This window comes from Neoarius graeffei, chromosome 24 (genome assembly GCF_027579695.1).
Source record: "Neoarius graeffei isolate fNeoGra1 chromosome 24, fNeoGra1.pri, whole genome shotgun sequence".
Taxonomy (NCBI): domain Eukaryota; kingdom Metazoa; phylum Chordata; class Actinopteri; order Siluriformes; family Ariidae; genus Neoarius; species Neoarius graeffei.
The window spans coordinates 13,550,586-13,694,764 of NC_083592.1; the positions used below are offsets into that span (position 1 = coordinate 13,550,586).

The window sequence follows — 144,179 nt, forward strand, 5'->3', positions numbered from 1 at the left end:
ACACTCACATTCACACCTACGGTCAATTTAGAGTCACCAGTTAACCTAACCTGCATGTCTTTGGACTGTGGGGGAAACCGGAGCACCCGGAGGAAACCCACGTGGGCACGGGGAGAGCATGCAAACTCCGCACAGAAAGGCCCTCGCCGGCCATGGGGCTCAAACCCAGACCTTCTTGCTGTGAGGCAACAGCACTAACCACTACACCACTGTGCCGCCTGTCATAAATATAAAACATGTTACCAAATCAATGTCTGTAGCCCAGCTACTCAATAGGTGGTCAAGTCTTTAAAATCAGGCAGTCACCTCTGTGTCCTCCATGAAGTAGAACACAAAGCACTCACCCTGCATAACAGGGGAACCCAGACACAATGGCAAATGGTAGGAGGAAGCCAAACTTTATAACTTCCTAGTTGGTCATGTGACAAAACAAGCAGCCACACAAATCAAAGCCCTGCATTATCAGTGCAGGTAGCCACACACAGATCCCCACAATACAAACATAAAAATAAATGTATGAATAAATGCCTGTTTTTCTACAACAAAGCATGCATGAATAAATGCCTGTTTTTCTACAACAAAGCCCAAGTTAATTAGGCAACAATATATAAATATTTATGTATAAGGTAAGTATATTTTAACCATTTTTAATCATTCAGGCAATATGTTGCTGAACAAACATAAATGAACAGAAAACCAGTTCTAAACTAAGAATCATTTATTTCTAACCATTAGCCCTTTAACAGGCAGTTTGTGCACTTTAACTGAAGATATTTTACTGCACACCACTGAGAAAGGAAACTAATGAAATTAAACTAATGTAATGAAATGAAGGACACGTTAGCAACTACCAGCAAGCTATAAGAAACAAACATTTCTCATGCCCATGGATTACTGCGAGTGCAGCGTTTGCATATAGTTCGGTAGGCTTACCGGTAGCCTTTTTCGTCCTTTTTTCCCCCGATGTGCTGTAAAGTTTGTGTTAGTAGCGAATTCTCTTTGCAACTGCTGTGCTGCTGCTTCGTTACAAACTGAATGTCAATTCTGCCTATCGTTCTAGAACGACCGCTGCCCTGCTAATTAGCATTGTGATTGGCTGCTTGTTCAGCGCAGCGTGCTGTCAAGCCGTGCGCTGGTAGCGCAGCACTGCGATTCAGCGTAGCTGGGAGTGGCGGAGGCAGCTGTCAATCATGTGAGCCTGTGTTCAGACACTCCTCGCGGCAGGTCGCCGCGACACTTATTGTTTGAAAGTCTAGGGCAAGATGTTTTGTTATTTTACAAATAACACTTCAGATATTGTTTTAACAATAATATCACTGTATAAATGATAGAGTGCAAATCGCTCTGTAACTAGATGTCCATGGCGTTGTTGAGACATGGAGGGCTGGGAATACCATCTAGCCCACAGTTCAGGTTGGAGTCTTTTAAGGGTAAATGCTTTGGCTTTTGCATCATTCTATTCCGAAAAGCTGATGTCGGGGAAAAATTCTTTCCACAAAGAAGGTTTTCTTGCTTTTGTAGTTTTTTTAATTTTATTTTTAAACTGGTCTTCCGTGTAGGGATTCTTCAGGGGAAGAAAAGGTATATTCCAACATCTACGTTACTAATGCTAGGCCACAAATCTACATCATCACTCCAGTTGTTTCAAGGAATCCTGTATGGATCATAACCGCTAATAAACTCTAATTTCTGCGTGTATCTATCCTTCGCTTCTTTCTGACTAAGATTATCCAAGTAATTCAGTAGTACAGCTTTTTAGCTGTAGTTTTTTTCAGACAACAACAACAACAACAGATTTCGGACATCTTCGCTTGGCTTCAGTATGTGAACAGTATGGAAACAGTATGCTTGGTGCTTTTCTGTGTTGTATCAAAGAACGGATTTGCAATTTCTTTTTTATCTTGTTAACTGTTTCCTTGGATATGCTGTAACAAATCAGTAGAGCCTTATCAGAACTACTGAGTCTGGACTGAATCTTTGACTTATCTAGGATGTACCCTACCTCTCTCCTGACGACAGATGGGATTGGCTTTAACTCACCCATGACCAGCAATGGATAAGCGTTATAGAAAGGAATGAATGAATCTTTGCACCTGACTGGATAATATATTGTACACCACTATGAGACGTGGTGCAGTGTATACACCCTATCATGGTGTGGTAATCTACTGCAGGTCATGATGTAATGTTACGACCAGGAAAAAATGATTTGCTTTGGTGCTAGGTCTGTTTCCCTGTGGAGAGATGGCCCAAGATGGAAGTGAGTCTTCAGGAGAGATCTCTATGACCACACAGCTCATGAGAGCTCGTATCTCATGTACAGACATGTTAGCTTTATTTACTTTGCTTAGTACCACAGTGCTATTGAATTATCAACTCTGACTGGTCAGAAATTTCTGGAACTGTAGTTCTGGCCGCAAGACAAATCACAATGTTTATAGTAATCCACTGATTCTAATACGTTATTATTTCTATTGTAAAACGTAAACAGGGACTTGTATGGCGGACGTTCCATAGTGTCTATAATATAAGATTAACAGTAAAAGGATTATAAAACGTTATTTAACAAATAAAAACATATAATCATTGATATAGTAATGAACACAGATACCTTGTGATGACATTTCTAATTTGTATGGAGCACCTATACATAATGACATGGGGTTTTGTCCTTTGTTTTTGCTCGCAGAGAGCAATACTTCTGATTTATTCATACCTGCAAACTAGTCGCTTTTCGGCTAAATTCGCCGTTTTGCAAACAAAATATGTCATTCTCGTGATTCATCTCGATCTGAAGAGTTTTTTTTTTGGGGGGTCGGGGGATCAGCGGTGGATGGGACTTTCAGTAAAATGGTATTGCCATCTTCACAAGAGTCATTTGGCCAATCACACGCTACTCATTTGGCCAATCACAAACATCCAAGTCAATCCATCTTTCCCATGGCGAACTAAACCTTTGGCCAAGTTTACATTAGACCGTATCTGTCTTGTTTTCTTCGCGGATGCACTGTCCGTTTACATTAAAACGCCTGGAAACGGGAATCCGCAGCGTCCACGTATTCAATCCAGATCGTGTCTGGTCCGGTGCTGTGTAAACATTGAGAATACGCGGATACGCTGTGCTGAGCTCTAGCTGGCGTCGTCATTGGACAACGCCACTGTGACATCCACCTTCCTGATTCGCTGGCGTTGGTCATGTGACGCGACTGCTGAAAAACGGCGCGGACTTCCGCCTTGTATCACCTTTCATTAAAGAGTATAAAAGTATGAAAATACTGCAAATACTGATGCAAATACTGCCCATTGTGTAGTTATGATTGTCTTTAGGCTTGCCATCCTTCCACTTGCAAGTGGTAAGTGACGCGCATACCCGATATGCACTGAGAGCGCACACACAGCGGCTCAGTCCCAAATCACTGCTCGTGCACTTCACTCGCGCGCTCTGTGAGCTGCGCAGGGCCGGAGTGCGCACCCTCCAGAGGGCACTCGCTGTTCAGGGCGGAGTGATTTGGAGCGCAGGATGCCTGCGGAGCCGAGCGTATCCGTGTATTGGCGTTGCTGTGTGCAGGCGAATCGTGTATTGGTGTTGCTGTGTGCATGTTAATCGTTTTAAAAACGTTAATCTGATGATCCGCTGATACAGTCTAATGTAAACCCCACCTTTGCCTGACTAACCATAGACAGTAAACATACGACTTGCGTCAGAGACTTCAGAGATCTATGGACACTAGTGACAGACTTGAGGTAAGTCTCGTTATCTGCCAACAATATAATATGCTGTGTAAATTAAACTTGGTTTGTCAAAGATAATCCTACTTTAGCAACGTTGCGTGTGTCGTGACATGAAACCTTTTCCAACATGTTTAACGTTATACATAATGTAAAGTTCTTCAGCTTGTATGCTAACGTTAGCTAGGATGTCAGCTAACATCAGTGAATTGTGTGTTAACGTTAACCTTTCATGCCAGTCGGTTCAGTTCGAATAATTTTTGTGAAGGCTATCTCTACTGCATCTGTACTGTTATCTGATGGTAATGCGACATTGTCACAAGATGAGGAATGAACACGAACACGTAACATTAACGTTAGTACACCGGCGTTTTTTAAGTGATTGAAACACCTTCTCCAGTGGATCATTTAACATGGATGGATGTAGTTAGAGTTAGCCTTTACAAACGTTTATGGTAACAAAAAGGAGCCCTGACCCAGCCGATAATATTTGGTCAATTCTTTTCCAGAATGAGGGAGCTTAAAGAGGAAGATGCTGTTTATGTAGCAAAGCTTGATGCAGGTCTGAGGTGCAGGTGGAGCTGGGCCTGGCTAAAAATCGAGGTCAAGACTGAAGTGAAGGGAGTTCAGCACAGCTTCCCGCTGTCACAGTTTTTTCATAAGATAGACAAAGCCAGGTATTCAAAATGCAGACTTTGCCAAAAAGAAATAAATTACAGCAACAAAGGCTCTCATGCTCTTTTGGCACACTGCCAAACAGAGGTGCACCGTCAAAAAGTGTGCACTGTTATGACCACATCCAGTGTCCTTCCAGTCCCAGAGCAAAGTGCTTCCAAGGGGCCTGATGTTATGAGGGATCGAGTTAAGGTGCCTGTACCTACATTTCAGCGAGTTGCCAATGCAGAGGTGTGTATAGATTAGGCTAAATAGGCTAGGCTTGTAGTTTTCTGTAATTCTACCATTTCACTGCTTAACAGGTTACTTGATATTTGCCAGTAGGCTAATGTTAGGCAAAATAGGAGTAGACTAGCCTACGTTACCAAAAAATATTGTACATTGCATGTTTAGTTAATTTAGAGATTAACTACCATAGCCTAGATCATGTCTATTGGAATGAGGATCCAGTCTTAACAACTTTGTAATAGCTCATAGTTATGTTAATAAACAGTTTTTTTGTTTACCTGTAGCTATGTTGCCCGAAAGAGACACATGGCAAAGCAGAGGAAACTGGCCATGGAACGGCTTGCCCAGGTCAAAAAAAATGAAGAAATGAGATTTACTATTTAGTGAATTACTCAGCTTGACATTATTGTTACTTGATTGTGGTTGATTTTGTTGATTGACCATCAGCTATTTTGCACTGATTGACCAAAAAACAAGGTTATGTTAATAAACAGGTTTTTTGTTTACCTGTAGCTATGTTGCACCTTTTTTTCGTTGAGGGGGCAGGCTCGGGTTTTGGTTTACGTCGGGGGGGAGTTTGTCACCTTTTTCAGACCTTCTGAGTTTGCAGGTATGTTTATTATTCTAAATCTGACTTATTATTTCTGTTGGACTGTAACACTCATTGGCTCATGGGGGAAATGAGGAGTCGGGGAGCAGGCATGTAATAACTCACAAGTGTGTTTATTTCTCACTTTCCAGTGTGGCTTCTTTCTTTATTTTCAGGTTTTGCATGAAAACACTCATCATGAGATTCATCATGTGTTACCTCTTGGTTGAACCTGCCTCCTCTCTGTCCATAGTTGACACTCGACCACGCTCTCGCTGCCACATAGCTGCACCACCCAGCCTGCAGCTGACTCCACCGCCCCCCCCCCCCCCCCCCCCCCAAAAAAAAAAGCGGGAGAGGTCATCTGGCATCTGCACCTCTGGCCTGTGGACCACCATGAACTTAAATGGCTGAAGATACCAATGAGTGATCTGTGCTTTGGCATCCTTCATGCAGTGGAGCCACTGGAGTGGGGTGTGATCATGATTGGTGAGATCTGGTGTCAAATAAAAGTGGGCTGCATGTAATCTATCAAGCAATTCATCACTGCAAAGCATTGGATATGTTTCAAATTCAGTCACCCTGCTGATTTAGTCCATGCAGAATCAGACTGACATGTTGGTCTTGGGCACCAAGACTACTGGGATGCTCCAATCACTGTGTCAAGCATAGCCTTACCCCCATGTTGAGCATAACCTTGAACTCAACCTGAACCACATTTTTTTGTATTCAGGTAAGTGGTACAGGTGGCTGCATACAACCACACCTGGAGGAGTCTAAATGTGGTCTTCTGTGAGGTTTGTGCAACTGGTGAGAGTCAACAACACATTGGGAAATCCTTTGCCTGGCAAAGGCAAACAGTGCATTTGGCAGACTCTACAGTCATGTCTGGAGCAACAAGCACCTGAAGAAAGCCACAAAAGTCAGCATCTACAGAGCTGTGGTACTGACTACCCTCCTGTACGGTTTGGAGTCGTGGATCACATACAGACACCACCTACAACTTCTAGAACATTTCCACCAATGATGTCTCTGCTCCATCCTCAACATCCATTGGAGCAATTACGTCACAAATATTGAAGTGTTAGAGCGAGCGGAGATCACCAGCATCGAGGTCATACTGATGAAAACGCAGCTACGCTGGGCAGAGCATGTCTCCAGAATGGAGGATTATCGTCTGCTTAAGATCGTCCTCTACGGACAAACTCTCCACTGGGCACCGCAACAGAGGAGCACCAAAGAAAAGATTCAAAGACTCTTTGAAGAAATCCCTGTCATCCTGCCACATCGACCATCGTCAGTGGTCAGCCCTTGCCGCTGACCGAGAGGCTTGGCGACACGCTGTTCATCAGTCAGTCTTCTCCTTTAAGAACAACTGCAGAGCAGCCCTTGAAGTGAAGCACAGAAGGAGGAAGAACCGCATCACCACAGCACCAACCCCAGACTCATCATTCCCTTGCAGCCGCTGTGGCGGAGTGTGCCGGTCACGTATCGGCCTTATCAGCCACCAGCGAGCCTGCGCCAGACGTGGACAATGCCCTTAAATCTTCGCTAGCGAAGCCAAGCCAAGAGACTCTGACTTGGTCAAAAGTGTCTCATCACATGACTGCTGCAGAGGGAAATCCCCAAGGGGAATCCCCGTGAAGAGAGCCCTCCCCACCCTTCATGTCCCCCGATGCAGAGCTGAGCTAGATGGCCCTCACGATCACCTCCCCAGCCAATGCAGCTCTGAAACCCACCCAAGTATCAGTGTTGCAGGACCCATCCACAAGTATTTTCCTGACAAATGTCTGAAACCCTGGCCAGTTTGCCCCCAGAATTAGTGGATGGGTGAAGCAAGGCTGCCTCACCCATCCACTAAATGTTTTTTGCCCTGGAATTGAATATTGATGGGCACCAGCTAATATTCATGAACATCCTCATGCACACACCTCACCTTCATCAATCATGTATTTCCTAATGCCCCACCTTGAATCAGGCTTTGATGGACCATGGTCTGTTTACACCCTGAGTCCACCTAGGCCTGATTTGTACTCCTGTCAATACTCACTGATATGTGGTACATTCTTGCTCAATTGAGGCGTGTCAGGAATTTGAATCAGAATACCTACTTGTGTGAGGGAATGCTGATCCCAGAACTGCCTGACTTTCCTGCTGAACCTGTAGCCCTGCCCATACTTTGCCCCACTCTTAGTGGGTACAGATGGTTCTACCTGCAGAGAGAGAGGGAGTTAGTGGAGACATTGGAATGGAGGGACATGTGGGTGAGGGGAAGCAGGGAAGGACATGGGTTCAGGGAACTGGTTTCAGGGAAATTGGCCCCCATTCCATGGTGCAGGGACAGGGGAGGGTGAGAAGAAGTAGGGGAAGGTGAAGAGTGAGAGAAAAAAGAGGGAGAAGGAGTGGGTGGCTTGCCTGCTCCAGAAATGAAAACGTGTAGCCGAGCTCACTTGAATGTCAGCACATGGAAGCACTTAATGCTGTTCCAGGGTGTGGCCAACCCATTGCACGATAGCCCACTTGAGATCCATGTACTCCAGTAGGTTGGTGATGGGGAGCTGTTGGGATGCAAGCTGGGCTTCCCCTGACAGTAGTGGCAATAGACGGACTACCCTTTGTGAGGGAATCAAGTGTGTGCTTCTGTGGCACCCTGGAAAAGCTCCTCATACACTTGGGGATGGTATATGGGCCCATTTTGGTGATTGCGTCATGGGGTAGGGCTGTGGCGACCCCTGGAGCTACTGATGGAGTACCCAGTGGCTGGGCTGGACCAGGATTCAGAGCACCTGTCTGTCTCCTGCTTGGGCCCGGAGCAGAGCCTGGAAATGCACAGTGCAACGAGGGCATGACATTTGGCTTGGTGGATGCTGGCAAGGGTCTGGATGATCTTGGCAAGTGGCAGTGACTCAATCATGGTGCTTCCTCCTCAGATCCCATGTATTCGTTGTATTTCGATCGCTGAATGGGATCCCTGCCAGCCATGGTGTGCTGGCCAGGGTGAGGTGAAGCAGGCTATGTTTGGGGCACGTTTTCTAGTCCCTTCCTCCATGGAGGTGAGCAAAGCAAATCCTAAACTGGACTACTCAGACATCCAGGGGGCTGCTAAACTCGACTGCTGCTTCGTTCCAACAAAAAGCAACCCTATGCCCTGGCCTGTCTATGTGCCAGTTCATGACTACAGCTTCCAGTGCTTCCACACCTGCTGCATCACCACTTGCCCATCGCCATAGTACTTGAATTTGAAGTCATGATTTGCACATGACTTGGATTAGTGTGAAGGAGAGTTGCGCAGCTGTCAGCCTCACTCTCTTGTCCCGACCTTACTGGGTCCAGGGGCAAGACAGAATCAAGATGGCTGGAGCTAAGTCGGGATGCAGTGGATGGCCAACAGTATTCTATGTATTGCACTCTGCCCTGATTGCGCTCCACAAATGCTTTGCTTGGTCCGCCTTCCTGCCTGTTGAACCACCAGGTGGTGGTCTCCTCCGTGCCATCTGCCGAGTCCAGTCTTTAGTCGTAACCCTGACCAGGGGGAGTGAGGGATTGCTAGTGCTTGCTCAAGGCACCACCCCAGGCTAGTGGAGGGAAGGAGACACCTTACTACTCTATTGTGGCGGTCAAGGACGGCACATGCCCACTGCCCTAATGCAGATTTTACACTCCAGTGCACATTCATTGGTTTGTGGGAGAAAAAAGGAATTGGGGGCAGGCTTGTGATAACTCACATGTGCATTTATTTCTCACTTTTGCTTTTTAGAGTGGCTCCTCCACTTATTTTCAGGTCTTGCACTGAGACACACACATCAATCACACACAGGCACACAGACAACTCTGTGCTTTTCACAGCTTGATGCTCAATTACGGCCCCACTGCTACATGGATGTTTATCCTTGTTGTCCAGGGACAAAAAAATTATTACTCCTGTTATGTTATGCTCCTCTCTCTCTCTCTCTCTCTCTCTCTCTCTCTCTCTCTCTCTCTCTCATATATATAATATTTTTTTTATTTTATATATATATATATATATATATATATATATATATATATATATATATATATATATATATATATATATATATTTTTTATGTGTGTGTGTCTGTGTGAGAGAGAGAGAATTTTTTTTAACCAAACAGGGACTCTGTCAAAAACTCCATAATATTGCAAAGTAAGTCTATAAGGTCTGTAAGGAGACATTTATATAACATTTATGAAAGGAGTCACCAGTGCCAGAGGTTTAAACATCAGTAAATGTTCCCACATGGGAAAGGGGGAAATCATGAAATGATGAACAGACAGAAAGCTTTACACTTTCTGATTTCTCAGTTACATGGTAGAAGAGGTCAAAGCTCTGAGGCTGCAGAATTCAGAGAAGGCAAAGAGGATCGCCATTCTCGAGAACCGAGTGGAGGAGCTGGAGCAGTACACCCGGATGAATGACATCATTGTGACCGGACTGCAAATTCAACCCCGCTCATATGCTGGAGCAGTGGCGAGAAGAGATGGAGAGGAACTGAATGAGGAGGATGCTAACTCTGTGGAGAAACAGGTGTTAGCATTCCTGCACTCCAAGGGGATTGAGGTAAAAAGCAATAACATTGAAGCATGTCACCCTCTCCCACGGAGAAGCAACACAGGCAAACCAGCTGTAATAATGAGATTTGCCAACAGAAAGCATAAGATGCAATTGTTAAAACAAGGGAAGAAACTGAAAGGCTCAGATGTGTTTTTAAATGAGCACTTAACAAAAAAAAATGCAGATATTGCAAAAAAGGCGAGACTACTAAGGAAACAGGGGAAAATCCAAAACACTTGGACACAAAACTGCAAGATTTTCATCAAGTTGAGGGGATCTCCAGAAGAGGCCAAGATCTTGGTCATCCGAGATATTGGGGAACTGGACAAATTCTGAGGGAGCCAAATAAAGCAATTTACAATCATGACACAAGGACTGGACACTGGACACTGGACACAAGAACTGGACACTTTCCATTATACTGAGCACAAAATACAAGATATGGAAAATAATATTGATCCGGAAAATAATCTTTTCAGCAACATCAATATCAGCTGCCGGTATTACACTGAATATCAATACAATGCAAAGATCAGAGACGGAAATAAGATATCAATTATTCATTTCAATATCAGAAGTCTGTATGCCAATTTCCATAAAATGAAGGAATATCTCAGTCAGTTCAATACTCCATTCAATATAATAGCCATATCAGAAACTTGGATCAACGATGAGATGGGAGTAGATTTTGAGCTGAACGGGTATGAATTAAATTATATTAATAGAAAGAACAAAAGAGGAGGGGGAGTGGCAATATATGTTGATAATAGTTTGGAATACAAAATTAATAATAAAATGACGGTAGCTGTTGATGATTGGATGGAGTGTATTACAATAGAAATATGCTGTGAAAAAATGAAAAATATAATGGTGAGCTGTATATACAGATCTCCTGGATCAAGCATAGAAGTTTTTATAGATTGGATGGAAAGTATGTTTATAAAATCAACTCAGAAGGTCATGTACATCTGTGGTGATTTTAACATCGACCTCTTAAATCATAAGAAACATAAAATGACAGAAGAGTTCATTAATTCAATGTTAAGTATGGGACTGTACCCAACTATTACCAGACCAAGCAGGATCACTTCTCACAGCACCACTTTAATAGATAATATATTTACTAATATCCTGGAAAATAATATAGAGAGCGGTCTACTATTAACAGACATCAGTGACCACCTACCTATTTTTAATGTATATTACTGTAATTATAGCAAGAAAAAGGATAATAAAAATTATAAATATATAAGAATGAAAACTGAAGAAACCATGATTGCACTAAAAAATGACTTAATAATACAGGACTGGAATGTAGTTTATAAAGAAAAAGATGTTGATAAAGCATATGAGGAATTTTTAATAATATTCAATGAACTATATAATAAAAATTGTCCTATAAAGAAATACAGTAATATACATAAATATACAAATAGTCCGTGGGTCACCAAGGGGCTACAAAATGCCTGCAAAAAGAAAAATATATTATACAGACAATTCTTAAAGCATCGAACTATAGAGGCAGAGGAAAAATATAAAAAATATAAAAATAAATTAACTAATATTATGAGGATATGTAAGAAAGACTATTATAATAAATTAGTGGAGAAAAATAAAAACAATATTAAAGGTATATGGACTGTATTGAATGGTATTGTGAGAAATGGATCCAAAACTACAAATTACCCAGAGTACTACACTGTAAATGATAAGACCATAAATAATATGGAGGATGTGGTGAATGGTTTTAATCAATTCTTTGTAAATGTGGGACCAGATTTAGCGGCAAAAATAAAGGAACCCGAAACAACACAATGTGGGGACATAGAAGATATGGGGGACAGAAATCCAAGTACAATTTTTCTAACTGCAACTGATGAGGAAGAAATTATCCAAATTGTAAGAAAATGTAAAAACAAAACCTCTGCAGACTGGAATGATATAGACATGTTAACAGTAAAGACAGTTATTGAGGGAATTGTGAAACCACTCACCCACATCTGCAATTTATCTTTTCAATCAGGTACATTTCCAGACAAAATGAAAATTGCAAAAGTGATACCATTGTTTAAAACCGGAGATAGACACCATTTCACAAACTACAGGCCTGTTTCTTTACTCCCCCAATTCTCCAAAATACTCGAAAAACTTTTTTCAGATAGACTGGACAAATTCATTGAAAAACACAACCTCCTTACAGACAGTCAATATGGATTCAGAACGGACAGATCAACATCGATGGCACTAATGGAACTAATAGAGGAAATCACAAAATGTATAGACAATAAAAAAATAGCAATTGGAGTATTTGTGGACCTAAAAAAAGCATTCGATACTATTGATCATAGTATATTATTAAGTAAACTAGAAAAGTGTGGTGTTAGGGGAGTTGGGTGGAGCTGGCTGTCGAGCTATCTAAGAAACAGGCAACAGTTTGTGCAGATAGGTGACCATAAATCTGATTTCATGAACATTACATGCGGGGTACCACAGGGGTCAATATTAGGTCCGAAATTATTCATAATATACATCAATGACATATGTACAATTTCGCAAGAATTGAAATTTGTTTTGTTTGCAGATGACACCAATATTTTTTGTTCTGGTGAGAATTTGCAGCAGACTTTAGAGATAATCACAACTGAAATAAATAAACTAAAACTATGGTTTGACAAAAATAAATTATCATTAAATCTAAGCAAAACAAAGATTATGTTGTTTGGGAGACATAAAATAGATTGTAATGTAGAATTGATAATAGACAATACTAAGATAGAAATGGTACAGGAAATTAAATTTCTTGGTGTGATTTTGGATCCTAAAGTCTGCTGGAAACCTCATGTAGGATACGTACGAGCAAAACTGGCAAAGTGCTCGGCAATTCTGTGGAAAACAAAATATATTCTTGATTGTAAATCTTTGCATACTCTATATTACTCATTATTTTTGCCATATCTGACTTATTGTGTCGAAGTCTGGGGAAACACCTACAAAACCACTCTGCAGCCGATATGTACAATACAGAAAAGAGCAATAAGGACAATAAACAAAACAGGATACAGAGATCACACAAACCCACTATTCATAAAATCACACATGTTGAAATTTATGGATCTGGTCAAATTCAGAACAGCACAAATAATGTACAAAGCAAGAAATAATCTATTGCCAAAAAATATACAAGGAATGTTCAGTGAGAGAGAGGGGGGATATAATCTAAGGGGAGACCTAAATTTTAAAAAACCAAAGGTTCGAACAAATATGAAAAGCATGTGCGTATCGAGCTGTGGGGTGACTTTATGGAACAGACTGGAGACAGAAATAAAACAAAGTGCAAATATAAATCTGTTTAAAAAAAGGTACAAAAAAATATTTTTAAACAAGTATATTGCAGAGGAAATATGTTAATGGAGGATGATGAGGGATAAATAGAATAGGGTTGATTGTTATATTAGAACTAGCTTAGTATATGGTATATATTTATTTATGGGGATAGATATCTTCATATTTACAGGGATAAGTATGTAGTAGATATTTTTTTTTTGTAATTATATATTTATATAGATAGTTATGTGTATATGTATATATATATGTATATGGATATGGTATGTAGTATATATTTATTTTTGTAATTATATATTTATATGGATAATCATGAAGTGTATATGTGGTATATATTTTTATAAGTGTATTAATGTAGTTTGGATTTCGGGGTAGTTAAAAAGGGGTGGGAAATTAAAAAAAGTATTGTACTTCTTCCCACTCCTTTTTCGAACAATGTGCGGTGTATTGTAATGTATTAGCTCTTTATATTATTTTATTTATTCTTTTTTTGTCACTTTTTTCATTTTCTTTCTTTTGTATGTATAAATAGTTACATACATTTTTATACATGTTCGAAATAAATAAATTCATTCATTCATTCATTCACATGACATGCTATTGTCATGTAAATGTATTTCGTGGGCTTTCCACAACAATGAACATATAAACAGATAAAAAGTATATGTGGTTCTCAAACAACCTTGGCAAATTGCTTGGGTATAAGAGGAATAAAACACTTAACATACCGTTATAGGAAAATAATCCATTTTGGAGCCACATAATACCGCCCCATCATTGATTATTTCCTTCAACAGCACACCCCCAAGTGTTTTATTCCTTACTGTCATTAGTTATTATAGTCAACAGATTGAAGTTCAATATCTGTTCAATATCTCAGATGTACATGTGTAATTTTTGACACTGTCAAAAGGACTTCGCAAAGCTAAAAATAGTCCATCAGCACAGTTTAGCATCACTGTAATTTAACACCTGCATGTTCAAATTTGATGGTGTTCATTCAATGCATTTACTGCTAATTTGATGTGAACTTTTCTGAAATGTGTTGCCAACATCGAATTCAAAATGAGCATATATTTAAAAAAACAATAAAATTTCTCAGTTTCAACATTTAGTATGTTGTCTTTGTACTATTTTCAATGAAATATAGGGTTTCCAAGATTTGCAAATCATCATATCCTCTTTTTTATTTATGTTTTACCCAGTGTCCCAACTTTATGGAATTGGGGTTGTAGAATTGTTAAGTGTTTCTACTTGCATGACAGACAATATGCCAATGGGGACAAATTTAGCCTCATGTTCTCATGATGCTAATGTATCTTCATGAAAGAGGAAGTAAGAAAAAAAGAATAAAGAGTTATTAAAGATCATTCATTTTCATCAAATCCTGTGGTTTTATTCCTGATCACAAGCCATACTGTCATCCAGAGGAAAGGTCATGACTGTCACATGGCATGATCATTATGGACACATGGATTTCCTATTTTGCAGCTTTTTTTATTCCTCAGTGCATTCAGAATGGTTAAGGCATTTTAAACCAAGGACACAAAAAATGGTTCTGCTCTTTATTTTTACAACCCTGATTACAAAAAAAGTTGTGACGTGTGTAAAACGTAAATAAAAACCGAATGCAATGATTTGCAAATTCCTTTCAATCTATATTCAATTGAATACAATAAAAAGACAAGATAGTTAATCTTCAAACTGATCAACTTTATTGTTTTTTGAAAAAATATACACTTATTTTGAATATAATGTCAGCAATGTTTCAAAAAAAGTTGGGACAGGGTCACGTTTACCACTGCGTTATATCACCTTTTCTTTTAATAACACTCAGTAAGCATTTGGGAACTGAGGACATTAACTGTTGAAGTTTTGAAGGTGAAATTCTTTCCCAATCTTGCTCAATATATGACCTTCATTTGCTCAACAGTACATGGTCTGTTAAACAACAGGACATGGTTATGGGCACAGTTTTGGTGAGTCTGTGCCTGTGATAGCCTCAGATTCTTGTTTGTGGCTGACAGGAGTGGAACCTGATGTGGTCTTCTGCTGTTATAGCTCATCCACCTCAAAGTTTGATGTGTTGTGTGTTCTGAGATGCTTTTCTGCTCACCATGTTTGTAAAGAGTGATTATTTGAGTTGCTATAGACTTCCTGTCATGTGTCAGCCCTGCGATGACCTGGCGACTTGTCCAGGGTGCACCCCGTCTCTTGCCCATAGTCAGCTGGGATAGGCTCCAGCTTGCCTGTGACCCTGTACAGGATAAGCGGCTACGGATGGATGGATAGACTTCCTGTCAGTTCAGGTCCAGTCATTCTCTTCTGATCTCTCTCATAAACAAGGTGTTTCAGCTTGCAGACCCTCTGCTCACACAGAACAAGGCACGACAGAAAAGGGTTCTCCCTGTCATCAGGAGATTGTACATTCAAATCCTGTTCTCTCTCTGATTGTCACACTAGCCAATCATGGGTGTCTGTGTATGCAGAACAGGGTATATAGCGGTTAGTAATATCCTTCAAGTGTGTTATGCTAGCCTGTGATGCAACAGTTATGATTGCTTGGCTTCATGTGTATTGCGTGTTTCGGTTGGTAACTGGTGAATGATATGGAGAGCCATCAGGTGGGTGGGAATTGGCAGGGAAGCAAATTGGGAGTGGGAAATGGAGGGGAAATTGAAGAAAAAGAAGAAGATATGTCCACAAGAAATACATTTTAAATCGCAATAGCATCCTTTCTATTCTTCTTCTTCCTCTTATTATTATTATTATTATTATTATTATTATTTCTGGAAACTGAAGTGTGCTGCAATTTCTGTATCACCATTCATTCAAATAAAACAAAAATCATAATAAATAGATGTACTGTGCGTCTGGCAGGTCGATATAACATATTTAAATTGTGATATCTCCAAGTGAACATCTCCAGGTTATTGGGTCTGAAGACTGGTCTAATATTTATAGACCAGGAAAAGGCTTTTGACCGGGTTGAACATAAATACTTGTGGAAAGTGTTGAGGAATTTTGGGTTCAACTCAGGTTTCATAGCATGGCATTGTCTCAGTGAATGCTTTTCTGTATTTTAAACCCAGAGGTTACTGATGAGTGTTCTTTTTGCTTCCAGAGAGACAGCATTTCATGCGTTTATGAATTGTTTTAGGTTGCGCCCACTGTTCAGAGAACATTTTTAAATCTTTTAATGTGACTTTTACCCCACAGGTTTTTATCCTCGGCTTTATGTACATGAGAAAAGATAGGTTTAAGTGTCAGCTAATTAATTTTATCCTGGGAAAGGCAAAAAATGGCCACATATGACAGCAGGAAAAACCAAGTGACACAAGATACACAACACGATGCAACAAAACTCTTTCAGAAACTAATGAAAGCGAGAATTCTTGTTCTACAGGGTAAAGTGGCTAGAGATAATGGATGGATGGAAGTACATACAATGGCCACATGTTGAAAGGGAACTATTTGATGGACCTGACCCTGACATCCATCCATCCATCCATAACTGCTTATCCTGTACAGGGTCATGGGCAAGCTGAAGCCTATCCCAGCTGAGGGGTACACCCTGGACAAGTCACCAGGTCATCACAGGGCTGACACACAACCATTCACAGTCACATTCACACCTACGGTCAATTTAGCACGAACAATTATCCTAACCTGCACGTCTTTGGGGGAAACCGGAGCACCCGGAGGAAACACATGCAGACACGGGGAGAACATGCAAACTCTATACAGAAAGGCCCTTGCCGGCCACTGGGCTCGAACCCAGAACCTTCTTGCTGTGAGGTGACAGTGCTAACCACTACACCACCTGCCGCCCTGGCCCTGACATGCAAATGAAATTACAATTAATGTTCAAAGCAGACAGGACACTGTGGGTACATAGACAATGTTAACCTTGTGAAGCCATGTGAGAGAAAGAGAGATAACTTTGTACCTTTGTTACATACAAAATAAATGAGGATGCATCATGGCGGAAGTGATCATCACCCCAACGATGGATGGTGTCTCAAATATATATATATATATATATATATATATATATATATATATATATATATATATATATATATATATATTTATATATATATATATACTAGTGCATCTCAAAAAATTAGAATACCATGAAAAAGTTCCCTTTTTTCATAATTTAATTCAAAAAGGTAAACTTTCATATATTCTATATTCATTACATGTAAAGTGAAATATTTAAAGGCTTTTTTGTTTTAATTTTGATGATTATGGCTTATAGCTCATGAAAATCAGAAATCCAGTATCTCAAATTATTAGAATATTCCCTAAGATCAATCAAAAAAAGGATTTACAATACAGAAGTGTCCAACTTTGAAAAGTATATTCATTTATACACTCAATACTTGGTTGGGGATCCTTTACCATGAATTACTGTATCAGTGCGGTGTGGCATGGAGGTGATCAGTCTGTGGCACTGCTGAGGTGTTATTGAAGCCCAGGTTGCTTTGATAGTGGCCTTCAGTGTATCTGTATTTTTGGGTCGGGTGTTTCTCATCTTCCTCTTGACAATACCCCATAGATTCTCTATGGGGTTCAGGTCAGGCAAGTTGGCTGGCCAATCAAACACAGTAATATCATGGTCAGCAAACCATTTGGTAGTAGTTTTGGCACTGTGGGTAGGTGCTAAGTCCTGCTGGAAAAGGAAATCAGCATCTCCAAAAAGCTCGTCAGCAGATGGAAGCATGAAGTGCTCTAAAATCTCCTGGTAGATGGCTGTGTTGACTTTGGACTTGATAAAATACAGTGGACCAACACCAGCAGATGACATGGCACCCCAAATCATCACAGACTGTGGAAACTTCACACTGGGCTTCAAACACCTTGGATTCTGTGCCTCTCCACTCTTCCTCCAGACTCTAGAACCGTGATTTCCAAATTAAATGCAAAATGTACTTTCATCTGAAAAGAGGACTTTGGACCACTGAGCAACAGTCCATTTCTTTCTCTCCTTAGCCCAGATAAGACACTTCTGACATTGTCTCTGGCTCAGGAGTAGCTTGATATTAGGAATGCGAAAGTTGTATCCCCTTTCTTGAAGCTGTCTGTTCGTGATGGGTCTTGATACACTGACACCAGCCTCAGTCCACTCCTTGTGAAGCTCTCCCAAGTTCTTGAATCAACTTTTCTTGACAATCCTCTCAAGACTGCGGCCATCCCTGTTGCTTGTGCACCTTTTCCAGCCACCCTTTTCAGCAATGACCTTTTGTGGCTTACCCTCCTTGTGGAGGGCATCAGTGATCATCTTCTGGACAACAGTCAAGTCAGCAGTCTTCCCCATGATTGTGGTTGTGTGTACTGAACTAGACCGAGAGATACACTGTGTTCATACTGTTTTACTCAAACTCAAAATGAAATATTCTAATATTTTGAGATGGGTTTTTTTTATGTTTTTGTACTGTATGCCATACTGATTAAAATTAAAATAGAAAAATGCTTGAAACATTTTAGTTTATGTGTAATGAGTCTATAATACAACCCCAATTCCAAAAAAGTTGGGACAAAGTACAAATTGTAAATAAAAATGGAATGCAATGATGTGGAAGTTTCAAAATTCCATATTTTATTCAGAGTAGAACATAGATGACATATCAAATGTTTAAACTGAGAAAATGTATCATTTAAAGAGAAAACTTAGGTGATTTTAAATTTCATGACAACAACACATCTCAAAAAAGTTGGGACAAGGCCATGTTTCCCACTGTGAGACATCCCCTTTTCTCTTTACAACAGTCTGTAAACGTCTGGGGACTGAGGAGACAAGTTGCTCAAGTTTAGGGATAGGAATGTTAACCCATTCTTGTCTAATGTAGGATTCTAGTTGCTCAACTGTCTTAGGTCTTTTTTGTCGTATCTTCCGTTTTATGATGCGCCAAATGTTTTCTATGGGTGAAAGATCTGGACTGCAGGCTGGCCAGTTCAGTACCCGGACCCTTCTTCTACGCAGCCATGATGCTGTAATTGATGCAGTATGTGGTTTGGCATTGTCATGTTGGAAAATGCAAGGTCTTCCCTGAAAGAAATGTCGTCTGGATGGGAGCATATGTTGCTCTAGAACCTGGATATACCTTTCAGCATCGATGGTGTCTTTCCAGATGTGTAAGCTGCCCATGCCACACGCACTAATGCAACCCCATACCATCAGAGATGCAGGCTTCTGAACTGAGCGCTGATAACAACTTGGGTCGTCCTTCTCCTCTATAGTCCGAATGACACGGCGTCCCTGATTTCCATAAAGAACTTCAAATTTTGATTCGTCTGACCACAGAACAGTTTTCCACTTTGCCACAGTCCATTTTAAATGAGCCTTGGCCCAGAGAAGACGTCTGCGCTTCTGGATCATGTTTAGATACGGCTTCTTCTTTGAACTATCGAGTTTTAGCTGGCAACGGCGGGTGGCACGGTGAATTGTGTTCACAGATAATGTTCTCTGGAAATATTCCTGAGCCCATTTTGTGATTTTCAATACAGAAGCATGCCTGTATGTGATGCAGTGCCGTCTAAGGGCCCGAAGATCACGGGCACCCAGTATGGTTTTCCGGCCTTGACCCTTACGCACAGATTCTTCCGGATTCTCTGAATCTTTTGATGATATTATGCACTGTAGATGATGATATGTTCAAACTCTTTGCAATTTTACACTGTCGAACTCCTTTCTGATATTGCTCCACTATTTGTCGGCGCAGAATTAGGGGGATTGGTGATCCTCTTCCCATCTTTACTTCTGAGAGCCGCTGCCACTCCAAGATGCTCTTTTTATACCCAGTCATGTTAATGACCTATTGCCAATTGACCTAATGAGTTGCAATTTGGTCCTCCAGCTGTTCCTTTTTTGTACCTTTAACTTTTCCAGCCTCTTATTGCCCCTGTCCCAACTTTTTTGAGATGTGTTGCTGTCATGAAATTTCAAATGAGCCAATATTTGGCATGAAATTTCAAAATGTCTCACTTTCGACATTTGATATGTTGTCTATGTTCTGTTGTGAATACAATATCAGTTTTTGAGATTTGTAAATTATCGCATTCCGTTTTTATTTACAATTTGTCCCAACTTTTTTGGAATCGGGGTTGTGTATAACATTTTCGCTTTCTTAAATAACTGATGGAAAGTATTGAACTTTGTCACAATATTCTAATTTTTTTGAGATGCACTAGTGTATAAATACATCACGGAAACAAGCCAAACTAGTTCAGCTCGATTGCTGAAACTCTGTCCACCCTTCATATCCTTCTCCTCCTGAATTGAGGATGAAGCACGGAAGCACGCGCTCCAGGCATCACGATCTCGCGCAGGTTCACGCCGTATAAAAAGCAGAGACGCAGCGCGTGCAGCACTTTAAACCTTCAGAGCTCGTTTGCGCAATGAGCAGCGGCGGCGTCGCGCGCGTGTACCGGGGCGCATTCGCGCACTCCACCCGGGACTCAGCCCTGCGCGTGCTCACCGACTTCGTGCTGGGAGTGAACGAGCTTGGCAAGGTGAGTAAATCAGCATTTATTCACAATTCCTGAGCACCAAAACGGTATGAGATCTGTGCCAGCACTGTTGATGTGGACAGGGGATTAAAACTCAGTGTTCATGAACCTTGATAGCAAGTGCGTCCAATCACCAATCCTCTGCCGAACTACTATTACATGCATACCGTTCAAAAGTTTGGGGTCACCCAGACAATTTTGTGTTTTCCATGAAAAGTCACACTTTTATTTCCCACCATAAGTTGTAAAATGAATAGAAAATATAGTCAAGACATTTTTCTGGCCATTTTGAGCATTTAATCGACCCCACAAATGTGATGCTCCAGAAACTCAATCTGCTCAAAGGAAGGTCAGTTTTATAGCTTCTCTAAAGAGCTCAACTGTTTTCAGCTGTGCTAACATGATTGTACAAGGGTTTTCTAATCATCCATTAGCCTTCTGAGGCAATGAGCAAACACATTGTACCATTAGAGTTCACTGGAGTGAGAGTTGCTGGAAATGGGCCTCTATACACCTACAGTGGTGCTTGAAAGTTTGTGAAACCTTTAGAACTTTCTATATTTCTGCATAAATATGACCTAAAACATCATCAGATGTTCGCACAAGTCCTAAAAGTAGATAAAGAGAACCCAGTTACACAAATGAGACAAAATATTATACTTGGTCATTTATTTATTGAGGAAAATGATCCAATATTACATATCTGTGAGTAGCAAAAGTATGTGAACCTTTACTTTCAGTATCTGGTGTGACCCCCTTGTGCAGTAATAACTGCAACTAAACATTTCCGGTAACTGTTGATCAGTCCTGCACACTGGCTTGGAGGAATTTTAGCCCGTTCCTCCGTACAGAACAGCTTCAACTCTGGGATGTTGGTGGGTTTCCTCAAATGAACTGCTCGCTTCAGGTCCTTCCACAATATTTTGATTGGATTAAGGTCAGGACTTTGACTTGGCTATTCCAAAACATTAACTTTATTCTTCTTTAATCATTCTTTGGTAGAACGACTTGTGTGCTTAGGGTCGTTGTCTTGCTGCATGACCCACCTTCTCTTGAGATTCAGTTCATGGACAGATGTCCTGACATTTTCCTTTAGAATTCGCTGGTATAATTCAGAATTCATTGTTCCATCAATGATGGCAAGTCGTCCTCTCCCAGATGCAGCAAAACAGGCCCAAACCATGATACTACCACCACCATGTTTCACAGATGGAATAAGGTTCTTATGCTAGAATGCAGTGTTTTGCTTTCTCCAAACATAACGCTTCTCATTTTAACCAAAAAGTTCTATTCTGGTCTCATCCATCCACAAAACATTTTTCCAATAGCCTTCTGGCTTGTCCACGTGATCTTTATCAAACTGCAGATGAGCAGCAATGTTCTTTTTGGAGAGCAGTGGCTTTCTCCTTGCAACCCTGCCATGCACACCAGTGTTGTTCAGTGTTCTCCTGATGGTGGACTCATGAACATTAACATTAGCCAATGTGAGAGAGGCCCTCAGTTGCTTAGAAGTTACCCTGGGGTCCTTTGTGACCTCGCTGACTATTACACGCCTTGCTCTTGGAGTGATCTTTGTTGGTTGACCACTCCTGGGGAGGGTAACAATGGTCTTGAATTTCCTCCATTTGTACACAATCTGTCTGACTGTGGATTGGTGGAGTCCAAACTCTTTAGAGATGGTTTTGTAACCTTTTCCAGCCTGATGAGCATCAACAACACTTTTTCTGAGGTCCTCAGAAATCTCCTTTGTTCGTGCCATGATACACTTCCACAAACATGTGTTGTGAAGATCAGACTTTGATAGATCCCTGTTCTTTAAATAAAACAGGGTGCCCACTCACACCTGATTGTCATCCCATTGATTGAAAACACCTGATTCTAATTTCACCTTCAAATTAACTGCTAATCCTAGAGGTTCACATACTTTTGCCACGCACAGATATGTAATATTGGATCATTTTCCTCAATAAATAAATGACCAAGTGTAATATTTTTGTCTCATTTGTTTAACTGGGTTCTCTTTATGTACTTTTAGGACTTGTGTGAAAATCTGATGATGTTTTTGGTCATATTTATGCAGAAATATAGGAAATTCTAAAGGGTTCACAAACTTTCAAGCACCACTGTATGTAGATATTGCACCAAAAACCAGACATTTGCTGCTAGAATAGTCATTTACCACATTAGCAATGTATAGAGTGTATTTCTGATTAGTTTAAAGTGATCTTCATTGAAAAGAACAGTGCTTTTCTTTCAAAAATAAGGACATTTCAAAGTGACCCCAAACTTTTGAACGGTAGTGTAATGCTGAACAATTTAACGCTTTATTTACTATTTCTAATGACAAACACTGTAAAGTTCGAGTACTTGCTTGATGGCAATTAAAGCTGTCAGTGGCATTTTTCCAGTTACCAAAACCATTTAAGCAAAATACAGGGTCATTCTTTTTTTCCAGAGTGGTCTTTTTGATTGTGAATGCCTTGACACACTCAAAACAAATAACTTTTTGTACTGTGGGACTATAATGCAGCCATGGATAGCGATTATACCACTTTTGCCTGAAACCATAGCTTCTTGTTTGGCAGTTGCTGTACTGCAATGAATTTTGGATCAGGCTGGTATGGTTTACTCCCCATGGCCAGGACACTGCTACACTGACTTGCTTGAGAGTCACTGTCACTCACACTGACTGTCTCCTAGAGCAGCCTTTCTCAACCAGGGTGCTGTCTGGCTTTGTTAGGGGTCTCATCTCATTATCTGTAGCCGCTTTATCCTGTTCTACAGGGTCGCAGGCAAGCTGGAGCCTATCCCAGCTGACTACGGGCGAAAGGCAGGGTACACCCTGGACAAGTCGCCAGGTCATCACAGGGCTGACACATAGACACAGACAACCATTCACACTCAGTCAATTTAGAGTCACCAGTTAACCTAACCTGCATGTTTTTGGACTGTGGGGGAAACCGGAGCACCCGGAGGAAACCCACGCAGACACGGGGAGAACATGCAAACTCCGCACAGAAAGGCCCTCGTTGGCCACGGGGCTCGAACCCGGACCTTCTTGCTGTGAGGCGACAGCGCTAACCACTACACCACCGTGCCGCCCCAACATTGAAATAAATAAAATGAATTAAAATTCCAAAAAACAACAGTTACACTAATGCAGATCATCGCCGCCTCATGCATCATCAAAATTTGTCTCACAGCCCCCTTTCCCATGTCACAACGTTACTGCCGGGGTCAGCGTGGCTGCGTATATTTTATATGGGGGTGCCTTGAGAATTTGCATACTTCTGAAGGGTGCTGTGACTGAAAAAAGGTTGAGAAACACTGTCCTAGAGAGCAAGCAAAACTTAACCTGGTCTGTATTCACAGTAGCAAGATTTTATAAAGAGTAACACTAACAAAGGTTGACTAAAATAATTTGCTTGTAATGCATAGTATCTCCCGTCACAGAATCAAAATCTCACCTGGAGCCCTGCAGTTTCAGCCACTTCTGACTCTACCTGTCCTATAGTATCTTCACAGGATGTCTGAACATCCTATATGTTAAAAAAAAATATATATATATATATATATATACTAAATAAATTGCAGACCTATCTTGGGATACATAGTTCTATGTATTACACCTACATCTATTTCACATCAATTTGAAATATTAAGGAAATAAGCTGACATTTTCTGCTAGCCTATTCAAAATACATCACAACCAAAACACATAGTCCTAATTTTCCAAAGATCCTTCCGTTTCATTGCTAATCCTTTGATGCTTCTAAATGCCTTAACATTCAGACCTCACCTGAAGCCCTCCAGCTTCTTCTCTCTCAACCTGCTCTTGATCCTTTGTACTGGATTTCTGAGTTTCCTATGTGATCAAATAATTTGTTAATGAAATTTAACCAGAAACCTAACATTAGTAGGAATACACCTTTTATCATGCAAATGTATTTGGCTTAGCTACTAATAAAACAACCGAAATTATGGCATGACTTGACAGGACTATATTAATATGACATGATGACATCCTCACCTCAAGCACTGATTCCTCATAAACCTGTTCTAGGTTTGCATCGGCCTTATGCTGTCTTTCATGTACACAAATGATTCATTAATTAGCTTTCATAGTAACAGGCTACACTAACTTTAGCCTACCAATTTCTACAGCAAAACGGGAGATGGTTTGCATTTTGGCATGAATTGCATGGTTAATATTATTACCCCTTGTCATTAATATGTAGGCTACGTTAGCAGTCTCACAATTTTCCACAGTAGAAAGACTGGTGGTAGCCTAGTCTATAACATTTTGCAATGATAGGTTTGCGTTGCGTTGTAGGCTATAGCTAAATAATGTCAACCTGTTCTGGGCACTACTCCGTATATCTTTTTTCTTTTTTGGTGGCATTGTCTAGGTTATCTACAAAGCAGATAATCAGTCAAAATGAGTTTGAATACCAAGGTAACAGTAATGTTAAGTTGTACACTTTTCTGAAGACATACAGTCGCAGGCTATCACAGACGACTTACGTTATCAGCACAACACACGGGCCTGTGGTCTCATCGTCGTTACCACCACTAGAAGCGCTTTGTTTACGTCCATGTGAGGAGAACGTGAGCCTACAGACTCTGTTTCAGCCAATGAAATTGCAGCATGGATAACCCTGTCACTCTGGCACGTTGAAAAAACTAGTGACTAAGATTATAGCCTACTATTGAGTTCGCAAAAAATATGCGAATAAATTCATATTTTGTAAAATAAAAATAAAATGCTAAATATTGGTAGGGACTATTTTGCCATCCAAAAATATTGGTTGTGACATGTCCCTATGGTCCATATGCAAACCTACACCCTTGCTTGATAGTGTTCAGCCGACAGGCACCTAACAGGAATTATGAAAGTCCTGGATTAACGGCATTCGCTGTAGAATCATGTTAAAATGGCATTAAATGTTTCAACCCCAAATTAGAAAAGGTCGGGACAGTTGGAATTAAAATTAAAACTGAAAACAAATTTTAAATTATTTGCAAGTAATCCTTGACCTGTATTGCACTCAAAACAGCACATTATTTGATGTTTTACCTCTTGAATTTGATTGCTTGCATTTTCCCCCCAAATAAACACTTATTTCAATGTTGATTATTAGATTAGATTAGATTAGATTAGATTAGATTAGATTAGATTAGATTAGATTAGATAAAACTTTATTGATCCCTTTGGGAGGGTTCCCTCAGGGAAATTAAGATTCCAGCAGCATCATTACAGAGAAAAGAAATAGAGAAAACTTCTAGATAAATTAAAATAAATTAAGTATTTACAGGGCGGCACGGTGGTGTAGTGGTTAGCGCTGTCGCCTCACAGCAAGAAGGTCCGGGTTCGAGCCCCGTGGCCGGCGAGGGCCTTTCTGTGCGGAGTTTGCATGTTCTCCCCGTGTCCGTGTGGGTTTCCTCCAGGTGCTCCGGTTTCCCCCACAGTCCAAAGACATGCAGGTTAGGTTAACTGGTGACTCTAAATTGACCGTGAGTGTGAATGGTTGTCTGTGTCTATGTGTCAGCCCTGTGATGGACCTGGCGACTTGTCCAGGGTGTACCCTGCCTTTCGCCCGTAGTCAGCTGGGATAGGCTCCAGCTTGCCTGCAACCCTATAGAACAGGATAAAGCGGCTAGAGATAATGAGATGAGATGAGAAGATATGGGGAAGAGAGGAAGGGGGAGGGGGGTATTGCTTATTGTTAGGCTAGGCTACTGCTCCTTCCCGTCCTCTGTCCTCCTGTTACCCCTCCTCCCCCCCAGAGAGGAGTTGTACAGTCTGATGGCGTGAGGGACAAAGGAGTTTTTGAGTCTGTTCATCCTGCACTTGGGAAGGAGCATTCTGTCACTGAACAGGCTCCTTGTTAACACTCTGGCTAATGCTTGTGGTTTTATTAGTGTTTACTTCTTTTATGTGCAACGAAGCTACGGTGACAAAGTCATTTCCCTCGTGGCTCATATTTGTATAACGGTATTTTCTGTATATAAAACTAATTTGTAAATTTTGTTTGTTGAGTTTTACAGTGTTTCTCAATATACTCTATTGGCCCTTTTCCACTACCCTTTTTCAGCTCGCTTCAGCTCACTTCAGCCCGACACGGCTCGCGTTTCGACTACCAAAAACCAGCACGACTCAGCTCGTTTCAGCCCTGCTTAGCCCCTAAAACTCGCACCGTTTTGGAGTGGGGCTGAAGCGAGCCAAACCGTGCCGAGTGAGGCTGGGGGCGTGAGCAGACACTCCCCTGTGCACTGATTGGTGAGGAGGAGTGTCCTCACATGCCCACACACGCCCCGCGAGCGCGCTGGGATCTGTAAACCCGGAAGAAGAATAATTACGAATTACGAGAATTTCTGAAGCCTTATGCGCCTCGCCTCATCTATACGCTCTTGCCAGTATCTGTTGTCGTTGTCGGTGACAACAAGCCACAGCACCAAGACCAGCAACACTAACGACTCCATGTCCTCCATGTTTATTGTTTACTATTCGGGTCGTGAGACTACCGCTTAAAAGATCACTGAATCAGTGACATACAGAGCATCGTGGACGAGTTCGTGGAGCGCAAGGCTCGTCATATGCCCTTCAAATAATGCGCGCAGTAGGCTATTGATGTTTTATTATGAGCCATGTACAGTATGTCGCCTAATGTTTTTTTGTTTCTGAGTTACATGTTTGTTTGAAGGACTTAATGTACAAAATAACATAGTTGCACCCCGTAGTGTTGAAATTGGTAAACACAGTGCATTCAGTGAGGTTTGCACCGCCCTCCTTTTATTTCTGACTCTTCCTGTCACCGTTGCAACCTCTGAGCGCTCATTCGTATGCCCTTCAAATAATGTGCGCAGTATAGGCTATTGATGTTTTATTATGAGCCATGTACAGTATCCTAATGTTTTTTGTTTCTGAGTTACATGTTCGTTTGAAGGACTTGATGTACTAAATAACATAGTTGCACCCGGTAGTGTTGAAATTGGTAAACACCGCAGTTGCGGACATTTTGTAGCCTAAAATGATGTTATGATAAGCTTTAATAAAGGGCCCGGTCATTTGCCCCGCCCCCGGCCCGGCTCTGACTTGTTCCGCCACTGTCACTGATGTCACTGTTTGCGCTGCTTAACGACATCACGTGACGTCCACCCACTTTCGCTAACTCCACCCAATGTGTCCACCCACTTCCAGCCAGCACGGTTCAGCGCGGTTGTAGTCGAAATGCAACTCCAACAGCCCCGCTCAGCTCGACTCAGCTCGACTCGGCACGGCACGGCTCAGCCGCGTTTGTAGTGGAAAAGCGGCATAATACTCTCCTCTGAGTCAGAGTTTTTCTTGGGACCTGTTGTCTGTCTGCCGAGCTGTGGGAGCGGGGGCAGAATACAAAGTTTCATTCCATATATTCAAGGTTTCATTCCATATATTCAAAGTTTCATTCAATATATTCAGGGATTCATTCAATATATTCAAAGTTTCATTCCATATATTCAGAGTTTCATTCAATATATTCAAAGTTTCATTCAATATATTCGGGGATTCATTCATTATATTCAATGTTTCATTCAATATATTCGGGGATTCATTCAATATATTCAAAGATTAATTTCCTGAACGGCATGCCATAATATATATATATATATATATATATATATATATATATATATACTAGTGCATCTCAAAAAATTAGAATACCATGAAAAAGTTCCCTTTTTTCGTAATTTAATTCAAAAAGGTAAACTTTCATATATTCTATATTCATTACATGTAAAGTGAAATATTTAAAGGCTTTTTTGTTTTAATTTTGATGATTATGGCTTATAGCTCATGAAAATCAGAAATCCAGTATCTCAAATTATTAGAATATTCCCTAAGATCAATCAAAAAAAGGATTTACAATACAGAAATGTCCAACTTTGAAAAGTATATTCATTTATACACTCAATACTTGGTTGGGGATCCTTTACCATGAATTACTGTATCAGTGCGGTGTGGCATGGAGGTGATCAGTCTGTGGCACTGCTGAGGTGTTATTGAAGCCCAGGTTGCTTTGATAGTGGCCTTCAGCGTATCTGTATTTTTGGGTTGGGTGTTTCTCATCTTCCTCTTGACAATACCCCATAGATTCTCTATGGGGTTCAGGTCAGGCAAGTTGGCTGGCCAATCAAACACAGTAATATCATGGTCAGCAAACCATTTGGTAGTAGTTTTGGCACTGTGGGTAGGTGCTAAGTCCTGCTGGAAAAGGAAATCAGCATCTCCAAAAAGCTCGTCAGCAGATGGAAGCATGAAGTGCTCTAAAATCTCCTGGTAGATGGCTGTGTTGACTTTGGACTTGATAAAATACAGTGGACCAACACCAGCAGATGACATGGCACCCCAAATCATCACAGACTGTGGAAACTTCACACTGGGCTTCAAACACCTTGGATTCTGTGCCTCTCCACTCTTCCTCCAGACTCTAGAACCGTGATTTCCAAATTAAATGCAAAATGTACTTTCATCTGAAAAGAGGACTTTGGACCACTGAGCAACAGTCCATTTCTTTCTCTCCTTAGCCCAGATAAGACACTTCTGACATTGTCTCTGGCTCAGGAGTAGCTTGATATTAGGAATGTGAAAGTTGTATCCCCTTTCTTGAAGCTGTCTGTTCGTGATGGGTCTTGATACACTGACACCAGCCTCAGTCCACTCCTTGTGAAGCTCTCCCAAGTTCTTGAATCAACTTTTCTTGACAGTCCTCTCAAGACTGCGGCCATCCCTGTTGCTTGTGCACCTTTTCCAGCCACCCTTTTCAGCAATGACCTTTTGTGGCTTACCCTCCTCAGGCTCCTCTGGTTGCTGATGATGGTGTGCAGAGGGTGACTGGCATCGTCCATGATGTTCAATAGTTTGTCCATAGATCTCTTCTCTGCCACCATCACCAGAGAGTCCAGCTTCATGCCGACCACAGAGCCGGCCCGCCTGATCAGTTTGTCCAGCCTGGATGTGTCCTTCTTGGATGTGCTGCCCCCCCCAGCACACCACGGTGTAAAATAGGACACTGGCGACCACAGACTGATAGAACGTCCACAGGAATTTCCTGCAGATGTTAAAGGACTGCAGCCTCCTAAGGAAGTATAGCCTGCTTGTGACACATTTCAGAAAAAGTTATGACAGTAAAGCGTTTACCACTTTATAATGTTGCCGTTCCTTCTCACAACACTTGTTTAGGGACTGAAGACACCAAGTGATAAAGCATTTCAGGTGTTATTTTGTCCCGTTCTTCCTACAAACAGGTCTTAAATGTTAGGACTGGGGACTGTTTTGGCCTCTAGAGGCCGCTGTTATTGCTTTATCTTGTCATGTTTGTTTTGGCCTCTAGAGGCCGCCACTGTTTTCTGTGTTTTGTGTTTGTTTTGACAGCCTTTGTTTTCATGTGCTTTTGCCTCACCTGGGGCCTCATGTACAAAGCTTGCGTATGCACAAAAAAGCTACGTACGTCACTTTCTGCGCAAACATTCGTATGTACAAAGATTGACTTGGCATGGAAAAGTGCGGTACTCTACGCAAACCTCATGGCTGGCGTACGCACATTTCTGGTGCATCTTGGTACTTGGCGACACTTAGAGGCAGAGCAACGCAACTACATTTAGGCCTACTCGGTCAAGAGTCATGACATGGCGATAAGAGGCATCCAAAAATGCATCGGAACATCAGGATGTGTGAATTGAAATGTATGTCAGTCATACGACATTGTCGAGACACATGATGCGAAACTGTTGGGTAAATGCCAACAGATCCATCAACCATCCCTTCCATATTGTAATTACGGGAAATGAGAAACCCCAGCAATATCATTTTGATATTATTCCCATTGACTATTGGTTAATTAATTAAATTAAAGAATGCACATGCAGGACCATGCATTGCAGCTAGCTTAATAGATCTTCCTCGCGCATTTGCCGTGAGGTGTCAGACTGAAATATTATTATTAGTTGATGTTGCGTGGGGTAGCCTTATCACATAATTACCAAGATCAATATATGAAACGATTTCCAAGTGTGTACAAATCAGACACAACCGCGGTGTGTGGGGACCAATCACTAGCATGCATCAAATTAAATGAGGATATAAAAGCATGTGCAACATGTGGCGATAACCGATAGGATGACAATGGCGTGGTTGGCCTTATTGGAAGACGCTGCAAATGGTCGGATTAGGAGGGAACGGGTGTTCCGTGATTACACCGATTTCCTGGCTCACGATGATGACTGGCTTATCAGCCGATTCAGACTTCCAAGAGCCATTCTTTTGGAGCTCTGTGCTGAGTTGGGCCCAGGGTTGGAGAGGGAGACTGCGAGGAGTCACGCCTTACCTGTTCCTATCCAAGTCCTGACCACGCTTGGGTTCCTAGCAACAGGCTCATTCCAGAGGGAACTGGCCAACCGGTCGGGAATGAGCCAGACAGCTCTCAGCCGCGCTATTCCGTCTGTGTTAAATGGGATCATCCGACTGTCGGCCAGGTACATACGGTTTCCCTATGATGTGGCAGACCAAGCACAGATAAAAGCGCAATTTGCAGCGATAGCCGGTTTTCCAAATGTAATCGGAGTGATCGACTGCACGCATATTGCTATAAAGGCGCCATCTGAGGGTGAATATGCGTACGTGAATAGGAAACATTTCCACTCTATAAACGTACAGATTATATGTGATGCCCAAATGCGCCTGACAAATATCGTGGCAAGGTGGCCTGGGGCGACCCACGATGCATTCGTCCTGGCGAACAGCTTGGTGGGAAACAGGCTGGATGCCAGCAGAGTGCGTGATGGGTGGTTACTTGGTAAGCAATCTAAAACACTTGAAGTGAATTCACTTGAAATATGCACATGTTGGATAGCTTATGCTGGACCTATCCCAATTGCTCATAGGAGACAGCGGCTACCCACTCCGAAAATGGTTACTGACCCCCCTAGCCAACCCACGGACTGATCAGGAGCAGCGCTACAACAGCCTCCACGCACGGACGCGGTCAGTGGTGGAGCACACCATTGGCCACCTGAAAAGCCGGTGGCGCTGCCTTGACCAGAGTGGGGGGGTGCTGCTCTATCAGCCCGACAAGGCGTGCCGTATTGCACTGGCGTGTGGCATGTTACACAATGTGGCGCAGCGGCACGGCGTGCCTATAATGGAGCAAGACCTGCCGGAGGACCCAGACCCTGGGCCTCACAACGAGGTGCCACAGCGACATGGCATACAAACCCGGCAGCGCTTAATAGCCACAGTGTGAAAAGGTAAGGGCAGACGGGACATGGGACACCATTCATTTTTTTAAGATATTCTTTTAATGTGTTATTCAGTTCCTTCAATTCCTCGCGGATTCCCTCGAGGTTGTCGTTAATTGCCTCTATCCCCTTTAAAATTTCCCCCTGCGACTCAAGGACCGCGCGCGTCAGCACCCGGCCTGTGGACCCGGCGACAGGGGCAGGCGGTGGAGAAGGGGGGCAGGTGACAGTGACGCTGGATCTGCTCGGCTGGGGGTCCTCTTCCTGCTCAGGTGGGATGGACTGGGGGCCTCCTGTTGTTCCCTGGCACCCTGCTAGAATACATTTGTCATTAAAATCCTATTGTGGAAAATATGTGCACATGTTTTATTTCTGGTTACATGTGGCTAGGAATATTGGGCCTACTAAGAGAGGAAGACATTTCCTCAAATATAGGGTGTCCCTGAAAAAATGTACACATTAGAGCACTAAAGGTGTTTTTTTGTTTTCAAAACCCATGTAACTCAAATAGACACTCATTGTGGCGCAGGCACTGCGGACGATGCGAATCATACCGTTATCTTGGTATAGGCTACATTCACATTCAGTGGCATACAATCAGTGACCGTTGCATGTCTCATAGCATACACTTTGAACATCACTTTAATTGGAGGTGACAGAACAATTAAGTGATGTATGTGAATTCTATTACACTGTGCTAAAGGCAGGGATTTCAGTTCACACATACTTTATGGCAATTTAGAGTATAGGCTACATTTTTCGGGACGCCCTGTATGAAAATGATTACAGCACCTGTGAGATCCTGCTGGGCCAAGTCGGAGTCCCCCTCTTCGGGCGGAACCACGCCAACTAATGCATGGTCACCGAGGACCGCGGTCACCCTCTGGTCGAAAGGGGAGAGGGTCTCGACCCCCGGCCCGCCACCCGTCTTCATTGCGCTCCTGTGCTGCGCAGCCATCCTCCTTTTCACATCTACTTTGATGTCCGACCATTTTTTTTTTTAGTGTCGGCTGTGGATCGATTTTTGGCCCCGACTTGATTGATGACATTAGTTATTTGCTCCCAATTCAGATGTTTGGTTTTGGTGCTGATTCCGGAGGAGAGGCTTCCGAACAAGATCTTGTGTCTTGCCTCTACCTCCGAAATCAGCGCCTCCACCTCGCAATCTGTGAAATTTCTTTTTCGAGATTTCGCCATGTCTTTTACCTAACGCGGGCCTTACTGCAGGTCTATTTATACTCGTCTCGTCTCGTCTTCTTCCGCTTATCCAGGACCGGGTCGCGGAGGCAGCAGTCTAAGCATGGAAGCCCAAACTTCCCTTTCCCCAGACACCTCGGCCAGCTCCTCAGGAAGAACACCGAGGCGTTCCCAGGCCAGCCGAGAGACATAGTCCCTCCAGCGTGTCCTGGGTCTTCCCCGGGGCCTCCTCCCGGGGGGACATGCCTGGAACACCTCCCCAGGGAGGCGTCCAGGAGGCATCCGAAAAAGATGCCCGAGCCACCTCAGCTGGTTCCTCTCGATGTGGAGGAGCAGCGGCTCTACTCCGAGCTCCTCCCGAGTGACTGTGCTTCTCACCCTATCTCTAAGGGAGCGCCCAGCCACCCTGCGAAGGAAACTCATTTCAGCCGCTTGTATCCGCGATCTTGTTCTTTCTGTCATTACCCAAAGCTCATGACCATAGGTGAGAGTCGGAACGTAGATCGACCGGTAAATTGAGAGCTTCGCCTTTTGGCTCAGCTCCTTCTTCACCACGACGGACCGGTAAAGCGACCGCATCACTGCGGAGGCTGCACCGATCCGCCTGTCGATCTCACGCTCCATCCTTCCCTCACTCGTGAACAAGATCCCGAGATACTTAAACTCCTCCACTTGAGGCAGGACTTCTCCACCAACCTGGAGAGGGCAAGCCACCCTTTTCCGGTCGAGAACCATGGCCTCGGACTTGGAGGTGCTGATTCTCATCCCAGCCGCTTCACACTCGACTGCAAACCGCCCCAGTGCATGCTGAAGGTCCTGGTTTGAAGAAGCCAACAGGACAACATCATCCGCAAAAAGCAGAGATGAAATCCTGTGGTTCCCAAACAGGATTCCTTCCGGCCCCTGGCTGCGCCTAGAAATTCTGTCCATAAAAATTATGAACAGAACCGGTGACAATGGGCAGCCCTGACAGAGTCCAACATGCACTGGGAACAGGTCTGACTTACTGCCGGCAATGCGAACCAGACTCCTGCTCCGTTCGTACAGGGACCGGACAGCCCTTAGCAAAGAGCCCCGAACCCCATACTCCCGAAGCACCCCCCACAGAATACCACGGGGGACACGGTCGAATGCCTTCTCCAGATCCACAAAGCACATGTGGACTGGTTGGGCAAACTCCCATGAACCCTCGAGCACCCTATGAAGGGTATAGAGCTGGTCCAGTGTTCCGCGACCAGGACGAAAACCGCATTGTTCCTCCTGGATCCGAGGTTCGACTATCGGTCGAATTCTCCTCTCCAGTACCCTGGAGTAAACTTTCCCTGGGAGGCTGAGAAGTGTGATTCCCCTATAATTGGAGCACACTCTCCGGTCCCCTTTCTTAAAAAGAGGGACCACCACCCCAGTCTGCCACTCCAGAGGCACTGTCCCCGACCGCCACGCGATGTTGCAGAGGCGTGTCAACCAAGACAGCCCCACAACATCCAGAGACTTGAGATACTCAGGGCGGATCTCATCCACCCCCGGTGCCTTGCCACCGAGGAGCTTGCAAACCACCTCAGTGACTTCGGCTTGGGTAATGGACGAGTCCACCTCTGAGTCATCAGCCTCAGTCTCCTCAGTGGAAGACATGACAGTGGGATTGAGGAGATCCTCAAAGTATTCCTTCCACCGCCCGACAATGTCCCCAGTCGAGGTCAACAGCTCCCCACACGCACTGTAAACAGTGTTGGCAGAGTACTGCTTCCCCCTCCTGAGGCGCCGGACGGTTTGCCAGAATTTCTTCGAGGCCGACCGATAGTCCTTCTCCATGGCCTCCCCGAACTCCTCCCAGTTCCGAGTTTTTGCCTCCGCAACTGCCCGAGCTGCAGCACGCCTGGCCTGCCGATACCCGTCGGCTGCCTCAGGAGTCCCGGAGGTCAACATGGCCCGATAGGACTCCTTCTTCAGCTTGACGGCATCCCTTACTTCCGGTGTCCACCACCGGGTTCGGGGATTGCCGCCACGACAGGCACCGGAGACCTTGCGGCCACAGCTCCGAACAGCTGCGTCCACAATGGAGGTAGAGAACATGGTCCACTCATGGTCTATTTATACTAATTAACATATTCAGTGTGGAATGATTGAGGGAGGAGACGGGGCGGGGAACGGGGCTCGTGCATGTGCGCCGAATTCCACGTTGATTGGGATGTACAACAGGAGAGTGCGTGGAAACCTTCGTACGCACTGATTGATACATCCGGATTTTTTTGGTCGTACGCAAATTTCCCGATTTTGACGTGCGCACATATTTAGTGGGAAATCCACGCAGGTCTTTGTACATGAGGCCCCTGTTCCTTATTTCCTGCCCCGCTTAGTTCTAATTGCCCTGTGTATAAATACTTCCTCAGTTTGGTCCCTAGTCACGGAGTCTTTGTGCTGTTATGTTATCACTTGAGATCTCTGTTCCAAGTTCCTTGCCTTTGTCTTTGTGGTCTTTTGTACTTTGTTTTCTTGTGGACATTTTGGACTTTGTGTTTACCATTTTGGGATCTTCTGAGCGTTTGGATTTTTGCCTTTTCTTATCTTTTGGCTTTTTGTTTTGACTTTGAATTTTTGGATTTTTTATTTTTCTCGTATATCTTCTGAGCGTTTGGATTATACTTTTGTTTTTGCCTGGGATTTTGTATATTGTAAATAAACTGTTTTTTCTACTCTACTTTCACCTCACTCCTCTGCACTTGAGTCATTCCCCTGGTGGCCTAGTGGGGGTTTGCTGGATCACTACACCAGTGACCTGGGTTTGATCCCCAACAAAACCCTAACATTAAAGGGTGCAACAGTACGGGGACATCACTGTCATATTTTTCATTTAAAAATTCTCCACATATTCTCTATTGGGGACAGAGGGCACACATCCGCTTCTTCCACAGCCATGCCTTTGTAATGTGTGCAGAATGTGGTTTTGCATTGTCTTGTTGAAATCTCCCTGGAAAAGATGTCATCTTGAAGACAGCATATGTTGCTCCAAAATCTCAGTGTACTTTTCTGCATTAATGCTCCATCACAGCCAGAAGTGTAAGTTACTTTTGCCAAGGGCACTGACACAACCCCATACCATGACACGCTCTGGTTTTTGGACTTGTTGCTTGTCCTTTTTGTATTTGGTCCAGAGCACATGGTGCCCATTTCTTCCAAAAGCACCTGGAATACTGATTCATCTGACCACAATACACATTTCCACTGTGTGATGGTCCATTCCAGATGTCTCCGAGCCCAGAGAAGTTGACGGCGCTTCTGGAGACGGTTAACATAAGGCTTCCTTTATGTGCAGTAATGTTTTAACTGGTGTTTGTGGATGTAACTCTGTGTTGTAGCTTGACAAAAGTTTGCCAAAGTAATCCTGATCCCACGTGGTTCTATCAGCTGTAGATGAATGACGGTTCTTGATGCAGTGCTGTCTGAGGGATCAGAGATCACAAGTGTTCAGTTTAGGTTTGAGCCCTTTACACACAGAAATATCCAAATCCCTTTCTATCTTTCTTTGAGAAACATCGTTTTTAAACATTTCAATAATTTTCTCACACATTTGCTCACAAACTGGAGATCCTCGGCCCATCTTTGCTCCTCAAAGACTCAGCCATTTCTGGATACTTATTTTGTACCAAATCATGTTTACAGTCACCTGTTGACAGCACCTGTTTCAAATCACATCATTATTTAATCGTTTTACCTCATTACTCACCCTAAATTGCCCCGTCCCAAGTTTTTTTGGAATGTGTTGCAGTCTGAAATCAGAAAAATGGATGGATATTAACAAATGAAAATGAAGTTGACCAACAAAACATGAAATATCTTGGGTTCATTCTGTCTGTAATGAAATACAAGTCAAAGTAAATTTAGAAACCAGTGCTTCCTTTTTTATTTGCATTTTCCATACCGTCCCAACTTTTTCTGATTGTAAATGAATGGTATTACACTTTTTTCCTTCACCCTGTCAGCCAATTGGCTTATCACGATGTCTGCGTCTATCGTGAGTACACTTCATCTACTGCTAGCTTACTAGACCTGCTGCAGCTTCCCGAGACAAACAACCATTCTCTCTCTCACACACACACACACACACACACACACACACACACACACACACCTATGGGTAATTTAGGCTACGTTTACATTAGACCGTATCTGTCTCGTTTTCTTCGCGGATGCACTGTCCGTTTACATTAAACCGCCTGGAAACGCCAGGAAACGGGAATCCGCCAACGTCCACGTATTCAATCCAGATCGTGTCAGCTCCGGTGCTGTGTAAACATTCAGAATACGCGGATACGCTGTGCTGAGCTCTAGCTGGCGTCTCATTGGACAACGTCACTGTGACATCCACCTTCCTGATTCGCTGGCGTTGGTCATGTGACGCGACTGCTGAAAAACGGCGCGGACTTCCGCCTTGTATCACCTTTCATTAAAGAGTATAAAAGTATGAAAATACTGATGCAAATACTGCCCATTGTGTAGTTATGATTGTCTTTAGGCTTGCCATCCTTCCACTTGCAAGTGGTAAGTGATATGCGCTGGGATCACACACACAGCGGCTCAGTCCCGAATCACAGCTTGTTCACTTCACTCGCGTGCTCTGTGAGCTGCGCAAGGCCGGAGTGCGCACCCTCCAGAGGGCACTTGCTGTTCAGGGCGAAGTGATTTGGAGCGCAGGATGCCTGCGGAGCCGAGCGTATCCGTGTATTGGTATTGCTGTGTGCACGCAAATCGTGTATTGGTATTGCTGTGTGCACACTAATCGTTTTAAAAACGTTAATCTGATGATACGGTCTAATGTAAACATGGGCTTAGAGTAGCCAGTTAACCTAACTGCATGTCTTTGGACTGTGGGGAAACCAGAGCAAACCCACGCAGACACAGGGAGAACATTACAAACTCCACACAGAAAGGCCCCCATCAGCCGTGAGGTTCGAACCCAGGACCTTCTTGCTGTGAGGCGACAGTGCTAACTACTGTGCCACCTGATAGAACTTGAAGTATATAAATTAACTCAATACTGCTACTGCTCAGAATTGCTCAATACTAGTCAATACTATTCGATATGGTTCATTATTATACATACAGGACATTTTTTCGATGAAATAAAAACATGTTCTATTCCCTTCTAGTGGGTTTCATTCACTAGGTTTGATAGCATGCAATATTGTTAACATATCATTTATACTACATGTATACTACACTTTACCCAGTGGAGAATGAGCATTGAATATGGTTTACGATATTGCATGTTTGTCAGGACAACATGATGTCACACGTTGGTGCTGATGCGAATATCCAATTAGAAAGTTTTCTTTTTTCTTTTTTTTTTAACTTTGTTTATTGGGTTTTGCAGATGTATACAATTGTACTTTGACTAGCTTCAGGTGACTCCGATACAATTGCTTATCGTTTAGGCCTGGCGTCCACATGGCACTGGCGTTTTGGGTGCCCAAAACGCAATTACAAACAATTGTACTTTGTACATTTACAAAGAGTTAAGTATACATTATTTCTTTTTAGAATGTATTTATACAAAAAAAAAGGGGGGGGGCAAAGGCAAAAAAAAAAAAGGGACAGGCACATCAGTCAGGTAACAGTAAACAGCAATAAACATAGCAACAGACATCCCGAGTCAGAGTAACGGCACCTCTCTTAGCTGCCTCAGTCGTGTCAGTCAGTCAGGGGCGAGTGAAAGATCTGCCCTCATAATGAATTGAAAGAATGGGCCCCATAATTTCCCAAATTTACTTGAGCAGCTAGTCAAAGACAGTCTAATTTTCTCCAACTTCAGAAAATAAAGGGCGTCTCTAATCCAGTGGGCGTGACTGGGCGGAATCGTTGATTTCCAATTAATTACAATTAATCTTCTGGCTAGCAAGGTAGCAAAAGCAAGTACATCCTTTTTGGACTTAGGCCCTGTCCACACGGCAACGGATTCAGGTGACTCCGATACAATTGCTTATCGTTTAGGCCTGGCGTCCACACGGCACCGGCGTTTTGGGTGCCCAAAACGCAACCTTTTTGAGAACGGGTTCCAGAGTGGAAAGATCTGGCAACGTTGCCGTTGTGAAGTCGTCTGGATGAGTAGAACGGATTTGTTTACGATGACGTCACAACCACATGACTGTGAGTGCTTCACGCCGGGTAGAAGTGTAACGAATATCACCAGGATATCACCAGGAAAAAGCCTTACAGAGCACTAGTGAGAGTGAAACACGAGCTTGGATATTATTATTATTATTATTATTATTATTATTATTATGTTCAGTGTTAGTTCACAGTAGTAATGCAAGAAGCAGAATAGTGACAGTAATAGTGAAGCAAAAACATGCAATTGTACAAACACTGCAGCTCTACAGCAAAATATTCATTTATGAAATGGTCTGATTCTTAACACCAGTAGTGCCAATGATGATCTCATTGCGATGCGATGCGAGTTGTCAACAAATCCTATAACTTGGTTCATGAAACGCACTTACAAAATATTTTCACTGTGAATATTTATTGTGTAATGGTGCAAAGTGAGAGAGAGAGAGAGAGAGAGAGAGAGAGACTCTTCCCTTAGGGCAGAGTCAATCCCGCCAGCAAAAATAGGGGAAAAAAGGAGCGATCTCACCTCTTCAGATGTTGGTTTTAGTCCTACAGTACATTCCTCAAAAAGGGCGTAGAGGAGCAAATTAATCCATCAATGTGTAGTATTCAATTTATTCCGGACCATTAAAGACGCCGCCTTCCGCGTAGAATCATACGTCATCCCCGCCGCCATATTGGATAGGTCAAAGCGGAGAATAAAGATTCATGTGCTGCCTTTAACTGTACCAACAGGTTTACCGTCCAAACGAGATCACATGGGATTACCTTTCACAGGTGAGAAACAACAAATTAATCCATCAACGTGTAGTATTCAATTTATTCCGGACCATTAAAGACGCCGCCTTCCGCGTAGAATCATACGTCATCCTCGCCGCCATATTGGAGAGGTCAAAGCGGAGAATAAAGATTGGCTGCGTTTAACTGTACCAACAGGTTTGCCGTCCAAACGAGATCACATGGGATTACCTTTCACAGGTGAGACTGGAAAAATACTTTTCATTGTATTTGGTCATTATAATGTAATTTTACGAACAGATTTTCCTGACTTTGTGGCTAATATGAAGTCTCGCGCATAATAGTTTATGCGCATGCGTCCTTACTTCTTCTATTGTTCTGGTGTCTCCGAAGGGACCGTCTTACAGCGCCCCTAGAGGTGTGGCATGTGTATTGCATCGTTTTCAGCAAGCGTTGCGTTGCTATATGGACCTGATATTTTACTGATCGTTGCCCATTTGGACGCGATATATTTTTAAATAACATCTCGTTGCCGTTGTCGTGTGGATGTAGCCTTAGAAAGGGAAGGGGAAGGTGGGGCAACCCCAAACAGTGCACTCAGAGAATTTGGTTTTATTTATTTGGTTTTATTCAAAGCAAAAACTTGACTGATGTAAAACAAAAAGAAAGAAAGAAAAACAGAAACAAACATAACACACACATACCTTTCCCTTCCCACCCACACGAACTTTAGCAGAAGCATCCCCCCAAATGCGCAAAGTACCCCCTTAAGCAACCAATCTGTCACACCTCTTATAGTTCTGAAGGAAGCCTATACCAAACACCTAATGAACTACAACTACTTAGGCATTGAAAATGTGACATGAAGTTACGTCAATGAAATTACACTGTAATAAATGTACTAAGAATTAAGTCGGGTAGCTAAAGCTGACTATTAAATTGATACATAAAACAATCTTATCAAACAATAATGTGAAGAAAAGAGACAAACAAACAAAAAACTTGCAGCATCTCACAATCAATTGTGATAAATCAAAAGGGCACCTACGGTGCTACAGTTTTTACCTGAGGTATTCCTGTATTCCAATCAAATAGCCACCATAAGCCAAGTTAGGGAGAATCGAGAAAGCAAGGAGTAAACAAGAAAACAAAATCAGTGTCACCTCAGAACTGTAGCTTACTGAACACATTAAGAAACCAAGGCAACCCTGGTGAGGGGCAAATGTAGTCCTCAAGGCCAGCAACAATAACAGCAAAACAGCAAGTTAACATGTCAGCTAAATAGTGACTCTCTTTTTAATATTCTTTTCAATGAAGTTCGGCGCCAATGTCGGATCCTCAAACCTGTGGGTCTGTCCGCTGGGCAGAGTGGTGCGTAGCATTGCCGGGTAAAGAAGACCAAACCTGACTTTCGGGCAGGAATGGAGCTCCTTTTTTACTGCAGCAAAGGTGGCCCGCTTTTTAGCCACCGCCGGGGTAAAGTCGGGGAAGATCGAGATCCTCCTGCCCATGTAGGAAAGAGAACTCGGTGGGACGAGGACCCTCTGTACCCTCAGGCAGGCCCACTAGACGAACATTATTCCACCTTGAATGACTCTCCAGGTCCTCACACTTCTTTGACAGGAAGTCAACAGTGGTGCTTAGCTTGCTAACATTAGCTCGGAGGTCGGATAGCTCCCTGTCATTAGCATTTGCCGAGCGCTCGAGGTCCGCGATCGCTTCGCCATATGAAGCGAGTCTGTTCTCAATGGGCTCCAAAGCTGCCACAATCTCTCTTTTAACTGCTGCCGAGATGGTGGTTTCAAACTTACTGAGGATGTCCAAGCGCATTTCATCCATCATCTCCCTCATGTTCAACAACAAGGTGGCATTAGCATCTGGCTGATCTGGGGATTGTGGTTGAGGTGATAGCCGGGACTTGCTGCGGCCTGCTTTAGTTGCATCGCCTCTCCCACGGCTTGCCATCATAGAGTGCCCACAAGTGAAAAATGTGTACATAAAGGGAAAGGCTGCAATAATAGAGCTTAATCCCGGCAAAACAAATAAAAAGTGTAAAAAAAAGTCACATTCCAGCGGAGCCTGTGCGAAACACGTCCTACATCTACCTCACTCCCACAGCGCCCCCAAATTAGAAAGTTTCCTGCTGTGCATGCGCAGAATCATTTCTTGGTTCACCAGGAAAGAGAAAGACGCGTTGAACACCCGAAAGGCTACCAAACCTTCATTAGATATTCTTCATGCATATTTACAAGAGAAAAACATACCAATGGACATAAAAAAGCTGGAAAAGAGACACGTCGGAGATGTAAAATTTTCATTCTAGCGAGCGACCTTCTGTGACAATTTGTAAACAAACATGGCCGCCAGGTTTGCTTCGTTAAATATGGAAGATTTTGAGAGAATTTTGAAAGATAAAGATATGTTGAACACTTGAAAGGAATTCCATCTATCACCACTTACTGTATCCTGTGCAGGATTGTGGGTAAGCTGGAGCCTATCCTAGATGACTATGTGCGAGAGGCAGGGTACACCCTGGACAAGTGACCAGATCATCACAGTGTATTCATACAGCATTATTTATGTACAACATATATTTACATACACTGTGTGTATATAATTTTTTTTCTATCCACATTCACTGGATATGAGCAATTGCACACTCTGATTGGCTACTCTACTACTAGGATATCAGCTCATATACCGTGAGTAGAGAAAAACAAAATGGTGGAGCATGTTGCTGAACCAACCGAGGACGAAATAAAAACTACTTGAAAACAAAATCCCAAAAAATACAAAAAAGTAACAAAATATGGAATGAAGGTATTTGATGGTACGAACATATGTCTTTATTTTTCAAGAATTATTATTATGGCATTTTTCACAAATTGCTTGTGTCATTTCACCAGTTTGTTTACATTCTATGTGGAAATGATTTTGTCAGACATTTTGTATAAAGTTTTTATTTATTGAATTTGCAAAAAATAAAAATACTCTGTTTTTCAAAATCCAGTGAATGTGGATAGAATAATACAGTTATTCCACTTAATCTCATCGTACATGGATTATAGCTGACTTGGTGCTGTGTGCCTCATCAGCTATCAGCTCATGTACGACTCAATTTCGTGGAATAACTGTTTTTTATATATATATATATATATAGACTTGTCCAGGGTGTACCCCGCCTTTCGCCCGTTGTCAGCTGGGATAGGCTCCAGCTTGCCTGCGACCCTGTAGAACAGGATAAAGCGGCTAGAGATAATGAGATGAGATGATATATATATATATATATGAGATGAGATGAGATATATATATATATATATATATATATATATATATATATACACTGTGTTTGTTATTCAAATTTCATCCAACTGACTTGCATCAAATTACCACCTGCTAGTTGAGTTTCCCTATATTGCATGACATATAATTCTGCGAGACATGAAGGCTTTAATCTATGGCTCATAATTTGCTTTAGAGGTCTGTAAAGAAGACAAAGCGGTCAAATTTTAAAAATCAAACTTTGGACAGACTTTGGTGTCTGTACGTATGTTCATGTTCCACACCTATAGTTTCGATAAAACATACAGTGAAGATAATTAACCTTGTTGTTATTTCATTGACTAAATATATGTTTTAGTGTATATGTTTAATATTACAATGTAACAGGACAGATGATATCTTTGTATGAAATAATTTAACAATTACTCAAGCATATATGCTACAGAGACTAAAACAATGATCTGTGGCACGTTCCTTAAATGTGTTGACAAACATTTTTGTCAAACACTGTAACAAAAAATTATTGTAACACTGTGCACTAGCACTTTATTCTTACCTCTCTACCTCTTTACACACATTACACCTGCTTTAGCTCTTGTAATATTTAATGTTTAATGATTACTACTTCTTGTTTGCACTATCTAAGCACCTTGATCCGTTGAGAAGGACATTTTGTTCTTCTGTGTAATGTGTATGTGGAAGAATGACAATAACGTTGAGTTGAGTGAGTTGAGATACAGCAAGAACTTCATTTACTCAACCAATCTAATGTAACAGACATTTAGTGTAAAATAACAGGAAAAGGTTTTTCAAATGTCATCCATCCATCCATCCATCCATCCATCCATCCATCCATCCATCCATCCATCCATCCATTATCTATACTGGTTATCCTTCAGGGTTGTGGGTTAGCTGGAGCCAATCCCAACTGCCTTTGGGTGAGAGCCAAGGGACACCCTGGGCAGGTCGCCAATCTACAGCAGGGCTCCAAATTATATTCATAGTATACATTTATATTATATAACTATTATATTGTTAATATAAATACATAATACTATATGTTAAACTATTATTACTATTATTATTATGTTTTATATCATAATTATCATTGATATAATTTTGTTAAAATGACTAGAGAACAACAAAATCAGGTAACATGGTCAGGTTATGTGTAACCTGCATTTTACACATTAGCACCTATTGTGACCGAATTTTATTTAAATTCTGCAGACTTCTGTAATAATGAGATAACAGTCGTGACAGAAACAGCAGTGATCTGCAATGGGAACTTATCTGTCTTCTTGAAAAGCAAATGAATCAAAATGTAAATGTGACGCACACACAGGAACAAGAGACAGACACAGGTGCGGAGCTGTTATTCACAAAAGCAAAATACAAAACACTCACGATAACAAAGGCACACAGAATAAACTGGGCTGAGCAGTGAGGCCGGAAAATGTCAAACGCAAGACAAAAAGCTGCACAAATCTCAGGCTTTTAATTAAAAAAAAAAAAAAAGCTCTTTAATATTGTCCAACACATGAATACTAATGATTAATTCATCAATATATTGCAGATGAAGGGAGAAGTCTTGAAACACATAACTGTATGAAGTCAAAATTTAAAACATTGTAGAACCAGAGCAGGTGGGTGGAGCACAGAAGCACGGCAGGCCAGAACTGAGTTCTCAAAAACTTTTATTTTTCGCTGTATGTGTGACTTTTCAGCTCATTCACTCTCTCACACGCGCGCACACACACATGCATTCTGGTTGGGAGAGAGCTCCCTTTCTCTGCTCTCTCTCTCCTTTTATAGGGCACGGTCACTGGGGAGGACACACAAACACAGGTTAATTCACGTCAAGTGCAGTGATTCTGCCACTTACCTTCCCTGACTCCGCCCTCCATTCACAGACCGACGCTTGACCATGCCCCCGCTGCCACAAACATGTATTTGTAATCCAGAAAAAATCATTTCTGCAAACATTTACCCAGTAAACTCTTCTTGTCAGTCCAACCATAATGTACATAAACAGTCCTATGCAAAAGTCTTAGGCACATGTAAAGAAATGCTGTCGACCAAAAGTGGCTTAAAAAATAATGAAATTAAATGTTTCAATGTAAAAAAAATACTATAAACAGTAATCAGTAAGCCATAATAAATGAAGCAATGTCAGTATTTGGTGTGAGACGACCCTTTGCTTTAAAAAACAAAAAAACAAAAATGTAGTCTCAGGTCCAATGAGTGGAGTTTTATGTGGAAATGAGCTGTAGGTTTTACTGAGCATCTTACAGAACCAGCCACAGTTCTTCTGGACACTTTGACTGTCACACTCGCTTCTTCATTTTGCACCAAAACCCAGTAGCCTTCATTATGTTTTCTTTTTTAATCTGAAGAGCGGTCTCTTATGGAATATGCTGCTCGGGTACAAACTTTTATTTCTGTAACATTTAATTTTGTGCTGGAAAAACCCCCCAGAACGTTTGGAACTCTAAAATGTTTTTGTACTGACTCGATAATGTCGAAGTCATAAAATAGAAACCTATAACAAAGTTTGTATGAAAAAAAATAATAATAATAGGGTGCCTAAGACTTGTGCACAGTACTGGATATGCATCTTTGCAGATGTATCTATTAAACCCTTAGGCTTCATATCCCAGATTATTAGATCATGCATCAAGACTTTTCTCTGTGTAGGTGTAAAGGCACACCAGTCCATCCAGCAAGTATTCACACACTCATTCACACCTCGGGGAAATTTATCCGAGCTGACTCACCTGGCATGTTTTTGGGTGGTTGGCGGAAACCCAAGCAGACATAGGGAGATTATGAATACTCGGCAACCTGAGCTCAGGAGAGAGCCAGTGATCATGGAGCTATGTGGTGGCAAAACTACCTGTTGCACCATCATGTCACGCCCAGGATATTATCTTTCCACCATTTTAACTAAAGGTTTATTGTTTGGAATCAGTTGCATTAACTTTATACATGCAGTTTCACAAAATGTATAAATTTGTCTGTACAGTATGTATTTCCTCAATTGGTCTTAGGTTCGAAGAGAGGTGGGTGTTTTTTTTTGTTTGTTTTAAGAAGAGAGACATAGGCAACACAAGAAATATGCTAACCCTACATGACACTGAGAAAAGACTGCATACTTTCATACCTTCTAGATTTTCTCGATTAGACTTGAAGTAATGTCTTGATGGCTTGCTGTACATCTTTAAGAAATATTTATTGAGTTCAGAATGCACCAACATGTATCCTTACCTTATAAAAGCTGCACTAGCTGCTTACTCACACACATTCTGCACCGACTACAAAAGAACCTGTTTGTGATATTTTAAGATCTGATTCAAAGCTCTCGTTTAGCTGCATCTGATTTTACTGATTTTTTGAAGCAGTTTAGCCTATCTCAAGCACTTCAGCCATTAAACAGTGAGCCAGAGAACATTTGCTTGCTCAAAAGATGTTCATCCATCCATCATCTGTAGCCATTTATCCTGTGCAGGGTTGCGGGCAAGCTGACGCCTATCCCAGCTGACTATGGGGAAGAGGCAGGGCACACCCTGGACAAGTCAAGTCAACTTTATTGTCAAATATGCTATACATGCTTAGCATACAGCACAGATGAAATTTCAGTCCTCTCTGACCCACGGTGCAAACAGGCAATGCAATAAATAAAAATAGAATAATTGAAATAAACAATATCTCATCTCATCTCATTATCTCTAGCCGCTTTATCCTTCTACAGGGTTGCAGGCAAGCTGGAGCCTATCCCAGCTGACTACGGGCGAAAGGCGGGGTACACCCTGGACAAGTCGCCAGGTCATCACAGGGCTGACACATAGACACAGACAACCATTCACACTCACATTCACACCTACGGTCAATTTAGAGTCACCAGTTAACCTAACCTGCATGTCTTTGGACTGTGGGGGAAACCGGAGCACCCGGAGGAAACCCACGCGGACACGGGGAGAACATGCAAACTCCACACAGAAAGGCCCTCGCCGGCCCCGGGGCTCGAACCCAGGACCTTCTTGCTGTGAGGCGACAGCGCTAACCACTACACCACCGTGCCGCCCGAAATAAACAATATAAACAGTATAAACACTCTAGATAAGAAATAGACATAGACTAAACACTCATACACACACACACACACACACACACATACATGTACATACACATGCCAAAGTGGCCAAATCATCACAGGGATGGCGTAACCTCCTGGGAACCAAGAAAAAAACCTGTCTCTCAATTTCTCTTTTATTGTGATTTCCTTACTAGGAATTTCCCAACAACCCTCTGAGTCACATGATTGGAAAGCCCAGAATGTACTCTTTACAAGACACCAGGATTCAAGTGAATAGCTTGAAAGAGTAACAGGGTGCGCACGTAAAACAAAGGTCAACTACAGAGGACACAAGTCAATGGGTTGGTTCTCAGGAGGATATATAGAGATAAACAACCATTCACACCTACGGTCAATTTAAAGCCACCAATTAGCCTAACTTGCATTTCTTTGGGGGAAACTGGAGCATCCGGAGGAAACCCACGCAAACATCATGTAAACTCCACACAGAAAGGCCACTGGGCTCAAACCCAGAACCTTCTTGCTGTGAGACAACAGCACTAACCACTACACCACCGTGCTGCCTACTTGTTATGATTCGTAAAAATTTTCATAGGTTTTTTGGTTGTCATTTCATGAGCTAATGTCATCTTTTATAAATAAAGCACTTTGGGATTTTGAAGTTAAAATGAAAAGTGCTATCTAAATACAATCAGAACGTCCTTCCCATGTCCTTAAGGCACATTGAGCAGCACCGATGTCTGTTTCTGTAAGCCCTTGGCCTCTTGCTTATTACATAGCTACACTGTCAGAAATAGGGATACAGTAGGAGTCAATTTCTGTCCCCCAAGGGACAATCTACACAAATGTACCCCCTAGGGTTTATTATTGGACCTCAAGGTAACTATGTATACCCTTTTAGGGCCAAAAAGGTACATATATATATTCCCAAGCAGTATATAAAAGGTACAAATACAGTACCTTATAGGGTACTGCCCCAATGACAAGCAATTTTACCATGGTTTACCACATGTACTTTATTTTCTAAGAGTGTAGGGTTACAGTGGGGAGCTGGTCCTCTGGTAACCACGAGAGCTTGACTCCCTACTCACATCTGTATTGCAGCACCTCAGCAGATGTCACCATTTTAATGACGGTCTTTGGTATGACCCAACCATGAGTAGAACTCACAACCTCCCAGTTGAGAAGTGAACACGCTAACCATTAGACCAACTCACGGTTATGTAAATAAGGATTAATATAAAATCATCTTTACAGTTCTATTAAGATACGTCACTATAGCCTGCTATATGTCAAAGCCCTTCCCACACCATTCATGGCATGTTTGGCAGCACCAATCTTTGTTTCATAGACCTCAGCCTCTCCCTTATATTACACAGCTAGGATTACAGTGGGGGGGCTAGTCCTCTGGTAACGACAAGAGTTTGACTTCCCACTTGCATCTGTATTGCAGCATGCCTTGCCAGAAGGCACCATTTTTACAATGGTCTTTGGTATGACCCGACCATGAGTAGAATTCATGATCTCCCGATCGAGAGGCGGACACGCTAACAACTAGGCCACTCACCTGCTATATGCCACTGAGATTTTTTAAAAATAATTCAATGCAGACATAAGAGTGGAGGTAAGTTGAGATTTCAATGTGTTTCAGAAACTGTGGTGCTATGCCTCAAGCAAATGCTGATTTGTTGAGCAGGGACATTTATCCAGTAGGGACCAAACCAGAACTAGAACAAAAATTGAAGCCGTGGAATGAGAGTGAGTTTTTGGATGAAGAGCAGGAATAATGGAACACAGGTTTCAGCATAATATGTATTGGCTTAAATGATCCTGATTCATTGAATATGACACTGCCTCCTAGTGACAGACATGTATGTGATCATCAGTGTATAACACCTGGACATGTTCACGGATTTGAAACATAAATCACCGGAAGTTAGCCATTGTATTTTCTTTCATACTGTTACTCATGCGCATCCTATTCTCGACTATATACACAAGACTCCAGGCTTTGCCTTGTGTCACTCCATTTAATATCAATGAGCATTTGCGGCAGTTTGTGGGAAGGCTTCCTATTTCCCACAAATTTCTACTTAACCTACCTCATGACACTAAGGAACATCAGCTACTACAACATGCAAACAAGCTCACTTAAGACAACTACTCTGCTTTCCTGGGGAATGCCAAAGCTATGGCAGCCATGCCTGAAGGTTAGAGAAGCAGCCTTGGGCCCAAAGGTTTGCTGGGTTGATTCCCAGGACCGGCAGGAAAAATGTGAGGGGAGTTGAGTGAATGAACAGCACTTCCCCTTCCCTCTGTATCATGGCTGAAATGCCCTTGAGCAAGGCACCTAACCCCCAACTGCTCCCTGGGAGCTGCCCACAGCTCTGGGTATGTGTATGTGTTCACTGCTTCAGATGGGTTAAATGCAGAGGAAATTCACTGTGCTTTTTATTATTATTATTTCTTTATTTAGCCAGGATTGTCCCATTGAGACTAAGTGTCTCTTCTGCCAGGGAGTCCTGGTCAAAATGGCAGCCAACAAAAAATTCCAGACACAGACAAACACATTAAAGGAACAGTCCACCGTACTTCCATAATGAAATATGCTCTTATCTGAATTGAGACGAGCTGCTCCGTACCTGTCCGAGCTTTGCGCGACCTCCCAGTCAGTCAGACGCAGTCAGACGCGCTGTCAGTCCTGTTAGCAATGTAGCTAGGCTCAGTATGGCCAATGGTATTTTTTGGGGCTGTAGTTAGATGCGATCAAACTCTTCCGCGTTTTTCCTGTTTACATAGGTTTATATGACCAGTGATATGAAACAAGTTCAGTTACACAAATTGAAACGTAGCGATTTTCTATGCTATGGAAAGTCTGCACTATAATAACAGGCATACTAACACCTTCTGCGCGCTTCGGCAGCGCATTGAAATCTGAGCTCCATATCAATGCGCTGCCGAAGCGCGCAGAAGGTGTTAGTACGCCTGTCATTATAGTGCGGACTTTCCATAGCATAGAAAATCGCTACGTTTCAATTTGTGTAACTGAACTTGTTTCATAACTGAACTTGTTTCAAGATTATTGATATGTACTTCAAATGTGAGCTTTTGGTCAAGCCAAATGCCACGATATTTGTAGGACGTAACCCTCTCCAAGAAGGTACCATCAAGTGTTGTTAAGTTACCATCAGGACATGATCTTGACCGTGTGAAAATCATATACTTAGTTGTATTTATATTTAATGCTAATTTTAACTGCAACAATGCATTTTGAATGGATATGAAGGCAGTTTGTAAAGAATCCAGGGCGTCTTGCACTGAGGAACTAACAGTGTATAAGATGGTATCATCAGCATACAGATGTACTTTGGCTGGATTTAGGCCTTTATCTATATCATTACTATACAAAGAAAACAGGATTGGGCCGAGAACTGACCCTTGAGGGACACCTGCTTTTATGGTAAGTAAGGGTGACTGATAGTTCTCTATTGCAACACACTGTGTCCTGCCTGCTAAATAATTAGAAAACCATTGTAACACTGGATTACTAAAACCTACTGCCTTTAGTCTATGCAACAGTATTTTAAAGTCAACTGTATCAAACGCCTTGGATAGGTCAACAAAAAGTGCACAACAGGATTTTTTAGTGTCCAAGGCAGAAATAAAATCATTTAAAACAGATGTTACAGCAGTTATAGTGCTATGACCTGGTCTGAAGCCTGATTGAGTTGAACTTAATATATTATTTTCAGCTAAGTAGTGTTTTATTTGATCACTGACAAGAGATTCAAACACTTTAGCTAAAGTTGACAACCTAGAAATGGGCCGGTAGTTATCTAAGATAGATGGGTCACCCCCTTTTAAAAGTGGTAGTACTTGAGCCGACTTCCAAGATTCTGGGATAGACCCACTTGTTAAACTAAGGTTAAAAATAGCAGCAATGGTATCAGAAATTAAAAGTGCAGCAGTTTTATAAAAGAATGGTTCAATTTGATCAGGACCTGCTGATTTTTTGATGGAGATATGAGTAAAATAAAAAGGACAAATGTTAGATGAAGTACATATGTGGTCAGTGTTTGTTACAGCAGTACTGGTCTGAGTCATAACCCCTGCATTTATAAAATGTTCATTAAAAGCGTTCACAATGTTTTGTTTCCCTATAATTTCCCCCTTGCTACATGTAAGAGAGTTTGGAAGGGTAGGTGGCGTAATTGTACCTTCAGTAGATTTGATCAGCTTCCAAAACTTTTTAGGATCATTTAAATTTTCATTTATCATTTCAAGGTAATAACCACTTTTTGCGTTCTTTACTAATCTTGTGCAGCGGTTTCTAAGAGTCCTGTAGTCCAACCACAGCTTGGGGTCATTATGTTTCTTAGCATTTGCCCAAGCCCTGTCCCTTTCTCTAATGGCCACAGCAATGTCATCTTTAAACCAAGGATTGTTTTTACCACTTATTCTAAAAGATCTCATTGGGGCATGTTTGTTAATTAAAAAAAGAAAAGTTGATTTAAAAAAGTCCCAAGCCTGTTCAACATCAGTCATATTGCACACATAATGCAAATCACTATGAAAAACATCGTGCAGGAAAGCCTGTTCATTGAAATGTTTGTAGTCCCGTTTGAAGACATATCGTGGAATAGTTTGTGGAGGCTTACAATTCCTGACACAAGCAGTTGTGCAATGGTCACTGCTATCATTACAAAATGTACCAACAGCAGTATATTTATGCGGGGTGTTTGTAAGAATGACATCTAACAGAGTCGACTTGTTCATGTCCTTTGTATTAATGCGAGTGGGCGCATGCATTAATTGCGTGAGGTGGAACGTGTCGCAAATGTCCTTAAGTGCGTTTGATGTTGTGGACAACCAGTCCCAGTGTACATGTGACATGTGGCTTGAGTGTACATGTGACAAGTAAAGGCTTCTTCTTCTAGTTCAATGAATAGCTTTTAGTTAGCCAGAGGATTTATCACCACAAAGCTCAATGACGTTCTCATTCCAGGGCGTGCGTCAATCTCATTGTACAAGAGTAGACTAGTGTTTATTATTATTATTATTATTATTGTATGTTTTCATGTCTGTAATTATTTTTAACTGCTTTTTGATCCCAGATCGCCTTTTTTGAGGAAGGGCAGAATGTGGAAAGTCTCTCGCACCAATGGGGCTTTGAAACCTCTGATATTGAACAGCTCGGGCCTCAGTGAGTAATATCCCAAAACCTGACACTACAAAGATGATCTGAGAAAAGAAGAACTTTTGTATATTTAAATATTTTTCAGCTTAATGAAATCTTTGGTGAGACAGTAAACATTAGACACTTTATTGTAGTATCGTTTTGGGCCAAGTTGTATAATCCCAAGTCTAATTCCAGCTCAGTGATGATCTTGGAGAAATCTGGAGCTCTCTTTAAGGCTTGAACATGAATAATAAATGGATATATGGACAAGTGGGCAGCACATTTGACTGTGTTATTGGCCTTGATAGTGTCTGATCAATGATGTTCACGCTCCTCTGCAGTGAGTTTTTCATGCCGGGATTGGTGGACACACACATTCATGCCTCGCAGTACACATACTCTGGTACACACCTGGACTTGCCACTTTTGGATTGGCTCAATACATACACTTTTCCTATGGAGTCGCGTTATAAGGATCTGGACTTCGCCAAGGACGTCTATACCAAAGTTGTGGTGAGTGACATCAGCACGATTGACTAAATAAAAAAGAAATCACTATGGCATGTGCCTTTATAGGACCATAATCAGTGATGGGGTGGTGTGATAATGCAGTGTTACTGTTATCATGCTATTTATAATAAATTCATTGTTTTCCTATGACTGCAATTCCCCAGCAATTCGCCAATATATTTATTAACGAATAACACATCATACTTGTTATCCCTTTGTAGTTCCATGTGATGTTGTGGAACAAGACGATGAACCATGTTCCCATTATCCCTTACATTATACCAGTCTTTATCAAAACACTTGTTTTCTCACTACCGTCTCCTTTTTACTTCTCTTGAAGTTAATCAGACAAAACAGTGCAGCTTGTTATGTTACCAAGAAACCGTAAAACTCTACTTTCCTGTAAGTAGAGTACTTAATAACTTAAAGTTATACTTTAAACTTTACCACCAACTGTTACAAAATGCTGACACTGGAGACTCCTCCTAAAAATGCTAAATAAACATCTCCTCACAGGAAGCTTGACCATATTCACAATTACACACAAACCTTTAAATCTGTTCATGTGGAACATCTGAACTACAAGTCCCTGTGTATGTTTTTACTCTAGAAACAATAATGTATTACCATGAACTCATTAATAAAACAACTTGTAATTTGCCCTGCAGCTGAAACAACCATCAGAGCTGCTGTAATGGAAAATTCATCAGTATCTTCTGTAGTACTTTTGTTTTATCATCTAAGCAATTGTCTATGAAAATCCCAACAAGGAACTGTGTTATATTTACACTTGCAGTGTCTTGCAAAAGTATTCATCCCCCTTCATGTTTGTTCTGTTTTGTCGCATTACAAGCTGGAATTAAAATGCATTTTTAGAGGGTTAACAACATTTGATTTACACAACATGCCGGCCACTTTAAAGGTGAAAATGTGTTTTTTTTTTTTTGTGACGCAAACAATAAGATAAAAAAACAAAAATCTGGAGTGTGCATAGGTATTCACCCCCTCAAAGTCAATACTTTATAGAGCCACCTTTTGCTGCAATTACAACTGCAAGTCTCTTGGGGTATGTCTCTATTAGCTTAGCACAACTGGCCACTAGGATTTTTGCCCATTCCTCAAGGCAAAACTGCCCCAACTCCTTCAAGTTAACCACTCCAGTATAGCTTTATCAGTATATTTAGGGTCATTGTCCTGCTGGAACGTGAACCTTTGTCCCAGTCTCAAACCTCTGGCTGACGCAAACAGGTTGTCCTCCAGAATTGTCCTGTATTTTGTGCCATCTATTTTTCCTTCAATCCTGACCAGCTTTCCTGTCCCTGCAGAGGAAAAATATCCCCACAGCATGATGTTGCCACCACTATGCTCCACTGTAGGAATGGTGTCCTCAGGGTGTTGGGTTTGCGCCACACATGGCATTTCCCACGATGGCCAAAAAGTTCAATTTTTGTCTCATTTGACCAGAGAATCTTCTCCCATGTGTTTGGGGAGTCTGCCACATGCTGTTGGGCAAACTCCAAATGTGTTTTCCTTTTTTTTTTCTTTAAGCAATGACTTTTTTCTGGCCACTCTTCCATAAAGCCTCACTCTGTGGAGTGTACGGCTTAAAGTGTTCCTATGGACAGATACTCCCATCTCCACTGTGGATCTTTGCAGCTTCTTCAGTGTTATTTTTGGTGTCTTTGTTGCATCTCTGATTAATGCCCTCCTTGCCCGATCTGTGAGTTTTGGTGGGAAGCCTTCTCTTGCCAGGTTTGTACTGGTGCCATGTTCTTTCCATTTTGCTATAATGGATTTAATGGTGTTCCCTGGGATATTCAAAGTTTGGGATATTTTTTATAACCCAATCCTGATCTATACTCCTCCACAACTTTGTCTCTGACCTGTTTGGAGGCTGCTTGGTTTTCATGTTGCTTGCTTAGTAGTGTTGCAGAGTCAGGGTCCTTCCAGAACAGGTGGATTTATACAGACATCATGTGACAGACACTTTGATTGCACACAGGTGGATCTCATCTCATCTCATTATCTCTAGCTGCTTTATCCTTCTACAGGGTCGCAGGCAAGCTGGAGCCTATCCCAGCTGACTACGGGCAAAAGGCGGGGTACACCCTGGACAAGTCGCCAGGTCATCACAGGGCTGACACATAGAAACAGACAACCATTCACACTCACATTCACACCTACGGTCAATTTAGAGTCACCAGTTAACCTAACCTGCATGTCTTTGGACTGTGGGAGAAACCGGAGCACCCGGAGGAAACCCATGCGGACACGGGGAGAACATGCAAACTCCACACAGAAAGGCCCTCGCCAGCCATGGGGCTCGAACCCGGACCTTCTTGCTGTGAGGCGACAGCGCTAACCACTACACCACTGTGCCGCCCAGGTGGATCTTAATCAACTAATTATATGACTTATGAAGTGAATTGGTTGGACCAGCTCTTATTTAGGGGTTTCATACGAAAGGGGGTGAATACATATGCACACTCCAGGTTTCTGTTTTTTCATCTTAATTATTGTTTGTGTCACAATTAAAAAAAAAACAACAAAAAAAAACAATTTGCACTTTCAAAATGGTAGGCATGTTGTGTAAATCAAATGGTGCTAACCCTCCAAAAATCCATTTTAATTCCAGCTTGTAATGCGACAAAACAGGGGGGTGAATACTTTTGCAAGACACTGTATATAAAGAAAGCAATTTTTATTTAATTACTTACTGAGAAAACTCCTCCCGAAACTATCTATTCTGATCTCAGGCATAAACTGAGATTCCTAACATTTAAATAATTTAGCTGAATATTTGTTAGATGTTGACTTATCCTTCATGACTGGTGACTGTTTATGTATGTATTGCAGACCCTAGATGAATTTAGGTGTATTATGAACCTACATTATGTGTGTGTGTGTGTGTGTGTATTTAGCTCACAAAAGAGCCCTCAAGTCTCAACATTCCTGCGACCAGATGTGTTTTTCTATTTTACTTATGCTTCTTTCTCACTGATTTGTAGAAAAGAACACTACGCAATGGCACCACGACTGCATGCTATTTTGCTACTATACACACAGACGCTTCACTGCTGCTTGGACAAATTGCAGGTACCTCCAGTATACACATGTGCGCGCACACACACACACACACTTTGACTTTTCAACCTTTGGAGTTTGCCTGTTAAATAAGAGTGTACAGTCTTGTTTGATTGGATTATTATGCAAGACAACACCGAGCTAGTGAGTTGACTTCTGTCCAGATGTTATAAAGGAAACAGCCACATATATTTTATTTGGTTTTGCAGAAAGATCATGATTTGTGTTACTATTAAATACAGTGGTGCTTGAAAGTTTGTGAACCCTTTAGAGTTTTCTATATTTCTGCATAAATATGACCTAAAACATCAGATTTTCACACAAGTCCTAAAAGTAGATAAAGACAACCCAGTTAAACAAATGAGACAAAAATATTATACTTGGTCATTTATTTATTGAGGAAAATGATCCAATATTACATATCTATGAGTGGCAAAAGTATGTGAACCTTTGCTTTCAGTATCTGGTGTGACCCCCTTGTGCAGCAATACAGTAACTGCAACTAAATGTTTCCAGTAACTGTTGATCAGTCCTGCACACCGGCTTGGAGGAATTGTAGCCCATTCCTCCGTACAGAACAGCTTCAACTCTGGGATGTTGGTGGGTTTCCTCACATGAACTGCTCGCTTCAGGTCCTTCCACAGCATTTCGACTGGATTAAGGTCAGGGCTTTGACTTGGCCATTCCAAAATATTAACTTTATTCTTCTTTAAGCATTCTCTGGTAGAACGACTTGTGTGCTTAGGGTCGTTGTCTTGCTGCATGACCCACCTTCTCTTAAGATTCAGTTCATGGACAGATGTTCTGACAGTTTCCTTTAGAATTTGCTGGTATAATTCAGAATTCATTGTTCCATCAATGATGGCAAGCTGTCCTGGCCCAGATGCAGCAAAACAGGCCCAAACCATGATACTACCACCACCATGTTTCACAGATGGGATAAGGTTCTTATGCTGGAATGCAGTGTTTTCCTTTCTCCAAACATAACGCTTCTCATTTAAACCAAAAAGTTCTATTTTGGTCTCATCCATCCACAAAACATTTTTCCAATAGCCTTCTGGCTTGTCCATGTGATCTTTAGCAAACTACAGACGAGCAGCAATGTTCTTTTTGGAGAGCAGTGGCTTTCTCCTTGCAACCCTGCCATACACACCATTGTTGTTCAGTGTTCTCCTGACGGTGGACTCATGAACATTAACATTAGCCAATGTGAGAGAGGCCTTCAGTTGCTTAGAAGTTATCCTGGGGTCCGTTGTGACCTCGCCAACTATTACACGCCTTGCTCTTGGAGTGATCTTTGTTGGTCGACCACTCCTGGGGAGGGTAACAATGGTCTTGAATTTCCTCTATTTTTACACAATCTGTCTGACTGTGGATTGGTGGAGTCCAAACTCTTTAGAGGTGGTTTTGTAACCTTTTCCAGCCTGATGAGCATCAACAACGCTTTTTCTGAGGTCCTCAGAAATCTCCTTTGTTCGTGCCATGATACACTTCCACAAACATGTGTTGTGAAGATCAGACTTTGATAGATCCCTGTTCTTTAAATAAAACAGAGTGCCCACTCACACTTGATTGTCATCCCATTGATTGAAAACACCTGACTCTAATTTCACCTTCAAATTAACTGCTAATCCTAGAGGTTCACATACTTTTGCCCCTCATAGATATGTAATATTGGATCATTTTCCTCAATAAATAAATGACCAAGTATAATATTTTTGTCTCATTTGTTTAACTGGTTTCTCTTTATCTGCTTTTAGGACTTGTGTGAAAATCTGATGATGTTTTAGGTCATATTTATGCAGAAATATAGAAAATTCTAAAGGGTTCACAAACTTTCAAGCACCACTGTACATGTGGTATGAACCTCACTCACCATTTATGGACCTTTAAAACACTGGTTTATCAAGCTGGATGTGAATGGATTTATTTGCACTTGTAAATCGTTTATACGAGCATTTACACAAGGAATTTACTCCACAAAGATCTTAGAATTTAAAAAACCCCAACAACCCACATTCGCATCCTACTCATGAACTAAAGTCTAGGCTAAACCTCGATTGAAAGGCTTCATATAATTTGCGATGAGTTACTGCACTCTTATAGACTGATTACACTGTCAAGTTTAAATAGCTTGTGCATTTCAGTTACACATGCAAAGTTTGTGAAACCTTTGCAAAAACTCAGTCATTTCATATAAATGGCATTAACCGAATAAATATTAAATTTGAAAAAGAAATGAAAGTAAGCACACTCCATAAATGAAGACAAATAAGATCAGTGACTACAATAAATGAAGGTGTATAAAAAGAGGACAAGCTGTAAGGACGATAAATGATAGGCAATTTATAAGGTGTATAAACTGGTTCCATTTTCTATTGCCAGCATTTTATTAGAGCCAGCACTCAGTCACTGATAAGTGACTGATCTGGTATGTCTCAAGCTGCAATGTACCATATACACTACCATTCAAAAGTTTGGGGTCACTTTGAAATTTCCTTATTTTTGAAAGAAAAGCACTGTTCTTTTCAATGAAGATCACTTTAAACTAATCAGAAATCCACTCTATACATTGCTAATGTGGTAAATGACTATTTTAGCTGCAAATGTCTGGTTTTTGGTGCAATATCTCCATAGGTGTATAGAGGCCCATTTCCAGCAACTATCACTCCAGTGTTCTAATGGTACAATGTGTTTGCTCATTGCCTCAGAAGGCTAATGGATGATTAGAAAACCCTTGTACAATCATGTTAGCACAGCTGAAAACAGTTGAGCTCTTTAGAGAAGCTATAAAACTGACCTTCCTTTGAGCAGATTGAGGCTACATCCACATGACAACGGCAACGAGATGTTATTTAAAAATATATCGCGTCCAAATGGGCAACGATCAGTAAAATATCAGGTCCATATGGCAACACAACGCTTGCTGAAAACGATGCAATACACATGCCACACCTCTAGGGGCGCTGTAAGACGGTCCCTTCGGAGACACCAGAACAATAGAAGTAGTAAGGACGCATGCGCATAAACTATTATGCGCGAGACTTCATATTAGCCACAAAGTCAGGAAAATCTGTTCGTAAAATTACATTATAATGACCAAATACAATGAAAAGTATTTTTCCAGTCTCACCTGTGAAAGGTAATCCCATGTGATCTCGTTTGGACGGCAAACCTGTTGGTACAGTTAAACGCAGCTAATCTTTATTTTCCGCTTTGACCTATCCAATATGGCGGCGATGATGACGTATGATTCTACGCGGAAGGAGGCGTCTTTAGTGGTCCGGAATAAATTGAATGCTACACGTTGATGGATTAATTTGTTGTTTCTCACCTGTGAAAGGTAATCCCATATGATCTTGTTTGGACGGTAAACCTGTTGGTACAGTTAAACGCAGCACATGAATCTTTATTCTCCGCTTTGACCTATCCAATATGGCGGCGAGGATGACGTATGATTCTACGCGGAAGGCGGCGTCTTTAATGGTCCGGAATAAATTGAATGCTACACGTTGATGGATTAATTTGCTCTTCTACGCCCTTTTTGAGGAATGTATTGTAGGACTTAAGCCCACATCTGAAGAGGTGAGATCGCTCCTTTTTTTTCCCTATTTTTGCTGGCGGGATTGACTCTGCCCTAAGGGCAGAGTCTCTCTCACTTTGCACCATTACTCAATAAATATTCACAGTGAAAATATTTTGTAAGCCCGTTTCATGAACCAAGTTATAGGATTTGTTGACAACTCGCATCGAGTTCGTTACACTTCTACCCGGCGTGAAGCACTCACAGTCATGTGGTTGTGACGTCATCGTAAACAAATCCGTTCTACTCATCCAGACAACTTCACAACGGCAACGTTGCCAGATCTTTCCACTCTGGAACCCGTTCTCAAAAAGATTACGTTTTGGGCACCCAAAACGCCGGTGCCGTGTGGACGCCAGGCCTAAACGATAAGCAATTGTATCGGAGTCACCTGAATCCGTTGCCGTGTGGACAGGGCCTGAGTTTCTGGAGCATCACATTTGTAGGGTCGATTAAATGCTCAAAATGGCCAGAAAAATGTCTTGACTATATTTTCTATTCATTTTACAACTTATGGTGGTAAATAAAAGTGTGACTTTTCATGGAAAGCACAAAATTGTCTGGGTGACCCCAAACTTTTGAACGGTAGTGTACACCCAACATGCTGCATGACTCTCTATGAGTCCCTGCTACCTTTCCAACACAGCATCAGAGAGGATGTACCGGTACATGAGAAATTTCTGCCCAAGGATCACAGTGTTTTGAAAAAATTGTACAACGCTTTTAGGGACCATGGTCGCCTGGGCACAGCATATATTTTATTTCTCCATTTTCATACCAAACTATTGACTGTTGACGTCATGAAATTCACATCTAATTTACCTTTTCACTTTCTGTAATTCAAGGCTGTTAAATAAAAATCAAAGATACCATGCACTGAGAGGCTCCGGTTGAAATTATGGATTCTCTGAGGTGGCTGGCATAGCGCTATTTTGTGAAGTGTGCAGTCACTGAAGAGAATCCATAATTACCGGTGCCTCTCAGTGCATGGTATATTTGATTTATATCCCTCATCAAAAAATTCCAAACTAAAAGTGCTAAGATTGAATCTCGGCATTAACTCACTGGAGGCAGTCATGTTTGCTGTTTACATCGGTGTGACCTTCGACCTGTGTATGTGCAATGTTCCATGCTATCACCTGCCTCGCTAGGCATGATCATGATACGTAGGTCTACACACACAGAAATGCTCGCGGAGCCACAGATGACTTGAGTCAGCCATATAGCTTGAAATTGTGATGTCAGTTCATGGTATATCCAGAATATACCATGACTAACTCACACCATACCCATTTTTAAAAATTTTTGACATCACGAGATACACTGCTTAATCAATAGTGGAACTACAGTACCAGTCAAAAGTTTGGAAACGCCTCTAATTCAGTGGTTTTTCATTATTTAAAAATTTTCTGAATTGTAGATTAATACTAAAGTCATTGACATTATGAAGAAATATATATGGAATTATTTGGTAAACAAAAAAATGTTAATAAACCAGAATATGTTTTATATTTTAGATTCTTCAAAGTAGGCGCCTTTTGCTTAGATGACAGCTTTGCACATCTTGGCATTTTCTCAGTCAGCTTTACGAGGTAGTCACCTGGAATGGCTTTCAGTTTAGAGCTGTGCCTTGTCAAAAGTTAATTTCTTGAATTTCTTGACCTCTTAATGTGTTTGAGACCATCAGTTGTGTTGTGAAGAGGTAGAGTTGGTATACAGTGAATAGCCCTATTTGAGTACTGTTCTAATCCATATTATGCCAAGAACTACTCAACTAAGTAAAGAAAAACAACAGTCCATCATTACTTTAAGAAATGAAGGTCAGTCAGTCCGAAAAAGTTTGGGATGAGTTGGACCACAGAGTGAAGGCAAAGCAGCCAACGAGTGCTCAGCACCTCTGGGAACTCCTTCAAGACTGTTGGAAAACCATTTCGAGTGATGACCTCATGAAGCTGATTGAGAGAATGTCAAGAGTGTGCAAAGCTATAATCAAAGCAAAAGGTGCCTTCTTTGAAGAATCTAAAATCTAAAACATATTTTGGTTTGATTAACATTTTAAAGTTTACTAAATGATTCCTTATGTGTTGCTGCATAGTCTGGATGACTTCAGTATTAATTTACAATGTAGGAAAAAAAAAAAAAACATCGAATTTGAAGGTGTTTCCAAACTTTTGACTGGTACTGTAATTTACGTCACGTGAGCTGTCCTTGGCCAATCCCTGCACGCGAATTTTCTGATGAAGGATATATTTAACAGTTATTCCACGAAATCGAGTCATATGTGAGCTGATAGCTGGTGAGGCGCATAGCACCGAGTTGGCTATAATCCATTTACGACGAAATTGAGTGGAATAACGGTTTTATTCTATCCACATTCGCTGAATTTTGAGAAACAGAGCATTTTTATTTTTTGCAAATTTGATAAATAAAATCTTTATACAAAACATCTGACAAAATAATTTCCGGTTAGAATATAAACAAACCGGTGAAATATTTTTATTCCATATTTTGTTGCTTTTTTGTATTTTTTGGGGTTTTGTTTTCGAGTAGAGTTTTTATTTCGTCCTTGGTTGGTTCAGCAACACGCGCCGCTATTTTTTTTTTCTACTCCCAGTATATGAGCTGATATCCTAGTAGTAGAGTAGCCAATCAGAGCACGTGATTGCTCATATCCAGTGAATGTGGATAGAATAATTAAGATTATTTATGTCAGACAGGAAATTCATTCTGCCTGCTTTCAGTGCAGTAATTTGCACCACAGTATTTGCTGTTCCACTCCTGAGCAAGTGGTAAAGAGTTTTCTGAACTTCCAGAAAAAATCCACACTGAGACACGTTCAATATTTTATCCTGAAATACTTGTGATATGTTTACTGGTTATGTTTTGGTTGGTACTGTATTTATGGTATTCCCATGAGAAACTAATGGTTGTGTGCCACGCTGACATCACACAGGGACACTGACGATGCAGTTTAATATGAGAAAAAAAAAACCCACAAATGATCTCAAACATAAATTATAATGGTAAGTTCCTAAAAATTGTTAGTGCCTCAAAATAAAAGCGCAAGAGCTTCTTTTTTCACCATTTTCCAGCAATTTTTAATGTTATAGTGCAGATGACTAAATTCCCAGAATGCAATACAACTATACAGCGCAGTTTCACTGAGTTCTGGCAGAGACTCGGATCGGCTAAGATGTTAGCATTGAAGTTGAAGGTTTGGAAGCTAATCTGTTTGAGCAGAGTGTACAGATGAGGATGTGAAAGAACTGGACAGATTAAAGGACTAAAGCACTGCTCTCTTTACGTAGAGGTGAAGCAAAGAAGCAGGTGGTAATACTGCATCACTATCAGCAAGTCATTGAGCAGCATTGTCAAAAACGCCAGGAACTACCTGTGCCCATGAGCTTCAAGTTGTTACTGACATTTTGGATCTGAAAAGTGATCTCATGGTATTTTTTGGTGCTTGTCCTGCAGATGACCTTGGGCAGAGGGCTCTCATAGGGAAGGTGTGCATGGATTGCAACAGCATGTTCCCAGACTATAAAGAACTAACGGAGGAATGCAAAGCCGAGACAGATCGGTAAGTGTTATTCACAAGACAGCTAAGATATGCTGTTTAAGCCATTATTCAAACCTTATCTCTCAATAAATAAACACAGTAAATGCTCATACATTCTCTCATATTGAGAGGAAATGTTCATCATGTGAAGGTGAGAGGGAATGTACATTTTATACCTTTGAAGTCAGGTTCACATAATGGCCTAAACAGCACACTTACTGGTTATTATTAAGCTAGAACACTATAACATGACTATCAAATGATCATGAATATCTTTCCAATTGTTTCTAAAAATTATATATTTTTTTAAACAGTTTTATCCATGAGCTTCTCAAGAAAAAGGTAAAGTGCTGAGTTACTCTCACAAAGCAATAAATACACAATAATAGAACCATAAGAATGACATAAGGAGCAATAAACCTGCACTAATTATAGTAATCAGTGGTCATTGACCTGATACCTACTTCTCAATGACTAACCCCTCTTTTTGAGCTCGCACGGAATCAGAAGCGCTTCAGTTTTCATTACCTCCACAGACATGTCAACTCAGTAAAAAATTAAATTCTGTTGAAAGACAGTGCACTTTATTCCTCTCATCTTAATTCACATGATGTGCATATTATGCAACATTACATAATATCTAATCTCCATAACAGGATGTTGGTTATCTGTGCAAATTCACATTGCACTCTGCCCAGATTTAGTAGTAGTCAAGTAATTGTATTTGTACAGCACTTTTAACAACAGACATTGTCACAAAGCAGCTTTACAGAAAAATAAGGACTTTAAATATATGAGCTAATTTTATCCCTAAAAATGTATTTATACCTGATAAGCAAGCCTGTGGTGACGGTGGCAAGGGAAAAACTCCCTGAGACAACATGAGGACGAAACCTCAAAGGGGAACCCATCCTCATTTGGGTGATGACAGATAGCGTGGTTATAAATCACTCACTTCTACAACTGTGTCCAAATAGTTAGAAAGTACAACTGTGTAACCAGGACATATTATAGTTTTAGCATGAAGTCGATTTGGTTGAAGTTATCAACTGTTCATTGATAGAGAGTTGAGTGCAAAACTGTTCATGACAAATGAAGTCCTAAAGTTATCACGGTGATTGTAGTCCTCGGCCATCATAGCAAAACTGTAAGTGTCCAGAACCATCTTCTAAGTGCGTCTTTCGACTGTCCATATGGGGCCGTCCTCCACAGGAGCAATGTGATGAGACTCCAGCCAGAAGTAGGGCATCAAGATGGATCAGGCAGGTCTGAAAAGCAGGAGAAATAAGCATCACTGGTATCTCAGGATCGACATGTAACTCTGCTAAAGCAGGGGTTCTCAACCTTTTCTGCTTTAAGGACCACCTATTCATACTTGTAACGAGTCGGGGCCCATTATTAATGGGATGCAACATCACTCCCTGTTACAGATGAGAGCCCAGGAATTAAATAAATGCAATAAAAACAAACTGGTTTTAATTGAGAGTATTATATTTAAAACTGTATGGATTCGCCAGAAGCCAAACCATGCATGCAGGGCATTCTCAGTCAAAAGGGATTAATGATCCAAAAGTGGAGTCTGGTCAATTAACACAAGAACTTATTGCCATGTTTGTGTACAGCAAACAAGCAAGTTATTAAAACCAAGAAGTACACTCAAAAGAAGTGGATATAGAAACCACTCAATGGAATAAATCCTTACATGCTAACAAAGAAGGATTTTTCCTATGAGTTGAAAAATTATCCATCCATTGAGGTCCCTGACATCTCAAACTACCTGGTGCTGCAGACATCGTTCTACACGGACACACAGATGAAAACCTGGAAGAGCATGGAGGAGGACAACTTTTTATATGTGGCTGGGTTAAGGATCTAGGGATCAGGACACTACAAGATAAACGGTGGTAGATGGATCTAAGTGCAGGAAGAGTGTTTATTAGCAGGTGCGATATTTATAAAAACAAAACACAAATGAAAGCAAAGCAGAATCATAAAGCAAAGTATTTAAACAGCATTATAAACATGGCTAGAAACAAATGTGGTAGAGATAATGATAATACTTCGCAAAGCCTCTGTGAAAACAGCGTCTATATCTGCATGTGCTGATTGCGCTCAAATCAGTATCAGGTGTTTCCCATAACAGCTGGGTCCCAAGAGCATGCACAACGCGCTCCGTGAGTGAGCGTGGCTGCTTGAGCTCAAGCGCGCAAAGACGTAACAGTCAAGTGTTCACCTGCTGTGTGACCACAACTTTTAGCTCACATATATATGGCCATGCATCGTCACCAAAACACCTTATTTTCATCGATAACCCATTGCAAAGTATCATGAGCTGTAGTGTGACCGTAGCTTAATGAGGCGTATGTGATGTCGGATGCAATCCAGCAATTGTACCCTAGTACGAGTAAAAATTAGCTTCAAATTGAAATAAAATTTGCGGCCCACTCGATGGCGCTTCGCGGTCCACTAATGGCCCATGGCCCAGTGGTTGAGAAACACAATAATAAATAACTGCTAGCAAGCTTTTCAACTTTAACTGAACCTAACTCCTACATTCACACATACATCATCCTACAATGCTATGCAGCATATATAAATGCTGAGCAGGCCCAAATGAAATTGATGATGTTGAAAGAGAATTCTTTATTGAAGCAGGAGCTTCAGGCACTAATTATTTTAAACTGGCTGTGTTTCAATCAGAAAAGTGAGCTGCATTTAAGATCCATGAGAAAGATAGTAAATAGGGTTGGGAAATGCGGTGACATTACATAGACAGATGTGCATTTGAGAACAGTACAAGCCTATGTTTTTTTTTCCTTTAATTTATCACTTGTTTACATGTCTTAGTTTGTTTTAAAGGTTTATACTTTTATTGCATCATATCAGGACTCCAATTTTGCCAATTCAGCCACATTTCAAAATGTCATTCCAGTTTAGCAATTCAAATCAGTGTAGTAACTGTACAAATCCAATAATGCATCTGCAGAGTTTCAAAGATGGCGGCATGGTGGTGTAGTGGTTAGCACTGTCACCTCACAGCAAGAAGGTCCGGGTTTGAGCCCCATGGCCGGCGAGGGCCTTTCTGTGCGGAGTTTGCATGTTCTCCCCGTGTCCGCGTGGGTTTCCTCCGGGTGTTCCGGTTTCCCCCACAGTCCAAAGACATGCAAGTTAGGTTAACTGGTGACTCTAAATTGACCGTAGGTGTGAATGTGAGTGTGAATGGTTGTCTGTGTCTATGTGTCAGCCCTGTGATGACCTGGCGACTTGTCCAGGGTGTACCCCGCCTTTCGCCCGTAGTCAGCTGGGATAGGCTCCAGCTTGCCTGCGACCCTGTAGAACAGGATAAAGCGGCTAGAGATAATGAGAGAGAGATCCCTTCTTTTAAAATGTTATTTCTTATATTTTTATTTTCTCTGTTTTATCTATGCCCTGCGATAACCTGGTGACTTGTCCAGGGTGTACCCCGCCTCTTGCCCATAGTCAGCTGAGATAGGCTCCAGCTTGCCTGCTACCCTGTAGAACAGGATAAGCAGCTACAGATAATGGATGGATGGATGTTTTATCTATGCCCTGCGATAACCTGGTGACTTGTCCAGGGTGTACCCCGCCTCTCGCCATAGTCAGCTGGGATAGGCTCCAGCTTACCTGCAACCCTGTAGAACAGGATAAGTGGCTACAGATAATGGATGGATGTTTTATCTATATCTAGTTTTTTAAACGTTATTACTACATATATTTGTACTATTCTGTCTATATCTCTAATTGATTACTATGTATAGTGTCAGGTATGCAAGCAACAGATGGAGGTTAAAGCAGAAAGGAGTTTAATAAGGCAACCTGGCAGACAGTCCAAATCGTTATGCAAAAGGCAGATTCAAAAACAGGTAATGGTCAGCAGAGGCACAAACAGAATAGAAAAGGCAGAAGCAAAACAGAAAACTCCAAAAATAGAAACAAAAAACAGAATAACAGTACAGGCATGCAAAGGTTTGATAAAGTCAGATCAGCGGTCACTGAGTGTCTACTTTGCAACGAACACATGAACTGAGAGTCCTTACATAGTTGAGCTGTGATTGTGGCTGTTATCAGGAACAGGTATGAGCCAGCAATAGTCAGGAGACTGAGTGGTGAAGTGCAGGATGAATGTTGTAGTCTGTGGTGGCAATATTTGAAGGTGTGACTGAATTCTGGGAAGCGGAGTCTTGAGTGCAAGCAGGTGCACATGTGACGTATAGCTGCTATATTTTTATTTTTGGCTCAGCCTTTGGCTGAAGCCTATAGAGGTACCTGTCTGTATGTGTATGTTTAACTGAGGCTACGTTTACACTAGACCGTATCTGTCTCGTTTTCTTCGCGGATGCACTGTCCGTTTACATTAACCCCCCTGAAAAAGCGGGGAAACGGGAATCCGCCAGCGTCCACGTATTCAATCTAGATCGTATCAGCTCCGGTGCTGTGTAAACATTGAGATACACGAATACGCTGTGCTGAGCTCTAGCTGGCGTCTCATTGGACAACGTCACTGTGACATCCACCTTCCTGATTCGCTGGCGTTGGTCATGTGACGCGACTGCTGAAAAACGGCGCAGACTTCCGCCTTGTATCACCTTTCATTAAAGAGTATAAAAGTATGAAAATACTGCAAATACTGATGCAAATACTGCCCATTGTGTAGTTATGATTGTCTTTAGGCTTGCCATCCTTCCACTTGCAAGTAATAAGTGATATGCGCTGGGATCTCACACACAGCGGCTCAGTCCCGAATCGTGGCTTGTTCACTTCACTCACGCGCTCTGTGGGCTGCGCAGGGCCGGAGTGCGCACCCTCCAGAGGGCACTCGCTGTTCAGGGCGAAGTGATTTGGAGCGCAGGATGCCTGCGGAGCCGAGCGTATCCGCGTATTGGTGTTGCTGTGTGCACGGCTAACGGTTTTAGTGTAAACGCGAATCGTTTTAAGAACGTTAATCTGATGATCCGCTGATTCGACGTAATGTAAACGTAGCCTGAGTTTGAGTGTGTTTAAGAAGGTAATTGGCGTGCCAGCCTCAGGTAGCGATTGCACAGTCAAGGTGTGGTGCCACTGCGTACTCACTATGTAAGTGCCATGTTACATAACCTCAGTCAGCAATAATCCTCTATGTCTGAGTGGTCTAGTGCGCTGTCCAAGAATACTATAGCATCTATCTCCCAATCAGACAAAGGCTGAGCTCAGATCTGCACAGGTCTCTAGTTGTCTTGATATTATCTTATGTAAAGCACTTTGAGCTGCATTTCACATATGAAAAGTGCTATATAAATAAAGATTATTATTATTATTATTATTATTATTGTTTGTGTGTATGTGTGTGTCAGTATGCTGTTGTAAAGCCAGTGGTGACTCCACGCTTTGCCCTATCATGTTCCTCCTCCCTGCTCAGCAACCTGGGAAAGATTGCTAAGAACAATGACCTTCACATTCAGGTAAGCCTCTTAAAACACATGCAACCACACTCTCAGGCAATGCAACTAGGATCTAGCTGTCTTGAAAACCATGTTATACAGACGTGGACATTTGTTGGTACCCTTACAGCTCATTGAAACAATGCTTCATTCCTCCTGAAAAGTAATGAAATTAAAAGCAGTTTTCTCATGTATACTTGCATGCCTTTGGTATGTCATAAAGTAAACAAAAAAAGTGTGAAATGTTTTATTGTTTATTTTACAAAGATATTCTAAAAATAGCCTGGACAGATTGTTTGGTACCCCTAGAAAAGATTACAGGGAGTGCAGAATTATTAGGCAAATGAGTATGTTGACCACATTACCCTCTCTATGCATGTTGGCCTACTCCAAGCTGCATAGGCTTGAAAGCCTCCTACCAATTAAGCATACCAGGTGATGTGCATCTCTGTAATGAAAAGGGGTGTGGTCTAATGACATCAACACCCTATATCAGGTGTGCAAAATTATTAGGCAACTTCCTTTCCTTTGGCAAAATGGGTCAGAAGAGGGATTTGACGGACTCAGAAAAGTCAAAAATAGTGACATATATTACAAAGGGATGGAGCACTCTTAAAATTGCCCAGCTTTTGAAGCGTGACCATCGAACAATCAAGCGCTTCATTCAAAATAGTCAACAGGGTCGCAAGAAGCGCGTTGAAAAAAAAAAGGCGCAAACTAACTGCCCGTGAACTGAGGAAAGTCAAGCGTGAAGCTGCCAAGATGCCACTCGCCACCAGTTTTGCCATATTTCAGAGCTGCAACATCACTGGAGTGTCAAAAAGCACAAGGTGTGCAATACTCAGGGACACGGCCAAGGCTGAAAAACGACCACCACTGAACAAGACACACAAGATGAAACGTCAAGACTGGGCCAAGAAGTATCACAAGACTGATTTTTCTAAGGTCTTATGGACAGATGAAATGAGAATGAGTCTTGATGGGCCAGATGGATGGGCTCGTGGCTGGATCAGCAAAGGGCAGAGAGCTCCAGTCCGACTCAGACGCCAGCAAGGTGGAGGTAGGGTACTGGTATGGGCTGGTATCATCAAAGATGAGCTTGTGGGACCTTTTCGGGTTGAGGATGGCGTCAAGCTCAACTCCCAGTCCTATTGTCAGTTTTTGGAAGACACCTTCTTCAAGCAGTGGTACAGGAAGAAGTCAGCATCCTTCAAGAAATACATGATTTTCATGCAGGACAATGCTCCATCACACACATCCAAGTACTCCACAGCATGGCTGGCCAGAAAGGGTCTAAAGGAAGAAAGATTAATGATGTGGCCTCCTTGTTCACCTGATCTGAACCTCATAGAAAACCTGTGGTCCCTCATCAAATGTGAGATCTACAAGGAGGGGAAACAGTACACATCTCTGAACAGTGTCTGGGAGGCTGTGGTTGCTGCTGCACGCAATGTTGATCGCAAACAGATCAAAACACTGACCGAATCCATGGATGGCAGGCTTTTGAGTGTCCTTGTAAAGAAAGGCGGCTATATTAGTCACTGATTTGTTTTTTTTTTTTGTTTTTGAATGCCAGCAATGTATATTAGTGAATGTTGAGTTGTTATATTGGTTTCCCTGGTGAAAATAAATGAGTGAAATGGGTATATGTTTGTTTTTTGTTAAGTTGCCTAATAATTATGCACAGTTATAGTCACCTGCACACACAGATATCCTCCTAAGATAGCTAAAACTAAGAAAGCCCTACTCCAACTTCCAAAAATACTCAGCTTTGATATTTATGAGTCTTTTGGGTTCATCAAGAACATACAGTGGTGCTTGAAAGTTTGTGAACCCTTTAGAATTTTCTACATTTCTGCATAAATATAACCTAAAACATCATCAGATTTTCACACAAGTCCTAAAAGTAGATAAAGAGAACCCAGTTAAATAACTCAGACAAAAATATTATACTTGGTTATTTATTTATTGAGGAAAGTGATCCAATATTACATATCTGTGAGTGGCAAAAGTATGTGAACCTTTGCTTTCAGTATCTGGTGTGACCCCCTTGTGCAGCAATAACTGCAACTAAACATTTCCGATAACTGTTGATCAATCCTGCACACTGGCTTGGAGGAATTTTAGCCATTCCTCCGTACAGAACAGCTTCAACTCTGGGATGTTGGTGGGTTTCCTCACATGAACTGCTTGCTTCAGGTCCTTGCACAGCATTTCAATTGAATTAAGGTCAGGACTTTGACTTGGCCATTCCAAAACATTAACTTTATTCTTCTTTAACCATTCTCTGGTAGAACGACTTGTGTGCTTAGGGTCGTTGTCTTGCTGCATGACCCACCTTCTCTTGAGATTCAGTTCACGGACAGATGTCCTGACATTTTCCTTTAGAATTTGCTGGTATAATTCAGAATTCATTGTTCCATCAATGATGGCAAACCGTCCTGGCCCAGATGCAGCAAAACAGACCCAAACCATGATACTACCACCACCATGTTTCACAGATGGGATAAGGTTCTTATGCTGGAATGCAGTGGTTTCCTTTCTCCAAACATAACGCTTCTCATTTAAACCAAAAAGTTCTATTTTGGTCTCATCCGTCCACAAAAGATTTTTCCAATAGCCTTCTGGCTTGTCCACGTGATCTTTAGCAAACTGCAGATGAGCAGCAATGTTCTTTTTGGAGAGCAGTGGCTTTATCCTTGCAACCCTGCCATGCACACCATTTTTGTTCAGTGTTCTCCTGATGGTAGACTCATGAACATTAACCTTAACCAATTTGAGAGAGGCCTTCAGTTGCTTAGAAGTTACCCTGGGGTCCTTTGTGACCTTGCTGACCATTACACGCCTTGCTCTTGGAGTGATCTTTGTTGGTTGACCACTCCTGGGGAGTGTAACAATGGTCCTGAATTTCCTTCATTTGTACACAATCTGTCTGACTGTGGATTGGTGGAGTCCAAACTCTTTAGAGATGGTTTTGTAACCTTTTCCAGCCTGATGAGCATCATCAATGTTTTTTTCTGAGGTCCTCAGAAATCTCCTTTGTTCATGTCATGATACACTTCCACAAACGTGTGTTGTGAAGATCAGACTTTGATAGATCTCTGTTCTTTAAATAAAACAGGGTGCCCACTCACACCTGATTGTCATGCCATTGATTGAAAACACCTGACTCTAATTTCACCTTCAAATTAACTGCTAATCCTAGAGGTTCACATACTTTTGCCACTCACAGATACAGTGGTGCTTGAAAGTTTGTGAACCCTTTAGAATTTCCTATATTTCTGCATAAATATGACCTAAAACATCATCAGATTTTCACACAAGTCCTAAAAGTAGATAAAGAGAACCCAGTTAAACAAATGAGACAAAAATATTATACTCGGTCATTTATTTATTGAGGAAAATGATCCAATATTACATATCTGTGAGTGGCAAAAGTATGTGAACCTTTGCTTTCAGTATCTGGTGTGACCCCCTTGTGCAGCAATAACTGCAACTAAACGTTTGTGGTAACTGTTGATCAGTCCTGCACACCGGCTTGGAAGAATTTTAGCCCATTCTTCCGTACAGAACAGCTTCAACTCTGGGATGTTGGTGGGTTTCCTCACATGAACTGCTCACTTCAGGTCCTTCCACAACATTTCGATTGGATTAAGGTCAGGACTTTGACTTGGCCATTCCAAAACATTAACTTTATTCTTCTTTAACCATTCTTTGGTAGAACGACTTGTATGCTTAGGGTTGCTGTCTTGCTGCATGACTCACCTTCTCTTAAGATTTAGTTCATGGACAGATGTCCTGATATTTTCCTTTAGAATTTGCTGGTATAATTCAGAATTCCTTGTTCCAACAATGATGGCAAACCATCCTGGCCCAGATGCAGCAAAACAGGCCCAAACCATGATACTACCACCACCATGTTTCACAGAAGCGATAAGGTTCTTATGTTGGAATGCAGTGCTTTCCTTTCTCCAAACATAATGCTTCTCATTTAAACCAAAAAGTTCTATTTTGGTCTCATCTGTCCACAAAACATTTTCCAATAGCCTTCTGGCTTGTCCACATGATCTTTAGCAAACTGCAAATGAGCAGCAATGTTCTTTTTTGGAGAGCAGTGGTTTTCTCCTTGCAACCCTGCAATGCACACCATTGTTGTTCAGTGTTCTCCTGATGGTGGACTCATGAACATTGGCTAATGTTAATGTGAGAGAGGCCTTCAGTTGTTTAGAAGTTACCTTGGGGTCCTTTGTGACCTCGCCGACTATTACACACTTTGCTCTTGGAGTGATCTTTGTTGGTCGACCACTCCTGGGGAGGGTAACAATGGTCTTGAATTTCCTCCATTTGTACACAGTCTGTCTGACTGTGGATTGGTGGAGTCCAAACTCTTTAGAGATGGTTTTGTAATCTTTTCCAGCCTGATGAGCATCAACAACGCTTTTTCTGAGGTCCTCAGAAATCTCCTTTGTTCGTGTCATGATACACTTCCACAAACATGTGTTGTGAAGATCAGACTTTGATAGATCCCTGTTCTTTAAATAAAACAGGGTGCCCACTCACACCTGATTGTCATCCCATTGAATGAAAACACCTGACTCTAATTTCACCTTCAAATTAACTGCTAATCCTAGAGGTTCACATACTTTTGCCACTCACAGATATGTAATATTGGATCATTTTCCTGAATAAATAAGTGACCAAGTATAATATTTTTGTCTCATTTGTTTAACTGGGTTCTCTTTATCTACTTTTAGGACTTGTGTGAAAATATGATGATGTTTTAGGTTATATTTATGCAGAAATATAGGAAATTCTGAAGGGTTCACAAACTTTCAAGCACCACTGTATGTAATATTGGATCATTTTCCTCGATAAATAAATGACCAAGTATAATATTTTTGTCTCATTTGTTTAACTGGGTTCTCTTTATCTACTTTTAGGACTTGTGTGAAAATCTGATGATGTTGTAGGTCATATTTATGCAGAAATATAGAAAATTCTAAAGGGTTCACAAACTTTCAAGCACCACTGTAGTTGTTTTTCAATAATAAAACTAATCCTCAAAAATACAACTTGCCTAATAATTCTGCACTCCCTGTATAAATGATTGGATTATAAATGATTGGATTAATTATTGGGTTCTGGCTTCATGCCCAATGGCCAATGGGGGCCCTTCTGTGTGGAGTTTGCATGGACTGAATTCCCAGCCTGGAGCCGGCATGGGAGTCACACAAACTCAGGCATGGATGGACCGGACCAGACTGTGACAGAGTCTTCTTCTTGGCTGGCAAGAGTGAAACTGAATATGGTCTTCTGTTTTCAAAGCCCATCTGCTTCAGTGTTCAATGTGTCATGCATGCTGAAATATCTTTTTGCTGAAGAGTGGTTATGTGAGTTACCCTCGCCTTCCTGTCAGCTCGACCCAGTCTGGTCATTCTTCTCTGACCTCTCTCAACAACAAAGTATGTCCACCCACTTGAGTACCACTCACTGGAGTTTTTTTGCTTTTCACACCATTCTGTATGAATTCAGACAGACAGAGAGACATCGAGATGTCGGCTGCTCGGTTGGGGAGAGGACGCTGGTGTTGTTTGTTTTCTGCTTCTCCATCTGAGCTCATCAGTTTACAATAGTATATAACATCAAGTATACTATTGTTATCGTGTTTCAGTAAACCTTTTGGATGTTTACTTGTTTTATACGGATTCTACCAACTCTGGTGGCTGTTTTACCTATCTGTTGCTGTCAGTGTACTACTGCTCGGGGACTCCTGTGTTGGCTTTTCCTGGTGCAGTCTGCCTCGATGCCTGGCCCTGGGATCCACAGTTTCTACAGTTGAGTCATTGCTGATTACTGATGCCTGACCCTCTGTGTTAGATGGTTCACCTTTGAACATCACATCCATAAGCTAATGGCTAACAAATTAAGCTGTCCATTACCGGCATGATGTTGAGTTATTCTCTCAAACAGCTGTTAAAATTGAACAACTGTGCCATTCCATTATGAATATAAATTATTAAACAACTTGGACTCCTTTGCTGTCCCTGTTACATTCACAGAAGCTCCTGTAGGAAGTTTGTCTACTCCCGGTTTGGTCATGCCATCCCATTCTTCTGGTCAGCTGCATGCACTGTCACACCTCAGACATGTCATCAGAGCACTGTTGCTCTTCAGACTAGTAGCACTGGAGTTTCCATGATGGAAAATGTGAAGTGGATTTCAGTCTACTTCGGCCAACACAGAGAATCACTGCCTCATTTAATATCAAAATTAAATGTTTAATGCACAATTTCTTACAAATAAATCTTGCTTCATACACAACCATATTCTGGACAAATGTTTGGACTTGATGTGCCTTACAGAAACCTGGCATCAACCAGGTGTTTTTTCTGTTCTAAATGAGACCTGTCCTCCTGGCTATTGCTACCTCCAGAAAGCCTGCAGCACAGGTCGTGGTGGTGGTCTGTCAGTCATTTACCACAGTGATCTGGATTTGTCTCCTCTGCCCCATGCCAGAGCTATCTTCTTTTGAATGCCTGGTATTTAAATGTAAGCCTCCTTTCTCCATGACGATACTTCTCATTTACCGGCCACACAAATCAAACCCATATTTAAGCTCTGAGATGAGCAACTTTCTTTCAACATTCTGTATAACCTCTGCCAATATTATAATACTTGGAGATATGAACATCCATGTCAATACCCCCTCCTGCCGTTTTGCAGCTGAATTCCTCCAATTATTGGATTGTTTTTACCTCAGACAACTTGTTGATGTCCCCCCACACACCAAGGAGCATACTCTTGATCTGGTCGTCACTGACTCTGCCCCCTCAGCAATCTACTTTTGTATGATTTGGGTGTGTCGGACCACAAGGCCGTCTCCATGGAGTTTCCATTATTATCTCCCATTATCAAGCCCAAATGCAAAATCTGCTTTAGAAAATTGAATAATATCAACCCATAAATTATGACAGTTGATCTCCAGCATGTTCTTCATACAGACTTTTTATCAGCCAATGACGCAGTGGATTTCTACAATAAAAACTTGAGCAGCATTCTGGATCTCCATGCTCCTGTCAAAACCAGAACAGTCACCTTCTCCCACTCTGCCCCCTGGTTCACCAGTGAGCTACAGAAAATGAAGGCAAATGAATGTGCTCTCGAGCAGTGTTATAAAGCTTCAGGGCTTACAGTTCACAAGCTAGTGTATCGGGAACACCAAAAGACCTACTCAAAGTCCTTTAGAGAGGCATGGTCACAGTTCTACTCAAATGTCATCAAAAATAGTCCTGGAAATTCCAAGCAGCTATCTTCCACTGTCAGTCATTTTCTCAAACCACAAACCCCTTCACTTACAGAAACTACAGAAGAGCACTGTAATAACTTTATGGCCTTCTTCAAAACAAAAATTTATACAATTCATTCTGTCCTTTCTGGTTCTTTCACTCTACCTGTCCCAACTGCCTACTCACAGTTTGAGATCTCCCAGGCCCTTAACTGCTTCCCAGAAATTTCACAGCAAGAGGTTGAAGATATCATCAGGAGAATGAAGCCCTCCACCTGTGCCCTTGACCCCTTTGCTACAGCCCTAGTGAAAGCAAATATCACTGCCATAAGTCCCTTAATCACCACTATAATAAACCTCTCCTTTCAGGCTGGCTGTATTCCATCAGCTCTAAAAGCCACTGCAATCAGACCACTTTTCAAAAAATCCACTCTTGATTCAAAGTTTTTGCCAATTACAGGCCCATTTCCAATCTCCCATTCCTCTCCAAAGTACTGGAAAAAGTAGTTGCTGCCCATCTTCAGGACCACCTTATGCACAACAACCTTTTGGAAAATTTTCAGTCTGGTTTCCGCTCTGCCCACAGCACAGAAACTGGTTAGAGTTACAAGCAACCTACTGATGGCAGCTGACGCTAGCTCACCTTCCCTCCTCACGCTTCTTGATTTGTCTGCTGCATTCAATACTGTTGACCATGGTATAGTCCTAAACTGGTTACATCACACCACTGGACTCAGTGGCATGGCCCTTAACTGTTTCAAATCTTATCTCACTGACGGAGTACATTTCCTTTGGAAATGCAAGATCCTGGACACACACAATCACTTGCGGGGTCCCTCAGGGGTCAGTCCTTGGTCCGATCCTGTTCACTCTATACATGCTCCCCTTTGGTCATGCCATTAGTCGCTATGGAATTTCATTACATTGCTACGCTTATGACACAACTTTAGATAAAAACAGATGCACATTCCTCTGAATTTTTGCCATCATCGTCATCATCATCATTATCCTCTCTATCTACATTCACAATATTGCCTATCTGGAGGAGATAAAGGCAAAATTCCCAGGAATTTTCAGAGTGGAAAATTTCCATGGAAATTTTGGGAATTAACAGGAATTTATGGGAATTTTGGGGAACTTTCAGGAATTTTCAAAACCAACTTTACTTAAAAATTGATACAAAAAAAATAAGGTCGTTTTATTCAGATTAGGATATTTCTCTGGGTCTCTGTTTTGTTCAGAAGAACATACAAGCAAAAACAAGCATGTAACTAATTAAACAACTGAGAAAATTAATAACCACCAAATGTTTTACAAAAACAATATGGGTTTTCCCTGGTACATGTATAATGAATTAAACAATAACCTTAGACTTTGTGAGAACTTATCTTCAAAAGCAACTTTCACTCTACTTATGATTTTGAAGACTACTTCCTGTAACTTTTTTGTTTACTAATTATACTTCAACAACTTGAATTCCTTTTTCATTTTGCAACTGGTTTGTAAACCATATCCTGTCAAGTAATTTGCTTGCAAATTATTGGATTAGAAGTAATGATTAGGGTATACAATGCTATTAAAACAATGACATTAAACAGCCTTGCTCCAGATTCAAAGAAAAAAGTGGCACTAATATATTTTACAAGCAGCAAAACTTATTTCAAGACTACTAATAATTTTACATTTTATATATATTTTTTAATATTCCTTGTTATTTTATGATGTGATACCTTTGTGATTAAATCTGCAGACAAGTCAAGTTTTGTAAAATTTTGTAATAAAAATGATCAAAATTGAGTTTTTGCAAGATTTTTAGATGAGTACTTGTTATGCAATGAGTTAGATTTCCAGTTAATTCTTACCAAAGGGTACACTCTAGAAAAATAATCTATTCAATTCAAAATTACTAGATATCTTGTCCAAGGGACACTTAATAGAAATCTATTCAAATGCAGATTCGAGAGGTCCCCAACATAAAAAAAAAAAAAAATTATTCAAAATATGTGTAGTAGACCAAAGGATACAAGACCTTATACACTTTTGTGGTAGGGAACTTGAGAATGCGCATTTGACCTTTGACAATTTTGACGGGATTTCTATTAAGTATCCCTCAGACTAGATAATTGAGATTGAGAATAATTTTTCACTGAAAAATCTGAATATAATACTAATATTGAAAAACTAAAAGCCTTTTATTAAGTGGCCTTTAGCAATATCCTATTGTTAATTAGCACAAAACAGTACATAATTGAAAGAAAGGCTTAACATGGGTTTTAATTTGTTTTTCTGGGTGATGAAATGTTTTAAAATATTTAAAACTTTATAAATGCCAAAATTGAAAATTCCCCCAAATTCCTAATATTCCCGGGCCCTTCAAAATTCCCAGAAACTTTCCGGGAAAGTTTCCAAAATTCCTGGAAACTTTCCACCCCTTTGCAACCCTATGTGGATGAATCACAACTTTGTCCAGCTGAACAGCTCCAAAACTGAAGCAATTTTGGTTGGTACCCCACACCAGCGCCCGTAGTCAGCTGGGATAGGCTCCAGCTTGCCTGCGACCCTGTAGAAGGATAAAGCGGCTAGAGATAATGAGATGAGACCCCACACCAGATCCAGTCGTCCTCCATAACCAGCACTGCATTCTCTGACCATGACATTCCCATCTTCTCATTAGTCACCGACCTTAGTGTAAAATTTGACCCCCAACTCACCTTTGAAGCCCATATCAAACATCATTCCAAGATCTGTTTTCATCATCTCAGAAATATTGCCAAATTCCCTCCCACTCTCACCTTATCAGATCTTGAAAAGTTGGTCCACGCTTTTGTCTCCTCCAGGCTGGATTACCACAATGCACTTCTCATTGGGCTCCCCAGCAAGAGTCTTCAAAGACTACAATACATTCAGAACAGCATTGCAAGGATCCTGATGAGAGTGCGAAAATATGAACACATCACACCCATTCTCCGTTCACTTCACTGGCTCCCTGTCTCTGCCAGGATTGAATACAAGGTCTCCCTTCTTACTTACCAGTGCATCAATGGAAATGCCCCCATCTGTCTGAAAGAATTACTCACCCCACTAACCTCAACGAGATTCCTCCGCTCTACCCACTCAAATCGCCTCCGCCATCCCAGGACAAAGCTCAGCACCATGGGTGATCGAGCCTTCTGTTCTGCTACCCCTCACCTATGGAATGCTCTCCCTGACCATCTGAGGGCACCACAAACTACTGAGAGTCTTAAAAAACATTTCTTTTTAGCAGAACATATGATTCTTAATTATGCTTTATTTTTGTTCATTTTTATGTTGTTTTGATCTGCCTTTTTAATGATATTTCTATTTTGTAGCACTTTGAGATTTGCTCTAAATGTAAAGTGTGTTACAAATAAGATGCATTATTATTATTATTATTATTATTATTATTATTATTATTATTATTATTATTATTAATTCTCAAGACTGCTGTGCATGAAAATCCCACTAGATCAACAGTTTCTGAAATACTTAAACCAGTCCATCTGGTCCTAATTTACTTGATATTTGGTTTTGTTGGTTTTTTTTTCTGTCACATTTGAATTTGTTATTTTATTTATTCTTTTTTTGTCACTTTTTTCATTTTCTTTCTTTTGTATGTACAAATAGTTACATACATTTTTATACATGTTCGAAATAAATAAATTCATTCATTCATTCAAATCCACAATTTAATTGTCCTTTTGGTACACATCATCATTTTGCACCTCTGCTTTTCCAGAGCCACATCAGTGAGAACAAAGAGGAGGTTCAGTACGTGAAAAAGCTCTTTCCAGATTGTGCATCCTACACGGACGTCTACGTGAAGCACGGGCTGCTCACAGACAAGGTGAGATGTCACAAAACTGGAGTTTATTTAGATTTGAACATCCTTTGTTACATATCAATATAAGGTATATAAAGATATGATATGCTAAGTTCCTACCAAAAACTTTTATTACTCCCTCCAAAAACTTTTATTACCCCCCCATTTTTTTGCATAACTTATTTTCTCATCACAATATTTCTATCACAAATTACAACACTGTCTCACAGTGGCATGTAATAAAGAAACAATATGTTCTTATGATATTAATCATCCATCCATCCATCCATCCATTATCCATAACCGCTTATCCTGTGCAGGGTCACGGGCAAGCTGGAGCCTATCCCAGCTGATAATGGGCGAGAGGTGGGGTACACCCTGGACAAGTTGCCAGATTATCACAGGGCTGACACATAGAGACAAACAACCATTCACACTCACATTCACACCTACAGTTAATTTAGAGCCACCAGTTAACCTAACCTGCATGTCTTTGGACTGTGGGGCAAACCGGAGCACCCTGAGGAAACCCACGCAGACACGGGGAGAACATGCAAACTCCACACAGAAAGGCCCCCATCAGCCACTAGGCTCAAACCCAGAACCTTCTTGCTGTAAGGTGACAGTGCTAACCACTACACCACCAGATATATGTTATTAATGAAAATATCATGTCCGCATCTGCTAGCACCCTTCACTCCACTTCCCTTCATATATAGCCACCATGGACTACAACACCCATCCTGCACTTCACCATTTACAGTCTACTGATTTCTTATTGCACACACCTGGACTCAATTACCATCACACCCATATAAGCACTCTCACAACATTCAGTCATTGTGAAGTAACTAGTCAGTGTTAGGTTTCCCAAAAGCCTTTTAACACTAAGAGCATCTTAACTAGGAGAGTGAGTGTTCATTGTGCTGCTCGCTCTACCATTTAACCATGATCTTTGTGCTACGATGCTTTTGGGAAGCTCAGCACAGTTCTATATGGCTGACTTTACCAAGCCTTTTGATTACTGTGGTGCTTTTCTGGTTTGACTTTGCTTTATACTTTGCCTTTTTGATATTGCCTCTGATATCCTGTTTGTGCCTCGCCTGACCACTGCATGTTTTTCGATTCTGCTTTTTGCTTAACGATTTGGATTTGTCTGCCAGTTTACATGATTAAATTCCTTTCTGCTTTTACATCCATCTGTTGCCTGCATACCTGACAAAAAATTGCAGCTAACCGTATGTTGAACTGTAGAATTACACAGGGCAATTTAGTGTTGCCAGTCCACCTATTGGCGCATTAGTGGGAGATCGGAAGAAACTGGAGATCCTAGAGGAATCCCTGACAGACACAGGGAGAAACATGGAAACTCTGCACAGATAGTAACCTAAGCTCAGAATTGAACCTTCCTAGCGGCACCACTGTGACATCCTCCTTCACTAATACTTGGGTTTATTCATTCATATTTGGAACCTGGGATTGATCAGCACAACTGATCCAGGATTTAGACAAGTCTGAAGTCTGTTTGTCTGTCGTTCTGCATATTGTGAACTTTAGAAACATGAACATGCAGTAGTGAATTGACACTTTTTGTTGCCATTCGGGCCCTGCGATGACCTGGCGACTTGTCCAGGGTGTACCCTAATTCTCGCTCATAGTCAGGCTCCAGCTTGCCTGCAACCTTGTACAGGATAAGCGGCTACAGATAATGGATGGATGGATGGATGGATGTTGCCATTTGGGGTGGCATGGTGGTGCAGTGGTTAGCACTGTTGCCTCACAGCAAGAAGTTTCTGAGATTATGCATGTTCTCCCTGTGCCTGCATGGGTTTCCTCCGAGTGCTCTGGTTTCCTCCCACAGTCCAAAGATATGTGGATTAGGTCAATGGGGTGCTCTAAGATGTGAGTGTAAATGGCTGTTTATCTCTGTGTTAGTCATATGATAGACTGGAGACCTTTTTGTGATATTTAATCCGTATCATGAGTTGCAGTTTGTTTGTAAAGCCACCTAGTGTTGCACGCATTGTTGGATAAATGAAAATGTTGATTCACCTAAAATCCTTTCCCAGTTTATTTTTGTGCAAATAGAAATAAAAATGATTAGTAAAACTACACACAGAAAGCAAACACCAACAGGTTGGCTACGGAGTGTTACTTCACAAATGCTGGTATCAAAAACTGGTCCACATTGGATCCCGAGAAAGAGATCACTGAGAAAGAGAGAGAAACGTTAGACTTATATTTTGTCCTGTGATCAATGCCATCTAAAAAAAGGACACTCTTTTGAAAAATTAAGACAGTGATGGCTCATGGATGCTACCTAACTGATGAAGAGCTGAAGATCTTCCATGAAAGAGGAGCAGCAGTCTCTCACTGCCCCAACAGCAACCTCTCGTAAGTGATGCCGGCTAAAGACATTCAAAGTCCATTTTTTCACAACTCCACACTTTTCATGTTGCCATACATTTTTTGTGTTATCAATAAGGGAATCTAATTTATTGCCATAATTTCAAGGTAACTTAAAAAATAATAGTTAAGAGATTGGTTTGGTTTATTTTAGCTTTTATTTACGGTCACATTTTTCAGTAGGTAAAAAAGTGTACACACTTTGTTAATGATTACTAACACTGGCCTTTAATTGCCTAACTTGTATCAAACTCTTGAGTGGTGGACTTCCACAAGCTTTTCACAATACTTTGCCAGGATTTTTGTCCATTCTTCCTTAGAGAACTCCCTCCTCTCTTAGACACACTTTTACAGTTCTGTCCACAAATTGTCTGTGGGCTTCAGGTCAGGGCTTTTTGATGGTCTCTTCAGTAATCGACAATAAAGTGTATTGTCTTTAACTGATTTTGTTACAACTTTGGAGTTATATTTAGGATCATTACCCTGCTGGAAGACCGAGTTATGACTGAGTTTTAACTTTTTGGCTGATGTCTTAAGGTGTTGTTTCAGTCTTTTTATAATCCTCCTTCCTCACTATACCATATTTTCTGAAGTGCTACGGTCCCTTTTCCAGCCCACAACATGATGCTACCACACCCATGCTTCACACTAGGGATGATGTTTTTGGGTTTAAAACCATCTTTCCTCCTTACATAGTGTTGATTGTTATAGCTTCATTTGACAAGAGAACAGTCCTTAAAAAGGTAAGGTTTTTGTTTTTTTTCCTGGTGATCACTTGTCAACTTTAATCTGTCTTTTTTATACTGGTCTTGGAGCAGGGGCTTCTTCCTTATGTGGTGATGTAAGGTTCTCTTAAAGCTAGACGGCCTTTTGATTTCATAAAATTGGTGAAATTTAGTTCCCTCTGAAATTTGGTCATTGTGACATATGTTTATTTCTGTAATATCTCAGAAAATATCAGGCCATTCTGTGGCTCAGAAGTTATTTAATTTGAGGGGATTCCCGAGTAAATAATGTGCATGAAAACGCTCGCTTCGTGCAATCAAGTGGACAGAGGAAGTCCGTGTGCGCATGCGCAGGTTTACCTTTGACTGTGCACTGACAGTTACATCATCTTGTTGCTAAACGAACAGCTGAGCACACCGAGGTGCTCGCTGACCACCAGTATTTATTAGTTTGGTCCTGCATTTCCTTTCCTTTGCAACATGTCTGTGAAGATTCTCAATCATCCAGGTCATAGTAAACTGTGGGTGGTAGAAATGGGCAACTGGACTTGCTTGAAGATTCTTGAAAATGTTTCACCTCTCGTCCGAAAGGCTTCCTCAGTTCAGAGAACTGAGGAAGCCTTTCGGACGAGAGGTGAAACATTTTCAAGAATCTTCAAGCAAGTCCAGTTGCCCATTTCTACCACCCACAGTTTCCTTTGCAACATAACGTCTTTTCTTCTTGCTTTCCATTACTGTATTCAGGCTTTCACATTTCATTCGCACACTCATGTCCTCCATTTTGCTCTCCTGTTTCAAATTTGTATCCCACAATGCCTTGCGCGAATGGGGAAAGCCCACCCCGTGATGGTGAAGCAGGACAAAATAGCAGAGAACTTAGGGCCACGTGGTCCTAAATTCATTAATTGTTCTATTTAAAAAAAGTAATAAAATTGGAAGTCTGTGATGTAAATTCAGTAGCTTTCAGTCCAGTAAACAAAAATAACTGGGTGTCAGGGAATATTCTTTTTATGACCTACACTTGAAAAATCTGAAAGGCAGTTGACCTTTAAAGGTGGATGTACTGTACACATTTGGTTCCTGTTGCCTCCACCTCCTTTCCCAGTTCCTTTGTTGTTATTTTGGGGTTGAACCTTTCAGACCAAAGTTCATTCATCAGTGGAGTTTATGTTGTGCCTCCTTTCTACAGTGTCTGTGTGATCCCCAAATTTTTATATATGCATACAATTGTTTGGGCAGATGCTTGTGGTACTGTCGGTTGTTAGGAAATTGCATCGAAGGAAGAAACTGACTTGTGGAGGTACACTTTTTTTTTTTCTGAGGTGAACTGCTTGGATTTCCCCATAGTATCAAGAGTAGAAAGACAATGGCCTTTAAATACAGCCATAGGTGCACTCACAATTAAATCCTAATTGTGAACCAGCTAATCAGAAGTTTCTAAAAGTCATTATACCAATTTCTAGAATCTTCCAGACTTTAAAGAGACAGGCAACTTGGTGTAAATTTTTGACCCAATTAGTGAATTAAAACGGTCTCTAATCAATTGTTTTAAAATGAGCTCTGATCTGAACCAAGTAGAAGCCTTAACTGACGTGCTAAAAGAAATGTATGGTGACATGAAATGGAGCTGTGAAACATTGAGTTTGAACACCTTTAGTCTAGATTTATATAAACTTTTTAGTCTCAGCTGTAATGAAAAATATATAGCAACATTTAAATGTGTATGTTGCACATTGCTTCATGAAATTTTTGGGGATTATTGAAATTTCTTTGATACATTCATCACTAATTGTGCTGAATATCTGTGATACACTGATTATTTTAGTGATTGTATGGTAAGAAGTAACATTGCAACCCTAGTTCATTTTTGAATATCATTAATATGACACTTTAAGCATTCCCCATTCCCACCCTCTCTCACTTCTTTACTCCAGCTTGATCAGTGGCATGCTTAACGTTAGGAATGTACTCAACCACAAAGTCAAGTTGGGCTTGGGCACAGGTAAGCTCTGAGAGTTTTGCTAGCTGTTGACTTACTATAAGTAAAATCTGAAACTTGGAATTCCTAAATTATTTTAAGTTAGACTTAATTCTTTGAAATTTTGTGGATCTCCAGGAGAAAAGATTGTCTTACACACCTACCGTATAGGAGGTTATGATTAGATGTAGACATAGAATTTCCTGTCACAAAGCTGTGACTATCAGGACAAAAGGTATCATAATGTTGAAGATGCTTCACTTTTCCAGGAGGTTAAATGAGATGAAAGACAATACGAGACCTGGACAAATGAACAGCCTTCAGGGACGTATTTTGACATTTTCTCTTTCATGCAGATGTAGCAGGCGGTTACTCCTCGTCCATGCTGGATGCTATTCGCAAAGCTGTGGACACATCTAAAGCCTTGTGCATGCAGGATGCCCAACTTCAGCCCCTCAGCTTTAAGGAAGCCTTTCGTTTGGCTACGCTCGGAGGCAGTGAAGGTCAGCGCATTTTCATTAAATGAACTGAACTCCAATGAGGATCTTGTACAACTTGCATTAACCAATAACTTTAACCACTTATTTGTCAGATTTAATATAATACCCTGCACAAAATTTCTTTTAAAGTGATTTTTTCCCCCTCATAAATTGTGATTCTGCAAACCCAACATAATTACATACAAATCAAACATGACCACAGTTCATCTGCTTTCTGCATTACTTTTTTTCACAGAAAAATAAGGAACTAGAATCTGCTGAATCTGTCCAATGTTAAACACGAGTAACCTGAAAGTACAATATATATATATTTTTATTTACAACATGATTTTCCAATTCTAATAGCTGGATTTTATTTGTTCCCTGACACTTGCAGCACTCTCATTGGACGATTGCACAGGAAACTTTGAGGTGGGAAAGGACTTTGATGCCGTGCGTGTGAACATATGCATTCCTGGAAGCCCAATCGATTTGTTTTCTGGAGATAACCCTGAGGTTTGGCCTGTTCTGACATAAACAATGCTTTGACCAGTTTTTCTTTCCTCTTTTATATGCTACAAGTTTTGGCTTTGTAAATATGGTGTATAAACATTATTAAAGGGATCCGCCAACGGATTTATTCTCAAACTTATTTTAAGTAAAAGTAGTTGCAGATTTCAAAAATGAAACTGTCATTTTCAGAGACCAAATAGTGTTTGAGAAAAATGAATTTTCTTTAAAATGCCAGATGAGCTTTGTATGCAATGACATCATGTAGTGGTCACTTGAAGCAACTCAGCTGTTTATATTCTCTGTTTACATCGTAGTTTTGCTAGTTTTACAAGGATTTTGCCGAATTTCAGTTTTTAAATAAGTATGCCTCGTTGTGTAGCACATAAATGTCACAATGATGCTAAAAGGAAAGCACAAGCTGGAACGAGACTGCATTTCTGCAAAGAAAATGCCAAGTGTGCTTGATCAGCTATAGCAGAGGGTCACCGAGAGAAACTGGATCAGACATGAGACCTTGTGCTGCAAAATCTTTTTTTTTATTTTTACATGATCTACATGGGGGCGGCACGGTGGTGTAGTGGTTAGCGCTGTCGCCTCACAGCAAGAAGGTCCTGGGTTCAAGCCCCCGGGGCCGGCGAGGGCCTTTCTGTGTGGAGTTTGCATGTTCTCCCCGTGTCCGCGTGGGTTTCCTCCGGGTGCTCCGGTTTCCCCCACAGTCCAAAGACATGCAGGTTAGGTTAACTGGTGACTCTAAATTGACCGTAGGTGTGAATGTGAGTGTGAATGGTTGTCTGTGTCTATGTGTCAGCCCTGTGATGACCTGGCGACTTGTCCAGGGTGTACCCCGCCTTTCGCCCATAGTCAGCTGGGATAGGCTCCAGCTTGCCTGCGACCCTGTAGAAGGATAAAGCGGCTAGAGATAATGAGATGAGATGAGATGAGATGATCTACATGGGCCCTGTGATGATCTGGCGACTTGTCCAGGGTGTATCCCGCCTTTCGCCCGTAGTCAGCTCGGATAGGCTCCAGTTTCCCTGCGACCCTGTAGAACAGGATAAAGCGGCTAGAGATAATGAGATGAGATGAGATGATCTACATGGTGATGGTTCTGGGTAGATTAACACAGAGAGAGAGAGAGAGAGAGAGAGTGTATACAGCTGTACATATAAACAGCTGAGTTGCTCCAAGTGACCACTACATGACGTCATCGCATACATCAAGCCCATCTGGCATTTTAAAGAAAATTAATTTTTCTCGAACACTATTTGGTCTCCGAAAATGAAAGTTTGACTTTTGAAATCTGCGACTACTTTTACTTAAAATAAGTTTGAGAATAAATCTGCTGGAGGATCTCTTTAAGGCTTCCTAATGTGTAGAGAAAGTGTAATGCTTTTAAAATATTAGAACGGGATCAGAGTTTTTGTTCTGCATACTACAAAAAATGCTACATATACAGTGTTTAGCAGATATGCTTGTCCATAGTGACTTGTAGAAATGGTGTTGATAAAGATAGAGGCTTATGAAAATTTGTTTTCTGTATAAACATTGACTAAAGTGGCCTGAGTTTCCCAGAAGCATCGCAGCACAAAGATCATCGTTAAATGGTGGAGCAAGCAGCACAATGAACGCTCTCTCTCCTAGTTAAGATGCTCTTGGCATTAAGAGACTTTTGGGAAACCCACCACTGTTATTTGGGTTTTACACCACAGCACTGTTGAATTCTTGAATGTGATTGGTGTTGAGGCAGCACAGTGGTGTAGTGGTTAGCACTGTTGCCTCACAGCAAGAAGGTCCTGGGTTTGAGCCCAGCGGCCGACAGGGGCCTTTCTGTGTGGAGTTTGCATGTTCTCCCCGTGTCTGTGTGGGTTTCCTCCGGGTGCTCTGGTTTCCCTCACAGTCCAAAGATATGCAGGTTAGGCTAATTGGTGGCTCTAAATTGACCGTAGGTGTGAATGGTTGTTTGTCTCTATGTGTCAGCCCTGCAATGACCTGGCGACTTGTCCAGAGTGTACCCCGCCTCTCACCCATCGTCAGCTGGGATAGGCAGGGTACACTCAACAAATATCAACAAATATAGCTAGAATAAATATGTGGTTGTTAGGAGTGATTAAATGAAACAGCTGCTTCTCTGGAACTAATGGGATCATTGTGTTTGTTTTTAGGTTATTTTGGAGAAATTTCTAAATCTGGGTGAGACATTTACAATCTTGTATATTCTTTATATTTACTGCATGTAATGTGTGCATTTTTTAAACAATGAAACTGACTCGTGTAAGAATAAGATTCAACAATTTCTAAAACCTAATCATTTAATAAATAATTTAATGCTAAACCAAGGAAGTCAAGGTTATAGCCTTCTATACGTTGTTTTATAAGATGCATTCACATGTTTAGGTTTTGATGACATGACATCACACCTTGATTTCCATGTGTCTACATGTTCATGTCACAGGTGACGATCGGAACATCGTCGAGGTCTACGTGGCCGGTAAACAAGTGGTGCCTTTCCCTGAATTGAAGTAATTTTTCCAGAACCTTCTTCAAACCAGATCACCGCCAACCATGAGATATGAACAACACTTTAATAGCTTATTAGGAATTTTTATTTATGGTCATTTCAGTTGTACTTGCTGCTTATAAGAAATAAAAGTGACATTTTATTGTGTTTTGGATTCGGTCCCAGTAATTTGTATAGTATTATCTGGCATTAAAAGTAAAAGGCAGTGCGCAAACAATGAAGCACTGTCACATACAACCCAACTTAAGGATGAGTAATCAATAGGTATCAGTTCCAAATGACTCAGCATCCACTGCACAAACACCTATACCAAATATCTCCACAACAACAGGATTAATCAGTAATGGCTTGCTTTAAGTTCTGTGAAATCCACACACACATTTCATCCTCTCATAGCTTTCTGTTGCACCTGATCCTGCTGTGTGTGACAAGCGGTACAAGCCTGCCATGTGCAGGTGACTTGGTGCAGCACAGGAATTCTGCAGATGACTGCAAATCAGCCACAGGGGGCGCTAATGTGCTATTTTCAGCTGGACAAATTTGGCTTTGCTTGGTAATCCTAAACCAGACATGACCACTTGGTTCAGTCCAGTGATGAGCTGTTTGTGGCACAGGCTGTGGAAAAAGATGGATGTTTTATCTTTCCATCTGATGTCTGTGTATCAGCTTCTCTGCTTGTGGCAGTTGAAATCCACAGTCTTAGGACCACTTTTGCCATCTCTCTCTCTCTCTCTCTCTCTCTCTCTCCACACACACACAGAGCTTGTAGTACTCGAGTCCAGGACTCAGACTCGAGTCCGACTCGTGCCCTAATTTTAAGGACTCGTGACTTGATTTGGACTCGGACTTGGGCGTTAACTGCATTCGGACTCGTAAATTGGAGACAAGGACTCTGATTTTTTCTTTATTTTTTGTAACATGCCATAATAATTTGACATAAAAGAGTTATATCCACATTATTTTTTATACTTATTTGATGGTAAGTTAAAGATTAAAGATTTCCACTGATTTTTATACTAAATCGCACACAACAAACCAAATCCAAGTTCCCTGCCATGTAGTTCCATGGTGTCAGAATCAAAGCTTTTGTTACCTCAACCTGTGACGGAGTAAGCGGGGCGAGGGATTGTAATCACTGCGGTTTGTTTGCTTGTGCGTCTGTCTATTAACAATCTAGCGTCTAGACGGTTGCACTGATTGACTTCAAATTTTCAGGGTAGGTGGGCAATGGTCTGTAGATTACCTGAGTTAAATTTTGGGGTTAATTGGGTCAAGGTAATCGGAAAGGACAACCTTTCGGTCAAAATAACATATTTTCCATTATAACTCAAAAACAGTTGCAGGCATACAAATGTTTACTATTATGAGCATATAGGAACTCTCATATGGCCTTTCATTTGGCACCATGACCTTTGACCTTGAGTGACCTTGAAAGGTCAAACTCAAGGTCATGGATTTTCAAAGGGCTGTAACTTGAAAATGGTTGATGGTAGAAAGATATTTACTATTATCAACTTATAGGAAGTGCCATTTGGGCTTTCATTTGACACCATGACTTTTGACCTTGAATGACTTTGAAATGTCAAAGTCAAGGATTTTCATAGGACTATAACCTGACAGCTGATGATTGAGAAATATTACCATTATCAGCATATAGGTGTAAAATAAGTGCTGCCGAGCGAGGTTTGTTTTGCCTGGTAACACTAGTTTTTGAGATGCATCACGTTTGTGTAACATGGTTATGTTTTTTGAAATGCACACAACACAAGTGCATGTGTTCCAATAAAGCATATTCGAGTGTTATGTTTGTGAGAGTGTTATATTTTTGACATGGATGCTTAACATTAGTGCCACCAGCCTTTTCCACAGCTGGTGTCATTTGTGTCGGACTTGACTCGAAATTTTCTTGAAATGACTTGGACTTGACTTGGAGTTGAACACTAGGGACTCGAGACTGAACTCTGACTTGAGATTTAGTGACTGCACAGAGCTAACAATTCTGCTTTGTGTTTGAAGCCAGACAGGTCTGTTTTGTGGAGCTGAAGTGTGAAGGCTGATTCCTCTCAACACTGTAATTACCAAACAGCTTCTATAAGTCACACTATGCCCACAGCGTAACTGACAAAGGCTCTGTGTGTTGAAGGAGAGGCTGCATTTACTGTTTTCATCTGAGCGTTTCAGTCCAACAGAGTGTCCTGAGACTAGCAATAATGTTTACTCTATCTTAAATGGACTGTACTTCTCAACTTTTTGTCTCTCACACTGCTTTTCTGTCTGTATAATTCTCTCTTCCTGTTTCTTACTCACGATCTTCTTTCTCTCTGTCAAATATCTACAATAATGTTCTGGTTCTATATTACAGCCTTTCTACTCAAACACATTAAGGTTTGAATTAAACCAATACAATTCAATGACCAGTCGAACATGCTATTAACTGTATAATAAATAATAACTTTTGGTTATTAATATATATTATTATATTGAGTTGTGGGCGGCACGGTGGTGTAGTGGTTAGCGCTGTCGCCTCACAGCAAGAAGGTCCTGGGTTCGAGCCCCGGGGCCGGCGAGGGCCTTTCTGTGTGGAGTTTGCATGTTCTCCCCGTGTCCACGTGGGTTTCCTCCGGGTGCTCCGGTTTCCCCCACAGTCCAAAGACATGCAGGTTAGGTTAACTGGTGACTCTAAATTGACCGTAGGTGTGAATGTGAGTGTGAATGGTTGTCTGTGTCTATGTGTCAGCCCTGTGATGACCTGGCGACTTGTCCAGGGTGTACCCTGCCTTTTGCCCGTAGTCAGCTGGGATAGGCTCCAGCTTGCCTGCAACCCTGTAGAAGGATAAAGTGGCTAAAGATAATGAGATGAGATGAGATTATTATATTGAGTTGTGATTTCCATGACTATAAACAAACAAATCCATGTGTATGTTTTATACCTGCTTTATACTCAGGAGCTCCATTCACTGTTCATGTCTTCAAAACAAGCAGCACTCAGCAGGCTTGAATGAAGATGCTTCGTGGAGAGATGATGACACTTTGGGTTCTGAATCACATTTCAACACTCATTTCCCCTATGGAAAAAAATCACATACATGTCACGTGATTAATGTGTTCACGTATGAAGAAATGAAGGTGCAGTTCAACATGTGGTGCATGTGAACTCAAACAAACACATGAAATCTTGTCAACATGTGGGAAAAATAATTGTTGTTCTGAAAAAAAAAAAGAAAAATGAAACCACAAGTCCTACATGTGAAAAATTAACATCAGGTGAAAGAGGGAAAGAAAAACTATTTCAGACATTTGACCTTGCTGTGACCTTGAACCTTTTTGGATCCGTTTTAAAATCTACAGTCGTGGCCAAAAGTTTTGAGACTGACACAAATTTTGGTTTTCACAAAGCTTGCTGCTTCAGTGTTTTTAGATCTTTTTGTCAGATGTTTCTATGGTATACTGAAGTATAATTAGAAGCATTTCATAAGTTTCAAAGGCTTTTATTAACACATACATCAAGTTTATGCAAAGAGTCAATATTTACAGTGTTGACCCTTCTTTTTTCAAGACTCCTGCAATTCTCCTTGGCATGCTGGATATCAGGTTCTGGGCCAAATCCTGACTGATGGCAACCCATTCTTGCATAATCAGTGCTTGGAGTTTATCAGAATTTTTGGGTTTTTGTTTGTCCACCTGCTTTTTGAGGATTGAAAATAGGTTGTTGATGGGACTAAGATCTGGGGAGTTTCCTGGCCATGGACTCAAAATTTCAAAGTTTTGTTCCCCGAGCCACTTAGTTATCACTTTTGCCGTGTGACATGGTGTGCCACTGTGCTGGAAAAGCATTGTTCATCACCAAATTGCTCCAGGATCATTGGGAGAACTTGATCTTGGAGGATGTTTTGATACCATTCTTTATTCATGGCAGTGTTCTTAGGCAAAATTGTGAGTGAGCCCACTCCCTTGGATGAGAAGCAACCCCACACATGAATAGTCTCAGGAAGCTTTACTGGTGGGCAGCACGGTGGTGTAGTGGTTAGCACTGTTGCCTTACAGCAAGAAGGTTCTGGGTTGGAGCCCAGTGGTCGACGGGGGCCTTTCTGTGTGGCGTTTGCATGTTCTCCCCATGTCTACGTGGGTTTCCTCTGGGTGCTCCGGTTTCCCCCACAGTCCAAAGACATGCAGGTTAGGTTAACTGGTGGCTCTAAATTGACTGTAGGTGTGAATGTGAGTGTGAATGGTTGGTTGTCTCTGTGTCAGCCCTGCGATGATTTGGCTACTTGTCCAGGGTGTACCTTGCCTCTCGTCCATCGTCAGCTGGGATAGGCTCCAGCTTGCCCGCGACCCTGCACAGGATAAGCGGTTACAGATAATGGATGGGTGGATGGATGCTTTACTGTTGGCATGACACAGGACTCATGGTAGCGCTCACCTTTTCTTCTCTGGACAATCATTTTTCCAGATGTCCCAAACAGTCTGAAGGGGGCTTCATCAGAGAAAATAACTTTACCCAGTCCTCTGCAGTCCAATCCCTGTACTTCCTGCAGAATGTCAGTCTGTCCTTGATGTTTTTCTTGGAGAGAAGTGGCTTCTTTGCTGTCCTTCTTGACACCAGGCCATCCTCCAAAAGTCTTCATCTCACTGTGCATGCAGATGCACTCACACCTCACACACTCAGACAAATGGCAAACTCACTATATAGTCCCCTATATAGTGAGTGATTTTGGACACAGCACTGCAGAAAAGAATGTTTCTAGACACTTATTAAAGTGCATATCCTGGACCAATTTCATGTTTTTTTATATGAAAGTATGTCCCTTTACACACTCATCCAAAAGGGTAATTTTGCACAAGGCCATCTGTCTACAGCAGAAAAAAATGAAATAACAAAACGCGTCTGGAAAAATCCCAAGGGAGTCTGGAGCCAGATTCGTGACGTCACGTGCGGATCCGCCAGCAGGCTGAGAGAGCTGGCATGGATTCAGTGCACAGCCTGTGTAGACCAAGTTTAGCAGCTAGTGATTTTGCATTGAAATATGGACTGTCACCTGAGCTTCTAAACCCATGGATTCATGTATCAATGCTCATCTATCTATTGCTACATAAATCATGTTTTTTCTAATTACTGTTATGTATTTATATATTTCTTCATTTAGAAGAGTACTGGCTACTGTAGGAGAAAGATTTCATAAGCTACACACATGGAATTGGCTAAGCAGGGTTGTATATACTGTACATTTAATGTGTTTGACAGGTCCCAAGATCTCAAGTCCTGACACGCATATCCTTTGATACATGTGAAGTAAATGTATTATTGCCCAGCGCTTTTGTGTTGTTTACTTTTGTGTCAATAAATAACATTATCTGTGTACCACACAAACACAGGAACACCTAATTTAGAGTATAGTCTCTCTTATTTCTTACCCTGGCAACAGTCAACTTGTGAATCGCTGATTTTCTTGGTCTTTTTCTTGGCTCTGCTTTGGTCCTCGGCTTCCGGGTGCCTCGCACGAAGTGCTCCCATTTTTCTCTCATTGTCTGGTCTTTTGGAAAATGATGAGTACTAATCCCATCAAGATTGGTGTTGCGGCACCCTCCTATGATACATCTGTTAACCATTTTAATAATTATGTGATAACGAAGAAATTTGCAGAAAACCACCAGGTTGTTTTCTCATAAACAAACCAGCGCTGACGTAGGATTCAGAAGGAGGCGTCCCGCAAGTGACGTCACGAAAATCAATGTTTGCCGGGAAATCCAGATACCAAGTTTTTTCAGAGGCAGACGAATTCGCCTCAAATGGCTTGATTTCAACTGAATTTTTCTGGTATTGCACAAGGTAAAAAAAATTGCACAAAATGCAAAATGTGACAGATATTTGATCAAAGTTTAATATAAAATAAGAGAATTACATTGATCTTGCTCCTGAATTTACCCATGATATGCACTTTAAGCCTCACAACTGTTGAAAAAGCTTTTTTCTGGCACCTTCCAAATAATCTGTTGGTATGGAGGTGGAGTCTGATGGTGGTTTTGGAGATGTGGAAACCCCAAGATTTTACTTTTTCTTGTAATTCACCAACAATGATCCTTGGGGATGTTTTTTTTTTTTGGCCCCTCATACTATATAGTCGCCTGGAAGAGGAGCCAAGTTTATTTTATCCCCATATCCAGTCAGGAGGAGGTCCTGACTGTATATGGGGATAAAATAAACTTGGCTCCTCTTCCAGGCAAGTTTGTAACAGTTCTATTTGGTGTCCACTTTATTTTTGCCCTCACAGTAGAAATGAACATTTTCAGGCGAGGAGTTATTTTTTATAACCATTCCCTGACTTATGAAGGTCAACACACTTCTCCCTCATTTGGTTTGTACATTCTCTTGTCTTTCCCATGTTGATGGATGACTAAGGGAATTTAATCTCTGTGTCACCTCATGTTTGTCCCCCAGTTAATCAGGAAATCATGGATTAGTTTGAAAGTTCCTACACACTCCAATCCTGAGAGGAAAATTTTGCTGCTCAAAGCTTGGGCTTCTATAGCTTGGGAGACAAATCTGAGGTACGGCTTGGACCATACTGTCAAGATCTTGTTTGATATTTTCCTGTAAAGACAGAGCAAGCGAGGTTAATCAGTAGTTTGAAATCCATGTTATTTTCACATGGTCATGAAGAAAAAAAAAAAAACGCAACAAACAGTCAAATAGAACAGTAGTGAAAACTACAAATTCAAACAGCATCTAACAGCTCCGTATTGAGCGAGTCACAGTGTTTAAGCTTGATCAAGGTTCTAATCTGGAGTGGTTAGTTTCCTGTATAATCTGCCTTGAAAAATAAAATTCTTTTGGACCATAATTGAAAAATTTCTGGAAAAATAGTGAGTGTAGTTATTTCACGAGGGAGAAAAAAATGGAGAAATAAACCCAGGGTCATAAACTTAGCCACTGATAATTTTTGCAGATGTATATTTTGCATATTTATAAATTTATAATGAATTTTTCATAAGCAAGCAAAACTATTTGTCACGATCAATACAAAAACGTACACAAAGTTGTACGCAAAATGTCTCAAAGCTGCTTTGTGAAAATGTTCATTGTTAAACACTATACAAGTAAACCTGAATTGAGATGAGTCAGTAATAAAGGACTTGAGACCAAATACTATTTTTCTTTCTTCCTTTTAATTATACTATCATGATCACAAAATCTTTCAGAAAAAATGAAAAGATGAGAAATGAAAGTATATACAAATGCATTGTAACAGATTTACTAAGATTATACAAAAGAAATTTACAGTGTAAAAAAATTACTAGATTATACATTAAATATACTCCTAATAAATTAAGTGAGGAAATTAATAACAATACTAAATTATACATTAAATATAATAATAAATATGAAGACAAAGAAATTAACAGCGGAACAGAGATATTACTAGATTATACATTAAATATACTACTAATAATAATAAATTTAACATATATTGTGCCTCTCTCAGACTCAAGGTCACTTGACAATTTTAAAAAAAAAATCTCCAAAAGGAGTGCATGAAAGGGCCTGCATTCACCCGTACAGTCTTGGATCAGGAGCAAGCATCAGGAGCATTTTCTTCACCCCTGCAATAAATGATCAGGAAAAACCAATCAATATATTTATTATATAATATTTATATTTAGCTATAAAGAGCTCTGTTCCATTTTATTCTTGCATATACAGTACAATTACAATTTTCATGTCAGTTACTTATTACCACATGAAGTGCAAGATGCAAAACATTTCCATTCTACATGCAAAAAAGCACCATCTTTCAACACCCCCAAAAAAGTGCAATGCTAAAAAGTAAGTGAACCCTTTATAATTCCCTGCATTGATGTATAAATTTATCTTGGTCTGATCGTCATCCAAGTTACAATAATTGGGGGGGGGACAAACAAACAAAAAAATTTAACTAATTATATTCTTTTATGTCTTTTATTGAACACACCTTAAACACAACGCTTGTGGAGAAAGTAAGTGAATCCTTGGATTTAAAAACTGTTCCACCTCCTGTAGCAGCAGTAACCTCAAACAAGTGCTTAGTAGCTGGGGATCAGAGCAGCACAGCGTTCAGGAGGAGTTTTGGACTATTCTTCTGGACAGACCTGCTTCAGCTCAGCTACACTGAGGATGTCTGGTGTGAAAGGCTTGGATTGGGTTAAGGTCTGGGCTCTGAATGGGCCAATCCAAAAGGCGGATTTTTTCCCTTTCTTTTTTTAAACCACATTGTTGTAGATTTGTCTGTGTTTAGGGTCATTGTCCTGACCGTGCTGCATCACCCAACTTCTACTGAGCTTCAGCTGGTGGATGGTGTAGTAGATTCATGAACAGAGATATTAGCCAGTTCCCATGATTCCTTCAAGACTTTAGCTGTTACTCTAAGGTTCTTCTTTACCTCATTGAAGATTCTGCATTCAACCTTTGAAGCAATCTTGGCTGTGTGTCCACTTCTAGAGAGACGCACATCTCATGTGAAATCATCTCATTTGTCTAACTGTCAACTGGTGAATATCTAAACTCTGAGATTGCTTTGTAATGCTTTCCAGCTTTATGCAAATCAACGATTTTTGATCTTGGGTCTTCTGAGAGCTCTCTCTCTCTCTTTTGCGAGGCATGTTTCACATCAGCAGACGCTTCTTGTGAATATCAAACTCAAAATGTTTGACTGTATCTCTAAGTATCTTGAAACCATATCACCAAACTCGTTTCAGTGATTGGACTCCAGGTTTATTAACTCCGGAATCCAATTAGATTTCACTGAAGTCATTAGCCTCAGGGTGCACAAACTTTTTCCAACAGACACTGTGCATGCTTGAATGATGTATTCAATACGGACGTGTGCTATTAGTTAAAACAGCTTGCATTTGTTCATTATTGTAATGTATATGAAGACAAGACCATATTTGAAGACAAATTTATCCATCAATGCAGGTCGCTCCAAAGTGTTTGTACTATTATTGTGTTTGTGTGTAAAGCAATGACAGACACAGGAGACGATGCATCCACATTAGTAGTGTAACCTTTACTTCCGGTTTTGCCTTTTCATTACATTTTAAACAATCCCTTCTGGGACATCTCCCCCTTTTAGATAAAGACTCCCCCACACACAACACCATTTGAAATAGGCTCCTTATTTATGCTAGCAAACCTAAACTCTGGAGACAGGAAACATTCTCCTTTACTTAATTACTAACTCATTAACTCTTTGTTGTTATTCTAACTCATAAACTCAAAGGTCCAACTTTTCTAGAGGTCGAGAGACATGCCCTGATCTGGTAGTGGTCAGGTCTTGTGATGTTGCTGGAGGAGGATCTGGAGAAGATTCTTGCTCTTGGACCAGGGTTTGATTCAGTGGGAGTAGATGGATTCTGTTGCACCTGAACTGGCCCCTGCCAGTATCCACAATGTATGATCTGGGAGGACCAGCTCCACTGACAACTGTGCCTGCTGTATGTTCAGTAGTGAGCCAGACCTTCTGTCCTGGTGGTAATTCTGTTAGAGAGCGGGTGTGATGGCAGCGATTGTATTGCCTTGCTTGACGCAACTGTCCTGCCTTGTCTGCTTCCCTGAATCTTTTCAGATTTGGCCACTTAGGATGCAGTGTGGCTGGCGCTTGTGGAACACTTGTATGCAACTGTCTGCCCATCAGTAACTGAGAGGGTGAATACCCATGTTCCAGAGGGGTAGCTCGGTATGCAAGCAAAGCTTCACTTTGGTCCCCTCCCTTCCTCCACAGGCTTTTGATTGTAGCTACAGCCCACGCTACTTCACAATTGGCCTGTGGGAAACAAGGGCTACTGGTTACATGCACAAACTGAAAGGCATCAGCAAAGTTCTTGAAAGACTCTGAGGCAAATTGCGGGCCATTGTCTGACATTACAGTATCAGGAACTCCATGTCTTGCAAATACTTGCTTCAGAGCTGTGATTACAGTGTCAGAGGTAGTAGATCTTAAGCATGCAACCTCGATATAATGGGAGAAATTATCCACAAATCAGCAGGTAGGTGTGTTGTTGCCAGTCAAATAAGTTTCTTTGCCATGGCCTGTCTGGAGTGGGAGTTGGAAGAGGCTCACAGTGAGGCCGTTGGTTGATCTGGCATGCATCACATTTATCCACTACTTGTCTTATTTGTGTTGACAATCCAGGTCACCACACAGTTTGTTGAGCACATGCCCTACATTTTGTAATGCCCTGGTGCCCTTGATGAATTTGCTGCAAGACTTTCTCATGTAAGCACTGTGGTATGATAAGTCTCTGACCCTTCAGTAAGAGACAGCCCACAAGATGAAGGTCTTCTTTTTCCTGCCAGAAGGGCTTCACGTCTGGTTCAACTGAATGTCTATCAGGCCAGCCATTGAGGCAGTACTTGATGACATGCTTGCATGTCTCATCTGTGTGCTGTTCATCACAGACTTTCTGGAGATATGTCTTTGAGGCTGGTAATGAAGCCTGCAGGGGTTAAATTGGGCCGGGGCTGAGCCCCGGCACATAAGCTCGGAGCGGATGGCATATGATCACGCACACATCAAAAGCAACAAACCCTTTTCACGATTTTCAGTTCTGAATAATTAAATATCGTTTTATTAATCAATAAACCCATGACTTTTATGAGACAGATCATAGTTTTCCTGATAACAAGACGACCTGTCAAAGCTATTTAGAACAGAACTTGTGATCAGAGATTCTGGTTTCTGGAACACTGCGTGGGTTGCCAATTCCGCTTTTTATAAGTGACTTTGGGGTTTCTTTTTTTGTGAGCTCGCTTTAAAAAAAAATCAGAAGTCGTGGTTTGTGGGTTTTTGGGCTTGTGTTTCAGCGTTGTGACTTGTTTATAATTTTCTCCGTACACCATCTCCCCTTTTACCTGCATATGATCCTAATCCATCAGAGGTGCTTGAACGAACTGTCTGTGCATTTGGCGAGTTCAATTTCCATAGTCCCCAGTTATCGACAGAAATTAGCCAGGGGGAAGGGGGAGATGTCAGTTAAAGTTAGCTACTATTATGTATTCAATTATTTATTTGGCATGTGGTGCTTTTTGTATTGTCTAGATTCTAGCAGCAAAATAGAAGCACAATAGATTATAGCAGCAAAATAGAAGCACAATCATTTGAATGCAGCAAAAGTTTTGCCGCATTCAAATGATTGTGCTTCTATTTTGCTGCTATAATATGCTCATCTTATGTATGTTCTAGACAATACAAAAAGCACCACATGCCAAATAAATAATTGAATACATAATAACAATAATAATAAATGCTTTCAATGTTATAGTGTTTGTATTTGGTTGCATTCACTGCATGAATATATTTGATTGACAATTTGACTGACAGTGTTTTGGCATATTTAACATTTATCCTCCAAAATAAATCAACTGTTTTGGTTTAAGATTGTGCAAGCCTTCAAATTTTCTCACTGAACATTTCTCCTTCACATTTTTCACCTGTAGGCATGTGACAAGATTTAACATGATATTGCTCAACCTACCTCTGTAAAGTCAGCTAACAACTTATTAAAATGCACCAGAATTCAGCAAATAACATGTATGATAAAAAACTTCTGGGGGAGGACCCCCAGACCCCCCACTAATCATTTCCTTCAAACCAATGTACAACAACCTGTACAATCTGTTACACTGGCCAACCAATCTACATTCAAACTGCCATAATGTGTAGGGGGGCACTACAAGACACACATAGGCCTACAACACACAGATAAGGTGTATATCTCTGTGCAATATGATATGGTTATCAAATTAGAGGGTTATTTTCCAAAAAGTATATTGGGGCAGGGCGGCGGGGGCAGGGGCGGGTACGAGGCAGAGCCCCCCCACATAACCAATCCCAATTTAACCCCTGGAAGCCTGTATCATATCCACAAAGACTGCAACATCTCTTTCTAACTGAATGTCTTTTTCAGTGGGCAGATCTTTGATGGGTGCACGTGAGAGGGCATCTGCAGTGATCAGTGACTTGCCTGGTACATGCTCAATGTTGTAGGTGAATCTCATCAGACGTAATCGGAATCTCAGTATCCGCGGTGGCAGCTCATCTAGTCCCCTGGAGCCTAACAGTGGGAGGAGAGGCTTGTGATCAGTCCTCAACATGAACTTTAAGCCAAGCAGGTACGAGGAGAGATGCTCACATGCCCATGTAGCCGCTAAGGCTTCTTTTTCTATCTGAGCATATCACTTCTCTGTTTCTGTCAGGCTTTGGGAGATATATGTGATGAGCTTCCATGTGTCGTCTTTTTGTCTTTGCATGAGGACAGCACCAAGACCATATGAAGATGCGTCTGCAGCAACGCTTGTATCAGCAGTGGGGGAATACTGAGCCAGAACTTGGTGTGAGCTCAGTTCCTCCTTGAGCTGCTGAAACACTTGTATTTGTGAATGTCCCCAGGTCCATTCATTCTTCTCAGAAAGAAGTGCTTTCAATGGTGTAGTGAGAGATGCAAGATGGGGAATGAATTTTGCCAAGTAATTGGCCATGCCAAGCAGTCTGCGTACATCTGCAACGTTTTCTGGATTTGGCATTTCCATTATGGCTTTTACCCTATTCGGATCTGGCTCAATGCCATCAACTGTCACTTTATGTCCCACAAACATCATATTATCCTTTGCAAATTCACACATCATTTAAGGTGAGGCCTTCTTTTTGTAGTTTCTGCAAAACTTTATGCAGGCGCTCATCGTGCTGTTCCCTGTCAGCACCAAAGACCAGGATGTCGTCTGCATGACAAAGGACTCCATTAAAACTCTCTAGCATCTGAGACATTCTCTGCTGAAAATGCTCAGGAGCGGAGGAAATTCCAAATGGTAATCTGTTAAAGCAGTATCGTCCATAGGGAATGATGAATGTGGTTAGCAGTGATGACTCAGCAGCCAGAGGAATTTGCCAGAATCCGTACCGTGCATCTAGCTTGGAGAATACTTTTGCTCCTGAGACCAGACCCAAGGTTTGGTCAACTGCTGGCAGTATATGCCGCTCCCGTTTCACCCATTTGTTCAGGTGCGTCAGATCCACACAAATGTGGATTTTTCCATTCGGCTTAGGTACCACGACCATCCCGGCACACCACTTGGTTGGTTTGGTGACTTTGGAATCCATGGGAGTCATCTCCATTCTCTCTAATTCATCTTTGACCTTGCCTCGCAGAGATATGGGGATCCAACGAGGAGTGGATAGGGCATATGGTCTGGCCTCATCCTGCAGCTCGATAGTGTATGGCCCTTGCAGTAAACCGAGTCCTGTGAACACTTTTGGGTATGAGGTGATAGAATCACTACAGGTCTCTTTCACTCCCTGAATTCTATGAATGAGATGCAGAGCCTCTATTGCAGGAAGGCCCAGCAGAGGTTTTGACAGACCCTTAACAAAGTATACATTCTGGGAAGTGCTTTGGCCTTTATTTTCCATAGTGCTCTGGATACAGCCCAGCACTTGCAGCACATTATTGCCTGGCCCATAGAGTACTTTGTCTGACCTCTTAAACTGCCCATCCTGCACAGGTTTGTACATCTCAGCTGGTAAGGCTGTAACTGCAGCACCTGTGTCAAGTTTAAACTCCAGCTGTTCTCCATTGAAATGTATGTTTTTCATCCATTCAGTCTTTTTCCCTGTCGATACGTCTCCAAGAAACATGACATCCTCATCTGATTGACTTGACTCTTGTTGAGTTACATTATGAATACTAGAGGTACTGTGGCAGGCTACTGCAAAATGCCCCTTTTTGTGGCAGCGCCAACATTCTGCACCTCTAGCCGGACAGTCTTTCCACTGGTGATATTTTCCTCCACCACATCTACCACACTCTTAGTTGCTTTGTTGCTTTATTGTCATTCTTCCTGGCTGACTCCTTTCTATTTGTGATTTTTGACTTAATGCTATCCACATTATCAGCTCTTTTGCCTGTTTCTCCATGCAGCTCATTCGGTTGCTTTTTAACAGTTTCATTTTGCCTTGCACTTTGAATAGCCTTGGCCAGTGTGAGATCAGGATCAAGTTGAAGTCTCTGTGAAAGTTTTCTATCCAGGATTCCCACTACCATTCTGTCTCGTATTAATTCATCACGGAGTGCTCCATACCGGCAATGTTCTGCTAAAGTATGGACTGCAGTGATAAACGACTCCACACTCTCTCCTTTCTCCTGATTTCTCATGTTAAATTTTGCCCTTTCAAAGATTACATTGTGTCGTCCAATACAGTGCTTCTCAAACGCATCCTTAACGTCTTTATACGTCCCTTTTTGTTGTTCAGTAAGTGGTAAAATACCAAGTATGTTATCTGCTTCATCACCTAAGGTGTACAGCAAAGTGTTCACTTGATAAGCCTCGTGCTTGGTGTTAAGACCAGATGCAATTCTAAATCGTTCGAAGCACTGTATCCATTTGGGCCAATTGCTCATGCAGGAGAAGTCGAATTTTTCTGGTGGCGATATATGAACAGCAGTTGTAGCCATATCTTCCAATTCACTCTCGTCTATACTTATACCAAGTCTGTGTTCTTCAATGTCATTGTCTGAATATGTAGACATTACATTTATTCTCCTCTGTTGGAGAATGGAGCTTGCAAGCAAGTGAACTTACACACTGGTCTCATCCGACGTTCGCGCAGGCTTGCTGCATTCCTCCAAATCTCAGCATCAGCCAAGCAGACGCTCCCTGGGCGTTTCCTCTTCTGCTGAGGCCTCACACCATCAGGTGATGGGATTTTATTTGGTGTCTCAGCAGCAGGAGACTCTGCAAAGCAGGACACAAATGCAGGATTGAGAATGCAGTGCAGATAAACTGCAGATGGAATTCTTCTACTTGCTTTTCCTTACGTTTATACTCATTCTACTACTGATATAATTCCTGCAATTTTTATTGATTAATTTTTACTATGAGATGCAAGAATCATTACTTGTCTTAGTGCTCTCTCGTTTCTTCAGCAAGGCCCCTAATGTTTCCTCTGGAACAGGTGATGGCTGACCTACAAAAAAAACCCATGCATGAAGATCATACTGGCATTAAAAACACTGATGATTAGTGAATCGTCACTTGGCTTTTAACTTTTAGTCTGAAGACCCAAATGCCATCAGATTATTCTTGGCTTCTTCTGCTTCAGGTCAGGATCCTGGTTTGAGGAAGTACCTCGCTGGTTCTCCTGTGTGACACATTAAAAAGAGTGTTAATGAGATGAACTAACACATGACACTCTTAAATATTGGCATCATTTTAGGAAAATGTTCAGTGAATATACTGTACAGTCAGTGTTACTGGGGTGGCACCTTCAAGAATACGCACTTTGTACCTTTTGTATACATCTTTTACCTTGAAAGGTGCATACAGAGTACAGCAGTATATCTCCATTTCCATGTGAATGACAGAGTAATAATTTACCACACCATGATCTAGTGTGACTCTGAAAAGGATGGGTTCCCTTTTGACTGATTCTTCTCAATGATGTCTCAGGGAGTTTTTCCTTGCTACTCTTACCTCCTTACTCAACAAGACTCTCCATCTACATCTGGATTTCTGTAAAGCTGATTTGTGACCATGTCTGTTGGCAGTTTTGATTCTAGCCCTTGTTTGATGCTCAGGAAAGTGGTTTTGAGAAAATGTAATTCGATAGAATGTTGTTCTAAAATAGCCAATTGAAACAGACACTTTGTAAAACCTTACACTTAAAGGCCTTTGTATACAGGACCAGAATGATGTGTTCTTTCTGCAAAGTAATTTTTAGATTTTTCAGCCTAAGCATAAGATCTATTCAAGTTCAATAGTTTTCATTCGTATGCTCTCTTAAGGTGAATATAACAGGAATCAGGAAAACTGGGGCATGTAATAGAGCTCGGTGTTTCACCCGAACATTTGCATTGGGGTTGTTGGGCAACAGTTGAGCCGACGCTCCCTGAGCGTTCAGAAGGAGGTTGATTTTCCTGTAAGTTCTCAGAAGAAGGAAATTTTGGAAAGCAGGGCACAAAATGCAATACTGAGAATGCATTGTTGATAACTAAGGGAGGCACCTGATGCATTCTCGCACACGTGAGAAAGTTGACCTACAAACATTCATTTATGAAGATTATACAGGGCATTTAGGGTATAGAGATCTTGCAGTCACATGACCGGAAAGTACACAACCCCCATCTTGTCGGTCAAAAACACCGCTGAATACTGCTGCACTCGTGTACAGAATGGATCAATTTCAACCAACGGACTACACGGCTCATTTTTCTAATGAACAGGTAACTAGATATATGTCTAAAATAAACGATCTACAGATTCGTGACCCTTATGGCTTTCTGGATGGAGTTTTCACGACCGGATTTTGAACTGCCAGCGGAATACCGGACGTGTATGATTACCTCATTAACTTTCCCTCACTGTTCAGTGGTGAAGCACTGCATGCTTATAAATCTCTGGACAGTTTTCTTTACAGAAATTCAGGATTTGTCAGCGACTCAGATGTGGCATCTTGTAAACAAGAAAATAACAATCCTCATTGGATGGGTAAGTCACTTAAGTATTGAGTATAGCACTGACCAGCCGATTATAGAATAGAATAAGGTAATTCCAAATCGTCCGTCTTGTTTACATGGATCTGGCATTGGAGAGGTAGAGGCTTGGCAGTGGAGGTTTGAGTAGCTGTTTTCTGAGCTTAGTCAACAGGCCGGCTCTGCCTGTAGCCTCGCTTTTGCTTCTGCTCCCGGCGCCGCCTCCTTAGCTTTGCTTCCAACAACAATCCACGGAGACCCCGCTGGTCTCGCCCGGAATGTTTTTTTTTTTTCTCGTCCGGAATGTTGTGCATGCGATGGAAATCGCTACAAACCGTCATTTTCTGCTGGAAACCAATGTCCAGTAAGTCCATACGGTTGTAGTGGATATTGAAGTCCGGTACAGACGAACAACACGCAAAAATACACACAAAAAACAAAAAACGTGCACAGGTAGGGAGAGCTTGTACCCGCAGCTGTTGTAGTAGAATTGTATATAGTAGGGTTTTCCAGAAGAAAAGGTAGAAGTAAAAGCAGAAGTAGAAGGCGGAATATGGCGTTTGACCGACACGATGGCGTCTGTCACAATTTGGATCGGCTGTGACGTCACATGCAAGTGCTCCATTGAAGAACATTTGACATTTAACTAATCTTCACTTGGATTTTTACTTTTGTCCTGGAGGACTGTATGTCGTCTGATGGCTTGTGGCTTCTGCTGCTTTAAGCCACAGCCCTGTTTACAGCACCTGGCTGGCTGCTTTTCCCATTGGCATGAGGTTTGTACAGAATTTGTCTGTGTGACAGAAAAGTGTGTTCTGAGTGAGATAATACTCGATTGCCTTAAAGATTAAAGAATGAATAAAGTCCTTTCTTGGAAAATGTTATGCTAATATTGTCCATTCCATGTCGCTGGATAAGTAAAGGAAAAAGGAAACACCTTTTGGACCTTTAGTACGCGTCTTTGACCTTGAAAGGTGCAGGAAGATTATCTTTAACGCTTTAATCTATGATTAGGCTCCAATTATGTCCCTTTAGTTATTTTAACAGGACATATAGAGGTTTTTCATGGGATGTCACATTTCTAATGGCAAAGCCAAGTTTAAGGTTAACCTTTGACTCGAATACAATGAAGTAGTGAGGAAAGGACGTCAACATGGTTGATTTTTGTTCAGTTTTCAGTTGTTCAAACTGCTCAACCCACAATTAAAGGGTGTATTTGTGCATTCCGAGTGTAATATTGCACCAGGGAGAGAAAACTACAGAAATTTCTACGAAAAGAAGACATCAGTGGCTGGTGAATCTCAATCGTAAGGAATGGACGCCATCAAAGTACAGCTGAGTCTGCGCTGATCATTTTCACTCAGGTTTGACTGATTTTATAATTTTATAACTATAATATAGTAGGAGTCAAAATCTTATTTTGCTGAGGTTTATTTTTTGAAAGTTTAGTAATATGAGCTAAATATTCACAGCCTAATGATGCTCATTATTCAAGTCAATAAGGTTCATAATTTCTAAAGTGATCATAATTTACCACCTTTATGTCACTTTATAGGACAACCAGCTTACTTGTATGATACAGAGAATCCAGACTGGGCTCTGACACTCAATCGTGGTCACGCCAAGCTACAAAAAAAAAAAAAAAAAAAAATCTAGAACATCAGTTGACCGCTACGAAAGGGCAAAGAAACGACTGGATGCAAAGAGAAAAAAAAATCCTCAACATGCAGCAGACTCAAAAAGCCAAAGTCCAGCACTGTAAACATCGAGCAAACTTCTTCAGATTCTGAGAAAGAAAATATCCCCAATAATCAGCAACGAATAACGATTTCAACACAAAACGATCTTACCTTTATGGTGATGAACCAAATCAAAGCTGAACTCAAAGAGTCCTTTAGTAGGACAAGTCAACTTCAAGCTGATTTGGATGAAAAAAAAAAGTAAGCCTTGGGATGAACTCATTTAAGGACAACGATGAGAAAACGAACCAGAACGTCAAGGACGTAGAAGCTCATCTGGCCTGCCATCAAAACAACCATGACTACCAAAACATCAAACAGAGCTGAAATGTGACAGAAGACCAACCTCCACAAGAAATTGTTTACAAAAGGAAAATCAACAAAGGACTAAGTTTTGTTCCCTGAGGGAAAATCGACCCAAATCATCACTCAGAACTGAATTCGCATGATAAATGAGAGAAGAGACACAATTCTAGTGAGATGCCTGGAAAATTCGTCCTTTTGGCCTAATTACTAACTCATTAGCAAAAAACGCGACAAAACAATGACCAAGTTTTGTGCAGAGTAAGGAGTTTTTTCAAATAAAAACAATGGGAACAGAAATCCGTGGAGAATTGATGGAGAAGATACAATTTAACTGAATTGTGGACGATGGACGCCACACCATGACAACAGCTCATCGGTCTTATGGTCAAAGGAGCTAAAAATGACAATTTACTCTGTGACATGACTTAAACTCCTTCATACAACTCTCAGAACTGATCTTTAAACATGGCAGCTGAAAGGGTTGCCTTGGGATATGTGGCATCAATGAAAAACCTCTGTACAGATGTACACAATGAAGCAATGAATTATAATTAGGAGTCTAGTCACATCCCGCTTACCTTTGAGTCCGTGAACTGAAATCAGCGTTGTTTGTGCGGCGGTTCTCCATGCAGAAGTTGCAGAGAGTCAGGCTCCCCTTAGCAGTTCTGCAGCACAGCGATCTGTCTGGTGAAGGAAACAAGAACATGTTAAAAACAATTTCCATCATCTTCACGGCCCTGTGATGACCTGGCGACTTGTCCAGGGTGTACCCCGCCTTTCGCCCGTAGTCAGCTGGGATAGGCTCCAGCTTGCCTGCGACCCTGTAGAACGGGATAAAGCGGCTAGAGATAATGAGATGAGATGAGGTCATCTTCACAAGGCAGAAACATTTCAGCAGGGCAAAGACTCAACATTCACTTGAGGTTTTTACAATTTGTGTATTAAATAAAGCTCAACTACTCTGGTGTATGTGGCGTTGTAGAAGTAGCAGCAGTCTTCTTTTGACTCACTGCGATACATGGCTGTCTCTCTGTTCTTCTACAGGATCATTTGATGAATCCGACAGGGACAAGACTCAATTACTTAGATTTCTAATAATTCTTCTAATTACACAAGATATAAAGCTAAACTGAAAAGATTGGGCTTTGAGGACAATCCATCCCACACAGATCTTACAGCTGCTGTTTGTGTGACTGAACTAGACTTTAAAACTCTGTACCAGAGGTTCCTCAGATATCCTCTAACTGTGCGGTCATAAATCTCCAGAAACAACAATGCAACAAACCATTCAACTCAAATACTGTCATCATGCACTCTAACATGAGTGAAAATGCTCAAAAAATGTTTTCAGAGCAACAAAAAAAAAAAGTAAGGTCTGATTGTAAAAGCACAACGACCTGCCCACACGGCTCTTTGATCACAACTATATGTCATGTTCAATCATTTCTGCACATCATTTTCAAACACATCCAGAAAACAGGATGATTTCCTCAGCCAAGATAGTGATGGATTAATTTTGTTCATTAAAACCAAGCGTTACCCTAGCAGACAAACAATATGCATTTCCTGGTATTTTTACAGGCTACTCAAGTTGACACCTGTTACAAGGTTTTGGATGAAATTTCCAATTGCCTAAATGACCCACATGCTCTTCAATAAAAATCCTCATCTGACTAAAATGAAAAGCCTGACAGGAGAGATGGACTGGAAATTAATTAAGATATTTAAGGGAAGCCATGGCCTGATGGTTAGAGATGCAGCTTTGGGACCAAATGATTACTGGTTTGATTCCCCGGACCAGCAGAAATAAAGTACCCCTAACTGATCCCCATCTGCTCTGGGTATGTGGTATATCTGCTCAATACCTGTAATGTGAGGTTAATTAATAATAACTCTGTGGACTTAGTCCTGTTTGAGACTGATTTTCCTCAGTTAACTAACATACCTTTCAGAAAAAACATTTCTTCTGAAGCACAACTCAACATCTGTTTACTTTCCTAACAATGTGGTAGCAGGAGATTTGCAGGTAAGTAGAAGTGTTTTCAGCAGTGATCAGCCAACTGAGTCTGGTTGTAGAGCAGAAGGACATGTAGTGTGTGTGCTCTCTGCCTCAGTGTGTATGGTCTGGGACCAGATTCAGCATTGGAATGTTGTTATAGTTACCAAAATTTCAAATCATTTCCTGAATTTTGATTTGAAAGAAATTTCAAATCATAATTCAGTTGAGGGGCGGCACGGTGGTGTAGTGGTTAGCGCTGTCGCCTCACAGCAAGAAGGTCTGGGTTCGAGCCCCGTGGCCGGCGAGGGCCTTTCTGTGCGGAGTTTGCATGTTCTCCTCGTGTCTGCGTGGGTTTCCTCTGGGTGCTCCAGTTTCCCCCACAGTCCAAAGACATGCAGGTTAGGTTAACTGGTGACTCTAAATTGACCGTAGGTGTGAATGTGAGTGAGAATGGTTGTCTGTGTCTATGTGTCAGCCCTGTGATGACCTGGTGACTTGTCCAGGGTGTACCCCGCGTTTCGTCCGTAGTCAGCTGGGACAGGCTCCAGCTTGCCTGCGACCCTGTAGAACAGGATAAAGCAGCTAGAGATAATGAGATGAGATGAGATAATTCAGTTGAGCTGTGTCCGAATCCACTCTCATTCACTACTCCCTACTCACTATCTAGGGAAAAATGAAAAAACAAATTTGGACACTACTCCACCATGCCGTTATTTACGTCATTACTGTCGCACAATTAAAAAGTGCCAGATCAGTCAGCTGGTGGGTTTTCAAAAATAATAAATACATATTACACTGAGCGCATTTCCCACATTAATAAATACAAAGTACGTTGCGTCTGCTGCATCTTTCAGTTCTTTTAAATCAAGGCTGAATACTTCCTTCTTTCTGAATACTTTTCTTTCTCTGCCTTTAACTCGTCTTGGAAAGTGAAATGTTCAGTAGGAGAGTAATTGTCCAAATCACTTCCATTAGTGTGCTAACAGTTAACAACTTCCAATCACTACCATTAGCGTGCTAACAACTTCCAATCACTACCATTAGTGTGCTACCAGCTAACAAACAACTTCTAAACATGACCATTAGTGTGCTTACAGTTAACAAACAACTTTCAAACACTGGTGTTAGTATGCTTACAGTTAACAACTTCCAATCACTACCATTAGTGTGCTAACAGCTAACAAACAACTTCCAACCACTACCATTAGTGTGCTAACAGCTAACAAACAACTTCCAATCACTACCATCAGCGTACTAACAGTTAAACAACTTCCAAACACTACCACTAGTATGCTTACAGTTAACAAACAACTTCCAAACACTACCAATATGGCCCTTTTCCACTACCCTTTTTCAGCTCACTTCAGCTCGCTTCAGCTCACTTCAGCCTGACACGGCTCGCGTTTCGACTACCAAAAACCAGCACGACTCAGCTCGTTTCAGCCCTGCTTAGCCCCTAAAACTCGCACCGTTTTGGAGTGGGGCTGAAGCGAGCCAAGCCGTGCCGAGTGAGGTTGGGGGCGTGAGCAGACACTCCCCTGTGCACTGATTGGTGAGGAGGAGTGTCCTCACATGCCCACACACGCCCCGCGAGCGCGCTGGGATCTGTAAACACCGCAAACCCGGAAGAATAATAATTACGAATTACGAGAATTTCTGAAGCCTTATGCGCCTCGCCTCATCTATACGCTCTTGCCAGTATCTGTTGGCGTTGTCGGTGACAACAAGCCACAGCACCAAGACCAGCAACACTAACGACTCCATGTCATCCATGTTTATTGTTTACTATCCGGGTTGTGAGACTACCGCTTAAAAGATCACTGAATCAGTGACTTACAGAGCATCGTGGACGAGTTCGCGGAGCGCAAGGCTCGTCGTATGCCCTTCAAATAATGCGCGCAGTAGGCTATTGATGTTTTATTATGAGCCATGTACAGTATGTCACCTGTTTTTTTGTTTCTGAGTTACATGTTCGTTTGAAGGACTTAATGTACAAAATAACATAGTTGCACCCCGTAGTGTTGAAATTGGTAAACACAGTGCATTCAGTGAGGTTTGCACCGCCCTCCTTTTATTTCTGACTCTTCCTGTCACCGTTGCAACCTCTGAGCGCTCATTCGTATGCCCTTCAAATAATGCGCGCAGTATAGGCTATTGATGTTTTATTATGAGCCATGTACAGTATCCTAATGTTTTTTGTTTCTGAGTTACATGTTCGTTTGAAGGATTTGATGTACTAAATAACATAGTTGCACCCGGTAGTGTTGAAATTGGTAAACACCGCAGTTGCGGACATTTTGTAGCCTAAAATGATGTTATGATAAGCTTTAATAAAGGGCCCGGTCATTTGCCCCGCCCCCGGCCCGGCTCTGACTTGTTCCGCCACTGTCACTGATGTCACTGTTTGCGCTGCTTAACGACATCACGTGACGTCCACCCACTTTCGCTAACTCCACCCAACGTGTCCACCCACTTCCAGCCAGCACGGTTCAGCGCGGTTGTAGTCGAAATGCAACTCCAACAGCCCCGCTCAGCTCGACTCAGCTCGACTCAGCACGGCACGGCTCAGCCGCGTTTGTAGTGGAAAAGCGGCATTAGTGTACTAACAGTTGTGATATCACGAGAGGCTGGCCGGCTCTCGGCGGGACCCTTCAATCAGTGCAAGGACACAAAGGTTAAAATAAATCAAGGTTTTTAATGTTATGCCAGGAAATTAAGCAGAAAAGGTAACTCAAAGTCCAATGTTCAAACGAAGAGGGATTCCCAAAAGTCAAACTCAATGTCTCTGGCTTTAGAACAACAAAATTATAGGCAGGTTTCCTTCAGTCCAATATCCCATTCTCAGAACAAACAAAATCTTCTGCCTTACTTTGAGTCCAGTCACCAATCCCTGTAGTCTTTAGCCCGGTGGCAACCCAGTAGCAGGCATTCATAACACAGGTAAGTCCTTCAGTGCAAAATTCTTCAGGTAAGAATTCCAGATAAGCTTTTCAACAAATACTCCGCCCAGCAGGTTCCACTCAGCAACGGGAGTCCATGAACCTCTCTCTTCCACATTCACACTGGGAGTTTTGAGCTCTCACAAAGCTCTCTTACTCATTAGGCCCTCATTGGTCACAGGTGTGTTGCCATGTTGGGTGCTGAGGGTGAAGTTCACAACTCCACCACCAGATGGAGTTATAGCTGCCAGAAGTTGGAGCCATCTGCGTGTGACATAGCGCCCCTCAACGACGCAGCCTCTCGGGATATCACACATCCCCCCCTCGGGACTGACGTCCTCGTTGGGCTGAAGGTTGTAAAGAGGACATCTCGCCAGGACAGGGCGTCTGCATTGCCATGGCGCCTGCCAGCCCTGTGAACAACAGAGAAGTTAAACGCTTGCAAGCTTAAAAACCATCTGGTAACCCTACTGTTTGTCTCCTTGTTCTTGGCCATCCACTGCAGAGGGGCGTGGTCAGAGATCACCATGAAACGCCGGCCCAGGAGGTAATATCGCAGGGATTCCAGGGCCCAGGTAATGGCGAGACACTCTTTCAACCATTGAATAGTTCTTCTCTCTAAGGAGTAGTTTTCAGCTTAGATATAGGATGGGATGTTCCTCACCTTCATGTACTTGCGTGAGTACAGCCCCCAGCCCCACCTCTGAAGTGTCTGTCTGCACCACGAACTCCCGCTTGAAGTCTGGTGCCACCAGGACCGGACTGGAACAGAGGGCCTGCTTCAGGTTGATGAAGGCTGCCTCCGCCGCGGGATTCCATTTCACCATCCTTGAGTGCCGTTTAGTTGTCAGATCTGTCAGGGGTGCAGCAATGGAGGCAAAATCGGCAATAAAACGCCGGTAGTAGCCGGCTAGGCCCAAGAACGACCTCACCTGCTTCTTGGTGAGGGGTTTCGGCCAGTCCTGTATGGCCCGCAGCTTCGCCTCCTGGGGCTTGACTAGTCCCCGGCCAACGGTGTACCCCAGGTAATTGGTTTCACTGAAGGCCAGTCTGCATTTTTTCGGGTTTGCCGTCAGACCTGCATCCCTGAGGGAATCAAGCACAGCTTGTACACGGGGTAAATGACAGTCCCAATCCGGACTTTGAATGACCACATCATCTAAAAATGCAGCTGCATACCTCTTGTGGGGAGCCAGGACCCGATCCATTAAGCGCTGGAACGCGGCCAGTGCTCCATGCAGACCAAATGGGAGCCGGGTGTACTGGTAGAGACCCTCTGGGGTGGCAAAGGCCGTCTTCTCCTTTGACGCCGGGGTCAGGGGCACCTGCCAGTATCCTTCTGTCAGGTCCAGAGTGGTGAGGAACTGGGCATGTCCTAAGGAGTCTACTAAGTCGTCAACAGAGGGCATAGGGTATGAATCAAACTCTGATACCTCATTCAAGTTGCGATAATCATTGCAGAATCTCACCGACCCGTCTGGTTTGGGAGCCAGGACGATGGGGCTTGCCCAGGCACTTTTGGACTCTTCGATGACTCCCAGCTCTAGCATCTTTCTCACCTCCTCCTGGATAGCCACCTTGCAAGCCTCTGGCACACGATAGGGATGCTGGGTCACTGTTCGGCCCAGGACGGTGCGGATCTCGTGTTGGACCACCTCTGTGTGCCCGGGGAGTGGGGAGAAGACGTCTAGGTTGTGGTCCACCAGCTCTAGGGTCATCTGCCGCTGGTGTGGGGATAGGCCTGGCCCCACCTGAACCTCCTCTCTGGCAGGTTCTTTGGACTCTGTCGGGGACAAACAACTGAACAACGCCTCCCTGGTGTGCCATTTTTTCAAGAGGTTAACATGATATATCTGCTCAGGTTTTCTTTTATCAGGCTGTCTCACCTTATAATTCACTTCTCCTACCCACTCGATGACCTCATATGGTCCTTGCCAGGTTGCCAAGAACTTACATTCCACAGTCGGCACCAGGACCAGCACTCTGTCCCCCAGCTTAAACTCTCTTGGCTGGGCAGGTCGGTTGTAGGAGACCTGCTGTTGCCGTTGAGCAGTCTCCATGTGTTCACACACTATTGGGTAGACGGCCCTCATTCTCTCCTTCATGGCCCCGACATGCTCGATCAGGGTCCGCTGTCTGCAGGGTTGCTCCTCCCAAGCCTCCTTGGCAATGTCCAGCAGCCCTCTGCATCTGTAAGAAAGCAATAGTTCAAAAGGCGAAAAGCCAGTAGAAGACTGGGGTACCTCTCTTACTGCAAACAGCAGGTATGGCAGCAGCTGGTCCCAATTCCACCCATCCTCTTCAGTCGCCTTCCTCAGCATGGACTTCAGAGTCCTGTTGAACCATTCGACCAACCTGTCTGTCTGGGGGTGGTAGACAGATGTTCGCAACTGTTTGATTTTCAGCAGGGCACACAGTTCTTTCATCACCCGGGACATGAATGGAGTGCCTTGGTCCGTCAGTATTTCCTTTGGAATCCCCAGACTGGTGGAGAGGAGGAACAGCTCCTTGGCTATCTGTTTGGAGGTAGCCTTCCTCAGGGGGATGGCCTCAGGGTACCGGGTCGCATAGTCTAGGATGACCAGAATGTACTGATGCCCCCTGGGGCTTTTTGGCAAAGGCCCAACTATATCCAGTCCAATCCTCTTAAAAGGGGTTTCGATAATTGGTAAGGGGATGAGCGGGTTATGGTATGGGGGTTTAGGCGCCACCTTCTGGCATTCTGGGCAACTACGACAGTAATTCTCCATTTCCTTGTACAATCCCAGCCAGAAGAAACACAAAGATTCTTTCTTTTGTCTTCTCTACACCTAGGTAGGCCCCCAGTGGATGTGTGTGTGCCAGATTGAGCACAGTCGCCCGGTGGGGCTGTGGTACAAGGAGCTGTTCATGCACTTTGTCATCTTTCTTCACCACCTGATACAGTAGGCCCCGTATAATTGTGAAATGGGGTATGTAGGGCTTGCTCTACCCCCTAACAGCACACCCTCTAGCACCTGCACATTTCTTAAGGCATTTGCAAGTGTGGGATCCTGCAACTGGGCAGTACCATACTGGCCTGTGAGAGGGGGAAGCTCCTCAATGCCTGGGGTGTCTTCCTTGTCGGAGCTCGGAGAGCTTTCCGGGGCCACATTCTCTTCTCCAGTCTCTGGGCCAGTCTCTGTGTCAGCCTGGGTGCCTGTCATCCCTGCGAGGGCAAAAGTGGGGATGTGGGGTTGTGCGGGTTGCACTTGTGTGGTTGCAGGATGAGTCTTACCTCGCTGACTGCGGGGTACCCAGGCTGGCCTCTGCTGGGCCTCTCTCCACAGCAGGTGGAAGGTTGGGCAGTCTCGCCCAATCAAAACAGGAACAGGGAAGGAATCGACCACTCCCACCCTCACGTGTATAGTCCCCCTGGTGGTGGTCATTTTTAGTTCAGTGGTGGGGTACTCTTTGGTGTACCCATGGACGCAGGAAACTGGGAGAACTTTGTCAGTGGTCAGACACGATGGATCCACCAGGTCCTTATGCACCAAGGTGACCCGACTACCTGAATCTAACAATGCCTCGACATCATGGCAATTCAGTCACTGGGCAGGTGGGGGGGGGGTCGATCTGGGGGCCTGTCTGTAGCCCCGACGAGTGATGCAAACAGCTGGGCAGAGGGGACGCTGGAGGACCCTGCGGTGGGCATAGGCTCATCCACTGGTTTCCCGCACTGCCAAGACATGTGTCCCCTGCCCCCACACCGGAAGCATTGTCGGGTGTCACCATCACGGGGAATCCTAACCGGACCCGGCTGGCTTCTGGCTTCCCCTGGAGCATAGCCAGGTCCTACTGTGGCTGGGCTGGACCCCTTGGGGTTTTTGGGGTGGCCTCCCCCTGTCAGCAGTGGGGGCGCAGTCCTGGGGTCCTTCCTGGAAGCATGGAGCATTTCTGTTGTGGCCTGGTACTTTTCCACAGCTTCAACCGTCAGTTCAGCTGTGATTAGGGCTTGTTGGCTGATGAAGTGCTTCGCCTCATATGGCAGGGCTCGAATGTAGTGATCCACGACAATGGCCTCCACTACTGCAGCCGCTGTGGTTTTCTCCGGTTCCAGCTATCTCCTCGTGATTCTGGAAAGTTCGTGCATCTGCGCACGGGGAGCCTGGTCTGCTTGAAATGTCCAGCTGTGGAAGCATTGAGCCATACCGAACTTGGTGAGCCCATGTCTGCTGAGGATCTCCGTCTTCAGAGCATCATAGTTCGTAGTCTTATCAGGGGGTAGGTCTCGGACAGCGTTCAATGATTTTCCCGTTAAAAATGGGGCTACCAGTCCAACCCACTGTGCCTTGGGCCATCCTTCCCTAGTGGCCATGGCTTCAAAGGTGTGCAAGTATGCCTCAACATCATCTGGAACCCCCATTTTGGAGATAAAATCACTTGCCTTTATTGGGCCAACGCTCCGAACAGCCATCTTCTTCCATAGCTGCAACTCCTCTGCCTTCAGTTGGTTGGCTTTCCTTTGTTCCTCCAGGAGGGCTGCGCTCACCTGCATTTGGGCCTGCTGGCCTGCAACAAGGGCCTTCAAGATTTCCTCCATCTTGTTATGCAGGGGGCCTACAGTTAACTGGGAAAATTGAGCAATCAAATGTTCAGTGTCCTCCTCGTACATGCACTATTATTGATGATGGAAGTGCCCACATTCTCCACCATATGTGATATCACGAGAGGCTGGCCGGCTCTCGGTGGGACCCTTCAATCAGTGCAAGGACACAAAGGTTAAAATAAATCAAGGTTTTTAATGTTATGCCAGGAAATTAAGCAGAAAAGGTAACTCAGAGTCCAATGTTCAAACGAAGAGGGATTCCCAAAAGTCAAACTCAAACAATGTCTCTGGATTTAGAACAACAAAATTATAGGCAGGTTTCCTTCAGTCCAATATCCCGTTCTCAGAACAAACAAAATCTTCTGCCTTACTTTGAGTCCAGTCACTAATCCCTGTAGTCTTTAGCCCGGTGACAACCCAGCAGCAGGCATTCATAACACAGGTAAGTCCTTCAGTGCAAAATCCTTCAGGTAAGAATTCCAGATAAGCTTTTCAACAAATACTCCACCCAGCAGGTTCCACTCAGCAACGGGAGTCCATGAACCTCTCTCTTCCACATTCACACTGGGAGTTTTGAGCTCTCACAAAGCCCTCTTACTCATTAGGCCCTCATTGGCCACAGGTGTGTTGCTGTGTTGGGTGCTGAGGGTGAAGTTCCCAACTCCACCCCCAGATGGAGTTATAGCTGCCAGAAGTTGGAGCCATCTGCGTGTGACATAGCGCCCCTCGATGACGCAGCCTATCGGGATATCACACAGTTAACAACTTCCAAACACTACAACTAGTCAAGTCAAGTTTATTTGTATAGCACTTTTAACAATAAGCATTGTCGCAAAACAGCTTTACAGAATTTGAATGACTTAAAACATGAGCTAATTTTATCCCTAATCTGTCCCCAATGATAACCCTGTGGCAACGGTGGCAAGGAAAAACTCCCTCAGACGACATGAGGAAGAAACCTCAAAATGAACCAGACTCAAAAGGGAACCCATCCTCATTTGGGCAACAACAGACAGCATGACTATAACATTAACAGTTTTAACATGAAGTCAGTTTCGTTGATGTAAGCACACTGGTGTTAGTGTGCTTACAGTTAACAAACAACTTCCAAACACTACCACTGGCATACTAACAGTTAACAAACAACTTCCAAACACTACCATTAGTGTACTAACAGTTAACAACTTCCAAACACTACCACTAGTGTGCTTACAGTTAACAAACAACTTCCAAACACTACCATTAGTACACTAAACAGTTAACAACTTCCAAACACTACGACTAGTGTGCTTACAGTTAACAAACAACTTTCAAACACCACTGAGTTCTATATGAAACCTGGAGAGCTCAGAGCCCATTCCCCGCTGTAGAGACGAATGAAGCTATCTGGCCGCCATCTTACCACTCACATCGCATGTATTTGGTTCATATGTTAAACCGTTGTATCCGATCAAATTTGCCCCAAGCAAAGTATCTCCTGATTTTTTCCCCCTCTCTTTCATTACCTCCTCTTATTTTCTCAACTTTACCCACCTTCCTTACATATCTTTATAGCGCTCCCCTTCACTGTTATTGTTTTTTTCCTTTTCCAGTTTGGTCTCTGGCCATTTTTTTTGAATGGCTCTTTTACTATGATAATTATTTTTATGGAGATTAGTTCAGTTTTTCTTTGTACAGTAAACTGTATGGGTGGCACAGTGGTGTAGTGGTTAGCGCTGTCGCCTCACAGCAAGAAGGTCCGGGTTCGAGCCCCGTGGCCGGCGAGGGCCTTTCTGTGCGGAGTTTGCATGTTCTCCCCATGTCCGCGTGGGTTTCCTCTGGGTGCTCTGGTTTCCTCCACAGTCCAAAGACATGCAGGTTAGGTTAACTGGTGACTCTAAATTGACCGTAGGTGTGAGTGTGAATGGTTGTCTGTGTCTATGTGTCAGCCCTGTGATGACCTGGCGACTTGTCCAGGGTGTACCCTGCCTTTCGCCCGTAGTCAGCTGGGATAGGCTCCAGCTTGCCTGTGACCCTGTAGAACAGGATAAAGCGGCTAGAGATAATGAGATAGGATGAGGAAATTGTATATCAGACGCCATCTGGGAAATATGACCAACCCTGATTTAAGAGTACTTATCAATATATCTGCACTCCATTTAAACTAAAATCATGAAGTTAAAACAATCATGCCCATTTTGTCAATTTGTGCAAGTGGGTGTGACGTGTAGATGATCTACACTGTCAATTGTGCTTAGCCTTAGGTAAATGAAAATAACTACTGTAATCAGTTCATCTACTGGTTACAAGGATAATTCCATATAAATGGTTCAAACATTCAACCACTCATTCTTTACATTAATGAGACTCTCACATGACAGTAAACCTGAAAACATCATGCTTCGACAACTTGGTGTAGACATATTTTTATAAAGTCATATGAAAATAAATGGTTTATGAACAAAAATCACATGTGGAAAATGAAACCATATGCAAAAGATCTGGAAAAATAAAATTGTATGTAAAAATGGTGTGAAAATTATGCATTGTCAAAGAAATGTATTGTGAAAAAAATACATGAAAAAAATAAAATGAAGAAAATTGCATGTGAAAATAAATGAGTTGTGAGGAAAAAATCATATATGAAAATAAATCATTCATGAAAAAATTCTTGTGAAAAATATGAATTGTGAAAAAAAATCCACGTAAAAAATGCATGCAAAAATAAATGAAATCATATAGAACTACAAGAGAAAATAAATTCATGTGTAAAAACCTAGTGTTGTAGTACAAATCAGTGGTCTCTGTCTTGTCAAATTCAGGTGAAATTTTACTCTGTCTTGACTCAAAATATTTTTCTGACACCTAAGACTATAACATGAATTTCATGAACATGTACTTTGTAATGTTCCTGTTACAGTACAAAACATACATTTCTATCTCTGTGTGTGCAGTTACAGTGGCTTGCAAAAGTATTCATCGCCCTGGGTGTTTGTCCTGTTTTGTTGCATTACAAGTTGGAATTAAAATGGATTTTGGGGGTGAGCACATTTGATTTACCGTACACAACATGCCTACAAATTTAAAGGTGAAAATTGTGGTTTTATTGTGACACAAATAATAATTAAGATGAAAAAACAGAAATCTGGAGTGTACATAGGTACTCCCCCCCCCCCAAAAAAAAAAAAACTGTGGGCGGCACCGTGGTGTAGTGGTTAGCACGGTCGCCTCACAGCAAGAAGGTTCCGGATTCGAACCCAGTGACTGGTGAGGGCCTTTCTGTGGGGAGTTTGCATGTTGTCTGCGTGGGTTTCCTCTGGGTGCTCCGTTTCCCCCCACAATCCAAAGACATGCAGTTAGGTTGATGTGGGGTGGCCTTGGGCTGAGGTGCCCTTGAGCAAGGTACCTGACCCCTGACTGCTCCCTGGGTGCTCTGGTGTGGCTGCCCACTGCTCTGAGTGTGTGCATGTGTTCACTGCTTCAGATGGGTTAAATGCAGAGGATGAATTTCACTGTGCTTGAAGTGTGCATGTGACGAATAAAGGTTTCTTCTAAAAAAAAAAAATCAATACTTTGTAGAGCCACCTTTTCCTGCAATTACAGCTGCAAGCCTTTTGGGGTATGTCTCTATTAGCTTAGCACATCTAGCCACTGGGATTTTTGCCCATTCCTCAAGGCAAAACTGCTCCAACTCCTTCAAGTTAGATGGGTTGCGCTGGTATACAGCAATCTTCATGTTATGCCACAGATTCTCAATTGGATTGAGGTCTTGGCTTTGATTAGGCCATTCCAAGACATTTAAATGTTTCCCTTCAAACCACTCCAGTGTAGCTTTAGCAGTATCTTTAGGGTCATTGTCCTGCTAGAACATGAACCTTCATCCCAGTCTTAAACTTCTGGCCGACTCAAACAGGTTTTCCTCCAGAATTGCCCTGTATTTAGTGCATCCATCTTTCCTTCAGTCCTGACCAGCTTTCCTGTCCCTGCAGCTGAAAAATATCCCCACAGCATGATGCTGCCACCACCAGGCTTCACTATAGGAATGATGTTCTCAGGGTGTTGGGTTTGCGCCACACATGGCATTTCCCACGATGGCCAAAAAGTTCAATTTTTTGGACAATTTTCTACATTGTAGAACAACTCTGAAGACATCAAAACTATGAAATAACATCTGGAACATGTATGGAATTATGTAGTAAACAAAAAAGTGTTAAAAAATATATATATGTTTCATATTTTAGATTCTTCAAAGTAACCAGCGTTTACCTTGATGACACTTTGCACACTATTGGCATTATCTTAACCAGCTTCATGAGGTAGTCACTTGGAATGCTTTTCAATTAACAGGTGTGTCGAATCGAAAGTTAATTAGTGGATGAGTTTCTTGCCTTCGTAATGCGTTTGAGATCAAACAATCAAGTCAAAGTCCCCTCCCATGCCAGAATCTGGTCTTCCGAGACAGTCTCCTGTCCCAGCTCTTTGAGGCGTATGGGTGCGGTGCCGATCTCCGTTTCGATAACCCTCGGCCTCTTGCCTATGCAGCTAGGGTTACAGTGGGGGGCTAGTCCTCTGGTAACCGTGAGAGTTTGACTTCCCCACTCGCATCTGTATTGCAGCGTGCCTTGCCAGATGGCAGTAGGTACCATTTTTATGCTGGTCTTTGGTATGACCCGACTGCGAGTAGAACTTGCAATCTCCCGGTCGAGAGGTGGACATGCTGATCACTAGGCCAACTCACGTTAGATTAAACAGTAAATGGTAAATAATAAAAATACAGTAAATAGTCCTATTCCACACCACAACTGTAGTCATCCATATTATGTCAAGAACTGCTCGACTAAGGAAAGAAAAATGACATCCATCATTACTTTAAGACATGAAGTGACAATGAATAAAATAAAATAAAAAAAACACTGAATTAGGTGTGTCCAAACTTTTGACTGGTACTGTACTTGTAATGCACAGATGTATTTGTTCTCAGAAAGTTGTATGAGCTTAAACAAATCCTGGTGTGTAAAGCATTGTATTTACGTGTTATGTCCTTCAATCAAAGGAAATGTGCTTTGATTTGCAAATCTTTAAATGCTGCATTTCTTTAAAAATGAATCTTTTATATAATTAGTAAACTCTGTGTCATTTCATTTACAGTCGTGCTTGAAAGTTTGTGAACCCTTTAGAATTTTCTATATTTCTGTATAAATATGACCTAAAACATCATCAGATTTTTACACAAGTCCTAAATGTAGATAAAGAGAACCAAGTTAAACAAATGAGACAAAAATATTATACTTGGTCATTTATTTATTGAGGAAAATGATCCAATATTACATATCTGTGAGTGGCAAAAGTATGTAAACCTCTAGGATTAGCAGTTAATTTGAAGGTGAAATTAGAGTCAGGTGTTTTCAATCAATGGGATGACAATCAGGTGTGAGTGGGCACCCTGTTTTATTTAAAGAACAGGGATCTATCAAAGTCTGATCTTCACAACATGTTTGTGGAAGTGTATCATGGCACGAACAAAGGACATTTCTGAGGACCTCAGAAAAAGCGTTGTTGCTCATCAGGCTGGAAAAGGTTACAAAACCATCTCTAAAGAGTTTGGACTCCACCAATCCACAGTCAGACAGATTGTGTACAAATGGAGGAAATTCAAGACCATTGTTACCCTCTTCAGGAGTGATCGACCAACAAAGATCAAAGAAAAGAAACACTGTAAAAAAAAAAAAGTTACGCCAACTTAAAAATTCAAGGCAACTTACTGCACAGGATTTTTGAGTTTATGTGACAACTAAGATTTTTAAGTTTTGAAGAAAGTTGTGCCAACTTATACTTCTGGTCTCAGATAATTTAGCCTTCATATTCACACAAACTTAATTTTTTCAGTTTTACATGATAAGAATTCAACTTTAAGGCCACTAATCTTTCATCCAAGTAAAAACTAATTTGACAAACGAAATGTGCAAACAATTCAGTACACTAAATTGTTTGCACATTTCGTTTGTCAAATTAGCTTCAGGCTTAAAATAAGTGAATGTGTGATTTAACAAAAAAGCACTGCCACTACAGTTTTATAGCAGTTTTGCTACCATCATGTTAAAATAAACATGCTATTTGAACTGGATTGTTATTTGTTTTATTGTGGGATAAAAAGAAAATTGAATTCAAATTTTGAAGTTTTTACTTGGATGAAAGATTAGTGGCCTTAAAGTTGAATTCTTATCATGTAAAACTGAAAAAAAAATTAAGTTTGTGTGAATATGAAGACCAAAAGTACAAGTTGGCACAACTTTCTTCAAAACTTAAAAATCTTAGTTGTCACATAAACTCAAAATCCTGTGCAGTAAGTTGCCTTGAATTTTCAAGTTGGCGTAACTTTTTTGTTTACAGTGAAGAAAGAAAGCACAACTTTATTCATCACACACTTGTGAAATTTCCTCTCTGCATTTAACCCATCTGAAGCAGTGAACACACACATGCACAATGAGCACACACACATACCCAGAGCAGTGGGCAGCCATGCTAACAGCACCCGGGGAGCAGTTGGGAGTTAAGTGCCTCGCTCAAGGGCACCTCAGCCCAAGGCCATCCCATATTAACCTAACCTGCATGTCTTTGGATTGTGGTGGAAAGCAGAGCACCTGGAGGAAACCCACACAGACACAGGGAGAACATGCAAACTCCACACAGAAAGGCCCTTCCCTGCCGCTGGGTTCAAACCCAGAACCTTCTTGCTGTGAGGTGACCATGCTAACCACTACACCACCGTGCCGCCCCAACAGCAAGGCGTGTAATAGTCAGCGAGGTCACAAAGGACCCCAGGGTAACTTCTAAGCAACTGAAGGCCTCTCTCACATTGGTTAATGTTAAATGTTCATGAGTCCACCATCAGGAGAACACTTAACAACAATGGTGTGTATGGCAGGGTTGCAAGGAGAAAGCCACTGCTCTCCAAAAAGAACATTGCTGCTCATTTGCAGTTTGCTAAAGATCACGTGGACAAGCCAGAAGGCTATTGGAAAAAATGTTTTGTGGATGGATGAGACCAAAATAGAACTTTTTGGTTTAAATGAGAAGTGTTATGTTTGGAGAAAGGAAAACACTGCATTCCAGCATAAGAATCTTATCCCATTTGTGAAACATGGTGGTGGTAGTATCATGGTTTGGGCCTGTTTTGCTGCATCTGGGCCAGAATGGCTTGCCATCATTGATGGAACAATGAATTCTGAATTATACCAGCAAATTCTAAAGGAAAATGTCAGGACATCTGTCCATGAACTGAATCTCAAGAGAAGGTCATGCAGCAAGACAACGACCCTAAGCCATACCTGTCAACCCTCCCATTTTTCCCGGGAAATCCCTTATTTTGACTTATTTCCCGCTGTCTTCCCGTTTTTTTATTTTCCCGAAAATATCCCGTATTTTCACATTATATAAAAGTCCCGTATTTTCACAATATAAAAAAGTCGGTAGGTCCAGAATTCATGACGCGCCTCTGACAGGAGTTTACAGCAGGAAGTCGGGCCATGAATTCACGTCCCCGCCCTCTCAGGCATCAGTAATTACATAACTACGTCCGGAGGTGAGGCTGAACAAGTGATTAGGTCCAGTGTTGCCAGATTGGGCGGTTTCCCGCCCAAGTTGGGCGGTTTCAAGTGCATTTTGGTGGGTTTTGAACATATTTTGGGCTGGAAAACGTCAGCAGTATCTGGCAACACTGATTAGGTCTGAGGTGAAGATGGCGATGCTAATAGCTAAGAAAAACATTAGCCTCTCTTTCTTTGATGATTTCAACAAGTGCGTGGCTGGAATGTTCCCAGACTCTTCCATCGCAAAGAAATTTTCCATGGGGAAAACGAAAGCCTTCCAAATAATCAAAGGTAAGCTACACGTGTTTACATTAAGTATGTCCTATAAGACCTCATAAATAGCCTAGTGTAAACTAATTGGTGTATTAACTGTTTTATCCACTCATTGTCTATTTTATTTTCTATCTGAAACTTACCCATTTTAAATCACTCTTGGTTTAATATCTTATATTACTCTCTCTTTATTACATCTAGTTTCTCTTTATTACATCTATCTATCTATCTATCTATCTATCTATCTATCTATCTATCGTTCCGAGGCCATGACTATGGTAAAACCATAATAAATTGCAATGGAATTGAATTTATTGACTGGTTATATAATGACCTTTCTTATTTTAACATAAGATATGTATTTTAGCCCTTAATTTGGGAAATAACTGGTACCACTGAAAGCAAATAAAAATAAATGTATAGTTTATTCACAAATGCACTCTATAAACCATAAGCATATTGAGTTTGGGTCTTGGCTATCACCAACATGCACCAGAGTACAGGAAATCACAAATACTAGATAGAAAATTGCCCCCCATTCAACTACACACCCACTTTTGGTGAAGGGTATGACTTTCCAAAATTTTCCCTTATTTTGAGTTAAAAATCTGGGAAATATCCCTTTTTTTCAAACCTCAAAGTTGACAGGTATGCCCTAAGCACACAAGTCGTTCTACGAAAGAATGGTTAAAGAAGAATAAAGTTAATGTTTTGGAATGGCCAAATCAAAGTCCTGACCTTAATCCAATCGAAATGTTGTGGAAGGACCTGAAGCGAGCAGTTCATGTGAGGAAACCCACCAACATCCCAGAATTGAAGCTGTTCTGTACAGAGGAATGGGCTAAAATTCCTCCAAGCCTGTGTACATTACTGATCAACAGTTACCAGAAACGTTTAGTTGCAGTTATTGATGCACAAGGGGGTCACACCAGATACTGAAAGCAAAGGTTCACATACATTTGCCACTCATGAATATGTAATATTGGATCATTTTCCTCAATAAATAAATGACCAAGTATAATATTTTTGTCCCATTTGTTTAACTGAGTTCTCTTTATCTACTTTTAGGACTTGTGTGAAAATCTGATGATGTTTTAGGTCATATTTATGCAGAAATATAGAAAACTAAAGGGTTCACAAACTTTCAAGCACCACTGTACCTTGTGCATACTTCCCCCCACCCCAGTTGATTATACCCTCTAAATGCCCTGATATTTTACTCGGTGGTCTTGACTTGCACTCCACTGGCTATGATCTTTGGCTTGACTTGGTCTTGGCTAAGGTGGTCTTCAGCACTACTACTACAAAAAAAAAAAAAAGTGTGTGTGTGTGTGTGTGTGTGTGTGAAAATAAATGATTATCATATAAAAATAATATGGAAAAAATCATATGAAAATAAAAACACATGCACTACATGACAAAATGTATGAACCACAGAATGTGAAGTGTCTAAAGAGCTCACATAGAGTTGATGTGATATTTTTGTCGGGTCTGTGACTTGTGCCAGAAGGATCTTCGAGCTGTGCTTATACCGGTAGATGAACCAGCTGGTCACATTTCAACACTTCCAAGAAGCCTTATCCTCTTCCATGTATTTACATATGATTTTTTACACAGTGTGTGGAACTGAGGTCAGTGTAACCTCTGTGAGAACAACAAGACATTAAAAAGTCAGTTAGCTCACTTAATTTCAACTATCGGACAATATGACAGGCATGTGAGTCACTCCAGTTATGTAATCAGTTTTAATAGCGACATTACTGACTCAGCAAGTGCTCGAATACTCTTCATTTAGTTTATGAAAGAATTACTGACCAGCTGATGAGCTGAACTGGCTGTGTCAGGATGGGGAAATCTCTGAATTGTGTAATAGTATGAGCTTCCTGTAGGGGAATCTGCTCTGCATGTCATTTGGTCTGTTTGTACCCAGAGAGGGAAGAACCTAAAAATTACAGAACATTGTGCATTAGGAAACCTCACATAGCTCCTCTTGGCTTCGTCATGTGCATTTGCTTGACAATGTTTCCAGATATGTATGGACTATTACTGACCATTCACATGCTTTTAAAAAGACAAGATGTGAAGTGAGGGGGTAAAGAGGGAGGGGCCTGACTTGAATGAAGCAAGCAAGGTACTGAGTAAGGAACAGCAAGCAAGAGATATAGAGCAGAGAAAGGCTGGGAGAAGTCATGAAAACAAATTTGGGGAAACCCAACTCTCTCTGTGTGTGTGTGTGTGTGTGTGTGCGCGTGTGCATGCGTGCGCGTGCAGAAACTGCAATACTTGTAAAAGCTTGTGAAGCAAACCCCCCCCCCCCCCCCAAAAAAAAAAAAAACAAAAAAAAAACACATGCCATATGTGAAATATCTGTAACACACATCACTGCATCAGCAAACAAGGTACTTCCATTGAATCTCTGTTTGTAGAAGTTAAACGTAGTAAGACATTACTGAAGTCATAGCACTATTTGGTTCGAACTGAAATTGCTAACAAGATCATGACAAAAACATGTATATGGAATTCCACCACTTTGAGCTTTGTACTTTTTCATTTAAGTACAAAGATCAAATGTATCTGTAGAAGTCATTATGTGTAAGTACTCGATTTTTTTCCATGCAGGAGCTAATGATATATGCCTTCCTCAGTCTGAGGTTACCAAGAGTAACTTTGTAGAGGTGTTTAAATTAGCAAAGGCGATGTCCGATGCTGTAGTATGCTCTGGCCCCATCCCAATGCGGCGTGGCGATGTAGCTTACAGCAGATTATGTTTGCTGAACTGCTGGTTGTCCAGATGGTGCTCTGAAAACAGTGTGGACTTTATAGATAATTGGGCTAATTTTGAGGGCACTGCTGGCCTGTTAGGGTGGGACGGTATCCATCCCACTCAGGAAGGTGCTGCTCTCATTTCCTGCAGCATAGGTCATAGTCTCAGAACAGGTCTAGTTAATTTCTGACAATCCAGAGCCAAGGTCAGGGAGCAGACGAACAGGCTAAACCGACGGTCTGCTAGCTGCACAGAGTTGTCACTCAGGGTCCACTACATCGAGACTGTGTCTGTTCCCCGAGCTCAACAAAAAAGTAGAAACATTCAGAGAGTTTGTTCCAGTAACCTAATCAATATAAAATTAGATCATACTGACTGTACAGCCGCTGCCAGCACCTTTGATCTAAAGGTGGGGCTATTAAATATTAGATCTCTTACATCTAAAGCGCTAATGGTTAATGAAATCATTACTGATCAGTAGTTTAATATACTTTGTTTAACTGAAACATGGATTAAGCCAAATGAATATATAGCATTAAATGAAGCTAGTCCTCCTGGATACAGTTATATACACCAGCCTCGACTAACTGGTAGAGGAGGAGGCGTCGTGGTTATTTATAATGATTATCTAGGTGTAACACAAAAACCTGGTTATAAATTGAATGCATTTGAAGTTCTTCATACTAATATAATGTATGTAGCCTCGAAAATTAGGTCTACCCAGTTAATTTCGTTACTTATTATTTACAGGCCCCCGGGGCCATATTCTGAGTTTCTTTCCGAATTTGCAGATTTTACCTCAGATCTGGTTATTTCCTTAGACAAAGCTTTCGTTGTCAGAGATTTTAATATTCACTGTGATAACCCAGACGACCCTTTGAAAACAGCGTTTGTGTCCATTTTAGATTCAGTAGGGATTAATCAGAATGTCATAGGACCGACCCATAATGGTGGTCACACCCTCGATCTAATACTAACATTCAGATTAAACGTAGAAAATACAGTCACACTTCCACAGTCTGAAGTTATCTCAGATCATTATCTCATCTCATTCAAAATATGTCTGAGTAATAATATATGCACCTCACCAAGCTACTGTATTAAACATACATTCACATCAACTACTGCACAGAGCTTTATAAATGATCTCCCAGAGTTATCAACTTTGACTGGGTCACTCTCAGCCCCTGCAGAACTTGATCAGGCAACCAAATGCTTAGAGTCAATGTTCCGCCATACTTTAGATAATGTAGCTCCTCTTAAATGGAAAATGGTCAGAGACAAAAAATTAGCACCCTGGTATAATGATGACACTCGCACTTTAAAACAGACCACTCGAAAATTGGAACATAAATGGCGTCAAACAAACTTGGTAGTGTTCAAATTAGCGTGGAAGGAGAGCTTCCTGAAGTATAGAAAAGCTCTTACTGCTGCGAGATCAACATATCTCTCCTCCCTAATAGAAGATAACAAAAATAATCCTAGATTCCTATTTAATACTGTAGCAAAATTAACCAGGAATAAGTCCACTATAGACACATGCACTCCTGTAGTATGTAGTAGCAACGACTTCATGAATTTTTTTAATGACAAAATTGAGAATATCTGACAAAAAATTCAAAATACTAATTTAAGGTCAGACAATGTAAGTGACCCTGTAGTTAACAATATAACTGTATCAGATCAGCAATTAGAATGTTTTACTCCCCTTAGAGAAACTGAATTACTTTCATTGATCTCAGCATCAAAAGCCTCAACTTGCGTACTAGATCCCTTACCTACACGTGTATTCAAACAGATAATACCTGAAGTAATTGAACCGCTTCTAAAAATAATAAATTCTTCTCTTACGATTGGCTATGTACCCAAATCCTTTAAACTAGCAGTTACCAAACCCCTGATTAAAAAACCTGACCTTGATCCCTGTCAGCTGTCCAATTATCGGCCAATATCAAACCTCCCCTTTATCTCCAAGATCCTTGAAAAAGCTGTGGCACAGCAGTTATGCTTATATTTACATAGGAATAACATCCATGAAATGTATCAGTCAGGATTTAGACCTCATCATAGCACAGAGACAGCTCTGGTTAAAGTAGTAAACGATCTACTGTTGGCGTCTGATCAGGGCTGTGTCTCGCTGCTTGTGTTGCTTGACCTTAGTGTAGCATTTGATACCATTGATTATTCCATTCTTCTGGATAGACTAGAAAATGTTGTGGGAGTTAAGGGAACATATCTGTTTAGTCAAGCTTTGTGTTAATGGTGTTTATGAGGTAAAGGTGTAGATCTGGAGGGTCCTCAGACAGAGTGTTTTGGTAAACTGGGATGTATGGATGCTATCAGTCCCCCACTCACTTGCTCACTCGAGTTTGTTGATGGTGTAGTGGCTGGCTGCTTTATGTCCCGGGGCTCCCTCATGCCTGGTGCTACCTTCTGGCTCTCCCCTTTTAGTTATGCTGTCATAGTTAGTTGCCAGAGTCCCTGCTTGTACTCAGTGCAATATGTATACTGTTCCCAAATCTGTCCCTCTGAGTTACATGTTGGTCCTGGGATCGAGATGCTGACCACTTCTGTTCCTCGGACCTGCCTGATCCATCCTGGTGCCCTGTGTCTGGTTGGAGTCTCATTGCATCGCTCCTGTGGAGGACGGCCCCATGTGGACAGTTGAAATTCATACCTGGAAGACACTCTGGACACTTACAGTAATGCTTTTATGGCTGAGGACTACAGTTGACTTGCTAACTTTAGGACTGCAGTTGTCATGAACAGTTTTGCACTCAAGTTTCCATCAATGAAGAGTTTATAACATCAACGAAACTGACTTCATGTTAAAACTGTTAATGTTATAGTCATGTTGTCTGTTGTTGCCCAAATGAGGATGGGTTCCCTTTTGAGTCTGGTTCCTCTCGAGGTTTCTTCCTCATGTCGTCTGAGGGAGTTTTTCCTTGCCACCATCGCCACAGGCTTGCTCACTGGGGATAGATTAGGGATAAAATTAGCTCATGTTTTAAGTCGTTCAAATTCTGTAAAGCTGCTTTGCAACAATGTTTATTAAAAGCGCTATACAAATAAACTTGACTTGATTTTTTGGGCTTACATGGTGAGACTCAGCATTTCCGTTCAGCAGACAAGCAACAAAATATCTTCAGGTTTTTTTCTTAATCACAGATAAAATGCCTGTCTCACATAATAGGTATGAAATAATAATATTGAAGTCTTCTTTAGATTAGACTGGTATCAGTGAAGGAACTAGCTATGCTGCAAAATCCAAAACAACACTAGATTAGTTGCTTGTATCATTAGTGTGCTTGCTCAAGCACACAGCAGCCAAAGGCTGCTGTGTTGTTCTTTTTAAGTTTACTTATTCTGCCTTATTCCGACGCGTTTTTTGGATCCACTACTCCTCCTAGGGTGTTCAAGATAGAGATACCATTCCAACTCTGAGACGTCTGGCCCGAAGTGGTGTAGTGTGCTTGTATACAGCTTTTGGATCAACGTGCCCGTTCTCTTGTTCTTGTCGTTTTTCTTTTGTTTTTTTTTCCCATAGAGAATTAATAGGGGTGTCAGCCCTGTGATGACCTGGCGACTTGTCCAGGGTGTACCCTGCCTTTCGCCCGTAGTCAGCTGGGATAGGCTCCAGCTTGCCTGCGACCCTGTAGAACAGGATAAAGCGGCTAGAGATAATGAGATGAGATGAATTAATGGGGCTCATGAATCGAATCGTCCTACTCGGACACGCTCCATTGCAGATGCACCAAATCTCATGCGATACTTCAGGCCAACTCCCCCGACACATACATGCAATCGGTTCTGACCCGCACTCATATTTTTCCTTTCTTTTTGGTCATCCCTTTTTCCTCCATAGGCTTGCATTGATTTTTGGCCCCATTGAAAATGAATGGTGTTTCAGGAGAAAAACTTTCACTCTCCATCAATTTTTTTAACCAAGTGACCAAATTTCAAGAAACTTCACTTGATGCCTCAGGCCAAGTCCCCGCACAGATCCATCCCCTCATCTGAGACCTGCACTCGTCTTTTCCTTGGTTTTCACGCATCTCTTTTTACCTCCATAGGCTTCCATTGATTTTTGGCCCCATTCAAATGAATGGAGTTTTGCTCAGTAACACTTCACCATACATCCACCAAACTTCATATGGCACTGTCAAGTGTATGTGAGCATCAGGGTTTCCCACACTTGAAAGGGAAGGACTCGGACACAGGATTCCACTCGTCTTGTATTTTATTGGTTTTCAATGGAGCTGACGTTATAGTAGAATTGTGGAATTTTCCAGAAGAAAAGGTAGAAGTAGAACCAGAATCAGAAGTAGAAGTAAGTAGAAGTAGAAGCAGAAGCTAGAAGGTGAAAAACCTTTAAACATACAAACATAAAAAAAAATGTATGAATAAATGCCTATTTTTCTACAACAAAGCATGTATGAATAAATGCCTGTTTTTCTACAACAAAGTATGCATGAATAAATGCCTGTTTTTCTACAAAGCCCAAGTTAATTAGGCAACAATATATAAATATTTATGTATAAGGTAAGTAAAGTATATTTTAACCATTTTTAATCATTCAGGTAATATGTTGCTGAACAAATATAAATGAACAGAAAACCAGTTTTAAACTAAGAACCATTTTAACCATTAGCCCTTTAACAGGCAGTTTGTGCACTTTAACTGAAGATATTTTACTACATGCCGCTGAGAAAGAAAGTTTAAACCATTAAACCAAACACAGGTAAGGAACAAACATTTCTCATGCCCATGGATTACTGCGAGCACAGCGTTTGCATATAAAAAGTTCAGTGGGTTTACCGGTAGCCTTTTTCGTCCTTTTTTCCCCGATGTGCTGTAAAGTTTGTGTTAGTAGCGAATTCTCTTTGCAACTGCTGTGCTGCTGCTTCGTTACAAACTGAATGTCGATTCTGCCTATCGTTCTAGAACGACCGCTGCCCTGCTAATTAGCGTTGTGATTGGCTGCCTGTTCAGCGTGTGTGCTGTCAAGCCGTGCACTGGTAGCGCAGCACTGCGATTCAGCGTAGCAGGGAGTGGCGGAGGCAGCTGTCAATCATGTGAGCCTGCGTTCAGACACTCCTTGCGGCAGGTCGCTGCGACACCTCCCACTCGATCTTGGCGTGGCGCAACATGGGAAGATTGCACCCATCAGGCAAGCTGGTCTCTGCTGACTTGTTCCTCCACTGGGAGGAGGACAATGAGGCGTCACACATCCCGATGCAGTGTGGTACCCTGTGGGTCCCAGGACTTTTTGGTTGGCTTTGGAGTCTTCACCTGAGCACGTCCACCTAGGGGGACTTAAACATGGACATCCCGGACAATACCTTTGGAGTCTGCATTCACGCCGACCACTCTTGCAAGCTTGAATTGCCGCCTCAGCGCGTTTTGGTCGCAGAGCCACACCATGTCTCCGACAGCAACACTTCCCCTTGCAGTGTGCCACCTGCTGCGGATGAACAGGTTCGGACCTGCAAGTTGGCTCCAGGACCTCCAGAAGTGGCTAACTTGTGTTTGTATTTCTTGCAGTCTCTTGAAGGGGTCGGTGGTGTAGTCTACTGTTTTGAAGTCTCCAGTTTGTGTGGCTCGGCCAAGCAACAGTGTGTTTGGGGTTACGTAGTTGATGCGGTCCTCTTTGAAGGCCTGTATCCGCCCTCCACACATCAGGATCCCAGTTACTTGGTTTTTGTATACAACAAGCCTGTCAGTAGTTGTATTTGGGAAGTTCACACCTTCTTGCGCTGCCAGACATAGTTTCAGGAACACGTTTTTCCTTTCGCTGACAGTGATGACGCCAGATGAAGGTACTGCCTCCCACTTTGCTTCATCTCCCCTCTTGGCATGCAAGAACTTCTTAGCCGCCCTCCAAATCCATGCAACCGTCCCGACCAGCCGTCTTAGACTGCTGAAGCGCTTTTCGTCCAATAGATTTTGGACTGCTGCTACTGTTGGTGGCGGGTTTCTGGACTTGGATTGTGCTTCGTCCTGGACTGCAATTGGGCTTTGTGCCTTCAGCTGACTTCGGGTGAGTACAGTAGTGAATGTTTTCTTCTTCATTTTTGTGATGTTGTCTCTTGCCTGTGCAGCAACATCTTTCGCTGACTTTTTTGGCCACTCACTCTCAGGAAGCTGAAGGAACTGCGGACCTGACTGCCACTTGGATTTCTCGATTAGGTCATCAGGACTGGCCCCTCGGGTGATAATATCTGCAATGTTCTCGGCACCTGGAATCCACCACCAATCTCGGATGTCAGTGCTGCTCTGGATCTCACCAACTCTGTTTGCGTAGAAGGTTTGGTATCCATAACTTTCACGCTGTATTGCACCCAAGATGGTCTGGCTGTCAACTAGATGATACCACCTCTTGACCTCGATTCAGCAGTGCTTTTGGAAGTAGTTCTTCAGCTGTGCTGCAAAGACTGCTCCGCACATTTCTGCTTTCACGGGGTCACCTTTTTGGTCGAGGGGGCTCAGTTTAGCCTTGGCCTCGACTAGCCTTACGACGACACCATGGCTGCAGCTCCAACGCAGGTACAGCATGGCACCATATGCACACTCACTGCCATCAGAGAAGGTGATTGCACATGGTCTTTCAGCTGGATCTGGCGGTGTGAGAGCTCTGGGGAATCTAACTTGGCTCAGCTCAGCGTACTCTTCGAGGAGCTTTATGGCATCGTCTCTGAGCTCTCTGGACAAGGCGGCATCCCAGGTGTCTTCTACGCAGTACATGACTTTTGCCTCTTGGAAGGCCCTGCGGATCAGGATGGCTCCCTTCTGTTTTGCTGGGGCCACAAGGCCGAGAGGGTCATAGAGACCAGAGACTTGGCTTAACAGCTCTCTTCTGGTGAGTGGGTCGGGGGTTTGTTCTCTCACTTGTTCTTTCAGCAAGTCCTGGCCGAGGCACATTTTCTTCCTCTTCTTGGAGAAGTTCACTGCAACCATGACATGTAACTTGTCATTGTCGACGGTGTAGCCAAGGCCCAGGGCTTTGTTATCCTCTTCAGTGAGTTGGTTTGGCAGGATCATGGTGTTTGACTCAATCTTCTCACCTCTCGACTCGCTCCTCCCACTTTGATCCGAGTAGATCCAGGGCTTCATGAAGAACCCTCCTGCTTGAAGGATCTGCTCAATGTTGGATGTAAGGTGTTTTAGGTGGTCGAGGTTGTTGTGGGAAGTCAATATGTCATCGACATAGGCATCCTCTTCGAGGACACGTCTCTCCTCTTTGAAATGGTTGAATGAAGGCAGGCCGGCGGTCTCTCGCATGGCAACTTGGGTTATGCAACCAGCAGGTTTGTCTCCAATGTTGACTCTTGTTATGGCGAATTCTTCGATCTCTGCATCTTCTGTGTCACGCCACAGAAATCTGTGCAGGTGGACTTCTCTTTCTTCAAGCCAGACAGAGTTATACATTTTGCGGATGTCCCCTAAATCTGTGAAGACACCAGCGCGGAACCTCAGCAGGACACCTCTGATTGGGTTCAGGACGTCAGGGCCTTTGATCAGGATGTCGTTTAGGCTGAGGCCACTGTACTTCTGGCTGCTGTTCCATACTAGTCTCAGTGGGGTGGAGACTGAATGTGGATTTGGGGCTATCAGGTGACTTATATACCACACTGGCCCGGTCCAGCTTTGCAGAACCTCTTTGGACAGCTTCACTGCGGCTCTGCGGCTCACCATTTCGTGGACTTGTGAGGCGTAGGCCACTTTCCACTCCGGTTCCTTCGCCAGCTGCCTCTCAGTTCTGCGGAACGTGGCTTCAACTGCTTTCTTGTTGTTGGGAAGAGATGCTGGGTCTTCTTTCCATGGGTACTTGGCGTGCCAATGTGGGTCAGGGCTGTGGTGGTCTCCGGCCACATAAGTCAAGCCGTCCCTCACCATCTCCATCTCCCTTTCTTCGGCCAGTGTCATTTCTTTCCCACCAGGCTGACAGTTCCCGCAGCGACATCCTCCACATCTCGGTTCGCAAGCTGCTCCAATGCTTTCCCATTTCCACCACTTCAGGAAGTCTCTGTTGCTAGTGGCTGTGTTGGACTGGGAGCTGGGATGTCTGGGAGACTGGCAGGAGACTGGGACTTTGCAGGTGAGTTCGGTGTATCTGACAGCTGCAGTGCGCATGGATCTTGCAAAGTGAGTCTTGGAGGTGTGGGCCATTAAGGTGACTTCTTCAAAGAGGTCCAGGTGTGTGCCTCCAATGGTTTTGCCAAGCGGGCCATCCCAGAGCACCAAGTCACCGACGGAACGAACCTTCTGGGGTACCAGCTGCCCTTCTTTGTGGCTGATGAGGAGTTGGATCTCCTTTGGTCTTGCCAGATCTTCCAGGGAGATGTCTGAAAAGATTTTCTGCAGTTTTTCTGCTGGGACGTGTCTGTGGACTTCCGCTATTTTGTCAAGTCCATAGCAGATGAGTTGGTGTGCTTTGAGTGTCCCTCTTGGGGTGCTGACACATATCTTAAGCAAGTAGCGCTTGGTTGCAACAGACACCTTCATCCCTCCAACGCCATGAACCACCAGTGTAACGTCTTCACTTCTCAGGTTCAACTTGCTTGCAGCCTTGTGTGTGATGTAGTTTGTGTCTGATGCCAGGTCGATGAGGGTCCCGACACTCTGTCCGTCATTAGCAGTGACATTGAGGAGCATTAGGATGACTGGGTACTCAGTGAGGCAGTGTTCATCTAGAAGACCTCTCTCAGCAGCACTGGAGTTGAATGCCCTGGACGCTATGTTGCAGAAGGCATCTCGACACTGTTGTGCAAGCTCTGGTGTGAGTTTGGAGAGGAACTGCTCCTGGGTTTCAGTGAGTCTTCTGCCCTCAGCCCTCACTGGACTGAACTTGGGTGTTCTTTGGGACTGGGGTCTGGTAACTGGACAGAGGAGGTAGTGGTGTTGATCTTTGCATTCTGGATTCCCGCACAGGTAAGTGGTTTTCTTGCAGCTTTCATCAGTGTGGACTTCAAGACATCTTTTGCAGGCACCGAGTTGTTGTGCTGCATCCCTCTTCTCCGATGGCTTTAGGTTGGTTCTAAACTTTCTGCAGAAGTACAGTTTTCTTCTGTGCTTTGGGTCACCACAGATGATGCAGCCTGTTGCGTCACTGTTGGATGACACTGCCGGACTGTTGGTTGCTTTTGTTCTGGCTTGCTTCAGGAACTTGGTCTTGTCCTTGGCAGGTTCAACGACATCTTTCAGCTGGTCAAGTTGCTCATATATGGCTTCCTGTGATTTTAGGTAAGCCAGCAGCTTGTCAAAGCGGTTATGACGTCCACAGCATTACTCATGTCAGCAGCATAGGTGAGCCAGTCTTTCTTTAAAGTTTCTGGAAGCTTGCCCTCAATGGATTTGGTCACAATGGGGTTCTTTATGGCCTCGGCATTGTCCAGTTCATTTAAGTCGTAGAGAGCTTTTTCCACTGTTTGGATGAGCTCGATGACTCTTCTTGGCTGGCTGGCTTTGACTGGAGAAGTTGCTTGTAGATCTTCAATGATCTCGAGAGCGATGTTGGCTTGGTTCCCAAACTGGTTGTCCAGGACTCTGAAGATTTCATTTGAGGAGCTGTAGGTCAACAGGTGTAGGTTTCCAGCCACCTTCTCATCGATGCTGTTGAGCAGCTGGAATTTCTTGACCCTGTCGGTTCACCCTGCTTCTGTAGAGCTTCCCACTCCTTCTTCCACCTGTAGTAACTTCGCTGGTTGCCAGTAAACTTTGGGAGGGCTGTGGCTTTCAGCTTTATTGCTGGCACTGGAGCTGTACAGTGGACAGTGGGCTCTTCAGAGTCTGTCTTGATTTTTGCAGCTTTGATGAAGGCAGCCTTGCGCGATACCAGCTGGGGAAGTTGCACTTCGAGGTCTGTCATGCGGTGATCAAAGTCTCTTTGCTCTGCAGTGGGAGCCCAGCGGTTCCAGTCACGGTGCGCTTCTATTGCCTTCAGCACCAATGTCTCGAAGTGCTTCAGCATGAACTCATATGCCTCCAGAGTCACATCGAGCTGGGCAGAGGAGACGTTCTTGCAGTCAGCTTCAGCGATGTATAGAGCAAGGGGCAGCTCTTTCTCTCCATACAATTCCCAGAGTGTTTGTTGAATTCGGAGCTTTGCTTCTTTAGTCCTCTGCTTACAGTATGCCTCTGTCTTCTCCAGGTCGGCTTTCTTCTTGGCACCCAGGTCCTCTACAATGGCTGCGTCTGCTTCTGCCATGTAGGCGGCCTCAATCTCTTCGTTCGCCTCCATGAGTCTCGAGCTTTCTGCTGTAAGCTTGTTGAAGTTTTGCTTTAGCTCCTCCACAGTCATCTCTGAGTATGTTCTTGCAATGCAGTTAGCAAGATGGGAGAAAAGTCTTTTGGCTGTGGTTCGCTCTGTTTTCAGTTCTTCTAATGATTTCACCATTTCGTTTCTTTTTTCAGGTGACTTCAAGCTTTATCCTCCAGGCCCCCAGGTGAAGTGTCTTCCCTCTCTGTAGGGTTGTGGCTCGAGTGGAGTCTTGCTTCTTGGTCACTGGTCAGCGGTATGATGCACTGGTTAGGCGGTGATTCACTGGCAGGCGGCACACTGGTGCAGCGGTTTTTCACTGTCAAGTGTATGTGAGCATCAGGGTTTCCCACACTTGAAAGGGAAGGACTCAGACACAGGATTCCACTCGTCTTGTATTTTATTGGTTTTCAGTGGAGCTGACGTTATAGTAGAATTGTGGTAGTAGTGGGTTTTTCCAGAAGAAAAGGTAGAAGTAGAACCAGAATCAGAAGTAGAATCAGAAGTAGAAGTAAGTAGAAGCAGAAGCTAAAAGGTGAAAAACCATACAAACATAAAAATAAATGTATGAATAAATGCCTATTTTTCTACAACAAAGCATGTATGAATAAATGCCTGTTTTTCTACAACAAAGTATGCATGAATAAATGCCTGTTTTTCTACAAAGCCCAAGTTAATTAGGCAACAATATATAAATATTTATGTATAAGGTAAGTAAAGTATATTTTAACCATTTTTAATCATTCAGGTAATATGTTGCTGAACAAATATAAATGAACAGAAAACCAGTTTTAAACTAAGAACCATTTTAACCATTAGCCCTTTAACAGGCAGTTTGTGCACTTTAACTGAAGATATTTTACTACACGCCGCTGAGAAAGAAAGTTTAAACCATTAAACCAAACACAGGTAAGGAACAAACATTTCTCATGCCCACAGATTACTGCGAGCGCAGCGTTTGCATATAAAAAGTTCAGTGGGTTTACCGGTAGCCTTTTTCGTCCTTTTTTCCCCGATGTGCTGTAAAGTTTGTGTTAGTAGCGAATTCTCTTTGCAACTGCTGTGCTGCTGCTTCGTTACAAACTGAATGTCAATTCTGCCTATCGTTCTAGAATGACCACTGCCCTGCTAATTAGCGTTGTGATTGGCTGCCTGTTCAGTGCACGTGCTGTCAAGCCGTGCGCTGGTAGCGCAGCACTGTGATTCAGCGTAGCAGGGAGTGGTGGAGGCAGCTGTCAATCATGTGAGCCTGCGTTCAGACACTCCTTGCGGCAGGTCGCCGCGACAGGCACCTCAGGCCAAATCACCCATCACACACATGATATCGGTTCTGACCTGCATTCGTCTTTGTCTTGCCTTTCATCTGTCCATTTTTTCTCCATTTTGCCGCTAATCAGTGGAAGCTTGACTGAGTCATTCCTCCCTTCCCCCATAGGTGATGATGCATTTGGCAAGGATCTGCTCATTTGAGACTATGACAACAAATCAACTTCAATTCAATGGCCACTTTACTAGGAATACTTACATGCACACATGATAGCAATTAGCATATAAGCATTCACGTGTTACCATGCTAGCTGTTAGCATGTTACCCATTACAATATCATGCCTGCTGTTAGCTCACGAGTTGTTAGCATGTTCACCATTAGCATGTTATCATGAGAGCTGTTAACATGTTAGGATTAGCATGGTAGCATGCAGAGTTCGCATGTTTGCTGTTAGCGAGTTCGCCTGAGCATGTTAGCATGCTAACTGTTAGCATGTTAGCTGTTAGCATGTCACCCTCAGCATGTTAGCATGCTAAAAGTTAACATACTAGCCATTAGCATGTTAACCTGTTAGCTGTTAGCATGATAGCTGTCAGCATATTAGCCTTAAAGTGTTAGAATTTTAACAAGTAGCATGTTAATCATTAGCATGTTAGAATGCTAGCTGTTAGCATGTTATCTATTAGCATGTTGTCTATTAGCATGTTAGCATTAACATGTTAATATGCAAACTTTTAGCATGTTAGTATGCTGTTAGCATGTTAGTATGCTAACTGTTAGCATGCTAGTTGTTAGCATGTTGGCATGCTATCTTTTAGCATGCTAGCATGCTAGCTGTTCTGCTACAGCTCAGCAAGCACACTTTGCATTTTCTCTGTGGAAATGCCGTCTAGTTCATCTTACAATGAAACTTGGACACATCATCAGTGATGTAGCCTGGGGTCATCGAGTGTTTCGGTCTTTCAACATCACACACCCTCACCCAGGCCACCCAACTGGGGGTGGTCAAGCCCTGATTTGTGTACAAGCCAGGTATCCCACTTGTTCTTCAGAATCGCAAACATGTCAAACACAACCGCAGCCATCCAAACCTTCCTCATGACTAAAGCTGTAGAAAGCCCCATTAGCACTGTTAAGGCATACTCAGTGCTACTGGTTCCATATGAATTTTGATTTTTATATCTAGCTCACCTGAGCAAATAACAAGTACGGGGTTTCCACTTTCTGACAAAAAAAGGACCCTCATTTAGGGTAAAATCGCAGTTCCACACATAACGCTGCAACCAATGATTTCCATAATTCCCTGTTCTTGGCCACTTTCTCTCCTCCATCCCAGCTCTTCCCAATACTCTTGAACTTGTTTTCAATTGTCCATCTCCAGGGCCCTGTACTACGAACGGAGGTTAACCTACCCAGAAGTAACCCAGGGTTCCCCCGCTAAACCGGGGTTGACAAAACCTGGTTATCTTGTTTGGGGTTAAATGGTACTACAACGCCAGTTATGAAGTTGATTTGTTGAACCTGGTTTAACCTAATCGGGGTTAATGCGCGTTCACGTTAAAGAGGAGGTTATCAGCGCAAATCACCACTGTTCACAATGGCACGGTCGCCATACTTCACGGAGGAAGAATGCGCTGTCGTAATGCAAAGCTACGAGGAGTTCAAGACAACATTAAGAGCAAAATCTAACACAGCGGCTGCCAATAAGGAGCGGCAAGCATGTTGGCAACGAATTGCCGATCGGGTAAATGCGCAAGTACATTCTCCCTTCTACATGTTCCAGAACAGAAGTATAGGATGAGAGAAGGCTTCATGATCAATCACAAGTCACAGAAAATGGTCCTTCGATGTGGCCCCAGTCATATATAGCTTGTTTAATGTCCGAAAAATCCTGAATAAAATTTGGTATGGTAAATTCATGGAGTAGCCTACTTAAGCTGATATGTGCACAGAGTCACATGAATTAGGATGACTGACTGTTCAGTCCCTTTGACTAAGTTGGTGTATGTCCTGTGAACATTTCAGAGGCAACAGCAGTGCCAAACGCACCTGGCAACAGGTGAAAATGAAATATAAAAACATCATTCATGATAGGGTGTGTGTGTGTGTGTGTGCGCGTGCAAGCAAGCATTCATTTGCCTTTTATTTATTCAAGTTTTATCTGTTTGCCTAATAGTTCAAATTGTTTTGTATACAGTTTATAATGTTGTTGTGTGATATTAATGATAATATTGTGGGAAAACTACTTTGCACGGACGTTCATTTAATTTATTCTATCGTCATTTTGTTTGTTCTATTTTTGTGTATTTTATTTATTTATCTGTTTGTCTAGTTGTATCTATTTTCTAATAATAATATATTTTTTGCATTAATAGTTTGTTTTTTCCTATTAAAATAATCTTGTGTTCTTGTTATAACTTTATTTATCTGACTGTTTAGTTGTATCTATTTTTGTTACAATTTCAATATTTTTAATATAGAAAGTTTGTTTTTTTCTATTAAAATGTTCTTGTGTGATAACTAGTTCTTGTGTTATATTTATTGTAGTTGTATCTATTTTGTATTTTTGTAAAACAAGTGTTTTTCTATAAAATATTCTTGCGTTCTTGATAACTATGTTCTTGAGTGGCTTCTTCTTTTTTTTTTTTTTACAGAAAAGCCGTTCTGCATGGACATTCATTGAAGCCCTCATTGTTTTTTAATGGTTATTTATGAGCGTTTAGGGGTTACAATAATGTAAGTCTAGGTTGCTTTATATAAAAGGTATGTCCAGAAATATTGATGTCACTGTCTAAGCAGAGGGATCTGGCTTCTTTAGACGCTGTCTTCTTAAAACTGAATAAATATTTAGAAAGAGCCAAATGAGCCAGTCTTTTGAACGGTTCTTTTCCAAGAACGGATCACAAAGATGCGGATCCCATCAAAGAGCCAAATCCCATCTCTAATCTGCGCTCCGATATCGCACGGGTCATCCAGGTACGCTGGCATTGTCTCTAGAGGAAATGTCGGTGGAGAGGTGGTGTTTAAAAAGGGTGTGGTTAATCGGAAACCTCGGGTTAACCAAGAACATAACCTGAGACGAGCAGGTTTGAGATGCAGCGTAAGTTGCCATGGCAGCATACCTCGGTTTGAACATAGCCAACTTTCGTAGTATGGGTTAATCAGGAAGTTACGCTGCACGTGATCAAGTTACTCTCGAAGTTACCCTGGTAAGCCAGAAAACCCGCTTCGTAGTACAGGGCCCAGGTCTCTCTCAGCCTGCCTCGCCTCCTTTTCCCCTCATCTGGTGTTCATTTTAGAACTGTTCTTGTTATGCTGTCTGGGTCTTTTTAGATGATGTGACCCAGCCATTTCCATCTTCTTCTCGATCAGGGTCATGATGTCCTGTTGACCTGTCCGTTCAAACAATGCTTCATTTGATATTTTTACTGGCCAGTAGTGTTACAGATTTTCTGTTGACATGTTGTATGGAACCCTGACATGTTGTATGGAACTCTGTTGACATGTTGTATGGAACCCTTACTATCTCTCTGTATGACTTTCCAGCAGAAAGGACATTACTGTTGTAAATCTTTATCTTGGTACTCTCTTTGATGTTATGGGATCTCCATATCTTGTTTAGTTGATGGAACGACAATCTTGCTTTCTTTAGTCTGTTGGCAATGTCTTTCTCTGTAGCATTGTTTTTACTGATAATGCTTGCAAGGTACATGAAGTCCTCAGAGGACTTCATGTATCTTGCAAGCATTATCTACTTTGGGGGACATCGATTTTGCCAATGATGTAGTTCTTTTGTTGAGCAATAGTGACCATCTACAGAAGAAGATGGTCTTCTTAGATTATGGGACCATCTACCACCCATCATAACTTTAGACAATGAAGCTTTAGAGGAAGTGGAGGACTGTCCTCCACTTCCTCTAAAGCTTCATTGTCTAAAGTTATGATGGGTGGTGTGTTGGTAAGCTGCATAGTCTTTGTCTTCTTCTTGATAATTTTAGGCCTACTTGTTCTGCGTTTCTGGCGAGATCTTCAGTCTTCTTCTGTATCCATCCATCCATTATCTGTAGCCGCTTATCCTGTACAGGGTCACAGGCAAACTGGAGCCTATCCCAGCTGACTATGGGCGAGAGGCGGGGTACACCCTGGACAAGTCGCCGGGTCTTCTTCTGCAGATGGTCACTATTGCTCGACAAAAGAACTACATCATTGGCAAAATTGATGTCCCCCAAAGTAGATCTTAGGGTCCACCTAATACCGCAGCATTTGTTTCCAACAGTCTACTTCATAACCCAATTGATAGCAACAAGGAATAGCATGGATGACATAGTGCAGCCCTGGCGCACTCCACTGGTGATGTTGAACCAGTCTGACAGCTTGTTGTTGTGAACTATGCTGCAGGAGAAATCCTGATAAAATGATCTGATGATGATAACAAATTTCTCCAGGCATTCATATGATTCAAGGATTTTCCAAAGGCTTTCTCTATGTAGGCTATCAAAAGTGTTCTCAAAATCTATAAAATTCACATGAATCTTACTATTCCATTTGACAGATTGTTCCATGATGTTCCTTAAAGTGAAGATGTGATCAATACATCCAGTCCCTGGTCTAAAACCTGCTTGTTCTTTCCTTAGGATTTTACTGATTGCTCCATTCAGCCTCATACTTGCAGAAAACTTTACTAGGTACAAATAGGAGTGTTACACCATGCCAATTTGTACAGACAGTTTTGTCCCCCTTCTTAGCTAGCTTTACAATAAGCCCTTGTAAGTCTGTAGCAAGTTTTGTATCCGCTTTCAGCATTTTGCTTGTGATGTTGTCTATACCAGGTGACTTCTTGTTTTTAAGTTGGTTGATGGCTGTAGTTATTTCTTCCTTTGTTGTTGGGTCACAGTTTATATCAAAGGTCTCTCCAAAGGGTTTGCTAAGGTTAGCTGGGTGTGGTCTATTTAAAACTTGATTAAAGCTAGACGGCCTTTTGAATTCATAAAATTGGTGAAATTTAGTTTGTTCTGAAATTTGGTTATTGGTTATTATTTGGTTATACAGTGGTGCTTGAAAGTTTGTGAACCCTTTAGAATTTTCTATATTTCTGCATAAATATGACCTAAAACATCATCAGATTTTCACACAAGTCCTAAAAGTAGATAAAGAGAACCCAGTTAAACAAATGAGACAAAAATATTATACTTGGTAATTTATTTATTGAAGAAAATGATCCAATATTACATATCTGAGAGTGGCAAAAGTATGTGAACATTTGCTTTCAGTATCTGGTGTGACCCCCTTGTGCAGCAATAACTGCAACTAAACGTTTGCGGTAACTGTTGATCAGTCCTGCACACCGGCTTGGAGGAATTTTAGCCCATTCCTCCGTACACAACAGCTTCAACTCTGGGATGTTGGTGGGTTTTCTCACATGAACTGCTCGCTTCAGGTCCTTCCATAACATTTCCATTGGATTAAGGTCAGGACTTTGACTTGGCCATTCCAAAACATTAACTTTATTCTTCTTTAACCATTTTTTGGTAGAACGACTTGTGTGCTTAGGGTCGTT

At 41.9% G+C, this 144,179-nt stretch overlaps 1 protein-coding gene across 1 annotated transcript; it reads left to right on the forward strand.

Moving 5' to 3' along the window:
* Nucleotides 1-20,395: 20,395 nt before the first annotated feature.
* On the forward strand, nucleotides 20,396-88,591 carry gda (guanine deaminase). The gene is made up of 14 exons (XM_060906741.1): nucleotides 20,396-20,654; nucleotides 52,461-52,549; nucleotides 52,867-53,038; nucleotides 56,044-56,131; nucleotides 63,177-63,282; nucleotides 63,576-63,603; nucleotides 68,613-68,720; nucleotides 79,742-79,849; nucleotides 82,122-82,219; nucleotides 84,891-84,958; nucleotides 85,291-85,437; nucleotides 85,811-85,929; nucleotides 88,089-88,116; nucleotides 88,379-88,591. The coding sequence occupies exons 1-14, from the start codon at nucleotides 20,541-20,543 to the stop codon at nucleotides 88,447-88,449; spliced, it is 1,344 nt and encodes a 447-aa protein (XP_060762724.1). The 5' UTR covers nucleotides 20,396-20,540; the 3' UTR covers nucleotides 88,450-88,591.
* The last annotated feature ends 55,588 nt before the right edge of the window (nucleotides 88,592-144,179 follow it).

What these genes read in the sequence shown, in the direction of transcription:
- gda (XM_060906741.1), top strand. Translation starts at nt 20,541, where the DNA reads ATGAGCAGCGGCGGCGTCGCGCGCGTGTACCGGGGCGCATTCGCGCAC. An exon ending in ACGGGCTGCTCACAGACAAG is followed by an intron (nt 79,850 to 82,121) that starts GTGAGATGTCAC and finishes TGAAAAATTAAG; the next exon opens with ACAGTGATGGCTCATGGATG. An exon ending in GGAGAAATTTCTAAATCTGG is followed by an intron (nt 88,117 to 88,378) that starts GTGAGACATTTA and finishes TTCATGTCACAG; the next exon opens with GTGACGATCGGAACATCGTC.